This window comes from Psittacula echo (assembly GCF_963264785.1).
Source record: "Psittacula echo genome assembly, chromosome: 25".
Lineage (NCBI taxonomy): Eukaryota > Metazoa > Chordata > Aves > Psittaciformes > Psittacidae > Psittacula > Psittacula echo.
In genome coordinates, this window is record NC_137760.1 from 4,917,215 (window position 1) to 5,061,393 (window position 144,179).

At 43.6% G+C, this 144,179-nt stretch overlaps 1 protein-coding gene across 1 annotated transcript; it reads left to right on the plus strand.

The window, feature by feature from the left end:
* Positions 1 to 2,582: 2,582 nt before the first annotated feature.
* Positions 2,583 to 117,343, plus strand: EBF2 (EBF transcription factor 2; the record flags this gene model as incomplete). Its single annotated transcript, XM_080634618.1, has 16 exons — positions 2,583 to 2,713; positions 5,095 to 5,251; positions 6,223 to 6,286; positions 6,590 to 6,645; positions 7,009 to 7,082; positions 12,529 to 12,597; positions 85,344 to 85,425; positions 95,293 to 95,410; positions 97,019 to 97,149; positions 97,709 to 97,835; positions 105,104 to 105,192; positions 106,068 to 106,133; positions 106,240 to 106,417; positions 107,854 to 108,039; positions 108,803 to 108,970; positions 117,312 to 117,343. The coding sequence occupies 16 exons, from the start codon at positions 2,583 to 2,585 to the stop codon at positions 117,341 to 117,343; spliced, it is 1,728 nt and encodes a 575-aa protein (XP_080490744.1).
* Between the last annotated feature and the right edge of the window lie 26,836 nt (positions 117,344 to 144,179).

Here is a 144,179-nt window from a genome sequence, read left to right on the forward strand (position 1 = left end):
TCTGAAGTGCAAAGCCAAACTCGTCGGCCGTTGCGCTAGTATAACTGCTTCTTTTACTCGGTGATTTTACTTCAGAAGAGTCTCAGAAATGGGTTTTTCCCAAACTGCGTTTAAACCGAGTGCTTGAAATGAGCAATCTAGATCAGGAGGTTATAATTTCAGAGGCGCTAAGTCCTGTTCAAATAAGCTGCAAAGGAGAGAAACTTAGCTGGGGGGGGGAGCAGATTCTCCCCTGAAAGCGCATCCTCTGCCAGGGCCGATGAGGGACCCGGCGCGGGGCTGTGCCGCTTCCCCAGCGCCCGCCGAGCTCCCCCCGCGGAGGGGACGGTCCCTTCGCTTGTCCCTGAAGGGCAGAATTCTGGTGGCAGCTGTTTGGGGCGAGGAGAGGGCATCTCCGTGACCCGCGCCTCTGCCCCCTGACCCGCCCCGAGTCCCCCGAGCACGGCTCTAGGGCCGCGGAGCACGACCGCCCCCCCTTGTATCAAAAACGGGCCGGACCCGAGTGGACTGGTAGGGACAGAGCCGGCTTTATCACCCAGGAGCGAGGGACTCCGGGTATTAGGAAGCGTTTTCTCCTTCTGAATACATCGGCCAAGGTTAGATGCATTGGGAATTCCGCCCCTTCTCTTCCGTCTCTGCCTGGGTCTAAGACTAAATGCAGAAACGGTTGGAGTGGCATTGCCAAAAATGAGCTTAGTGCGGAGAGGGGGCTTTTATCCGAGGAAATGTACACACGCCTATTGCGAAATGGTCACAAGAAAAAACCCACCCTAATCTGCGTTACCACTGCCCGCATGTTTACCTCGTAGGTCCTCGTTCTCTCACTTCTCATTAATTTTTTAGATATGTTACCCTGTTTGGGTGGATTGTGGGTGTTTTTTATACTGAGAAACTGCATCTCAAAGATGCTAAGACCGTATCTTGAGGGGCTGGCCTCGGCTCCAGAACACTATCAAACTGCCGCTGCTTTTCTTTCCCGTTAATATAACGCCAGCCTCGCCTTTTGCTAACCTGGCAAAATCGCTTCCTGCATATTTATCAATTTTGGGAGGCGGGTAGCATGGTAAATGCCCTGGAACAAAGATCGTGCGCGGTGCATTAGTTCATTCAGTACCATGTGTGTCACTTGTGCGGACACAACTATGCGCAGCGCCGGCTTCGCCCTCAGCCCGGCCTGAATTAAGGATATGTTTTAATCAAAGTTTTATGGGAAGATTTTAATTTGCGATTATTTTGGCGAGAACTGGATGAAACTCCATGAAAATAGTTTCGCATTTAGTAGAAAAGTGGCTTTTTGGAATGCAGCTGAACGTGGATAGAAGGAGTTGGGATTTATTCTGAAATGGATATTATAGTCCTGTCTCGTTAAATGAATAATAAAGCAGGTTAAAGAGAGAAGCTGCACATAATGAGTGAGGAAATCCTTGCGCTGTCCCTTTAACTACCGAACATCTGATTCCCTCATCTGGCAGATGGTCTCTGAGCACAGATTTGCATTCATTGTCTTGAAATCTGTTTTCGCGTTGGTGCTATATAGATTTCAGAGGCAGATCTATACGCGGATCAGAATACAAAGGGGGCAGGAGGCAAATGATCACCGAGGCGGAGTGCGTTACAAAAACCAGAATCCATGCGGTCTCGGTGCGCAGCGGACCGGGCTGGGGGAGCTCCGCTCGCTTTGAACGCGGGATTTTGCCCATAATAACAAGTTTTAAGGCTGGACCCGGCAGCTCTCGCACGGTGGGAACGCAGATCCCGCGGGCAGCGCTGCCGCCCGGTTCGCTCCTCCGGGCGCTCGGTTTTTAAACCCCGCGCCCGAGAGCGAACCATCCAACTACCTGCGCGGCTGCCTTGTCACTGCAGCACGGTTGGATCGTTACGTGGCCGTTAGCGTGGGGCGGACGGGCCGTGCCATGAAGTTCGGAGCTCGCCCGCCCGCCCGCCGCGCTCCCGGTGCCGCGGCCCCGCTGCCCGCTCCCCGCCCGCGGGTCCGGCCCCGGGACCGCCCGCTTCCCACCAATCCGTGGTCGGTATGCTAATATCAGCCCATATTTGGGAGCAGGCTCCGCCCCCTTCCCGGTACGTCCGCGGTAACCCATTCATGGTGACCGGCTGCGGGAGGACCGGCTCTTCCCGGTGGAGCGGTACCAGACCCTCCTTAACTCCGCTTCTTCCTTTCTTGTACAGTTTATCCCGCTTTTTTTTCCCTGTTTCCCCCCCTGGATTAGGCAGCAATCATTCCTTCTCCCCGTGTCTGTGGAGAAACAGGTGATCCTGGTTAACAGCCATCGCTTTCTGGATGCAGTTCCCTCTCCTGCGTTTGAAGGATGATGATACCCGGCAAGACTGAATCAGCGTAACTTTTACTTTGCAAGAGGAAAAACTTTTCATTTTCTCTATTTGAAGGCATTAAAAACACGTAGCACTTAAAAAAGCAGAAGAAGTTGGTTTTAAAGCTGAACTTTTCCACTTTCCTGGGATTTGTGTGTGCCAGTTCCAAAGGCTGTGTCTTTTTATTTTCTTCTTTTCTCCTCTCTTATCTCCCAAAAGGAAACTGTTGCTAGTTGGAATAGACTTTTTAAATGTTTGGGATTCAAGATACTTTAGGAAGAGGACCAATTCTGAAAGATAAATCTCTAGGTTCTGAAATGGATTCCGTCAGGTCCTGGGTCAGAAACGTTGGGGTTGTGGATGCAAACGTAGCAGCACAAAGGTAACCGTCACTATTTCTCCCTGTTTCCCCCCTGCCTTTATTCTATTACCTTTTAAAGCAAGCCTTTACTCTCTCTTGTTGTTTGCATTTGATATTAAATTTATCCTCTCCCTTTCTGTCCCCTTCCCAGTCTCCTCTAGTCAGTGAAAATCTAAGTTAGTGCAGCTAGAGCTAGGGAGAAGCGCTCCAAACCCGGAGAGCATCAAGCGCCCTAAAATCCAGTGTGGGGATCGGATGATAGCGACATCGGCTCATTACTTCTTTTCCTGCACAAGGGAGGTGTGTGTGGGGTGGATTATAACACTAATACAGACTGCTCCTTCCCTCTTTGTGGGTTGGACAGCAGAATACAAGTGGATAAAGTTAGAATTAAGTTAAATTTAGGTCTTTCCCTCCGCCCTCCCCGGCCCATCTTTTTTCATTTAATTCAAGTGGCTCTGCAGCTACCGCAGGCACCGGCCAAACCTTCCCCTGCGGCTTCAAGGCTGCGAGCTGCCTAAAGCAGGCGAGCAGCGAGCGGAGCGCGGTTCTCGGGTCCAAGAGGAGTCTGCAGAACGGGAGGACGCGCGGCAGCGCGGAGCCCCGCGGGTGCTGCGCGGAGCCGGCAGGGAGCACCTGCCCGCGGGGCTCTGCGCCGAAGGGCTGCGGAGCACACCGCGCTGGGGCCGGGTGTTTCTACTTGTTTGGGTGGGTTACACCACCCCTCCCACCCCCTTTTATTCTCTGTTCCCAGCCGAGTCGGCTCAGGACCGTTATTCCAGTCTCTTCCCATTAGGGGTAAGACGATTAAACCCCCTTCTAGGTATTTTTTTTTTCTTCCTCGTTCTCTGGATACATTTTTTTTATTTTTTTTTTTTTAAAGTAGCAAAAGCTAAAGGAAAAATTAGTCCCAGGAATAAGTTGGGGTTTATTTAATATAGAGACAAAGTGAAGGGTATGTGACAGCAGATGGGACTTCAAATGAGCAATGGACGTTTTAAATAGTACTTCCATGCCTTCCCCCCCCCCCCCCCCCCCCGGCCTGATCTGTGAGCGAGGTTTTCTGAGGGCTATGGGAGGAGTTATCAGAGTTTTATGAATGTCGATAGATGGTTTAATAAATACAATGAGGGGAGGAAGAGGTTTATTCCCGGGGAAACCGAAAGCAAAAGGAAACGGCTCCTGAGAAGCCTGTAACTCCTGGAGCAGTGGGGCAGCAGTTGCGCTGTGCTCGTGGTGGCATCGCCAGGGCTCTTTGAGAGACCTGTAACCAAGAAATGCAGAAAACGTGAGGAAATCCGAACTAGGGGCAGTTGTGGCGGATGTGGTGAGTTCACACTGCACCTATTTGGCAAGGGAAAACACAGGGAAACATCTGTAGTTCTCCGAAAGAGTCAAGCGCTTTTGCCTGTGCGGTGGAGCTATTTTGGGGACTGGAAATGCGAAGCAGTTCTGACTCCTAACTTGTCTGGCAGGTAGACTTAATCTGTCTAGTAAGTAATCTGGAGGTGCTAATGTGCGCTGTTCTCTGCAGTGGGTAGAAATCGGCATTAGGGAGAAGGAGCTGTAACTAGTTTCACTAAGAAACGTACCTGCAGTTCGGGATATTGTAGATACACAAAAGCATTTGAGTCTTTCCAAAGGTATGTGAAACAACCCTGTGTTTTCTGAAGTCAGGGACAAGATTTGGGCAAGTGCGAATTAACTTGAATCTAAATTCTTTCAATTTAAATCCGAAATTGAAGACCCAGACATCGGTTCAAATAGGACTAAAGGCTACACTGGCAAACTTTGCTGCTGAGGGAAGTGGATGCTCTGCTTGGAACTAGTTGTCTTTCACCTAGAATGTAGGTGTCCTCAAGTTGACAGTCCGCTTGTAGGAAATGTTGTAAGGTCCTTGTCTCCTGCAGGAGAAGTGAACAATGTTGGGATGCATAGATAGCACTTCCAGACCCGCTAGTATGTTACACCATCTTCCCACCCTGCGTGTTGCATTCCAGAGATGAGTGTGACAGGAGAGAGGAAAATAGGTAGAGGAAGGAACAAAACACTTCCTGCGTTTAGCAGTGACCGACCTCTTATCTTTCGGCGCCTGTAAATTATTCTTGTCCTCGGAGCAAACTGCAGACACCAGCGTTACAATGACAACCCGGCCCGGTCGCAGCCCTCGGCCGCGCTTCTCCATAGCGGAGCCGCGGCGCCCGGGCGGGGAAGCGCCGGGCTCGGGGTTGATGTGACAAGCGACTGCTCCAGCGCCGTGTGCCGCTGACGCAGAGGGGTGATCCCCGGCTCTTATCGGAATGTGTGCTGCCTTTTGTGTTGTTGTTTTGCTGTGACTGCTGCACAACCTGGTAATGTCTTTGTCTCTCCCCCACACCCCATCCCGTATGTTTCCTTCACAGCGGAGTAGCTTTGTCCAGAGCTCACTTTGAAAAGCAGCCACCCTCCAACTTGAGGAAATCCAATTTCTTTCACTTTGTTCTGGCTCTCTACGACAGACAGGGGCAGCCCGTGGAAATAGAGAGGACAGCTTTTGTGGACTTTGTAGAAAATGATAAAGTAAGGCTTGTTACCTTTCTTCTTCCTCTTTCCCTCTCCATATCTGATCTTTTCTTCTCCCCGTTGAGCTGTTAACTTCTAGTACCTGTTGTCCCAACCAAAATACAACCAGCTCTCTGTTAAGGGTTCAGGTGCTTTGACAGAGCTGTTGCCCTCTGTGTGCTGCTGTAGTTAAAAAGGTTTGCAAGCTTCTGCTGTATCGGGAATACAATGGGAATTTCATAGACCCACTAAAAATAGAATAAAAAAAATCCATGCGGGTCAATTGTGCCTTTTTTTGGTACCTACCAGATCTGCCAAGTTTTATTAGCACCCTCACAGAAGTGGAATCTGACCTGTAATAGGGCATATTATTGTTGAGCTTGTTTATATGTATTTTTGAAGGCTCCAAAGTCAATGGCAGGATTTAAAAAGCATTTGCTTTTGGGTTTTAAAACCCACATGCTGACGACTTCACACTGGTTTTACAATTGTTTTGTTAGTCATGAACAAGATATTTTTTAGTTATGAAGGATGCTCATTAATTATCTTCTAGGAAATTACAGTAAAAAAACCCCATGCAAGAAACCTCCCTGTAACACAGGAAATAAATATCAGTAATGACTCAAAATAACAATACTGCAAAGGAATGAGCATGCTAAACCCCAAACCCACTGAGTTTTCCCACTGTCAATCTGCTTCATATTAACTGACTTGAAATGGACAAATTTATCTTGGTGTCTTGCCTTGAAAAAGTGGAGAGCGTAGTAGCAAATAGGAGGAAAAGAAGTTCTTGAACTCCTGTAGGAAAAGATGTCAGCAGTATTTTGTAGTTTGCCTTGGGTCATTCAGAAGGTTAATACATCCCAATCAGTGGATTCACCTCGCAGAATTTTAATGAACTTTGTTGTCACTTCCATCATGATTATCAGCTTCTGCATTTTAAATGTGCCAAGTGTAAGTTCTGGAAGATTTTTAATTCTCTCTTTCAGGAGCAAGGCAATGAAAAGACAAACAACGGCACACATTACAAACTCCAGCTCCTCTATAGCAATGGTGAGTCCCCCCTCCAGTCACCTTCCGTGCGCTATAAAGGGAAGGGAAGGTTTGTAGGTGCTGTCACTGTGATTTCTGAAACATACTGAAATGCCCTTGCCTGATGCCCCTTCAGTGTAGGGATGGGTTCTGAGGTTTCCCTGGTATGGATGGGCTTGGGAAACACACTAGAGGAAACAAAACTAAAGTGGTCTTTCTGAGGATGTTTACTAAGGCACTAGGTGAAACTAAACAGGTTTGTTCTGATGCTGAGGGAAGGATGTGTGTGGCAGAGTTGTTTATTGCTCTTCTGTCTCGCTGTAGGTGTCAGGACTGAACAGGATCTGTACGTTAGACTCATCGACTCAGTCACTAAGCAGGTGAGCATAGCTAATGTGTGCCGTGCTGTCCTGCCTGCTGCAGCCTGCCTTTTTCCCAAACACTGCCCTGCATGTTATTTTTCCTCTGGTTGATTTTTGTCTCTGGTTCATCTTAAAGACCTTATTTTTGAGGGCACTTGAAAAGTAATGCTCTAAAGTCTATTTTTTATTCTTTATGGTTTGTAGGTTTTTATCCACTTTAAAATCAGTATTTATGTGTAAGCTGCTTTCCCTGCTCATAAAGGCTTTGGGGAAAGGTATTTATTTGTGAGCAGTGGTAAGAAGCCTTCACCTTAGATCTGAATATTATGACATGAGTAACCCCGATGCTCCCGGCTTACCCCTGCCTTTTAATTCTTGTAGCCCATAACTTACGAAGGACAGAACAAGAACCCCGAAATGTGCAGAGTGTTGCTTACCCATGAAGTCATGTGCAGGTAAGATGATTTGATTAATGGCATGGCATCTGTCAAGTTTGTTTCCATAGATGCCAAAATGGCCTTTTTGATGAAGTTGCGGGTAGGAAGAGTTTGGTATTTTTGTTGTTGAGTTTCAGGGGTTATTTATGTAAGAAGATTTTCCTTTTACATGTGGATAATGCTTGATTTGAGTTCAATACATATATTTGAGGTCTTATTTTTTTTATCTTATTTTGCTTTGGCTTTTTATTTACTCCAAGAGATTGAGCAGCCCCATGTTTGCAGGCTGACCTGCGCTGGTTTGGTTTAAACTAGGCCTCTGTATGCGCTGTTTAAATCAAGACTTTTCATCTGCCTATTTCTTACCCAGTTCCTGCTCACCTCTTGAGAATGAGCAGTTGAATGGACAGATTTTTTGCTGGCAATTAGAAGGCATTCTTCATCTAATTTTATCTGGTGAAATAGTTTAATTTTTTTAATTATCATCATTCACGTTCCTTAATTTTGCTTAGTTTTACCCGAGCTCGAAAAGAAACTCCTCAACCCAAACCACAAATCCTTTTCTGTACCGTGTATGCAACATATAGGGGACTTCCACCTTTTAATTCAGAAAGAAACTATTTTTAACATGTAAAGTTATAAATTAGAGGGTAAAATGAGTTGAGGATGTTTTAATAACATTTATCTAAGTCTGAAGTTACATGTACGTTATGTATGTACATTGTGCTTCCATGGGAACTTACTACATGAGAATGGGAAAAGTCCTGATATTTTTTCCAGTACATAGAACAATGCAAACAGTCACTGTTCTCGTATTAAGATGGGTTAAATTATGCATAGAATGTAGTTTATAAAAGGAAAGAAAGGCAAGGCAAAACCAATCTTGGCCTTTATTAAACACAGTTTGTGATTTATTGTATCAGTGGGAGGGGGTTAAGCTGTTGGACTGATCGTTGCTTCTTTTAATGTTTGCAGTTTGCTGCTTGATTATTCTTTTTTTTTTGGTTTTGTTTTTAATGATTTTTTTAAAGTAGCCTTTCAGTGTAGTAGTAAGAGCAGCCTGTTTGCACAGACTTCTTGTCAAGGGAAGGTATCAGTTTTGGTGCTTAGATATTATATCAACTATTCCATTACTTTTTAAATGCAGTAGGAATCGGGTCAATGTGTAGTGTTTCTGTTGGGCTTTGCTCTTGTTAATTAAAAAATGAGCATTGTCACTTCTGTCCAACTTCACATCCGGATGCACAAACATGGAGCGTATCATGCGAGACACCGGTACGGTGCACAGTACGGGGACCGTAGATGTAGGAGCAAAGGGCAAAGGTACCTTTGTTACTTTCTGTCCCATCTGGAACTTGCATATGTATTTAAATACATAATTTAAATATATATGCTATCCATAGCGTGGAAAGTCTTTGCTGTAACTGGGTGAACGTCAGAGAAGGAAAATTCTTGCATTCTCCATGCAGTTGTGATAACAACGTAACAGCACACTTCATCTTTCTCCTCTCTTCCTGTATCTCTACATCTCCTGTGCGCTCCTGCAGTTCTGTTTTAGAAGTTGAAGTATTTCAGCAAACAGCAGCACCTTCCCATCCAAATATGCTTCAAAATAAAATTAATTTGGCTTTTTGCTCCGCTGCTTTTTCATGCCTCTGTAGTATCAAACACTCTTCAGCTTTTATATACCTGGCCTCCACTGATGCCTGCAACCATATTCCGTGCTTGATTTAAGGTAGTGTTCTACAAATGTAAGCCATTATTCTGATTACACTGAACTTCTTGATAGATTAGCCAAGAAGAATTACAACTCAGGGATGTCCTTTCTATGTAATACACAGATTAGTGAAGGAAATCAAAAGCACTCTGTAACCTAATCAAGACATTTGATTTTAAACGTCGTGTTTTCCTAAAGTAGCTCTGAACAGGATGCTGCATGTTCTGAAGAGGCATTACACATATCACTTTGAATAATGCCCAGGGAATGGATCCAGCTCTAGTTAAACTTGACATTTTATTTTATTTCTTTTAAGTACAATAATCAAATCTTCCTCATTGTGTGCTGCTTAAGTGGCAGCATCAATTTTTAAAGCTCCTAGTTTAGTTTGCATTAGTAACAGTATATAAAAATTTAATGCACTACCCACTCTGCTGTCCAAATTGATGCCTGGTGTTTTTAAAAGAGGGGTCTGCCAGTCTTTCTGCTCCTCTGCTTCCAGTCCTCACTAGTTGAAGGTAGGCTTTCTTTTTGTATGTAATCACACACACAGCTATTCCTGCTGCATGGAGACAAGTGCATGCGAAACCCCGTCGCTTTCCCTCAGATGGTGACAGATGCATGCTTAGCAGGAAAGTTGTCTAAATATTGATACGGCTACACCAATCTGTCATACCCATTGAAAGTTAAACTCTCAACTCTCAATAATTAGTGCTTTCACTGAGAGGCTCCTCTGTATTTATTTGCATATCTGAAATTCTTCATTTGGGTTATCCTGCCCTAATGGGAGCTGTTCCTGTTAGGTGGGTCTCTCTCAGACACACAGGCTTCCCCCCAATGGCTGGAAATCGAGGTAAACACTCTCCTCTCCTGGAATAACTTTTTTCTCCTCTTCCTTTTCTTCCAATTACAGACTAAGAGGAAACTAGTTGTTATGCTGCTGCCAGCAACCCCCTATGCCCTCAATGCTCAGAGGGTTAAAAGGTATTATAATGTGAACAGAAGTAGTCTCAGGGCCTACAGCTGGCTAATAACAGAGTTGTATTGAGCACAGGCGAGCCCCACAGCTGTGACTTTCGCCACAAGGCTCAGACTAGACGGGAGCTCTAATCAGCTGGGCCAGGCGGCCGCTGGGGCCCGTGTCTTTATCGGCCAGATGGTGTGAATTTAGACACTTTTGTTATGCAATTGCAGGGAGGAGTTGGGGAGAAGAAAACAAAACAAAGGCCACCATGCTGGGAGCTTATTTGAGTTTGAAATTAGAGACAGATTTTTTTTATTTTATGGGGAGGGGAGGCAAGTTGAGGGCTGAATTTTAAAACCATTTTAGCCAAGTGTGGGGAGGGAAAGGATGCAAGTTTGCCCCCGACATGGGCCTTCTGGGGTATTCAGTTTGGAGATCTGGTGTTGGCCATAGGAGCTTTTTAGTTCCTGTGTTTGATTTTGTTATTATTTTAATGTAAGCCATTATTTTTCCCCATTAGATTTATTTAGAGGGTAAAGAATAATAAGAAAAGGTGTAGAAACTGAAGGCCTTAATATTCTTGTTTTAAGCAAAGGTATGTTCCTGGCACAATGTTGTAACAGAAGTGTAGGTATTGATGAAGTCATGCCAATGGATTGCTTTAAAAGAATGTCGTAGGCTTGATCTCTGACCACCAGAGCCTAGGATTTTTGCCATTGACTTAAATTGGACCAAGTCAATTCTGTGTAATCAGGATACAGAGATCTCAAAAGCATTTTGAAGTATTTGGAGAAGTTTAGCTGTAAGCCATGGTTTTAGAAGGAAAGTTTCTAAGTATTCCAAATGTAAAGCTCTAAAATGCGACAGTTGTGCAAACTTCATCACCCAAAATGTGTTCATTTTAGACCGCAGCCACACTGAACTCCAGTCTTGCATAACTCATCCTAAGCCAATTCCTATGCCAAGGAATGGCAGCCCTGGGAAGGGTGTATGAGCTGATCAGATGTGATGGAGGAACTGCTGGTGTGTTCTGCTTGGATATTATCAGTGTGCAGTCAGATATATGCTTATGATCATCTGCATAAGTTACAACACTAAAGGGTATCTCATTTAGTGTTACTGCAGAGAGGAAACAAGTGCTGTTTCTGCTAGCTGTAAAAAACCCCGAACACTACAAAAGTATCTTGAAAATTGAGGGTTTTGTTGTTTTGTTAGAGCAGCACGTAAACCAGCACAAGCGTTTATTCCTAGTGTTACATTGGATATGTCGGAAGTAGACACCAAATCTATATTCTTCTATGTGAGGGGTTTCTGCTTTTGGGGGGTTTATTTTTTTTCTTTAGAAACTATCTCGTCTCAGCTTTTAGGACAGAAATATGCAATTCTCTTTAAACAATCATTAGGCAATGAAATGCATGAAAGATGCACTTAAAGTTGGGCGAAGGAGGGAATAGGATATTCTTAGCTAGTGTGAATTACCATAGCTTCACTGAAGTCGATGGAGCTATGACAATTTACAGCAGCTTGAGGCTCTGCCCCAGGGACTTTTAAATATTTAGTGTATCCTTTTATTTTAAAAGGACTAGCATCGATGAATAAGTGCAGGTTTGAGGCAAAGGGAATGTAGAAATGTTGGAACAGTTAGAGCTGCTATTCAAATAGATGTGCTGGTTGGAGCTCATCTCGCCGGGCAATTGCAACTCGCGAACGGGAAGTTCCTGGCACACGCTGTAACTTCAATTCCAAATTACCTGCATTTTCTCCTTTCCATATCTGAAAGAGGGTTTTTGTCCAAATGCTGTTAGGTATTTATAATTGAATATTAGGCATTTTTTGTTGGGAGAGGCCCCTCTTTGATGCTTTGTGTGCCTTCAGTGAATTCAAGCATTTTATTGAATTTGGATTTTTTAATTCCTCTGCCTGGAATTGCTCTCCAATTGCAAAACTGTGTAATTCAGAATTTTGCAAATGTACTCAGCACCAATTATAGCACTGTACAAACCCCTCAGCAGTTCTTCATCCCGTAGGTGTCAATTTGAAAAACCACAGCAGACTCTGGAAAGCAGAATTTGGGAAGGCATTTGTGTCAGAGCAGAATTTGATCTGGTGACTTTTGAGGCAAATGGGACTTGGGATGCAGACTCCTTAGTTTTGGATGTCTCCATCTTCCCCCTCCCATGTTAGCTTTGGTTGGAACAAACTATCTGAGAATCAGGGCAGCTGAAATCTGTTCTAATGGACTTCTATAGCAAAGGACTGTTTGTAAAGTCTATTGAACTTCTGGTACTTGGCTGGAGTATCTGCAAGGAGCATCACTCGTCTCCATGGGTCTATCAGTGGAAATCAATGACCCATCTCCTGAATTTTTTTTTCCCTTGGTTTTTATTATTCCTTTTAAAAATGGGAAAAGGAAATGCAGTGGTTTCTTCAGATGGACTTTTAACCATACATAACATGATACTCGTGCCTGTCATGTCATTATGACATCTGTTAATCATTTATTAAGCTTTATAAATAGCACCTTAGTCTAAAGCATGACCGTGTTGCTTTTCATTTTTGGCTGGGAATTGCAGAAAAGACTATGGGGAGCCAAGTACCAAAATCCAGCTGGAAACAACCAGGACTTGGGCACCCGATTCCGTCCTGGAAAGCCTAGCCAGAATTTTCTGTCACTCTTCTAGGTACATGCTGAGTTCTGAAGCTTTGCAGACAAGACTTTCAGCTGGTTGCTTTGCTGTCAATAGACCCAGTAATTCTTTAACTGTGGTTTTCTCTCTCTTTAGTCGGTGCTGTGAGAAGAAAAGTTGTGGCAACAGAAACGAGACTCCGTCTGATCCCGTGATCATCGACAGGTAGGAAACAAATCCTCATTTTCCTACAAAAGCAACCCCAAATAGTTGATTGTGCTTTGAGGTGGCTGAGGGTCTGTGATGATGGATATCTGTCAGCATCTGCCATTGGGGATGTCTGTGCTTCGTGATTCCTGACAGAGCTGCCAGCCTAAGAGCAGGTTGGCTTTGGTCCATCTAGGCTTACCTTGGCATAATGATTGATGTTCATCTTTTAAACTAAGTTCTCTGTGTATCACTTTCATTGTGAGCAAATATTCCATATATACATCTGGGATGTTTTCTGTTCACCAGGGATCTAATCCAGCTGGATTACTGAGACAGATAAAGCTTTGAGCAACCTGGCAGCTTCAGTAATATTCTTTAACAAAATACCATTTTTGTAGGAATGTGGGGAGGAAGGAAGGGGTAAAGGCAGAAGTGCAACATGTTAGGCAGGATTAAAACTGATGGTTTGGGTGTTGTGAGCAATTTTATATAGAACAGCACCTTCATATGTTACTCAGTTCCAGATCCAAGTCTAGATTCTGCTTGCCGATTTCTAGGTGAATAACATAAATAGGGGAGAGCAGGGGTTTGTTAAATCATGAGCTGGCACATTAAAAACTGTGAGTACTTGTGGAGGCTGAGAAGTTGCCTGTGAACTCACTGACTCAAAGTGTTGTTTGTTATCCGGAGATCAGCAAGATTCCAAAAGGAAAAATAAGAGTAGACAGAGCTTTCAAAAAGAAGTGCACAACCGAGATCTCCAGAAGGAGAACAGGAAACAAGGGAAAGTCAGGAAGAAACCTTCTCCCCCCAGTGTAATCTATAGTAACTGTTTAAAGAGCTGCTTTTTCCTGAAGCAGCTGGTACAAGGGGCCAGTGGAGAGCTGCTGCTGGAGTGGAATGATTGTGGATTCAGCTTTTATGTCTGTATGTGTCTGGCATGCTCTATCTACATTCTAATAAGCATTATTTGTCATAGTGTGTCTTGTGAATTTGTTTTGGCATTCAGAATGGTCAAGCTGGTTTGAATAAAGATTTGCAAATCTTCCTTTTTTTTCCATGACAGAGTTAACTTAAGTATTTTGGAGCTTTGGTGTGATGATTCTTCACTCCTTTTACCCCATGATTTTCCCTTTTAATGTTGTATTTACATGCTGTGGTTGGGGCCAGAGTTGGCAATGGCAGCAAACTGGGCTGTTTGTGTGGGGGCAGTTTCCTGACTGGAAGCAGAAGTCCCAGATATGCCATCTTGACCTTTTCTGTGAAATTTCAAGCTTATTTTTGGCTGTGTTGATGTTTGGTATGAATCTGCTTTTGGGAACTTTCCAATCTGAATGTTCTGAAATTGGTCTTGCTGCTGGAGAAGCAGCATGACGTGAGTGCTGTATTAGCCCAGGAATTAAGTCCATGAAGGGGGTAGTTCCTACCAGTAAATCAGATTTAGGCCGCAGAGGAAAGGCATGGTGGCAAATCCTGTCTGGTGGCATGGTTTAGTGAACAGCGTGGTGAATAGGAGCTAAACTCAAAGCTAAACCTTATTCTACCACTGATCACAGGGCAGCATCTAGCAAATCACGCCCTCTTCTGCACAGTTGCTCCTATTCCACCACTTTGCCCAGTTACACAAGGTTTGAGGAGTGAGGGATAATCCTGTGTACTGCGTCTTAACACATGTAATGCAAATATTATATCAAAGTTCATGCTTTGTGTCTGTGCACAGAGGAATTTGTTGTCTAGACTGTCACCCTCAGGCATATCCACAGCAGTAAGTACAACTGCCAATGAGTTTAGCTAGATGCTCCACTCTTCCAAACTACATTCAGTGGGGCTGATCTTCCTGTCTTGCAAACAATGAGAAAACTCCACTAGAGAACTGTATGTGTTTGGAACTACCTTGGGAATCTCGGCATCAGAGTTCCTATTTGTTCAGGTGGTCTTTATATGGCTTCTTTAGAAGAAGACATCTATGCTTAAGAGCTTAGTAACAGGTGGAATACAGTCTCTGAAATGCAGCCTGCCATCATGCAGGCCAGGAAAGGTAAGATTTTTCAGTTCAGTGTTGCCTTCATGGTGAGTTTCTTCTTAGTTTAAAAAGAACTACAGGTTCTTTTTAGCAATAAATAGTAAGTGGAGTGAGTGCAGAGAGGGGCTGCATGTGGGGTGTGTGTCTGTGCTCTGCTTTGGCCCATGCCATAGACACATCCTACAGACCTAAAGAGTACTGAAGCCTTCGAATTGGTTGAGGTTATAACCATCCGCTGTTGCACTGAGCTAAACCGTGCACCAAATTTAGCTGAGTTCAGGAACTATGTTACAAGCTGCTGCAAATGACCATAACTCCATGAGCAGTGCACAGCAGTGCAGTGTTTCCCCCTTTCTCTGTTTCTCTCTTTGCTTTTTATGGTCCCTGGGACTGATGCTTAGACTCTTGTGTTGGTTTACCTGTTTATTGCTATAGGGAGGCACAATTCATTGGCATTTGCCAGAGCATGGAAGCTTGTATCCCTCTTTTAAAAGGAAGAAATGGCTCAGTGGGAAAAAAATGTCAGTCGTGGTGTTGTTGTTGGGTTTTTTCTTCTCCTTGAATGAATTCCAAAAGTTCTTATGCTGAATAAAACATTTCTGCTGTGACCTTTGCTCTGGGCACTAGATTTAGATCCTAAGGACCTCGCAGTTATTTTTCCATTCACTCTTGAAAACTAGCACTTTTCTATATGAAAGGCAACTTCTTCACTGAAATTCACTGCGACCCTCTCCCACCGACAAAGGTCTGTAGGAAGTGTTGGAGTATTTAGGTTTCTTCAATGTTTTGCGTCAGAATTCCAGGGTAAGTCTGATCAGAATGTGATTTCAGAATGTTGCCTCTGTGTTAACAGCAATGATACAGCTCAAATCCTGCAACGCTGCTATTGCAGAGGTCAAAAAACAGGAAAGACAGAACCCCAGTGGAGCACAGCACTGAAAGGACTGTGTGAGCGTGGACGGGAGGTTTCTTGGTAGATGTTTAGTCCAGAAGCATTTCCAGAATAGACTCTCAAAGCTTTTTAGACAGCACAAATCCCAGTCAGCTCTCAGAATATTAGAGCAAGCTTTAATTTAGCATATGAGATCAAAATTCATCAGAGCTGAATTGTTCTAGTGTGCTTCCATGGTGGATCATAGCAGGGGCAGGTTTCCAGGGATCTTGGTGTCTATTCATCCTGTTTTACAGCTTAGTTTTTGGAGTTAGTACCTGTGGAAGTGGTGGGTTTATGAGACTTCAGCAGTGTAATGGTTTTTATTCTCCCCCTCCCTTCATGGCTGAAGTGGTGGTTCTCGATGTTCCTTGTAATTCCTGGAAATCTGTGAACTTTGAGTACTAACATTCCCTTCTTTGTTGAAATCATAGGCAGGGATGTGAGGTGGAGGGGTTGGGGTGGCTTCCAGACAGAAGGGTGGACGCTTGTTCTTTTAAAGATGATACTTCCCAAATGAAAACTGTATTTTGCTTATATTCCAATTAGTTTTCCTCCTTTCCCACTGCAGTGATGCACATGAAAAGAAACTTGGTCTTGGGATTAAAAGGTCAGAGATGCTGCAGATGAATTTAATTCCTCATTTTAGGGCAGTTGGGATATAAATTCCCCATTCATCAAGTGGGAATGTTGGGATGGTTTTAATTTATATTTTTCTTTGTTGTTTTTTTTTTTTTTTTTTAACTTTTTTATTTTTTCTTTTTCCCTTAATCTCAGCCCTCTAAAAAGGACTTTATCCTTTTATCCTTTCCATCACCCTTTCAGGCTGATCCCAAAAACCATGGGGTAACATAAAGATATTTCCTAATGCTTAGGGGCAGAACAGCATGAATGGAGAGGCCTGGATCAAATTCTCACTGATACAGGTTGCCCTGAGACTTCAAGCCGGTCACATAAGTCCTCAGTTTCCCCCTGTGGAAAGCGGTTTCAGATCCTTCAATAGGCATTTTGGGTTTATTTTTCGTATTTCTACTGTGAGGATTTCACCTCCGTGGCAGAGTTGGATTGTTCTTGTTCTGCTGTGCTCCACGCTCCTTGTATGCCTGCCAAGGTAGAATCAATGTCTCAAATCTGTTGCTGCTGTGGGGTGAACCGAGGAGCCCCAGAGAGACACAGTCCTCCTCAGCTCCCTGTGTGCTCCAATCCCCCCTTCCAAGCCTCCAAACCCCACAATGATCTCTTCTCTTGTCCTAGGGAGTCAAAGTCCTTTGTTCACTGCTAAACCCTGCTCTCCTGCAAAGAGCTGCTGTTGTGCCATCTGTCTCTTTATGAATTTTTTAGTAGACTGGATGTTTGTGGGGAGTCAGTAACTTACAGTGCACTATCGGAGCCGTTTGACAAGTGGTTCTCTTAGTGCCTGATGTGCATGTTTGGTTCTTCCCCCTTCTTCCCCTTTTAGGCACAAAGAACATTTCTTTACTGATTTGTTGTACAAAACATCTTGTAATCTTTGCTATGTGCAATCACTTAAAGCTTGTAAATGGAGTAAACTGGAGGATGGTGTCACTTAATCTTCCTTTTAATGTCGACAGACAACAGGTTTTCCAGCAAGTTGGTGAATCAGGAGGAGCTTAAAGATCTCTCTGAGTGTGCCTGAAAACTGAAGGATGGGCTTGTGGTTAAGGAACTAGTTTGAACTGTGGAAGTCCCAGGTTCTGCATTGCAGACTCCGTGTATTTTTCCAGCCATTCCCATAGGCATTTCTACCTTTCACTGGTAACACAGAGAGAGACACATGCTAAAAACTGATGTGTGCAAAAATACTATGGTGATGTGGAAAGCTGTTGCCATTAGGGGCAATTGTTCTGGAGTGAATTAAAAGTTACTCTCTCCCCAGGCTGTTGGTTGCTGTTGCCTGGGCTGAAGGTGTTACTGCTCCTGAAACTAAGCATAAAGAAATGAGTTTAAGTCGCTGCTGACTTCAAGCACGGATCTATTAGGAAGCAACAAAACTGGGACCTTGCTTCCACACAGGAGTGCCTCAAGCCTTGTGCTGTCACTGTGTGGCTGTGCAGCATTTTGTCCTGAGCCCTCTGAATGGAGCACTTGCCTTTTGGGATAAGTTTGAGGGAGAAACATAACAAGTTGGAGTGTTAACCAAAATTGATTGGTTTAATTCCACTAAGTGTGACTGAAATAGTCAGCTCATGTTCTGGTTTCAGGACTGCAAGTGGATCATGGTTAAGTCTCTGAGCAAGCTGAGAGAGCTGGGCTGGTTCAGCCTGGAGAAGAGAAGGCTCCTTAAGGGGAAACCTTAGAGCAGCTCCAGTGCCTAAAAGGGCCTACAGGGAACCTGGAGAGGGGCTTTGGACCAAGGGCCTGTAGGGACAGGACAATGGGAATGGCTTTAACCTGCCAGAGAGGTTCCCTGGTGCTTTAATGCAGTTTGGACAGCAAGCGTGGACAAAATCCAATCTTGTTAGATGAGTTGTGCTTTAGTGGAGACAAAAACCATTGCTGGTGCTGGCTGGGTGAATCCTGACTGGGCAAGGCAGAGTGTTGCGCAGAGTTCAAACAGAGTGGAAAAATCCTTGTCTCCTCTTAAATGGAGGCTTTGTCCTTGCAGTAAAGAGAATTTGATGCAGTTTGTGTCGTGTTCTTATGAACAGCCAGCTGATACTGAGGGCTCTCGGAAGGACAGATGTGATAGCACTGTGAGGAGCCAATGGAGTCAAGGAGTTTGGTAGCAGTAGAGTGGGGAATGGAATCAAAGTTTCCCATGAGCTAAAGCACCTCTGGGAACAGTAGCTGAGGGTGAATTCACTGTGCAAACAGGGCAGAAGAAATTCTGGGCATGTAGAGCATTGGTGTGTGACATGGGATCCCTAAAACTCAGCTGTTTGAAAATGGTCTGCATTTGTCTGGATCCATCTGAATGCATCTTTGCCAGTATTTCAGAATATTTGCATCTTAGTGAAAGCATCCTCTCTGTATTTATGACCTGAAATACTCTTCCTTAGCACTTTTGCCCTCCTCTAGGCCTCTGTCTAGACCTGGTTTTATGGACTTGTCACTTCATCTGGCCTAGCCTTTCTTGTTACTGCCTCTTGCTTTCCTTTTGAACCTTTTATTTCTGTCCGTCCCTTCCTTGTGTTTCTTTCACCATCTGTTTCTGGTAAGATCTCATGTATTTTCCATGCTGTTAACTTCAGCCGCTCTGAAGAGAGTGCTTCACATCTGAAGAAGGGCTGCCAGTTAATGTACAGTGTTTGCTCCTTTCAGATAGGGGATGGAAATAACTTGTCCTGCTTGGAACATCTCCCAGAGTCCTTGCAAAATGAAGACAGGGTTGAGACTGAAAGTATATAATGTATATCTGAAACTTGCTAAGTCAGATAGCAATGGGCTCACCATTTTAATGACAGTAAGAGCTGACATGGCTTGCCCAGGATCATGTAGGAGCCAGTGTGGAGTGGCATCCAAGTCTTGTGTGTTCCAGGCTGGATCACGTAAGCATGTCCTGGAACAGCATTTCCTTTCTGCAAGTGTAAGTCATGTTCCCATCGTTCTCTGACTGGGACCTCTAATGTGCTGCTCTCATTCAGCCCATCTCCGCTTTCTTCTTTTTTTTTGACTTTCCTCCCCATCTCTTCTCCTCTGCTCATTTCCTTCACAAACAATGCTTATTTCTCCATGGGCATTCCATTTATAACTCCACGTTTGGTGGCTTTTCCTTCAAGTGGAGTCCATTGAGCTTGTAAATCATATTGGATCAGCAAGCCTATAATGAGGCTTCTAAGTCCAAACAGTGCAAGTCTGCTGGGATTTTATTGTTCATAAAGCTTCTTCCCTGGGGAGTGATAGAGCCATTAGGTGTGTGCTGTGTTTAATATTTGGTCATGGCAGGAAGCAATAATTTTCTCTCTTTTACTGTGGCTCCTGAGTTGTTTTTAAGTACTCAGCTTATTTGAGTGCCTGTGAACCCATTAGGCAAAAGGAGCTGCTCTGCCCTACTTGGATTTGTATCTGTCCTACAAAGGCTATTTCAAGAAAGTAAAAAGAAGCAGCAACTGATTGCCCTGTGGTGGCTCTTAATCACTTGCCCCTCTCATGATCTCAAGTGCTGTCACACCTGACAGGAGATGGCATGAAGCTGATTTCACCGGATGATGGCATTTCTCATGCTGAAGGGATTGTTCTGTTTATTCCAGCAGAGAACAACCACCAGGGCTCCTGTTTGTATGGCATGTTATGGGGTTAAGGATTTCTCTTCTGCGAATCCACATCAAAACTTCCTTTCCTTTCAGTGGAAGCAGGAGCAAGGTTGTTATTCCAGTATTCTGGAAGTGGGTGTATATATTTTAACAATAAAAAACCCCAACAAAACCACCAAGCAAAAAACAAGGAGTGAAACCTAATCTGCTTTTCCAGGAAGGAATTGCAATTTGGGAAGGGAAACTGGCAGAGTCTGAGCTATAGGAGCTTTTCGGCTCCAAGGGTCACAACTTCATACCCATGTGGCCTGGGGCCATCAGTGAGCGGGGCAAGTCCGGCTCTGCAGCCCATTGAGCCCTTTTCCCTCTGCTCAGTTTTTGGCATGAAGGCAGAAAATTCTGCTCCATGGATTTTTTTTATCCCTTTAAAGAGAAAAGAGTGGAGTAACTATTCTCCTTGGAAATGTGAATCCCAAGCAAAGGAAAATGGTATTGTCAATTACCGTGAATCCTTTCAAGATTCAGGCTCTGTAGTGTGATAGGAGGTGGCTCCTCTGACAGCCTTTCCCTTGTATTCCCAGTGCTTCCCTCAAAGTACTAGTCAACTTTCTCCACAGGATGTGCCATCCGTTCTGTGTGCTCCTTATGCTTTCCATTGTTGCTGCTGACTGCACCACCAAGCAGGTTTGTTAGCCTGATTATTGTAGGTGTTCACTTGCTCTAGTTAGGTCTGTTCCTTTGCTTCAGGGGAAGAGTTTTCCACTACCACTTTTTCCCGCTGGGTCCTTGTCTTGATCTTTGCAGCTCTGTGCAAGAGGCTTGTATCAGAAAGGAAAGAAATAATTGCCTTGCTCTTAGGCTCTGTACCCAAGAGCTACGTTGCAAAAGCAGGACTGCATGAGGTACGTTTGCATTAGCCAGATACACACACATTGTGCTTTACCTTGGAGGAAGATGAGCGAGTGTTTGAAAAGAGATGGTATAGGGTGGGTAATTACACAGGTGTTTAAAGCACTTGAAAGCCAGAACACAGTGAACAGATGAAATTACCTGGTGGCATAAAGAAATGAGACTTAAAGCCAAGAGTGGGGATGTCAATACAAATATTGAATGGTTTTTGAAGGAATGTGGCTATATTTTCTTCTGCAACCTTGATAAAAAGCTATTTCAGCAAATGGATCCTGATTCAGCAAGGCGATTGGCACTTTTATTTAGCATCAACATCAAGAAGCATGCATGTAAATATTATTTTGAAACTAAGTCCTGAAAAGAAACATGAAACTGCTAAAATTCCCAGCTGGGCTTTGTTGTCTGTTGTCAACTTCCCATCAGGAACTACAGTTCCAGAAGTTTCCTTTTTTGAAAAGATAAAACTTCGGATTTTCACATGAATCTAAACTACAAAGTGCTGTTTGGGAGGGGAGGTAAAGCTAGGGAGGTTCTGCCTCCTTCAGACATGTTCTTCTTATGCATCTATCTGAGGGTTTTATTCTGGACAGCTTTAAATGCTCCTTGAATTAATGCTGCTGGCAGTGTCACTGGGTCTCCACGCTACATTGTGCTGGATACTAATTTGGAGCAGGAGCAAATACTTGAACAGTGATGTTTTTCCAGATCTCTCCTCTCATTAAGAACGTGGGTGCTCAGTACCTCGAAGAAAAATAACGAGGACTTTGAAGGTTGACTCCACGCCAGAATAAATCATTTTCCTTGATGTTGACAAAAGATTTGGTCAGTCAGAATTCCTCTGCTAAAGAAGGGGGAAAAGTATCCAGGGTTGTGTCAGTGTCACTTGTTGACATAGACCTCAAACAAAATATCCTCTGGGACGTTTTGGTTAAAGGTTTGGGTTTTTATTTTCCCCTTCCCCTTTATCTCAAGCATTTCCCAGCATTCCTGCGGGGACATCTGGTTCTCTCATTTTCCAGTTTGACTTCGGTGCCTTCAAAAAGTGTCACTGTCAGTTGCTTTCTATTTAGCCAAGCAACACAAGCAGGAGAGGAGCCCTGCCTGATAACTCGCCTAACATAGAGTTGCCCTTCAGAAGCAGTGACCTGAACCATTTCCGTGATGGGCAATGGGACTGTGTCCCCCTTCCCTTCATTTCCTTCTGTAGCTTCAGGTTTGTATTTTTTTATAGGCAAGATTTCTCTTTATGTTACCCATGAAGGCACGTGAAGTTCTATGTGCATTCATACATTGGATGGCTGTTTTCCTCTGCTTGAGAGCTCTGCTTTAGCAAGAGAACAGCAGCCAGCAGATAAATGCTCTGTATTTGCACAGATCAAAGGCGATTTTAGAGCAGTGGATTCTGATTGCTTGGCTCATGTGAATTGTCATACAGCTAGGAGAGTTTCTATCGGCTCAGGCTTGTCTGTAACCCTTGTGGATATATACTGCGCATAGTTTGGGAGCAGCCTCTTGATGGCCTGCTTGCAGTGTGGGGGAAATGGTGCTTCTGGGCAAGAGAATTAGGCTTTAAGGTTTGGTGAGGAATTTTGTATGGACTGGGAGTCTTGACTGGAGGATTAAGACATGATGATAGGTTGGGCCCAGCTAGGGGCTGAGGAAGAGGCAAGGAACAGCTAGAATGAGCAGGTAAAAATGGGGATCTGGCAAGGTACATGCTGTGATATATTGAGGAGGAAGAATTATATTGTAATAGGATCGTACCATATACATCAAAAAGGATTTCAGTTACTTCGTTAATTTCGATTGTAGCATTTTCTAGTTTCTGAATGAGTTTTTATGAGCTCCGTAATATTTCTGTATTTAAGATCGTTGGCATGTGAAAGACTTGCTATTAACATTGCTGTAAGCTGCAGGTGTGGGTGAAGTTTTATCTTCCTGCAAGCTTTAATATGAATGTTTAATATGAATGTTTCATGTGCGTTACTTTTCCCAATATAAGAAATCTAGAGCTGTTCCACAAGCTGTTTTGGGACAATCAGCCCTGGCAAAGTGCAGGGTGGTTGTTAGCATAATGGTTCTACAGAGCTGTGTGTAACAGCCTGCAGCACAGCTGTGATCATATGCAGGAACAGGATTTTAACAAACTACCAAGACTTTGCTCAGTCGAACCCTACACAAATTGAGTCTCTGTTGTCACCATCTTCCACCCCTACCCCATTATGCCATTTCAGGTACACCCTTGCATGTCTGTAGCGGCCCTGAACAGCAAAGTTAAAGCTGAAGTCTTTGGAGAGGCAACTTGATTGGAGTTGCAGCCCTTCCCCTCTAAGACATAGATCTGAACTTGAAAAATGAACTGAGTCTGTTTGTCCCTGCAGCTGCTTCCAGCCCACACTGCAAGCACTGAACACAAGTCTGCAGAATGGAACGTGATTGGCAGCTGCCTCCTCTAGCAGTGGAGGCCCCAAGAAGGATGCTGTGCAGATAATGAATTGGTGTCTTCATCCCAGGAGACTGAGCCTTGCAATGCAGTACCCACTCTATTCTCCTGTCACCCATGGTGTATCATATCCCCTAGACACAAAGGGAACTTCGGGTCTTACTGTCATAAATCTAAGCTTTAAGTCTTAAGCGTGCTTCTCCGCTTGTCCCCCAAGATCTGTGGGAGGTGTTTCATCATCCTCTGAAATGGTGCCTGCTCCTGTGTGCCTGCAGTGTGTTATCTGTGTGCAGACCCTGTAAGCACTGTCCCTCTCTTTCGCTTCTTGGGACAGAAACATGGCTTTCTTATGACTTGGCACTGTTGCAGATGTCCGTATGGAATCTTCCAGCATTTGGGTGGGGAAAAGGGCACTGGCACTCTTATGCTCAGTGTCTCTGTCACTGGCTTAGGCTGTTCTCTTATGCAAGTTGGTTTTCCTCTTGAGGAGCTGTCAATAGCACTGGTGGTTGTATTCTCACCACTGCCTTAACACAATCCATTCCTGGTAACTCTGTGGTTAGTTCTGTCTTCTGCAAAAAGGGATCTGGTATGTAGGAATGTATCTAATGGGGAATTAGTCTGGAGACAACTGCAGTGTGCTGTGTTGCATGAATGTTTGGGAATACAAGACTTAAAAGAAGAGAGGCTGTAGCCTGTTAGTATGCAGCAAAAAAGTAAGATCCAGCTCTTATCCTGCTCTTCATTGGCAATATTAAAAGCTTTAAGTTGAGCTCTTGCTTGTATTCATTTTAAGATATCTTTTAGGCCCCTGATGTTTTAAGCCTGTCCAGGACAACTGGCCTGTTTCATTGTGCTTCGGTTGTTCCTTCTCTATCCTTTCCATTTAGAGTGGAAGCTCTGCAATGCAGGTTTGTGCTGTGACTTTGGACAGTGCCTAATGGTCAGATCCTGCTCTAGATGGAGTCTCAGCTGCTCCTGGAAGTAATGCAGTCATTTCAGCTACCACCTCACATCAGCTGTTCCCATCACTGAGACCTGTTTGCTTATTAAGTGAAGTCAGTGGAAGAGGCCTCCTTTAGTCTCATGCCTCAGTTGTTTGAACCAGTGTGATAGGAAGTCACTAACAGAAGTGAACAACCATTTAAATCTTTCCAGTAATTTCTAAGGAATTGGTTTCCAGAATTCTCCATAATTAGCACAACATTTCAGTAGGTTCTGTCACTTGCTGATGTTACTTGATCTGATCTGTTTGCTGGTCATTCAATAGCAACTGGAACATGAGATGGTTTCTTGGGGGCCTATGAGGAGAAGATTTACTACCATAATAGTGTCACTGAAGAACTGCCCGTGACTGCAAATGCTGCTCTGAGTCCATTTTTGGACTAAAAACCTGGCTTTTAGTTCATTTTTGTTTGGACCAACATTCATATCCCCAAATAATTGCTGCAAATGGCAGTAACCTTGCTTCTGTGCTTGCAAGGGCAGCAGAGGACAAGGTGGTGTTGTACCTGCACGGGGACTCCCCTGGCTCCAGGACTAGTGTGTATCACCACAATGATCCCTATTGAAAACTTGATGTATGTTATCCACCCAGAAGTCCTGTAAGGAAAAAAAGCTCCTTCGTTATCCCATTGGAAGTTCCATGCGTTGGCTAGTCTCCTCTCCCTCCTAAGCCCTGTTTTCTCCTGGAGTTCACTATTGTTTTGGCAGCCCACCCATCACAAAGCAGAGGTCACATCAACATGACCTTTGGCTGGTACAAGGAGGCTGCTAAATAATTCACGTGGCCAACTTGATTTCGGGGTCCACATTTGTTTTTTCCACTCTCCTAATCAAGATGCTCATTTAATTCTATTCCAGCACCTGTTCAGCAATTAACACCCTACAATTTGCATCTTACCCTGACATTTGCTATCTCTCCAATTAGTTTTTATATCAGTATAATTAGGTAGGGTTATTACAGTGCATCAAGCAGGGTTGAGGATATTCCCAAGCCTTTAAGCTCTTTCCCAGATTTGTTTAGGGAAGCCACTAAGGGTAAATGGTTGATTAGGATCACTGTTTTTCTTCTGCATTCAGATCAGGCGAAAACTGTTTCCCCATGTGGCTCATGAAAGATCAGGGAAATATGTCAGTCTGTAAGAACTAATATTATGTAGTTCATGACTTTTTGGGTGAATTTACAGGGGATTATAAGTAAGGGTCAGGCTACGAAGCCACTTGCAGCAGCATTCACGAGGGGACATAATGCTCTTGCTTTAGATTAAGCTAAGCAAATTGCAACAATGAGTTTAATTTTTCCCATCAGTTTTTAGAGTTACCATGTGGGTGCGGGGATAAATCAGAACTGGAGGGGACCTGGCCATGTTGAATGCTGGGCTTAATTGGGAAAGACTATGGGAGTGAAATGACTATTCCTAACACCTTTTAATTCCAGGTTCATGGAAGGAAGGTCTTGCTGTTCGGCTGTGCCTGGTTTGGGTTGTAGGCTCTCTGAGTCAGACTGTTTTGCCAATGTATACAGAGCATCCAGCAGTGTGGATCTTCCTAATACTAAACTGTCAGTAGTAAAAGAGATGGCTCCTTGCTGCTCCTGTTGATCCCACCCCAATCAATATACAGTGCTGATATAAGGGAGACTTACGTGTATGTAGGGGAAATGGGACACTAGGAGGTGAGATCTATAGTGTGGGTCAGAGAGGAGGTGTTATTTTCTGATCTCGCATCACCTAGCTCTGTGTGGTGCTTCTTTCTTAAGTTTGGTTTGAAATTCTTTTCCTCTAACCCTCAAATTCCCCTAGATCTCTCTCAATTCTGAAGGTGCATACAAAGATCGTATTATCAAGAGGCAATATTGCCCTTGGCGAGGTTGCAGTGAGGAAAAAGATGATTGTAGGAAGAAGATCAGTGCTGGTGTGAAGAGGTGGGTAAAAAAATCCCCCAACCCACCTCGCTTCATGTCTGGTGTACTGCCCTGAATCTTGTTATTCTGAGTCTTTCTGCAATATATCCTAATGATGCTCTCTAGGCTTTGGTGGGGAGGGATTCTGGAAGCCCAAAGGAGGAATCAGCCCACTTGAATTCCCCAGCCTGGAAAGGCTGGAGAGAAGCATAGATCTCATGTGCTGCATCAGTACAGCCACAGCTACAAGCAGTTCTAATGCTTCCAAGTATACAATAGACTTCGCCTTGCTTAGTTTGAAATTCTGTATTGTAATGAGCTTCATCTCTCCCCATTGTGTTGTCTTCTTTTTTAATCTCCAGTTGCTTTATATGGGTAGATGAACAGGCTTAGAAAAATATAGGGTGGAAATGTCTTGGGAAATCGGGGCAACAAGGAAGAAGTGAAATGGGAGAGGAGGCTGGGGACGAAAGAAACCTGTGGAGATGAGCTTGATTAATGGGAATAAGAAATAAGAAAACAAGACCAGCCCTCAGACAAGCAGGAGTTTGAACATAAATCGCATTTGTGTGTGTCACCTCCAACTAGTTTTTAAAGTTCTACCCCTTGCTGCTTTCCATGAGATAAAATCCGTAGGAATGAGTTTCCATGATGTATTGGTAAGAAATTAAATTCCTAAGCCTCTAAGAGTTTCTGTAGGGCTGCAAAAGCCCCCAAAATTCTGTGGAAGTGCTTTTGAGAGAGAGATATATATTTATATTTATATATATACATATCTATATCTATCTATAGAGTCCATATTGAGGAGACTTCCTATCTGATTTTTCATCCTCATAGGCTTCAGCTGGATGCTTATCTAAGCTAAACCCTGAGCAATATGAAGCTTTACCCCTGATGTTCACCTCTGTATCTGATGTTAAAATCTGGAGTCTCATGTACTTGCTTAGTTGGGTGGAGGAGAGAGTAAACAACTAGCTCAGTTGAAAATGGTAACCATATCCTGTATTGTGTAGGATAATGTCATTATCTGATCACCTTGTCTGCTCTGAAATCTCACACTTTATCTTTTCCCCTTGATAGATTTCACCTTGGAATGCAAATACAGTCTGTCACTGTTGAGCAATCTGGTTAATACAGTGCCTGGCTACTCTGGGCCAGGATGAGCTTCTTGCTGTGCGTCAAAAAGCGCTGAAGGGTGCTATAGGGCTGATGGCTTCTTGCTGAATGTCAAGGAAATAATCTAAAAGTGATCATAGTGACATCAGGAAGGTACCTGTGTGAGAGCATTGTGAAGGGCTGGCTCTTCCTGTTGCTGGTTGCAGACTCTTAATCAGCAAATACAAACTTGCTCTGAAGCTGATGGAGCAATAGGCAGAAAAGGCCTCTCCCTTCTCCCCAAACAAGCAGATAACCAGCAAGAAGGGCTCTTTGTTTCCTAAAAGTCTAAAAATAGGAGCATGATGTGCGAGCAGGCGAGATTTGTATATCATCAGTACTGGCCACAGTGCCAATTGTATCAAATTCCCTCGTTTAAGGGATTTCTCAGAGCTTTTGCTGTTGTGTTAATGGAAATGAAGCTTGTCTGTCTGTCTAAATACTGGGGTGTGTGAGAACCTGCACTCATCATTTTGACCTGGGTTTTCAATCCCCAGCTTAAAAACCTGAAATGATGTGAAACTCTGCGAATCCTATTTTAATCTTGAAAAGCAATTTTTGGGGAAACCAACAATAATAATAAAGGCTTATATTTTAAAAGTTGCTGTATATTTGTTGGGGGTATGAGGGGAGACTGAGGTGGGAAAGGGGGAACTTGGTCAGTGTTTTGCTGCCTGATGCAGGTGACCAAATTGATGAGTTGCTACTGTGATTTGTTCAAGGGGAGGGGTCAGGGAAGAAAACGTGTGTGGAGAGGGGGAGCCAGGCTTTGCGTGGTTGCGTTTTAACACCTTCTCTGCTAAGCAGGAGGCCAGCTTGGGGTGCTAAATTCCTGTCTGTGGCTGTCTGTGAAATAAATCTGTGTGTTGTGTAGTCCCAAGCTGTCAGCACCGGTTTGCACTGATGGACTCTGAAGGAGGTTTCCTCTGGGCTCGGCAGCCACTAGGGAGCTGTCTTTAGCTCGGATTTCAGAGGCAGCTCATTAGACCCATAACAGCAGACACTCACTGCTGCTTTTCTCCAAGAATTTGTCAAGTCGGAATGTATTTATAGAGTTATGGCTAGACAATGATAATATTACATCTCCTGTACCTGTTGTAATGGCCTGGTGAGTTGGATGATATGTGCTTTGTCAGAGAGAGTAGCTATCCCGTTTGGTTACTAGTGCTGCGTGCTGTGCCCCCTTCTCCCCATGGCACACTCTGTCTTCTAAGGAGTGTGTGTACATTGCCAAAGCCTTTGTCTCTGCTCACAATCAGAGTCTTTCTGTTTTGAACACTCACAGGAAGTCCTGTCTGATGTTTGTCTTTCCTCCTTCCGCTTTGCACCAGTAGCTGGTTGTTGAATGGGTCGTCTCATGCACGTTCATCTTTCTGAACCTTTCTCTTTGCTTGCTCCCACCCAGCTGGTTCCCAGTTACTTTGTGAGCAGGTAGGAATGCTGTAGCCCATCTGTTGTGTGACAGAGAAGGCAGGATATGATCGTAGAAGGAAGGATGTGAATGCACTGTGACCTCCCACTTTAAAATGTCATCACCCAGTGCTGGCTGTGACTGGTAAGCAGGAGATGTTACTGGGATTGGTTCAGATCAGCACTTCAGCAGTGTCTGCTGTCAGACCTTGGTGCTCTAGTTCCATTCCAAGGGAGAAATGACTCAATCTACCCATTGTTCCCCAGCCAGTGACACCTGATGTGTTTAGGCCTGGAACAGAGAGAGGAAAGTCGGAAATAACAAGATCCCATATTGGAAAGAGTGTCCTGTGAGTGAGTCACAAGTCTGGAACTTGGGAGACATCATTCAGGTCCCTGTCATAAGATGGCATTGAAAAGGCTGACTCTAGAGATAAGAATCATACCATGCGTGAGTCAATTCATGCTGCTGCATCACTTCCCCCTGAAGCCTGTCTCCACTGGGACACTCTTCCAGAGAAAACTCCTGAGCTGAGCTAGTACAAGTCTTTAATTTTTCTTGATAAAAATACTCTCCCAGTTCTGGATCTCAGCCGAAGATTTGTCCAGCTCTTATGTCTGTGTATGGGAAATACTCCAAAGAGGACTCAGAGGCAACTGATGTCTAAATTTCTTTTACCCAAGTAATGTAACTGTAAATAAGGTTTAAAACCTCTTTAAAACCGGTGTCAGGTTGGCAGGGAAGTAATGTGGTGGTGGCTATTCCTTACCAAACAGAAAGTATAGTTCTCTTGCTGTCCCTCTGCAGAGGCCCTTCCTAAGACAAGGTGGGTTTGTATACGCTGTTGTAGTTGTGAGTCCTGGAATGCTGTGGAACTGATACTAGAAATCATTCACATCACAACAGCTCCTTGGTTGTGTGTCATGCTTTGCTCTTCCATGAGGGGCATCTTGGCTGACTGGCAGAGATGTGAGTCAATGTGTGCTTCACCGGAGGCACCAGCAGCATAACAGCAGCTGAAAGGACCATTGCAGCACAGTGCTAGCTGGCAAAAAGCACTGGCAAACTGAGTATTAATTAAACAGCTGATAAAGTTTCATTTGGTTAATTTTGCCTGCAATAAAGCACTAATTATATCAAAATGAGAACATTTCTGAGCGTTGCAGCAGAATGGGATTGAAATGACCGTGATTGCGCTGAGTGTAAAACCACCCTTTTCCCCTACCTCCTAGCACAGTGATTTCAGAACCAAGGTATGAGGTCAGACTCAACAGAAAGAGGACACGGTGAGTTTGATGGTTAAATCTGGCATTGAATCATTGAAATTAAACAATGTCTCTATACTTAGGCTGATACAAGGAAACTTCCAGTCAAATGTGCGATAATGGTGGGAATTAGAAATGGTTGGAAGTTGGTTGGTGCTTTGTGGTTGTAACTATTAATATTTAGACTTTTTATGCAAAATTTTTTTCTCTTAGCAAGAAGCTCTTGAAACTTGGAAATGTATTTTCAATTATTGGAAGGAAAGAAACCTGGTGTTTTTTCCTGCCAATAAATGCCTAGAAGATGAACAGTTGCACTTCAGAAGGTCAAAACATTTCCTGGAAGGAGCATAAAAGTAATGGAGATAACTGTTTCAGATGGTTTCTTGGTAGAGAATGTGAAAGGGTTTGGGGATCTGGAGACAAAACCAAAGATGAAATTGCAGGACATGGAGAAGTTGGATGGTTTAGCAGTATTACTCAGTGGATTTTATAGCTTTTGTAGTAGTAAAAATACTTTTCAGTTAATTATTTTATTACCAGCTTACCTTATCAGTCAACTGATGGGTGTCCTTTCAAGGTGTCCCTGTGTTATTGTAGTGACCAAGTACAGTATAGCCTGATTTCCTTCAACACAGTATTGTCATGATTGTTGAGTGTTCCTGCCCTGGTTAGGGCAATCCTGGGAATCACAGAATAGTTAGGGTTAGAAATGAAGCTTTCTGGGATCGGGCTGGCAGCCTGTGCTGCAGACAAGGTCTTCCCAGACATTACCAGGGTGCTAGTTTCACGCATGGCTGTCTGTGAAGGAAACCATGTTGTTTGGTTGTCTCTCGCCCATCCTCCTCCCCCATCTCCCAGCCTGTGTGGTGCTTGGCTCTCCTCTGAGGTTAAGCTCCAGTTAGAGAGAATAAAAATAATGAATGCAAGAAGGAAAGGAAACGGGAGTTTCTTTTTAGCATTTCAATTTTCTCTCTGTCAAATGACACTTGAGGAGCTGGAGCCTGTTAACACACTCTCCAAGGAGCAAGGCTTCTTTTGAGAGAAGAACTACAGGGAAATGCAGCAGCAACAACAAAAGTGCACCAGAATCCTTCAGACCTGGGCGTTCTCTAAAGAGCTCTGGCTGTCAGAATTTACACACCTTGCCTAATTCAGAGCACATGTCTCAGCTACAAGAGGCACTCGGTAGACACGCTGCTGTCTTCCTCTCAGTGGGCCTGCTGTGAGTTTGTCAGCAGTGCTGTTAACAATGACAAAGTAGTTCATCAATATTGTTTTTTAACACCAATATCCTGGAAGCAGCAGCAATGCTGTGTGCTGTTCCCATGTAGCCTGCTTGCCCCGAGCCTTAGGGAGAAATGCAGCAGGTAATAGAGCTGCTGCTGGATACTGAAACCCTCTTCTCCTTTAATCAAGGCATTGGCAGTTTGTATTTCAATACTTTGCTGTTTGTTGTTCTTCTTTTATCTAAGGGAGTTGGTCTGGGTTGTGGGTGTGCTGTTCCATTAGCATAGAGCTCAGAAATCCTGCTGGCCAAAGATGATGCTGATCTGGAAGCAGTATTAAATGCGTTACATGTATGTCTACACAGGTTCCAGGCACAGCCACTTGTACTGCTCCATCACATTTTCCAGCGCTTCTAGCTTTGGAAGGACATAGTGCCTTGGGTGCAGGGCTCTGAACACGACAGTCCAGCTTTCAGGCCTAAGCCTGCTCTGTGTCTCTGTGTAAGTCTTCCTGATCCAGAAGCACTTGCAAATATGATGCAGAAATATTTGAGCTGGCTCTGCAGGAAATCCATCTGGATGATTCTATTTCCTGGGGATTTTCCTATCTCTGCAATACCTAATGCCAACTGAATTGCACTTTATAATCCAAAACTCATCACTTGCACTTTTCCACAGACCTTTACGCTGCCCATTTGCCTCAGGGGCACTGATGGGAATGGAGTAGAAATTTGTTGAAGTTAACAACAACAGCACAAATCAAATGTAATTGAAAACATTTTTGGAAGCTGGAACAGTTTAACATAAGGAGAAATAAAAGTGTTGGATGCAAACTGTCTAGTCTGAAACTTCTGCTGAGACTCTTGGCACAGTGAGCTGCGTGTTTCGTCTTAGAGGAACACTGCAAAAGTGGAAATGCCTTGAACAGGGGCATAAGCGAAGAGAGTATTCAATAACATGAGAAGAATAAAAGCAAGAACTAGTATTACTTTGAGGTAGAGTTGGCCTCTGGCATTCATTTCCAGTCAGTATTAACGGACCTCACGATTATTAAAGTTTATAAACGTTCTGTATGGATGTGGTACTGAGAATAGAGAATTGTATTTTAGGAAGGGCATAGCTAACTGCTTGGTGCATTCTGACACTAACCGGTAACTGTACTCATGCATTGCTCATCATAGTATTTGAAAGGTCAAATGTTGGGTTTGGTGGCAACATCGATGATCAAACCCTGTGTGTTCAGCAGAGCTACTGAAAAAGTGCTCTTAGCAACAGATTGCAAAACCAAGTTGAGCAGATAAACCACAACTGCAATGGGAGAACCAACCCTTAGCTGTGAGCCTTAGATATCACCTTGTTTCAACATGAAAGTGACATAAATCACAAGGTTTACTTCATCCTCAGTGCCCGTTACTGATGAGAGAGCAGCAGGAGCTTGTGTACCCACAGCTGATGGCTTTCAGGGTGTATTCACCCACTAGAAATTTACTGCCCAAGAAAAGAATGAATTCCCCAATTTTCATCCCCCGTTCTTGAATTTCTTGTTGGATCTCTGTTCTTGGCTCCTTGGCAGGACTGGTTTTAATGGCCAGTCCCTGGTGCTGTGTGAGGTAGCACTGGAGTGTGGAATGGGCAGTCTGGGAAATAGCCCCTCTCTTAAAGGAACCCTCCACTCTGCCCACCTCCTCCTCCCTCCTGCTGAAGTAGCTTGGTCTGACTCATGTCTGGCTCTTGCAACATGTGGTAAGAGTTAAGAGGAGGGAAAAGGGGCAGAAAAGGGTGGGGGAAGGGTAGAATGGGAAGGTTCCACAGAATTTTATAAGACTGCTTAGAATTTATGCTAAAATCCTACAGGGAAGGTGCACTGGTGTCCACCCCTGCCCCCTTGATGCTTCTGCAAGTTTAGAGCCAAGATAATGTCAAATTGGGGTGGAGGTGTCAGGGAAGATGGAGGTAGAGCTTGCAGGTAGGAAAAAGGTCTAAAGAAAAGGATGTTTAAGAGACTACAAAGTCAGGTCTTGGGCTTGGTAGAAATAGTCTTAAAGCTGTTCAAGTCACATTCCATTTTTTATACCAGCTGGAGGCATGGTCCTCTCCCAAGCAGTGGTTGGGAATTGTGATTGAACTTGCACTTGGCTGCAGTGTTGGGTAAGAGTTTAAAGAAATAAACTGCATGCTGTTCACGCCAGAGTTGCAGAATCCATGTTTTTTCATTCCCATCCATATTTTTCAGCCCCATGGAAGATGGTTTGGAATTGTTCCCAAATGCAAGGATTTGTTCAAAAACAGAGCTCAGCTGCAGAAGTTTCAGGCCTGGGTTTACTTTGTACCCAGCCTTTCCTGTGCCTTGATCCAGAGTTTGTGGGAATTGGTCTCGAGTGCATTGCTGAGGAGGGTCCTAGCGGTTTGCTTGCTGGTGTAGATCCTACAGGGAGAGTTTGTGTTTTCCCTTGCATGTCTTAAGGACACATTTGCTTGTGCTACCTCTGTGTGGGCTTTTTGGCTGCCCACGTACTAATTTGTTGACACAAGAATATAACCATCTTGTCAAGCAGCATCTGCTTGTCTTTCTTCCATGAATTCTGCATAGTTTCTACTCTGTTTTTCCAAAAGCTGCTGGGCCTACATCCAATAACCTCTCCCCAACTCTTCCAAATAGTGTTTCCGGCAATTGCCCAACAGCCTCAATAAGGATGAGGGAAAAAGAAAAGGACTTATCTGCATGAGAACAACTGTAACAGTGCAGTGAATTTGACATAATAAACCCTCCTCCCCCTCAGCAAAATGTGTGATCAGTGGAAGCCACAGCACTGCAGTTCAGCAGCGAGGCCTTGGGGTGCAGTTGCAGCAGGACTATAAAATCAGTTTGAAATCTTCTCGTTTAGGACATTGATTTGTGTTTATTTCCAGTACATTAGTTTCAGATGGTGCTTCTCTTCCACTGCAGAGCTGGTGGAGGGAAGTGAGCCTGCGTCTCACTAAAGTCATGGACAAAGACATGGCTCAGTGTGCAGCTGGAGGTGTGCTTAAGCTAAGCTTAGCTGGCTTTTATGGGCAGGTAAATGCTGCTTACTGCATTCTGCCAGCTCTGCTCAGAGAGAGGTAAGCCCAGAAAGGAGCAGTGTGAGATACCAAGGGCACAAACGTCTTTCAAACCTCACGGATAGATTTGTGCTCCCCTGTCAGCATCTTACTTGTGCAAATTCCTTGATGAAAACCAACTGAATGATACATAAAGCATGGAAAGGATGAACTTGAGTGCTACCTTTGTGCTTCATGGGTTGTGAATGTGGATCATCGAGTTCCTTTTGAAATGAGATCAATCTTTTCATGCAGTGCCAGATATAGCTCTTAATTGCCCTGTTGTAATGCGTTATTCCTTTGCTAATAGTTTGAGTTATTTCTTTGTTAACCTTTACACAGCCAATAACAAATTAAACATCATTATCTGAGTTTAAAATAAGTTGTAAATCTTGAAGCTCTGGTTAATACTCAGGCACCTACAACGAGGGAGCCATAAAAGGGCATTTAATGACACCGAAACATAATGTGGGAAGTGTTATAAGCAAAAGAGAAGAAAACAGGGTGGTTATGAATTGTCCATGGAAAGATGAGTTTACATAAATGAGTGGTTTTAAAATGTGTCTCTGCTCAAAGTGGAGAGCTTTTGTTTTCAGACTGCAGGCAAATAACATGGTTCCAATGCTCTAAATTGCTTTGGCTCGGCAAAATTGAAGGCATGTAGTAGAAATTTCTGCAAGTAACATTGGCATGAGAGAAACAGCATTGACCTGAGAGATCTGAAATGTTGGTCTGTTCTCTAGTAAGAACGTTACTCCCCTCAGCTACTTGCACCCTTGGTTTGATGCAGCCAGCTTCTGTTTTCCAAGGGTGATGCTTTTATGTGGCTTCGTGTTGGAGTGCAGAGTGACTCAAGGGATCCTTACTCCCTGTGGGTGCAATGTGCAAGCTGATGCAGGTGGGACACATCTGATCTGCATCACGTTTGTGTGTGTAGTAGGAGCCACTCAGATGAATGCATGGGACCTGGGGATGTTGACAGATGTGATCAAGGCCTCTTCGCTGTTTGAGTGGAAGGTGGTGTGTAGAGGTGTAGTGTTACCCGGGACTCGGCTATAAATGCTGAGTGTGCACCAAAAATGTCAGTGCTCTCAGAATGGAAGGTGGCAGGAGCAGTGGTGGTGATGAGTTTGGAGGGCACTTCCCCTCTGGTGTTGAGAGAACAATTCCCTCTCAGCTGTGCTAGCAATTTGATGCTTGCAACCACACGCATTCCCCTTTTCATCTTCCCTGCAAAAAAATAGCTGTAGGAGACCACAGAAACTATGTAGGAAACATTAATTGGTATGCACAACAGTGGCATTAGAACTAAGGAACATATTGCTGGTAGTCTCAGAGTGACAAGAGGTCAACAGAAGTAGCCTTGATGTGAGACACTGTATTTGTCTGGCTGCGGCCTCTCTTGTACCTGGCTTGGGAATAAACAAAGAATGATGATCACTGATTTTCCTCAGCATTTCATTCACTTTGCCAATGTTTGGAAGCAAGAGGGTTAACCTAACTGGGTTTAAATGCATTCCCCTTGTATAGGAGGTAACTCCTGCTTGCACCACTTGAGGCTATTCCTTCATCCATGTTTTGTCAAAGATCTGTGAAGGTGAACCACGCTGTGGTGCTGCAAGTTATGCACTGAGGTTGGCTTGTGCAGAGGAGTGTGTGTTTTTCTTACTGTTCTCTGCTGTTGGGTGACTTTTGCTACCACCAGCCTAAGCCAAAGATGAGAAAAATGTGGGGAGAGGCCAGATCCTGGAGATGCTTACTGCTGAGCTGTAGGCAGCTCTTCTGACCTCCTGTGCCTCAGTAGTGAGCGTGTGCTGGGTTGTGCCTATGGACAGCAGTTCTACTGAATGCTTTTTGTTTGTTTGGCTTTTTAACTGTTTCACTTTTATTGCAACTTGAAAATATTGAGAGAAAGCAAAAAGGTCATGGGGCCTTGAACAGTCTCATAATGTGGAGTTTACACAGTGCCTAGAGTAAAACCTACGCAGAGGACTTGCTGGTTGAAGTGCCCTTGCCCTTTATTCTACTGTATTGCAGTGGTATAGAGATAATCTGAGAACTGCACTTGCCTTAATGGCTCAGAAATGCTTCTGAAGTAGCCTTTAGCACAACTTCTCACTGCTGCTTGACTTGGGTATTTATGTTTCCACTTGAAGGGACTTTGGCAAGTCTGTGGTGCGCGGGGGGCAGCGGACATCGAGGAGGGGACTCGGGCATCATTAGAGGTGTCGGAGGTTGCCAATCTCAGAATTGACACACTTGACCCATTTCCTTGCCACGCTGGACCTGGAGTCTGGAGTGAGTTCCCCTGGGGACAGCGCAGTGGGTTTGAAGCTGAATCTTCAGCCCTTTCTTCCCATGAGGTGTATAATTCGATATTTATAGCTTTTCTCTCCAACAAGGTCTATGGCACCTGAGGGACCCATTCGGTAAAGAATGCTGATTCCCTTTATGAATTTTTGATGGGGGAGGAGGAGCAAGGGAGGCCACAAGGGGAACTTGTGAAATGGTTTTTTCTCTTTAGCAGTGTTGTGAACAGCCCCTCTGATGGCATTTGCCAGCCGAAAGTTGCCTGGATTTTCCTTCTCTTTCCTTGCTCCGTTCTTGTCTGCAAAGCAAGAAAACAGAAACGAGCATCTCCCACTCCACAACTTGGTTTTTTCAGCTGCTGTCCTCCTCCAAAGATGAGGGTGATCAGTAAACAGGATATTTTCCTTGACTGTAATCTAATTGAGCCTTCTTTGTTCAGCTTCATTTTGGTGGTCCATGGGGGTGGCACTCCTGGGACTGGGAGTGTCTGACTGTGTTTCAGTGCAGAGGAGGAAATGAGGGGTTTGCTTTTACTTAGTGTGTATGAGTACACATAACTCAGTTGTAATTCTTCATCTTCCCATCATACACACAAACAGATGTACACCCCTGCCTTCTTTTTGCAGGTGAAATGTTCACCAATGTGGCTTTAGCCACAGTTTTAATCCCAGAGGGTGTCTTTTTGTGTGTGTGGTTTTTATAAGTAATTTAAACAAAGCTTTGCATAAGTAAATCTGATTTTGAGAGAATAAGACTTGATCTCAATGAGTTGTGAAGCCTCTAAGATGATGTAAAATGACGTGAAGCCCTCTCTCAAAAGCTTTGTATGGTACAATGAGTCTCCTTTTCAGTGCAAGGTGATGCAGGCATTGCAGATAACTCCAGATGCCAGTAGGGGATTGTGAGTTTGAGGCTATTAAGGGCTTTTTACTTTGGACGGGGGAGGTAATAAATCTCACATCTGTAATGTGTTGTGCTTTTCCTGTTGATTGACTCATAAAACAATATTTGTGAAAACAGATGCAATTACTGCCGTAGCCTTGATGCTGGAGATGCTTAAAACACACATGTAACTTTGCTCTCCTGAGTAGTCCTGGGACATAAGCCAGTGCCTGTAGTTTTGGGGTCCTGTTGCTGAACTGTTAGATCAGGGGAGACTGGAAATCAGAACTCTGGGTATTCTGCATTGCTCTGCAGGGTGTGTATTGTCTAGTAGGGAGATAAAGAAAAGGACATCAGGGAATAGATGAGGTCTGCTCTGTTTGTGGCTTGGGAGGGGGGGAAAAGAAAGAGGTCTGGATCTGTGCTTGAGATTTTCCCATCTGTTCAATAAGGATTAAGATACTTTCTCTGCCTCCCATCAGGGTGCAAAACTTAATGGATTAGATTGGCTGCTTTTTGATTCCACCTGTTAGGTGCTGTATTATCAAGTGTGTCTGATGCTGTGGGACCTTTATCCTCATTGCTTTTTGTCAGATCAGTCAAATAAGACTTTTATTCTGAGGCTGATGCCAGATTCACTTCCAAGAAGTTTTAGTGCTCCATTACCTTAAAGAATCATAGGTTCAAGGTCAGTGTTAATTTCTTGTTTCTTGATGTCTGTACGATGCTGCCCACAGGTAACTGGTGAGTTGTTCCCATGTCCTTGATACCAGCTTCAGCTTTTCTCCTTTTGTTTCTTTTCACTTTCGTTTTGCCTTTTCCTGCTACTGTCTTGCTGTCTTTGTAGATCCCCTTTTAAAGCAGATCTCTTTCTGCTCCACTTTGAGACTCGATCATTTCATACATGGGTGACTACAACTTCCTGTTTTTCCCAAGCAAGTAAAAACCATTCCCATTGTTAGAGCTTTACTTTGCATCCCTCTGGATTTGACAACTGTTCCTGGTTTCATATAACCCTCATGCAGTTCCTCTTCCATTCCATCACACCCTTTTGCTGCACCAAGGCCTTCATGAGGTTGTTTTTCTTGTTTTCTGTTTCCAGCACCTTTGGGAATTTAAGATCTCCCAGTGTTTTCTATCAAAATAACCTTTAACTTTAGTGATGAGCCACCTTGTCATCTTGATACAGTATTGGCTGACTTCATCCTTCTTCTTTAGTCCATTGGCTTATGAGTTTTCACAGTAAACCCTATGGACAACTGGTGCGTCCAGTATATTGCCAAGCATGCTGAAATTTCTGCCAGTGCTTTGTAAATATTTGCTGAGGGTTGCTTTGCATTGAGATCTTTTTGGGAACAGTCAATGGGTGTAGAAAGCTTTTAGGATGAGCAGAGATAGGGACAACAACTTTCCTACATAATAAAACCAGCTGAATATAAAAGTCTTCACACAAATGTGTTAAAAGGAGGCTGTTAGGATCTCTTAAATAAAGCATCCAATATAATTGAAGTAGGCTATTACAAGCATACATTCCCATGATGATGAAAGTAGGCTAATACAAACATTGATAAACCCACACTGTTACCAAAGCAGAGCCAGTTCTACAAACACCTATATAAACCTCCCCATCATCATAAACCTGAAGTAGAGAGCAAACATTTAACAGAAGCCTTGTTCACCGTAATAAAAGCAAATTAGCCAGGCAAATACCACAGGCATCTGTCAGTAGGATCCCTGATCTATTTTGGGTAACTTGGAGCATCTTGGTTCCCACCAGCCATCTTGACACGCGGCTGCACTGTAAATTGCTTAGCGAGAACGGCAGGCATTTAGTCGTCATAAAAGAGAGGCTGCCTGCCGCTGCCGCCAAGGATTCCTGCTCTCTGTGCTTTATTCCCTGCTCCTGCAGCAGGCCTGCGGACCTCACTGCTGCAGCTTCAGGCAAATGTGTCTCAGTTTGTGGCACGTCTGTCTCCCTGTCTCTCTATCAAATGCTCCCCTCACAGGGACAGGTAAGGTTCATGCATGCGGAACTACTCACTCTGGTTTCCACGGTGTGATGAGAGGTCAGTGACAGACCCTGCTGATGACGCCAGGGCTGAGGCTGACCTGCCCATTAGCCTGTGACGACCGACTTTGCTGCTGGATGGGGTTCTTGGTGCTTTACTGACTGCTTCAAAGTGACAGTGGGTCAGAGGCATTCTGAGGTGACTAGGAAAAGTACAAGTAAACGCAGACAAGAAGAGAGGGGCATATTAACTCATGGTTCTTCTGGTCATGGTGTCTTCATTGCTTTCTCCTTTAACCTACCATGGAGCTCATGGGGATGAAGTCCGTTACTTTCTCCAGCAGAGATGCTCACAGAGGTTAGGTGCTTGTCAGCTCCCAAATGGATCTGTTGTTCAGTTTCCAAAGCAAGATGTGAACTCAAATTTCCCATTCCTATCCTGGCCCTTGGGAAACCCTTCTTATTCTTAGCAAAGCTGATAGCAAAGTACTCATCAGATTCAGCAGCAAGACAGTTAAGCTGTACAGTTTTGAAGCCAGCTCTGATCCTTGCTGCCCAGCTATGGCTCCTGTTTGATTTAGTAGTGATGAGGCACGATGTGTGTTACTGCAGCAAAGCCAGACGCCTGCTCCCGATTCCCCTAGGCATTCCTCTAGGATTGTGTAGCATCTACAGCCTTCTGTTCTGCAGGAGTAATAACCTACTGTATCTGCTCAAGTTGATAAGCTCTTTGTTGTTAAAAAAGCTGGTGGGAAGAGAGGAAAATATCCCCACGTGTTGTCATACCAGTATCTGTGTGTTGTATTAACTCCTTGTGGAAAGGCATTGGGATCTAGTGTGTGTCAAAGGCCTGTAGTTGTTCTAATGGGACTGATAGTTTAATCTGGTGTGGAAGAGGAAAAGAAGAGTGATCATCTGAGATTGAAATGTAATGCTGAAGTGGCTTGCTTTCAATTCTGGACTTTGTTGTAAGCTTCCTCAGTGACTTGGGGTTACTCAGTTCACTTCCGTGAGCCCTGGTTTTTCTATCTATGAAATGGTTCTTACAGTACTTTTCTTACAACCAGTAAACGTCTGGGCTGTTGCTACTCAGTCCTCGTAGTGTATGGATTGGCAAGAAAGATCCTATATGGACTACAAGCTGGTTGTTCAGTATGCACACATATTTTCCATAGATGTTTTGAAGGTGGTTATATGGCTGAAATGCTGATGTGCTCTATGGGAAAGTTATTTCTGAGGAGCTAAGTCCGGTTTTGATCTAATCTCTTTCCAGTTTACCTTACTTGTTGTTAGTAAATAGAAAGCACCAACTGCTGCTGGTGGTTATCAGGGAGTTACTGCTCTGGGTTATTTTGTTCAACTCCAGCTTTGGAAATGCCTCTTTTCTCTATTCCCTAATTGGATATCAGTCAGAAAACAACCCAGTCTTGGGAACATGAGATTTTAATGTGCGATGAATAAGTACCTTGAGACTGAAGCCTGTCACTAGAACTCATCTGGAATTGCTTACCACAGGGTAAATTTACTGGAAGCTGTGGCTTAATACTGGAGTTTAAAAGGTGGCACCTAAAGAAATCCTCTTAATGTCTCAACAAGCTGATGTTGACAAGTTCTTTGCATTAAGGACTTACGGCAAAGTCCAAACCTTCACTCAGTATGTTAGACAAATAATTATAGAGAATTTTTATCTTGATGCTTTGCTCTGAGGTATCGAGTCATAAAATATTTACAGTCGCTGCAGAGAATGCAACAACCATGGTTTGTTTTTGCTTGGTTTTTTTTCCCCTCCTCTCTTTTTAGAGCCATGATTCCTACAGCCCAGAATTGGGAGAATAACAATCAGGCTTCACGTTTTGAGCAAAGACACTTCCAAAGTGATTTTTTTTCCCCTGTAAACTTCTGTGTCTCTTTTTCTTTTTTTAATAATATATAAAGCCTGGAAATTTCAAGCACTGGAAACTCTGTAAGAATAACTAATAAATGCAAGAATCGGGGGGGAATCGTACCCAAATCGCAGCCGTGTTCAGCTGAAGGAGACTGTATATTTGTGCAGCTAACTTCCACTTTGTGTCATTTTCCTAAGTCTCTTGCCCAGAATATTATGAGTGCTTCTAAAGATGTCAAATAGCCCCTCAGTATCTATCGGGGCCTACAAACCTTTATGGAAGTCAGAAAGCTTAGCACTTGCATAGTGTTTAATAGCAGCCTATGGTGGGAGACTGCCAAATTGGCCAACTTCTCCTGATTTTCATTCTGAAGTGGGGAAATAACATGGAAAAACTGCATGTGGTTTTTCAGAACTATATTCAATAATGATTTAACAATTTTAACCACATCCTAGTTAAAAATACGGATTTATTTTTATGAAATACATGATGCAATGTGATTTATCTGATGAGCAGCTTATTCACTAGAATCAGAAAGAACAAGTCAGAACTGACTCATAATTTATATTATTTATATATGTGTGCATGGCTATTTTTAATTGGCTGTTGGTTTAAATAATATGTAAGAATCTTATAAAGATTTAAGCCAGAAGCATCAATTCACTGTTTTTTTGGATTTAGGTTTTTCCTTCTCATTGGTGGCTCTGTAAACTCTGCAAAACATTAATGAGAAACCGTGATTGTTTAAATAGAAATGCATGTTAAAATAGACATTGTTTTTGTATGGGGCCTGATTATTCCATTGGAAAAGGAACATTGATGTAAGGTGGTTTAGCGCCTGCTTGGGGATCTTTTGAATTCTTTTGGAAGTTATTTTAGCATAGAATTAGCAACAGATTGTGAAAATGACTGTTCAGGTAAATAGAAAATCCTGTGTGTGCACTGGGTGCTTCCCACTTATTTTGCATGAGAAGTTTCAAGCTCTTTTCAGGCAGAGGAATGTTTCACATGAATGATGTAGTTAGTAATGAACACACAAACACATGTGTTAGTGAATGGAAACAGTGACTCTGTTATGGATTCCTAGTTACGGTATGCAAACAATTCCTTGTGCGAAAAGCAGGAAGATTGCTCTTCTGCCTATTTGCTGAAGTCATTATTTTTTTGGAGTAAACAATTTTCCTGCTTAATTTCTCAAGCAAATACTGTTATTTCTGTAGCTGGAAAGAAGAGTCTCAACAAGAATAGTAATTGGCTTTGGTGGTGGATCTTTTTCCTTGAATCGGACTCATTTACCTATTGCTGCATTTCCTTCGTCCTAGGTGATTCTGAATGGTCCCCAAAAAAAGCAGTTCTTGTCCAAGAGTTCTCCCAAGAGTTTCTGATGTTCCATGATATAAAGCTATGAGAAATGTAGAAATTCTTCCCATACTCAGCTCTTGTAAGTGCCAAGGAGCAGTTTGGGATGGAGTTATGCATGGCGGGAGATGGAGAGAAACTTTTCTTTGTGGTTTTGGGGTGTGTGGGGGGGTCAGGACTGCAAAGAAAGAAAAGAAAAGACCCAGCCTGTCTCAAATTAATCTTTTGCCTCTGGATTTCTCATTCCTCGTGGCGGTGGCGATTTCTCTACCCTGGTGTCAGGCTGGTAACGAGGGGGGAGGCACAGGCAGTAGCTTGATTGTTCTGGATGAACTATCAGCGATCCATTGGGAATACTGGTACCTTGACCTCTCTGACCCTCAAAGTGCTGAGTGTGGAAAATGGGAAGTCTCCATGGACCTCAGTATGCGCAAGATGTCAGAAAAATGCAGTTCTTGGAAAACTGTACCTTTTTTTAAGGTTGCATCGCTGTGCTAACGTTACCGGTTCCCTTCTTTTTGTTTGGTTTTGTCCCCAAATGAGTGTTTTCCTTTTCTTGCCTCCCTTCAGGAGCATTCACATTTTTATTGCGTTTGGGGTGTTTGCGATTGTCCCAAGAGAAGGAAAATGTAATAGAGGGTTTTAAACACAGTTACATTGCAAAATTGTATTGTTCCTCCTCCTGCCTCCACCACGGAGCTGGGAGCTCTTTTAATAATGTCTTCCCCACATTGAGCCAAAATCTCTGCTGAACTTGAGTAAACTTCCTACAGCTCCTTTTGGACTCATTAAGGGCTGAGCTATATTTCAATTTTGATATTTGGGTGTTTCCTTGGCAACACTTTTTCATTTGGACACATAGAAGGTTATGGATCATCCACTTGCTTCTCTGAATTCCCAAGTATTGTTCCGTGTAGTAGAGCACAGCCGAGCCTGTATAATAACAAACCTGATTGCAGCCTAGCTGTTGGTGACTGATGTTGCAATGTAGATTTATAAGCATTTCCAGATTTCTGGTGCCACTATCCAGCATGTGGATGGTGAGCACACAACTCGAGCAAGTTTAGTCAACAGTTTAACATTTCACTTGGTGAGCCAAGATTTTTTTCTTCCTTCCCCTCCTCGTTTGAGGACAGAAGGGTGTATTTGATTTAAAGTTTCTACCGGGCCCCTCTTTGGGTTTGGGGGTTTAATATGGGTTTTTCTAACAGGCATTCACACTCTCAACACCCCTTCCCTTTCTCTGTGTGCTGCAGGAGTGTTCTCTCCCCTTTCCAAACGGGATTTTAATGCTGTGTATGGATTTAGAAGTTGAGAGTAAAAGTTCATCTTAGACTGGCTTGCATACGTCATTTTTTCACTGCATGTGCTTTGGTTTCTGTATCTTGAAGGAAAATCCCCAGACTTTTAAGAGGAACTGAGACTGGATTTTGAAGGAGTCAGAATGATTTGCTGTGGCAAAGGAGAACGTGATCCCAGCATCGATGCTGAAACAGCAGCAGAGTCTGGTCATTGTATCGTATTTATTAACATTCCCAAGTTCTTGATGCGATTTCCTTAGTGGGTCTCAGAGCATCTCAGATAGAAGCTACGTTAGTTCTTTAATTTGGATGACCGTGGTCAGTTCACACTGTTCTGACAGTGTAAATCACAACTGCTTCTGGTTTTCAGCCCCGTCAGTATTGTCAAAGCAATGCAATGAGGCCCTAACATAAAGAAAAATTGGCCTTAACGTGCTCCATTATAAAAATATCCTCATATATATTCAGTATTTTATTAAAGGAGTCTTATAAAAGGGTTTTGAATTCTTCATTCCTGCAGACTAAACCCTTATTTACCTGAGAGACCAAACATCTCCACCGGTGGTTTCCTGGCCTTCTAGGTAAATAATGAGCCCTTTGCAGAGCTGCTTAGTTAACATGCTCACCCCAGCCACAGCGCTGGTCCCTGGCGGAAATGATGGGCTTTATGAAGCTGGGAAGAATTAAGTACACAACCCAACATTTAAATAATGTAAGTGGGGCTGTGTGTGTGTGCTTGTGCCTCCATCTGTGGGCTTGATCCTCAGGATGAAAAGTTGTGGCAGGCATTATTTATAGCTCAAACCATTTTGTCTTTGCCTTACAGTGTTCAGAAGAGCCAGGATTTGTTAGTATCAGCCTTAACTTTCAATTTCCTGGGCTTTGTCAGCTTAAGCCAGACACTTAACCTTAGTCAAAACCATTTCTGTTTGTTTAACTTGCCTCTTGGTTCTGTTGGGGCTGAAATGACATGAAAAATTGAGGAAAAGACGTGGCTCAAAGTGTATCGAAGCCCAAAGTTATTTTTCACTTTCTGGAAACAAAGAGAAGGTGAAAAATGCTGATTTATTTTGATTCTTTTTGTCTTTACCACTACTGCCCCAGAGGACAAGGGGGTTGGGGCAGGGAAATGGCTGCTCCGTGCTCATGGCTTTGCAAAGCTCATTTTCAAATCCAGATGTATAATTGAAGTCAGTGAGTCAGAAAAGTGTAAACATCGCAGGTGACTTCCCAGCATGAAGGGGGTCTGTCTGCTGGCTTGGAGGTGGTAAGCAATGGAAGATGAGAGTTTTTGGTTCAAGTGTGACGTACATGAACTTACCCATTTCAGGGAGTGATTTAAAAATACTAGCTGCCCTTTGCCTGCAATGATTTCTCTTATAAACTCCTCCTTCTGGATTTAGCTACAATAGCATTCAGAGTTCATAAATCGATAGCCAGAACTATCAATGTGTTGCATCCTGCTCCTGGATGTTCCTAGATCTTTTCTGTTGGGAATCCATTCGTTGTGTGTATGTGAGATCCCCGCTTCCTGCCTTACAATCACCCAAGTGGATGCAACTGGAAGTCATGGGTTCTAAACCTTTGTTAGATCATCAGACCTTTAGAGATCGCAATTCTGAGTCCAGTTTAGCTGCAGTATTTGAGAACTTCCTGTCAGCTTTTAACAAGCATCCATGAAGCTGTAGGAATGCTTGGAGATACTGTAAGTTTGACTGAGTTGTGGGCATGGTGTAACTTTAACACCAGTCGAGATTGCTCTTGCTGATGAGGGCTGGTACCTGTTGGTGGAACAGAACATCTGATTACACAGGCCAGCCATTAGAACAGTGTGAAATAAGGGAAAGGTTCTGGATTGACTCCTGTTTTGTCATAGGCTGTTTTTGTGACTGGAAACCTGTGATATCTAAGAACATGAGTGAAGTCTACAAAGGATTTTAGAAGCAAATAAGTTTGGTTAGAAAAGCTCAGCATTTGCCTTGCTGCACCTCAGTTTCCCACATATGGATAAGAGTAACAGCACTTCTCTTCTTACAGTGGAGAAATCCAAACATTGCTGCAGTTTAATACTGAAGAGAAATGGACAAATGATTGTCTTTTTGAAGCATTCATGGTATTCTTTCCACTGCAGCACCAGCAGTGCACAGCTCCGGTTGGCAGGGATGTGTCACAGAAGTGTTAGGGTAGGAAGGGGTCTCTGGAGATCATCTGGTCCAGCCCCCAGTGGGGATTGTGCTTCCTCCTGGGTTTGGCACATCGGGACCCTGGCTTGTGATGAGGGGTCTTGGGATTTTTCAAGCCACAAACTGAGATGGGCCCCAAAAATCCACCTCCCGGCCTTTACCAAGCATAGCAGTGCTCCTGCAGCGTGTAAGTGCTGCGTCCTTCCCACCATAGGTGTGAAGCTGTGCGAGAGCTGACCCACGAGCAGGTCTGTTTGTTGTGGGCTATTTTATTAGGGCAAGAAAAGCAACGCTCCCGGTTTGCGAGTCTGAGGAGAGCTTAATTAAACTGATTTTCTGTTGCTTAAAATATGCCTACACCTGCTTCTGTGGTGCTTTGAGAGGCTCCTGTTCCCAGAAGGCTGGGGCAGATGGGGGAGACGAGAGCAGAGTCAGATTGCAAGTTGTGTTTTTCATCCAGGCTTGTGTGTCTTGGGCTTGTATGTTTGGATTGAAATGGATGGGGAGAAAAAAAAGTGGAATTTAGGTGACTTTCATGGGGAAAGCTTACAAGTAGTGACAAATTCTGCATGTGTTTAAACCCCGTGTTTTTCAAATCAGAAACCCTTCGGATATTTTCAGATAATGGTGTTTATAATTTAGCTATTCCCAGCTTTTTAAAATAGTCCTTAGCCAGTTGTTTTTCCTTCCTCTTTTTCCTACTCTGGAATTTTTGTATAGGAAATTTACGTTAGGGAAGAAGATAGGAAAAGGAACAAACTACTAGCACCCTTAATGAAAAGCCTCTTTCAGGGCTATGCTTTATTTAAGCAAGTAGTTCAAAACCAAAACCATCTTCTTTCCCCAGCTCTGATTTTACAGGGAATTATTCCCCAATCAGCCCAATCTTCTGGCTGAATTTCAGCGTCACGTTGCAACATAATAAGCACAGAAGAAGAAGTAAACTGTATATGATACATGATGATATGTTTACATTCCACCTGTAATAAAATTAGTGTGATGACCCATTGGTCATGAAATGAAACAAGAATATTGGCATGTTGAAATATTGCCCTTAAAATGAATCGCTGTCCATGGAGCAGTTTTGATTAAACAGGGTTTTTGGAGGGTTCTTGTTTCTGTTTTACTTTACGTACACGGCAGCTGAGGAGCAGAGGGATTAACGCTCCGCTTCCCTTCGCTGTGCGCGTCTCAGCAGGCAGGCGGAGCACGGCTCCTCCGGGTTATGGGCCTTTGCACACTCTTCAGACAAGCTAACGCTGAGAGAAGGCACAAACCAGGGTTTGATCGGGGCTAGGGAGTATTTGGAACGGATTGTTGAAGCCACCTGGTGCGGTGCTGAGGTATTGCACCGATGTGATCCCAAGCGATAGCATCCAGCGACCAGCCTGATTTTTAACTGAAGCACTAGTTGAGGGCGCAAGGAAAGGCTGATGTTGATTTGCTCTTCCCATTCTCTTTACCATTTTGTGGCTGCCCCATCCGTGGCAGTGTTCAGGGCCAGGTTGGACGGGGCTTGGAGCACCCTGCTCTAGTGGAAGGTGTCCCTGCATGTGGCAGGGGTTGGAACTAGATGAGCTTTAAGGTCCCTTCCAACACAAACCATTCTGTGATTCACACCAGCATAGCCCTTTGGTCATCTGCTATACCCAGGGAGCAGCTGCGTGGACTTTAAAGTCCCCTCGTCTGCAGGCAGAGGTTTCATTAACCTGCCCCACAATCAACAGTTAATCACTGTAAAGCTTATCAACGTGAGTAGTTCCATTTAAAACTGGTGGGGATATCCCAGTTGCTGGCTTTGTGCAAAGTATTTGCAAGACAGGATCCTAACATTAAATTGTGCACTGCACTGATTCCTGCAGCACTTCTTTAAGGCAAATGTTGTTTCTTGGGGGGTGTGAAAATCTGGGGAGGGATTTCTTTCTTTTCCTTTCACAAAATGAGTTTCCTGCATTGCAGACACTGTTCCTCTTTGTCTCCTCACCAGCTGAGCCTCAGCTGCAGATTCCCAGGCTCTTCTTTCCCCCTCTGTTCTCAGCAGTGATTTAATAAATATATCTAAAAATCACTTTTTCCTTTCTCCCCCACCCAGCTGCCAGCTCCCACCCCCAGAATGCGCGCACGCGGATGCATGTGAACTGGATTCAGATCCGCAGGCAGCGATAGGTCTGATTTCACCACAGCTTCACACACCCAGGACTTTCTTTTTACTAATTTCCCACTTTTTCCCCTTTTCCCACTGCTTTTTGGGCCCTGGGCTGAAAGTCCATCCTACAGTGAGAATATGAACTAAGTATATGCTGTAGAGACGGTGCAGCAGCTGAGAAAGGCAAGAGCAGAATGACCAGGTCCCAGTCACCACCCGACACAATGCTGAAGCTTCCGATGCAGGATTCCCTACTCAAATGTGCTCAGTGCTACAATAAATGCTTCAGTTCTTATTGCTTAACATTCAGAAGTGTGATGTCTGAATGTGGTCTGTGCAGAGGGACTGCCTGATGTGGATGTGTCGCTCTGCTTTCCAGTGCTTGGATATTATGGGAATTTTCTGCTTCCAAGACCTCAAATTCAGTTTTCATTGGTGCTGGTCTATCATGGTTCCCATGGACTTCGGCATCTCTGAATACTGAAGATACAGAGATTGACGCTCAGTGCTGAGCCATGCTGGTGGGAGCCACAACACTGCCCTTCCACCTTGCAGTGCCCGTATGTCCTGGTGCTGGTGCCAGTGTTGTCACTCACATTACAACCCCTGCTCACACCGTCCACGCATGCTAAGTGCAAGAGCTGCACATTGGGATGCTTTAGTATAAATGGGCCAGATTGATAAAAGGAGGAGTAGGGAAAGAGACGCCTGAGGAATGAACTGACCTCACTGCACCGTTAGGCTACAGTCCTCAGATCTTTAAAGTCCTGTTCTTGGGCTGTTTTGTCTGGTGTTATCTTCGGCTTAAACTTCCTTTAGCTCCTCGGATGCAATCAGTTCAGATCAAATTAACTCATAATGAGGAATTAAATAGCAAAGTTGTTCTGTTCATTCATCCTGGTGGCTCTAATGGGATAATAAAAACTCACGCAAAGTAAGGAGCAGTTGGCCCTGAATAAACTCGAGGCAGACTATGACCATGAGATTCATGCATTTCATGTAGTTCTGAAACATGCATACCTGGGCTAGTCCGGATGCCTCCTCAGTGCAATGGTGAATAGCAAAAGCATTAAGGACCTGAATATAAGTGAAGTAATGCAAGACAAGATCTGTCAGCACAGGCTTTAATGTTGCTTAACAAAATATGTTACAGTAAATCTTTATAGACTGTATAAGTACGCTGAGTTCCAACAAAGTAAACCAAAGTAAACATTTCTCTTATGGGAAATTAAATTCCATGTGGTTAGGGTAGAGCAATGATTAATTCAACGGCAATGAGAATATAGTGAAGTTATTGACTGTGTCTGAGAAACAATTCAATGTCAGGAAAAAAGTGGGACCACCAGATAGTAGGAGTGGAGGAACAGAACTGGAGTTGCTAATCTTTAATTATAAATTAAAGCACTGATGCTGTATTAAAGTCAGTATTAAAGTCACATCCATTATTGATAATGAGCTCACTGCAGGGTTGGTGAGGGACCATCGTTTGCACTGAGACATTGCAGTGTAAAGGGGAGTGTGTGTGCGTGTGTGTGTGTGCACACGCGTGTCCGTGCGTGCGATGGCCTTCGCTCGCTGAGCCGCTACCAGCAGGAGCAGCGAGCGCTCGGCGGGCTCTTGGCTGCAGTGTTCCCTTTCATAATGCTTGTTTTAACTTTAACTGGTTTTTAATATTCTACATATGGTTTCATGGTTTTAAGCCTCCTCACTGGGAATGAACAAGGCTGTGGTATTATGATGAATAGTGGATCAAGTCCAGGAACACCCACTTGCTTCCCTACATATCAAACATGTGGCGCTCCCATTAAATATGGGAGTCTCTCTGGGGATTAGAGTTGTCCTATCTAATCCAGTCCTATTTTGTTCCCCCGACCCGGATTGAGTAGGATGCATTGTTCCCATACATTCTTCTTTTAATTAAATGCAGTAGATATGTCATGTCAATGAAATATTCCAGGTCTGTTTTTACATCTGTAGCCATTTTCTCCTCCCATCCTTCCATTTGCCTTCTTGGAAAGAAATTGTACATTAAATACAGCCTTGGATTAGCTGATTGGCTGGGTGGCTGCTGCCAGAACTGTTCAAATAAAAAGCTTAATGTTGTTTTTTATTTTTCTGCCTATGTAAAACTACCCTATAATGTCAGACCCACCAGCAAACTCCAAACTCCTGCCTTGGGTAGTTTGCTTTGTGGATGGCTCTTGCAGCGCTCACCCCTAACGTTTCATTCCTTGTTACCTTTGTAACAGGTACCAGCATGACAGACACTGGGCTGAGTTTGGATTTGCTGCGATCATGTGGGAGCTGATCCAATTGATATAAAGCTTTATCATGATTCCCACTAAAAGCTCTCTCTGACCGGGTGCCAGGCAGATTAGCCAGGGTTGAAAACTGATCTGCTTTTAAAAGCGCCGTGTTCAATTATTATATTTAAAACGCTGGATTACAGCTCTCAATTCTCTGGAGGTTAAACTGGAGCCTTATTATGAGGGGAACTACAAGTAAACATTATTAATTATATAAAAAAAAGATTGCTTAAATTAGGTTTTTTTCACACCTGCTTCTTTCTTAATTAGCTGCTAGGCCCCAGATTTCAGTCAGTTGAACTCTTTAGTATTTATTCAAGCATACTTGACATTAACATACTGTTTGATGTTTGATATCCCGAGTTTTTAATTTAACCACATGACAACAAATGGTATTTATGAAATATCAGTGAGCTGGAAAAATATCCTGTGTTGCAGTCGTGCGCTGTAGTGAGCTGAAAGCTGTTTCCTTTCGGAGCTCTAAGGAGGGCTTAAATGCACAGGGGGGAATATGTGCCTTGTGCTGATACCCCTATTTTTTATCCTGAGCAAGATTTACAGGCCGCTGGAGGTGCAGAGCTACCAGGAGAGCAGTAGCAGGCCTGCCACAGGGTTTGGGAGGGGGAAGAGACACACAAATACCTTTGGAATGATGTCATAAGTTAGAGGGTTCTTACAAAATGGGATTTGTACCGACACACAAGTCAGCAGCAAAATATGTGACATGGAGTTGTCCGGGTTTATTCGTGTTGTTACACTTGGTATTTGGATTGTTGACCTCCCCCCTTGTGATCCGTACTGATGCCGACATTTTCCATCCCAGTTTACAGAACTTGTTTGTGTTGCAGTAGTGCTCAGAGGGGAAGCGAGGCTCAGGCCTGCCTGGGTTAGGTGCTGTTCACCATCACCAGAAGACAGCTCCTGCCAAGGAGAACTTGCCTTCAAAACAGATTGTATAAACACAGGGTGCTGAGCACAGAAACCACATAGGCATGTGAAACAACTTCCTTAGGATTTCACAGCGGGGTAGTGGCAGCGCTAGGATTAGAGCAGAGTCCCTAAATCCCAGCCTCAGTTAGGATAGCATGGAGAGTTTTTATCCTATTTTCTTTAATTTGTTAGTGGGGAAACTGAGGTATGAAGTAATCAGCTGGCTTTCCCAAAGCTGCTCTGTGTGCAGGACAAAAACCAGTCCCTCAGCTTGTACTTGGGTTCAGCGTTCACTTCAGGATGTATCAGCTATCTGTCTCCAAGCAAGTAATCTTACGTTTGTAATTACAGAGCTCCATAGCCAACAGTGACTGTTCCTAGCACTGGCTAGCATTAAACTTGCACAGCCTTTGCCAGAATCTTGATACCTGCTGGTTTGGTCTTCATATGTCATCCTGCCGGGGGTGTACAGGGAATGGCTGCGTTTGGGGAGCGGATCTCAGTGAAAGGGTGGGGAAGATCTGAGTCACTTCTGAAATGTGCTGCAGATTCTCTGTGCGAGTCTCATCCCCTTCAGCCTGTTCTGTGTCTGACAGCAGTTTGCTGATGTTGGTGACTGGGTCTTGCATTAAGCAGAGCTCACAAAGTGTTTGGAACAGAGCTGTGTTGTTAAGTGACTTTTCACTTTATCAGTTAAGGAGTTGAGAGGTCCCAAATGAAAAAATCCTCAACAAAATAGGATACTAAAAATAAGAAATTTCAATTCTTAAACTGGAATTTTGGTGTGATTTTGAGTTTAAAACCAGAATTTTGGTTGAAAATCAAAGCCCTTATTTAAAATGTTTCTTTCTGCTTTTGATACCTCCGCTCACTGTGAAAAATGCAACAAGATCTTTTTCCTTTTTCTTATGTTGCGCACGTTAAAGCTTCACTTTTGTTTCTGTATTTGATGAAATGCTATTAATCATTCTGATGACTGTTAGGTTTTTTCCTGAGCCATTTGGACCATAACAAAGGTTAGAAGTACAAAGTACTTGCGAATGAATAGGGATCACCTTTGTGATCCCTGCTTCTGGCTCAGGTGGAATTCTCTGGTGAGGAAAAACTGGTGTAATGCCCTGGTTCAGACTCAGAGGGGTTATTTTTAAGGTTGCTGGTTGTTGTAGTAGAGTTTACAGATGGTCTCCATCACTTTTAGCTTCACTCACATGGATGTGTATACACTTTGCTATTGCTGTCCTCCTGCTGTGACATTTCGATGGCAGTCATGAGCTCTGCCTGCTTTCTGTGCCATTGAAACATTGGTAGCCAGTGGTAGAAGGAAATAAGGGAATATTTGCACCCCAGATTTCAACAGTGATTGTGTGCTCCACACCAGGATGCTGAGCATTGGTTCACTGGGACCATGTAGAATCAGATTCCCAAGTATGGCACATAACATCTGTTTGGGAAGATGCAGTCCAAGGGCCTGTGATTTCAGGGGAAGCCTTGCGCTCATCTTGGCTGAGTTTGTCTGGAACGTAGAGTTTGAAGCACTCGTTGTAGTGTCTTTGACACAGCAGTAAGGATGAAGAAGCCTGGTTTTAGGAATTTAGGAAAAATTGTGGGCTTCCAGTCTGTATAGAGACAGAGCCACCTGCAGACCTGGAAGAGAAAGTGGGGAGATTACGGGATAGTGAGGGTGATAAGGCCATGGCACAGGGTGTCCAGAGAAGCTGTGGCCGCCCCATCCATGGCAGTGTCCAAGGCCAGGTTGGATGGGGCTTGGAGCAGCCTGCTCTAGTGGAATGGCAGGGGTTGGAACTGGATGAGCTTTAAGGTGTCTGTTTAGAACTGTATTTGCCTTGTGCTTTAGTCCTTTACTGATTCTGTCTACTGGTAGGTAGCATCTGCTTGGGGTGACTGAGAGCACCAAGACACTGGTTCCTATTTATTACAGGTATTGCCTTTCTGTGTGAGAAGGGGAGAGATGTTTTGTTCTGTGTAATTGAGAACTTGGAAGGTTCTTGCACTTTTGATGTTCAGAGTGAGAGCTTCACTTCTGCTGCAGCTTTTGGGCTTCATCTGCATGAAACATCTTTATTGAACCACTAAGAGGATGATTTTCCTTTAAAGACCACAAGCCCAATCCCAGTTTATTCCACAGGTAGGAGCAGGGCCAGAACAATAGACTTACGTAAACAAGACACCAAGACAAGACTTTCTTGGTATTTTTGTTTTAAAACTTTTTTTTTTAATATATATATATAAAAAAATATATATATATAAAAGAGGCTACTTCAGATTCTGCAGAAGTAATAATAAAACCAGACCTAATGGGTCACCATATGTGGAGAGGAGTTCTCTTGGGTCTTAGGATATACACTTAAAGAGTGAAATAAAGAAAGGGAAAAAAGCAGTAATATTGGCAACTGTTGTTAGGTAGTATAAACAATAGCCAGCCATTGGCTTGGAGCAGAGGATCAAGTTCCAATAGCACTCAATAGGGAGCCTTCCTTAAAAAATTAGAAGAAGCTGGGTTGGAGCTGGTCCATGCTGGGAATGGCAGAAGAAGCAAAAACAAGAGTAAATGAATGGAAATTAAGCAGCAGGAAATGGGGATTTGGCACAAGGCTGGAATTTGAAACTGCAGAGAGGTGTCAGTGATAAAGGTTGGATAGAGTTTCTGGCCAAAAACAGAAAGAAAGAATGCAGATGTGTTCATTGAATAAAGTACAGATGTAGAAAGTGGAAGAGGGGGGGCTGACAGGGGGAGAGAGGAAAAAAGAAAGGGGGAAAAAGGGAAAAAAAAGAGGGGAAATAATGCAGAAAGTAGATGCGTTCCTGTTGAATGGCTTCTTGAAACAGTTTGAGCCTTACCGACAGGTCAGGCAGGGTTTGTGCTTCTGGACTCCTCATAAAGAGACTTGGATGCTAAAGTCTTGTTTACAGGTTTTCCTTATCATTTTCCCAGTTGGTTTTGTTCCTTTCTCTGCAGCAGAGTATTTGTGCCTAACCCAAGGCATATGGTTGCACAATCAGAATTTATCATGTATTATTTAAATAGGCCCACATTGTGGCAACTGACAGTGGGTATGTTCTTCCTAATTACAAAGTAGGCTTATTTGCTTCAACTGTTGTGACTATGAACCCATTTTCCCCTGCAGTTGGGCAGGCTAATTACAGTTTTGTTTCCATTTCTGCGGTTCATCTGATGAGTAATGCTGGTGTATTCTTTCCCTAAAGTCCTTTTATAGCCCATGATACAGTTGCTGCTGAGTACTTGTCTATGTATCTGCTTCAGTGACAGAGGGAAGTCCTATCACTCCTGTTGTACACTCGGTAAACCCGCGTGCTGTGAGCTTTGAAGGCACTTAGCCACTTGTCTCCTATTGACTTGAGCACATAAAGTAAGAGATAGGGTCTCAGGGACTTGCCAGGTAATCACGTAGCCTGTAGCAGAGCTCAGGGTAGTATCTGGGGCTTCGGCTGTAGAACCACATTGTGTGCAGAGCTGTAGCTTAGGGAATAAATAGGCCAGGGATGAAGCAGGTCTCCGGGTAACTGCCTTCACCCAAGAGATCCTACAACATAATTACTTTTAATTGGCATCTTGTGTCTTTAATGTGGGTATTTAAACATCTATGTCATAAATGTCATGGTAGGTTTCTGAAGGGTCTGATTCTCTATTGATCCCTGTTTTGTGTGTCATTTACTGAATAGGAAAGTGAGCATTTTGTGTCTACTTTGCAGTGGATATTAGGAAATGAAGTGCGGTGCTGCTGCAGAAGACCACAGCTTTCTGAAAGCAGCAAAAATGAATGGCAGTCTTTGAGTTATGTTTGACCAAATTATACTGTGGTTCATGGATTCGTGGGGTTAGATCCTCATCTTGTAACTTAATCTGTGCTGTGCCCTGTTGACTTTTTTAAGAGTCTGTCCAGAAAATGGTTTCACTGCACTGGGACCTAACCCAAGGCTCTTGCAAGGCTGCTCACTGATGTGTTGGGTGTTCACACACGGGAAGGTGTGCAGGTAGAGTTAACCCTTTTCACTTACAAAGGACTTACTTGACCTTTCAGTTTAATACAGAACTTCATGTATTACTGTGACCCTTGCAACACAGATGAGGAAAACAAGACAGGGAGAGGCTGAACAACTCTTTCTATTTGGTTGGTATTCAGTGAAATCAGTCCAGCATTCCTAGAGTTTTCCAGTGGAATTTCTACATAGTACAACCTGTGCCTAGGTTGTACTAATGACACTAATGTTAGCCTCAAAAGCTTGGATGAGGTGAAGTGAAGCCAAAGGGTGGACAATTTGATTGTCTCTGAGCTCTTTACTAGACCTTTATGCTTTGTGGTATCAGTTTGTGCAAGCTGTTCTAATAGATCTTTTTAGCTGAGGCTTGAGGAGGGGTTAGATCTCATGGAATCATGGCAATGAAGGAGGCTGTTTTTAGAGGAAGTAAGACCTTAATCAATCTAAAGCAATAATAATAAACCTTCATATTATAAGAAGTGAATTATAAGCTATTAACTAAATCATTGTAGGTCGGTTTGCTATTTTATTTCTAATTGCGGTAGTTTAGGACTTGGCCATCTGACTGTGGATTTTTTTTCTTTCCATTAAGATATAAAATAAGGGATATTTTGGTGTCTCAGCATCACTTAATATTTTCCTGAAGTATAAAATGTCTTGACTCCAGAAAGTCTTTATTGTCCTTTGAGCTCTAGAAGGAATTTGTAGTGCCTTTTCACAGCTGTTGTTTTGCTTTTAACTTAGTGGCTGTTGCACAACATTTCCTTTATATTTCAGGGTATTGTTAAAAAATTAATCCAACTCTTATATTGTTATCTGTTATGAATTTTGCCTCTCAGCTCTGCCAGAACCATGATTCTCCAACCCTTGAGAACTCAAAGAACTGGCAGGTGGGGAGGACTTCTTCATCCGGCAATAACAACTCCTCAAGCCTTACCATTTAGATAGTTTGATACTCAATTAATGGATGGTATGGGATTTAACATGGGGGTAAATCAATGACTTTTGTATGCCTAATTCTCGTGCAAATTCCAAGGCCCTTGGCATATCTCCAGGAGCTAGATGCACAGGTCTAACGGTTTCTGCTGTTACTCTGACTGCCCTCCTTGGAAGCACTGCCTGGCTTCAGCTTGCAGGATTAGTCTCTGATCATCTAGAATGAACTGCTTAGCGTTAGGACATCCAAAACCCTCTTCTACAGGTTCTTGTATGCAGCAATTTTAACTAAAGGCTGTATCCTGAGAAATATTACACTGTAAATTCCCCAAATTCAGAATGAGAAGTTATGTGAAGTAGATTCCTTCACATATGCTGTGAAATTCTGTGTATTCTCTGCCCATACTCCCAGATTTTAAAGGGTTTCCTAAGAGAATGAGGCACACAGGTCATGCCTGGTTCTTGTGGGAGCTGAATACCCATCACTGGTACTTGAGCAGCTCTGAAGAGCAGGAGCCATCAAACCTGCCAGCTGAGACAAGCAAATACAAGCAAAAGTGGATGTCAGTGCTAAGGATTTCACAGCTGAGCTGTTAAACTCCTTTGTGAAATCATTGAGAAGTGGCCTAAATATTAGCTGAGAACATTTGCCTTTTCCTGTGTCAGTTCTTGGATGATGCTAATAAATAAGGAAATAAACCTGCGAAATGAAATGCATTTTTAAGGGACCCAAATCCTGGCCTTTAAAGGGGTGGTTATCCCTACTCTTAAAGCAGCATCTGGCCACCTTACTTCTCCTATTTCTCCATTTCTGTTTCCTATCTCTTCCCCTTTCCCCCCACCCTTCCCTTCATTGAGTCTTTTAAGTGTAGATGCTACTTACATGCCTAAACAGCTGTACAACTACCAGTGCAAACCCCCTGTAAATGCCGACCAGATGCACGGTGGTGCGATACGCGCATGGACAGCACCAGCCCCATGCTGGTGGCTGCACTCATCTTCCTCCCTCCCTGAGAGGGCAGTAAAGGGAGAACTCTGCACCCATGCTCAGCTCCTTTTGCTAGATAGGAAAGGTAATGCTGAAGCTTTTGATTAGGTACCTTGGGAAGGGAGTAGTGGTCTTTATTCTGAGTTTGGGTTCTCTAAAAGAGGATCATAGACTTATGTGCAAGATGACAACATCATATTCTGATGCTCCTTCCAACTCTATCTGTCACCCTGCACTGGGGATGCAGACTTGGTTTCACAAACCCAAGGCTTTCACAGTCCTTTCACCAGCTCCTTTAACTCGCCTTTCTCCATCATTACTTGCCTTACATAGATGATCACTGAGGGAAGTGGCAGCAGTGTAAATCTGCCTCCCCTCTTTGAAAAGGTGCTTCTCAGAGCCCAGGGTCCTCAGTGAGCAGCCTGTTACCTTGGGACTTCTGCTGGCGTGGCATATCTTGGAGGTTGTCAGCCTGATGGCAGGACTGGGAATGCCTCATTGCAGCACAGCCATTCTGTGAAACCTGCAGGATGGGCAGCAACAGATACTGCAGAAAGCAGGCATCGTGCTGGGTGGTTTTGGAGATCCTCCTGTTGTGTCTTATCCATGAACTGTTTGCATGCAGACAAATCAGATGTGCTTCTCTAGCACCTTTTGTTGCCCTGTCCTCACTGGAAGCAGAGAGAACTACAACAGGAGGTAGGAATGGGGAGTTTCTGACGGAGCAGAGGTTTGCATGAGGAATCTTCTGTCACGGGCTGGGAAGTGTAACCTGTTGATACTTAACAGTAAGCATCATTATGTACCCAGGAACTACAGATGGTTGGCCATAACTGTGGGTAATGTTAGTTCCTTACCACTTACTGCATGCCCAGCCATCTGGCTTATTGTACTCTGGATTTCTGCTTTCTGTAGTGATTTTTCTTTCTCTTCCCTGCAAATAAATTATTTTGGTACCTTTTTATGAGGAGGGTTGATTTAAACATGAAATCGTTGATGTTTAAAAACAAATTGAGATGCTTCAAGGGAAGAGGTGCACATTAATGATGTTTGTTGCTGATACAACACCTGATTGAAAGTCATCTTTCAGTTCCTGGTCAGTTCCTGCATGTATAGCAGTACTGAAGTGCAGCCATTTCTGGGCTGAAGCACAGCAGTTTGATGCACTTTGCTCTGCACCCATGGAAATGGCAGCACAACAGGACTGAGTCCCTTCCCCTAAAATAAACCTGGTTTGTGCATAGTGTCCATGAAAACCGGTGTAGCTGTGAGGGTTTTACCTCGCAGCCCTGTGTACACCGAATGTCCTCGGCTTAATTTGCCTTTGCTATGCAAAGAGTTCCTGCTGTGATTCACGAGAGGTTTCCCTATGTGCTGCTCCCTGAAGCTGTCTGGGTCTGTGGCTTACCCCGCGGCTTAAGCTGAAACCCGAACAAAGTGCTGACTTGGTTGCTGATCCTTCTGTGATCAGATGGCCTATTTAGGGGAAGATTCTTTGCTGCACCTCTTCTGGGAATCCCCCCTCAGTCACCCCCCTGTGCTTGACGATGCTGTTCTGCCTCATTATACCCACTGCACCAAGGGTGGTGAAGGTTTGGTGATGTTACCTGTCTAATAGCCGTGCTCTAGGGGAATCATTCCTGATTCGTTCCCTTTTCCACAGACTGTATCCCTTGCTGAAGCTGGGTCAGACACCTTTTCTTAATCACCCATTTTATGATTAAAAACTCCTTTGCTGACAAAGCAGGAATAGTTTGTCACGAAGCAGTCTGTTCATTTAGGATCATCTGTTCATGCCGAATGGGATCTAGATCAGCGACTGAAAGGTTATGTCATTGACTGGAATCAGAAATGTTTCCACAGCTGAGATCCTTGCTCTGTTATCCAAGACATGTGCAATTGTGACTGTGATAAAATTGGTCTCAGGTTTAAAACTGCAGATCTTTGCATGCAGGCTTAACGTGAACTGATGCAGTCTGGACAGTTGTCAGTCTGAGAGGTCTCTTGTTGAAGGACAGTATGTGATGTGATTCTCATTTAACTGTGGATCATTCCATGGTTTGAGAGGTACCCGAGAGCCTTGTTTCAGGGGATATCCCAGTTTGCTTATTTAAATATATCTGGGAGATTGTTGCTCACAGGATAAGTGTTGTAACACAGTGGGGCTCATCTCTGATTAAGGTTCTTGGTAATTGTGCTCTATTAATGATGGAGGAAGGTCAAAATTCACACCCTTCATGTTAAGGTGCATGCAAAAACTCTTTACATCTGAAAGTTAGTGTAAGTTGGGATATTGATGGGATGCTGGCTGCAGAAGGAAGATGGTACATTTCCAGACTCAAAACTAGGACCAGATTTGCTAATAAGGTTGAGAGGACTTCCTGACCTGTGTGGGTGGCTAATGGTGCTGTTTTTGTGGCGAAACTATGTGAAAACTGCAGCTGTGAATAAGGATGTGTCTGAGCCACAAGGTTTGGATTCATTTCCAGATTCGCAGTCATGGGCGTTGGGATGCGATATTACAGTCTGAGCTACTCCTTGGTGCAGATCCAGTGGAGATTGTTGTGTTTGCTTTCCTAGCTTGTTTTGTTCCCTTAAACCCAAATCCACAGTTCCTGAAGGTTTGCAACTCTTGGATTCCAAGTCTGTTGTCAGGGAGGGCAGGATCACACTGGAGTGAAGCAGTGAGTAAATGTGACTGCTCTTGTGAGGAGGGGTCACAACAAGACACTGCGTGCATGATGAAACAATCATAGGTCATATGTGCAAAAATGCTTTAACTAGGCATGGTGCTTACATTAAGTGTGACTCATAGAATCGGTTGTTTCTTGCATCATCTATGCATGATCCTTGCACATTTCCCACATTTTGGATTATGATGGGCAAATTGCAATTCCGGTTACAGGGAATCTCTGCTGAAGTTGGAGTTCTGTGCAAACAATTACTTCTGTATGAGTAGTGCTTCAAACAGCTCTGGGGACAGGAGTGTGCCTGCCCCAGTAAAGCAGTGTTTCGTTCTTCCCCCAAACTCCAGTTCCATCCCATACCCTGATTTTAGCAGTTTGGCCAAATGGTTAGTTCCTGCAGTTACAAAAGGGCATCAATACTGCACATCAGTCATCTTACACTGCAAATGTTTGCACATAACCAAGACTGAGAAGAAAACAAATACACAAGATGTGCATATGTTCTGCTTTCAATGTGAAATAATCATCTTGAAGCCTGTTAATATGCAGCTAGATTGGAGCAACACTGTCACCAGAGAGTATCTCTGAACTCGCTCACTGAGATCATGGAATCCTTTAGGTAGGAAAAGACCTTTAAGATTGAGTCCATCGTTAACCCAGCCGTGTCAAGTCCACCACTAAACCATATCCCCAAGCACCACGTCTACAAATCCTTTAAACACCTCCAGTGTTGGTGACTCCACCACTGCCCTGGGCAGCCTGTTCCAATGCTTGACAACCCTTGTGGTGAAGAAGTTTTCCCTAATACCCAGCCTAAACCTCCCCTGGCACAGCTTGAGCCTGTTTCCTCTCGTTCTAATGCTTGTTACTTGGGAGACTGACCCCCACCTCACTACAGCCTCCTTTTGGGTAGTTGTGGAGAGCAATAACGTCCCCCCTGAGCCTTCTCTTCTCCAGACTGAACCCCCCAGGTCCCTCAGCCCTTCCCCATCACACTGTGCTCCAGGCCCTGCACCAGCTCCAGTGCCCTTCTTTGGCCCCGCTCCAGCCCCTCAATGTCTCTCTTGTAGTGAGGGGCCCAGAGCTGAGCACAGGATTTGAGGTGCAGCCTCACCACTGCCCAGTTGCAGAGGGGTGATCCCTTCCCTCTGTAGAGCCTCCTACCCTCCAGCACATCAGTGCTCCCACTCAGCTTGGTGTTGCCTACAAGCTTAGTGAGGGTGTTCTCAAATCCCTCATCCACATTATTAAGATCGCACAAGTAAACTGAGCACCCTTTTGCTAGGAACATTTAAGCTTGGTCTAGTGAGTTGTCTGGGGGAGGAGATCCTTTCTACAAGTCTTTGACACTTCTGTGCCCATGTCTTTTACATTTCCATCCATGGGATTTAATTCGCTGTAGTAGCTGCAAAAACTATTTATTGCTTCTCTCTTGGAATTCTACAGAGTAAATATACATAGGATCCTACATACTAAATTATGATGGAACCTTATGGTTTATTCCCAACTGAATATAGGACTTTCAAAAAGGGGGATGGTCTCATGAATTTGTTCAGTATAAGCATCATTGTCTATTTACATCAGTTTCACAAGTATATATTAGGGAAATGAAGCTGTTCAGGATTCCTTTTTCTTTCGAAGGGCCACTGTGGGATGTTGGGAGTCGATTTTGATTGTGGGAGATGCTCTTGACACTTAAGCTGCTGAACAAATATGGGAGAAAAATCCAGAACAGGGTGAGTTTTGCTGGCTGATCCTTGATTCTCTGCCATAGCAAATCTTTTTAATCAGAAGAGACTTCTTTCTGCACAACTGCTGCAAAACCTTCTTTGGAGGACAACATGGAGCTGCTCTTCCATCTTTGTAGCTGATCTCCTTAGAGCTTCCTTCCTCATTGTCCATTTTTCAGGTGTTTATTTGGGTCTCTTCATCTAAACCTTGTGAAATAAAGACCAGATTCCTCTGTGTCTTTAAACCACTGTGCACTTGAAGGTGTTTCTCTCTGTGTGTTGTAACCCAGGCAGACTCTAACAGCTGTGTAGCTACACTGATTTATTTTTTTCCTTTCTCCTTGATTTCTTTTGACTCCTGGGGGGGCAGGGGAATAAGCAGAGAGGGAAGAGAAAAAAATCACATTAACACAAAGGAGCACTTCTTATTAAGAGTAGGTGGGTAAAGGCATTGGAAAAATAATACCTTGAGATGCATTGAAACATTTTAGGGAATTAGGGAATTCTGATCTCCTGCAAAAGAAAAAAAGGAGAAGGGGGGGTGGGGGGAGGAGAAAATTAATATTAAAGACAAGCTGTGAGTTTCCATCTGGCCTTGCCGCTTTCGACTAACGCTTCCATGACGGAATTCATCTGTCCATCAACTGTCAAAAATTCTCCTGTCAGTAAATCCCTGGGTGCTTTTGCTAGCCCACCCCACTCAGACATATTCCAAGCTAGAGAGTCGTCCGAATCACAAATGGCCCCTGTCCCCCCCCCCGCTCCCTCGAACCAAAGTTGTAGGTCCCAGGTATTTATTTATTTACATCCTCCTCCCCCAAAAGTGAGGTCCAGGCGGGGGGAGCTCTGGTGGGAAGAGGCTGGGGAGCATTCAATCATCTGGAGGTTAAATTCCCACCAAGATCCTCCAAAGTCTTACTGTTCCAGCCTGACAGCAGACAGCCCACATCTGTTTTAAACCACTGAGTGGTTGTGAAGTGTGAACTCCCCACTGTTTAATGTAACTACATGACTATTTAATGTACACAGTGGTAGAGCAACTCAGAATGCCAAACTGTTGTGACATGCCTGAAGGACATATATAAACATAATATATGGTGGTTTATTGTGACAAAGTGCATCTACACCGCAAATAGAGAAAGATCAGTTTGCTCCTGAGTGGAGTCAAATGGGAGCATAATACTCTTTACCACCTTTTATTTTTCACTGCAGACACAAGACAAATATACATGGAACTTATGTTGCTTTAAATTGCATGGATGTATTTAAATCCCCCAATGAAAGATTTATTTTAGCTGAGGATTCATCCAAATCTACGTATTCTGTGCTGTTATTGATAATAGGAAGAGAAATGAAAGCAGCAGGTAGGGAATCCAGGAAGTGGGCACTTCAGGCTTGGCTGGGCTGACTCCTAGCCCATGCGACTGTGCTGCTTTGCTCCCTTGTGCCAGGCGGGGATCTGGCCCTGAGGATTTCCCATTTCATGTTCTCTAGAGACTAAAGCAACAACAAAATGCTGTGTGTTCTCTCTCTCTCAGCTTGATTTGGGGCAGTGATTTCTTTATTATTTTCTGACCATGCTGAAAACAGAACTCGCCGCTGAAGCAGCTCGATGGGAAGAGAAGGTGGAGAAACATGAAATCTTTAAAAGTACATTTGATTTCAGTGTTTTTCCTTCAAAAAAAAGTGGTGGTTACTTGTGGCTTCTGACACCTCATTAATCAAGTGATCAGAATTCAGGATTTTACTGCAGCAAGAGCAATTAACCTTTGCTGGCCACAGAGCAGCCAAAAAGAATGTCTGATTGTCAAATGGGGAAAGAAACCCCCCACCCCAAACACAGACCCTCTGCCACAGATAGAGATAAAAGATCAGAGGGAGATTCTCCGCTCTGTGTGTGTGGTTTGAACTTGTGAAAATAAGGGAGAAACATGGAGAGAAGCAAGTTCAGAGGCTGGACTGTGCAGAGTGCCAGCCTGGAACGTGGCACTAAATCCCATAGGATGAAAGGCTGGACTCTCCTTCCCTGCAACTCGGGAGTGTGTTTTCTAAGAGGATCTCCCTTCCACAGCTAGGATATGAGTGGGAGACAAAAGATGATGTGAAAATCTCAGCTCCAACCATTTCATTTTAGCAATCCCCCCCGACCATCTGACATCCACTGCTGCAACTGGGATTACGGCCCATGGTGTTCCTGGTTGGATCATAAGTGGCAGATCTTCAGCAGTGGGGTGAATTGTGCTAGCTGCGAAGCTGTGGCCCTGGGGCTTTGTTTGCAGCTCCTAACCTGATGATCAGAATTAAACCCAAGTATTACTTGGTTGGAGGTTACTTTTCGGTGTGCACTTACTGCAGGTTTTCAAACTGATGATTTTTACTTGAATTGTATTTTACCGAGGAAAATTGCAGTTTTCAAAGGACGGTTTTGGGCAGGTTTTGATACTAGTAAAGAATACTGAAAAGAATTTAAAAGCATTAATTGAAGGGAAGGATAATACAGTAATGAGAAGCTCCTTGTAACGGGGAAAGTTAAACAAATTGTCTTGATTTTCTTGGTGTCATTTCTGAAGAGTAAGCAATAGTCTCTGTCAGAATTCCATTATGGCTCTTCAAATGTACTCAGTTAACCAGTTTTGAGGGAAGAGACCCCAGTATCCAAACTGCTTATCTGCCATAGAACAATCTCCTAGTTCCTTATTTAACGCTAGTAAGAGCTCTCTCTATTTACATCATATTTTTTGCTATTACACTATGGTTTAGTTCTCTTTATTACAGCAGCCATCAGAAGATCAGGATACAAAGTCATGCTGAGGTTCAAATCCCATATAAGCTTTGGCATGCAGTATTATTGCAAGCCTTTGGTTGAGGTTGGGATGAGATTTGCAGTCAAGCTGGAGCTCAGCTGAATGTTGTCATTTACTCCTGAAGTTTAGCTTGATTTTTGTTTTCTTTATAGGCTGATAACTTCCCTTTTTGATACATTCCACATCACACAAAATCTGATTCCAGTATTTGTGTGGACTTTGTCTTCCAGGAGTATTTCAAATCCTGTGTTCTCCTGTTAGCTGCATTTCATCCATCAGGCTTTTAATGAAATAGGGCATCTCCATCCTCACTTTGGACACAGGGTGCGTGATAAAATGGAGAGTCAGGGAGGACTGAGGAGGTCGGGGGTTTTGTGGCGGGTTTTATTCCCCCCCTCCAGGTTCCCTCACCTCCCCCTTCCAGGGTTGTTCAATGTATTCCAAGCAGAGGAGGTCAAAAACACTGGTGCATATGCAAGAGCCAAACAAATAGCCTTTCTGATAGGGTTGGGTGACATGTGTCAACCCCTGTCATCCAGGAACAAGAGAGGCAATGTGCCCAGACAAAGGAGAGGGTGGAATCTCAACACACTGGCAAACCCTGACCCACACGCAAGGGCTTTTTGCAGCAGATGCCGCCTCTTATTGTTTCCTGACTCGCTCCCCACCACCCCTGACAACAGCCACTGCCGCTGGCATTCCACCCTGACATCTGTTCAGCTTTATTGATGCTCTCCTGGAGGAATTCCCAGTGTAAACAGGGAATTCTCTACGGGAACCCCATGTTGTAAAAGGGATGAGCTGCATAATGCAAAGATTTAACCACTATTTAAAGGTGTGACACTTGATTGAAAGTGACTTGATTTTTTTTCCCTTCCCTTCTCCCCAACCACCCTTAACTGTATTTGGCACAAACTGGCTGGGATGGACTTTTATTTTAGTAGTAGTATTTTTCATTTTGGGTAGGATTTCTCCTCCTCCTCTTCCTTTCTCCCCCTCCTCCCTTTTGTTTTCATGAAATGGAATTGTCAGGATGAAGGAAAACTAGGAAATGGAGCACACCAAAAATGGAAAATGAAGCAAAAACTTGAGGAAGGAAAGGTGGAAAAGAAGCCCCTGCTTTGTGTGGAGTGGAGTCCAGTTACTCCTGTTCTCAAAGCCCAGCTACTCTTAGGACTGACAGCAGATGTCCTGAAGATCTTTGTATCTTTTGAACCTAGGGAGAATTCCTTCTGAGGATATGAAAACTGGGACAGTACATTCAGCATCTTACAGCCATAGGAAGAAAAGCAACATACTGAACCATAAGATCCTTTTATCCATGCCTTTCCTCTCTTAGTATTCTTTAAAAAGGAATCCTATCTGCTTCCATTTTACATGCTGCTGTTTGTGGGTTTTCAAGCTCCCTCTGTGAGCGCACGGATCTGCTCTTGTAGAAAATCTTTAGCTGAATTTTTGGCACCAAAAGGCCTGATCCAAAATCCATAGCAGCTGATGAGAATCAGTCTATTGATTTGAATTGGCCTTGGGGTGGGATATCACATGCTGAAGAGGCCAAAATAGCAGGAGGACTGGGAATTGCTGTGTATTTTTGTCATCTGGGGACCACTATGAAGAGACTGGAGCTGGCATTATTTTGACTCCCTGATTTGTTTAAATAAGTATGTGACAATAAACGTGGATGCTGAAATGCAAACAGTAGGTTGTCTGCTCATCAGATCAACCAGAAATACACTGAGAAAATCATGTACAGGAGGCCTGTAGAATCTGATTAGGATATAAGCTAATATTATGTTGTTGGAATTGCTCTATAAAGCCATCGTGTCTGATGCTGGAGGTATAGCTGAGGTTCTCCTCACAAACGCATATTTATTTAGATGAACTAGGAATCCAGTTTAGAAACTCTCATTCTTTGTTAAAGTTCTGTCTGTGTTCTTTATTCTTGTCAGTAAAATGATATGTTAGGTATGATTATTTCTGTTACTGGATAAAACGTAGGTATAAGAACATCCCCCCGATGTAAAGTTTGATAAAAGATTCACCAAACCTACAATAAAAATTACAGAGAAGGAAATAAAATGCTATAAATATACAAATAAGAGGAACAAGTGCTGCATTACAGAGAAATCTCTTAAGTCTGAAAATGTTATACTTAAAATCAATTCAAGCTTAGCCTGTGCTGGGCATGGAGAGCGCCATATAGTTATTTTAGTTCTTAATGTGATAGGTAAACATCCTAGGGTCTTTATTAGGTTTATGGTATCACTGGGATGAATGATTTCAGATTCATAGTGAACAGGCGGAGTCTGCATTGGGTTAGATGTAATACAAATATCATTGGTATGAGGAAGGTTCTTATTGAAATGATTACTTGAAGTTTTATTGGGCTGTCTCTAGGATTTCACACTCAGTTGTATATTTATTCTGTAATTCCATTGGGTTGTGTAAGAAATATCACTCATCTACTGATAGCATCTCTTTTTTAAGGATTTTGGAGGAATGTCTTGTAGGAATCTCTGGCTAAATTATATTAGCACCTTTAGGACTGCTTTCTGAGAAGGAGAGTTAATATCTAAGCTTTTTTAGAAGCAAAGATAAAATCAAGCAACATCCTCCCCCCCTCAAAGCCAGTGGCTAGCTGGGAGCATCTTTTTGTACTAGTGAAGCTGATGGGAAACAAGAGGCCTCAGTGACCATAGAGATCACTGTGTCAAAGGAAGTTGTTAGTACTGTAAGTGTAAGAGCTCCTGATGCAGTCTATGCGGTAGGATCAGGCCCTTGGAGATTATTTTGAGACTAAACAGAAGATTGTAGAAAAAGCAATGACTTGCAATGAAGTTAAGGAGAGGTGGATTTCATGGTGCTTGTAGGAGTGTCTCTAATTAGAATGTCTTATTTTTCCCCTCACGTCTGCTTTTCCCTTGCTCCTAGTAGCTGAAAACTAACGAACACAAACACCAAGCGTTGATGGATGGCCAAAGTCGTGGCCAAATCCCACTTTGTGCTTCCTGTGCAGTTTAAACTAAACCACCAAGAGAAGTTGCTACTAGAATTCTCAACAGCAGTCAATCAAGAAGCAAATTTCAATAGAAATCCAGCTTCCCTTAGGAACAAACCACTTGGAGATCTCGGGATGTAAATAAATATCTTCCAAGCTGCGTTTGAAGCACAGCGCGAGTACAGTTTCATTAGAACCTGCCTCTTGATGCTGTTCTCAAAGGCAGCTTTGCTCCACTGCTGTGTGTAAATATTTTGGGGAAAATACATATTTTCTAAAAAGTTAAGCCAACATTCTGTGTGTTTGTCTTAATGTGAGAAGAGTGACAGGAATAATATGGGCATGGATGTGTTTATGCACTCAGTACGTTCAGATGCACGTGTGGGTATATGTCTGTAGTATCCGTGCGTGCATATGTGCACAGATATATTTGCTTCCAGGTCAAATAACAGCTGTTATTATGAAGTTCAGCTTTTATTACCAATTTGTTGGTAGATTCGGGCACTATTTCATATAAAAAAAGAGAAGTCCACATCTGAGCTTTTTCCTAATCAGTTCCCTCATTTTGCTAATATTCCAACGACTGTCAATTCACTTCAGCGGTGCCATTTGCAGAATTTTCCAATTAGCAGGAAACCTGTTCCACCTTCTCCCATAGTTACAGGGGACTCGCTTCAGATCAGCTGTGGCCAGACAGCATGTGATGTACTTGCCAAAATCTGTGCACTGTGTGTGTGTGTGTGTGTGTGTGGAATCTTTGTTAACCTTTGCATGAGCTGGCACAGGCTCCCCATCGCTGCTGGAGGCAGGGAGCTCCCTCAGTAGTGGCATGTGTCAAAATATCCAAGTAATTTCTAATAAACACACCACAGTGCAAACACAAATAGGAGCCTGGTTTGATGCGCTGGTGTGCGGTGGATGTTCAGCGCCTGGTACTTCCATTGCATCTCTGTGTCTGGCTGTGAAAAGCAGGTAAAGATTCAGGAACTGCTGCGTTCCACTCACATTAGATGATTTTATTCAAGAAGCATCCGTTTGGTCACTTTTCCTTTATCCTTCAGCATCTGTGTCAAGCAGTACAGCAAGGACAAGGTGGTTCTGATACTCTGCTGTTAGACTGGCTGATCAAAAAGCAATCAGCCCCTTTTCTAAGGGCTGCTTATCCAGCTGATACTGCAGCTATAACAATGGAGCAGCAATAACTATTATTGTTACATGAAAAGAAAATATATTTAATAATAAGCTCATTGATTTTTAACAGCATCTCTGTGTTGCCTAATTGATGGGAAGTTGTATGTTTGTGTAGCCAACGGGGGTTATGAATTAAATATGGTCGTCGTTCCTTGAGGGATGCATGTCAATGCAAGAAGGATGGAGGATCTACATTTCCCCCAAGCTAAACAATCCCCTTGTAAAAGACCTAGGAAAGCCTGGAACAGGAGGAAGGGGGGAAAGGGAATAAAAAGCATCCATCACTGTTTATTAAGTGCTGCTACTTGAAGGTAAGAGGGGTATTGAACCGTTTTCAAATTGGAAGGAATGTAGCTAGACAAAACATTGATGGTAATATTAGGTTGGTGACAAATTTTATTCTTTTGTCCACATTTATTACAGTAGCAATTTGAAGTGATTTATGTCTCTTACCCCTCTAAGCCTTTCTCTTTGCATACACACACTCACAGGGGTGCACACACATGAATTCAGTGTCTTTGAGTAATAAAATGAACCTTTCTGGTGACAGCCACAAAACATACGGAGTAAAAGTGGCTGGAAGTGTTACATCTGAAATCTTAAGAGCACGTGGAAAAAATGAGGCTCATGTGAAGATGCTTCAAACTGGGCACTTCCACAAACCTTGGCTACCCTGTGCAGTGCATGGGGAATAGTGGTGGAGGCTGAGAACAGCAGCAGCTTCTTTCATTTCTTTATGTGTGTGTGTGTTAATGGCAGTGGAAGTACTTGTTGGAAGCAGGCCTTATGTTGCTTAGTTTTGTGATTTCAGGTATGCCGGGCTCCTCTGGAAGCTCAGCTTTCAGGTCTTGAGCTTGAACTGTAAATGCAAGGGAAGTTCTGAGTTCATTGCACTCACGATAAACAGTTACAAGTGGAGCGTGGCTCAGTGCTTGTGTGAGCAATCACTGATTTGTCATGCACATACGTATACAGACTTCTGTCATATGACCTGGAAAAATATGCTCTCACATGAATATACTGGTACTATATAGAATGATGGAATTCTTAACATACAATCTAGAGTATTCTGCAGACTGGAGCATTTCACCCTTCAGGTAACTGTTCTCAGTCTCTAGGGAATGCAGCTGTTGTTACCTGTCTCTTTTCAAGTACCTGTACCCTGAGTCTTCTCAGACTTCACCCATTGTATGATCACTGTTTGTCTGTTGAGAAGTTCAATGAGGCCTGGGAGGGCGAAGCTTGGTGCACATTTAGTGGGAAGTGTCTATTTACCATGAGAATGCATATGGAACGGTAGTAACAGGATGTACTGAGGAAATGCTGAGGGTTGCTGGACCACATAAGTCTGGGGTGTGTGCAGCGTTGAACTGTGCTGTAACCATTTTTAAGATGTAACAAATCCTTCATCTCCAGCATTATCAATCAGATTCCTATTCCAAAATCTCTGAATCGTAAATGCCATTCTGTTTTCTGCTGTACTACTGGTTGATGCTCAGCTTTATTAATTTCTTGTCATTAATAGCATAATGCAGAGAAAAATTTGGGGTGGTCGTTGCATTTGCAGGGCAGACACCAGAACTCACTGAACCCTGGCTATAGTGGAACATGAATTCTTAAAATAGGACTTAAGTCTTAAAGTAAGGCTTTCATCAAAGAATTCCTGCTAACTTTAAGCAAGTGTGCTTGAGATGAAGGTGGAGCGGTGGTGTTTGTCTTGTAAACAGCTATTACCGAAACAGTGTTCACCCCTGGGGATGCTGTGTAATGGGTAGAGTCACATTAAAGCTGCAACAGGCAGTTTGCAACATTTTAACCCAAATTTTAGAGCATAGAGACAGTTCCCTACAAGATGCTGTAGGAAAATGAAACCCACCCAAAACAGGAACAAGCTGCTGGTGGTGAGAGGGCTGGTTCTGAGAAACCAGTAGAGTTTATTCAGCAGTTCTGATTTTAAATAACAACTTAGAGCCAGTCTGGGTCTGGTTTCAGCTCTAACGACTGAGCTGCAGATGCTTGGAGATGGGAACATTTCATGATAAGACAAAACCTTTTGCTGGATCTAAGCAACAGATGGGAACCGATTTCCTCCTGTTGTTAGATCCTCAGAGACTCAGGAAAGGGACTGTTGTGTCTCCTGCTCTTTTATAACTGCTGGGACAGTGAGGCCTTGATCCCTCTTTAAAAGCTTTCCATAGTCTCTTAGTAAGAATAATTTGTCAGTAAGAGGGAAAGATGTTCACAAGTCCCCAGGTGCCAGCCTGCTCAGCTTGCCAGCCCTTGCCTCTCACACTCATGGTCAGCCAAAGCCAACCGGGGCAGTGAAGAGTGGGGAAAAGCCCTTTAGAAAAACAATTCTTCTTTTCTCCAAGTTTTCTCATTTTCTAAGCTCAAGTAAAGCCATTGCCAAACCTAATAACGGCACTATTAGTCCTGCTCAGGTGCTCAGGAATATGAGCTTACTCAACAAGGAGAAAAATGAGCAGGCTTTCCATTTTATTAGAAAGAAAACCTCTGTTTCGTGTAAAAGACACTTTCCCCCTAATATTTGACTTGTCAATAGATAAGTACAAAGTAATTATGTAGAACACCTTAAATGGTTTCTAATGCCTCACTTCAAGCGTTAGAGTGAATGTTTTCGTAAGCTGGCCTCCACATTGGTAGTTTAATTCAGCAACAAACAATGATGTTGGAATCTACTGAATTTAAACTGAAGCTGTTGACTGTTTCTTTTTGGAGGATGGAGAGGGAAAGGGGGAATAGAGATGGGAGGGATCTGTTATTAGAACAAATGGTTCATCTTCTAAAAAGCTAAAGTGTCCTGGCAGAGATCAAAGTTTCTGCCTTGACATTCATTGGTTTGATGATTCCGTATGAGTGTGATTAGTAGATTTAAACCCCAAGAGCTTCAAAGCTATGGCACATCTTTTTAGCATGTATATTAAGATGTGCAAGTCAGCTGGCTGGTCTCCATAGTAAATGCTGATCTTCTAGAAAGAAATGCAGCGTTTTCCTGCTGGTTCCCAGGAAAACACATTTTGCTGGAATGAGTGAAGCCTCTTAACCTTACGTTTCTGCCTTAAACTTAGTTTTTGTCTGTAAATTCCCAGAGCAAATGTTTCTGTAATTGTTTTGTTGAAACAGTGATGCACAGTTTCGTATACAGGCCCTTTAAGAAGTGTATGCTGACAAGTCACAGTGGAACCACAGAATCCCAGACTGGTTTGTGTTGGAAGGGACCTTAAAGCTCATCCAGTTCCAACCCCTGCCACGGGCAGGGACCCCTTCCACTGGAGCAGCTTGCTCCAAGCCCCTGTGTCCAACCTGGCCTTGAACTCTGCCAGGGATGGGGCAGCCACAGCTTCTCTGGGCACCCTGGGCCAGCGCCTCAGCACCCTCACAGGGAAGAGCTTCTTCCCAATGTCTAATCTCATTCTCACCTCTTTCAGTTTAAAACCATTCCCCCAAGTCAGAACTGTTTATCGGATGCCATTCAACTCCACAGCATTCATCAGAGATGTAATTATACATTTATGCATGAAGAAACTTTGCAAAGTTAATTTTCTTGGTAGGGAAAAATATCTGTGGAAATCTGGTCTTTTCTTCTCTCCTACTGGCTTCTTGTAAAAGATGGATTTAGGGCCCAATGGACTGTAACTCCTGTAAAATCTCTGTTCTGTAGGTATTTTAGTAGACACTTCTTAACAGCTCCAAGGGAGCCTTTAAAAGGGATTATGTCATGATGTGGAGCCTTTAAGATCTTTTTGCATATTGGGGGAAAATGCAGTTGTGCCATGGAGCAAGGAGGGAATATACAGTAGCTGACTTCCAGGGAGCAAGTGTTTAGCTGGTTCAAATCATTGTAGCAACCTAAGAAGTGATTTTGAAAACTGAATTGAACAAAGCTACTGCAAACCTGCATTAGAATCTAACTTCCATTTCAGCTGACTCGATTTGCTTGTGCAACTGAATCAAACTGATGAAGAAATATATTAGCTTTTATAATGGAAAAGTTCCCAATATACTTTTCACTACAAATTCTGTGCAGTTTGGGCCCAGCCTTGCTCAGCAGTCTCTTTGAGTGGCTTGTGTTGATGTGTGATGTTTTCCAACAAGCTCCATGCCTTCACTCCTGCAACCTGTCCTGACACTGTAGGCACTGACTCCGTAGTCTGATGCCTCATCACACGACGTGTTTGGAATGACAGTGCTACTCCCATTAGCCTCCCTTGATGTCTGTTTGCCATAGCAGCTTTTCAATTATTTAACGTGTAAACAGCTGGATTAAAGGAATGCAGAAATGTTACAGGCACTCACAAACTTTGGTCCAGAAATTAGGACTGCAGCAGAACTTGAGAAGGGAAAAGAATCAGCATTAACCACATGCACCAACCACACATTGCACCAGCGACAGGGAAGTCCTGAAGCTGGGAACTGCCAAAAGACCTTTTTCAGTAGAGAGCACATTATGATGCTGCATCTGGAAGGATACCCTGTTATTTACACCATCAAAACGTGACTATTTTCCAGTCAATAAGCCAACTGTTATCTTAAAATCTGTGCTCTGCATGGATGTGTGTGTGCCTGCAGTTGGAGTGTATAACCCATGGAATATGTATGCATAAAAATATGTTGTACATCTCCAAGAGATAAAGGGGATTGGATTTTCTCCCTGAGAAGTCTTTTAAAGTCAGTTCAGTGTGGGGTTTGTGTCCAGCTTTAACACTGCTAAACTCTTGAAATAGCCTCATCTCTGGCTTTTGTAATACCTCCTTAAGCATCGAGTTTAATCTGTCCCTGTGATCTCTCCAAATGAGGGAAGAGTGTTAGAATTTGAAGGGGATGAAGAATACAGATCATAGTTGCTGTGTTTGGAAACAGCTGGAGCCCTCACACAAGCTCATTAGTCTCGTTACAAAGCAGAGCAGTGCAGAAGTCTTACCTTAATGAGATTAAACATAAGCACAAACAACCCGGTGAGTGAATGACCACTCTGCTCAGGCAGAGGAAGCTGCTGGTTGCACGGGGGCTTTATTAATCATGGGCTTGAGTGAGGTGATCAGCAGCTGGGGGGGGGATAGAAAGTTTGGTCCATTGAGATTTGGTCTCACTGTTGTGCAGCCTCCTGCAATTCCCCTCAAGGTCCAAAGCCATGTCGGTGTCTGCTGTGTAAAGAGGCCCAGGAATCAGGTACTTACTTTTTGGGTTTGGTACGTGTCACAGGCCTTGCTTGTTTTCAATAGGTGGTAGATCAGGAGCTGGAATTACAAAGTGTTAACTTAGGATCTCTCCTCGATGCCCTGGGAACGTGTTTTGCTCTAGCGAGAGGGTAAGGCTCCATAGCTGAACACAAAGCTCTATGACAACATTGTGAATATGCACATAGATATGCTGTAGTGATGAAGGGGGAAATCCAAACTGTGACCTTCACCACAAGAATGGGTCCCCATTGCTGTGCAAAAGGAGCAGCTCACTCACCAGGTGGGGATCTTGAAGGAGCCATCACTAAAACCAGATCTGAACATGTGCACTTGAATAGGCGAACAGCAGATTTTGCATTGTCTGAAGTGATGTGGGAATAGGTATTACATATACACAGTAAAATGAAACCAGTCTCATGCTTCAGGGTGTAAGTTGATCACTGGAAAGGTCAGGAAGCAATTTTCCTCTTCTGTTAACATCAGTGCACAGTCAACTTGGGGTGCGTGCATGTGTGTGAACGTGAGCGAGGGAGGGCTGGAATGAAGGGAGGCAATTTCTCCTGTAGTATTTGCCAGAAGCAAAATAACTTCTGCAGCCAGGAGTTCATAGGAAACTGAGTGCTCAAGTGTTTGAGTTTTACCTCATCTTGATTTCTGGGTGTCCATTCTAAGGTGCTTTAAAGGAGCATGGCTTTCACAGTGTGTTTCATGAGAATCCAGGCTGCTTTTCAGTGTTGTGTGCAGTTGCCCCAAGTGGTGCTTCTTGCATGAAACCTGGGCTTTGCGCTTGATGTCTAGTCATGGTTTTGAATCAGGAGCTCAGGGAAGTTCTGTGCTGGTGTTTGGACCCACTGGATTCTGGAGATGTGCATCTTAGTCTAGCGGTTGTAGTACAGCGTGACTTAGCAGTGTTTTTCGTGAAGAGCCTCATGCTAAGCCCACTGAAAACATATCTTACCTTGCTGTGTATCTTCATAATCATCATAACTTCTTAGGACAGTTGCCCTGAAATAGCAGAAGAGTCAAACCACACAAAGTCCCTTTGGGTGTCAGCCCCAGCAGGGATACTGAAGTGAAGTCCATGTGCCTGTCTTCTGCCCACCACCACCCCAACCCTTCTACTCCAATCCCATATTAATGTTCTGGAAAGGCAAAATCAGCTGTGGGGTCTCATTTGAGGCTCACCAATTGCCAGTTAACAGAGTTCGTACCCCAGAATGAAGCTTCTTTTTGGCCTCTGGCACGTATGTGCTACATCCAAAGGTAATGAAAAGGTTAATGAAATTTGGAGACTAGTAAGCAGAGATGAACGTTTGCAGGGAAAGGTGGAATCATTTTAAATGTATTAGTTTATTTAATGCACACTAGAAATGTTCATGTTCCTCAGAAATACAAGATGGTACTTGTATGTATTCTTGTTTGCAAAATAGCCAATGACATTTTGGGTGCTCTTTCCCTCTTTCTCTGCACCCAGTTGCTGGGTGAAATCTGGGGCTGTGGCTGTTTGATGCACAAGGGTTGCTTTGTGCACCAGAAGCAGAGTCCCTGATCTGCAGTCTGTAGCACTGCACGTTTTACAGGACACATTGGCATGCACGTTTCTGTGAGTCCAGGCTCTTCAACATTAAAGCAAGACCCTTCATTTTAATCATTAGAGAATGAATCCAGTGCTAATAGCACTTAATTGTTTCACTAGAATGATCTCCATTGGTTTTGGCAGCCAAAATGAAAACAATTCCAAATACCATCAAAGGAGCTTATCCACACACAGCATGTACAGGGAAAGGGGTTTGATACACAACGGTGGGTGAATATCCCAACATCTCCTAATTCTACAGACGGCTCTGTAATCCTTTTCTGTCTCAGTCTATGATCTTGAAAGGTCCGATGGGTAAAAGCAAAAGGAATAAAATAGACACAGCAAATCTTGCTCCGTGCCCCTGGAAATCACACGGCTGTGCCTCAGCCATACACCTATATTAATCTTGACTTTCTTGAAGCTTGCCCGCTAGTTTAAATTTGTATGCGACATCAAACATACCTTTTCACATATGTTCTTTCCAGATTTTTTTTAACAGTTACTTAGCAGTTTATAGAAGGAAGTGAATGATCTCATCAAGCTGCTTAGAAATTAAAAAAAAATCTGTGCTTATTAATTATGCAGGATTAGTCTAATTATAATTCAGCAAATTAATTAGCGACAGAAGGTGTTCTGAAACATTGGAGTACATTTGCATGTTAAATGGAGAGGCTAGTCTGTAATATATGTAAATTTATGCATGGCTTCATAGTTTAATTTAAAAATTTGCAGCTGCATATGGTATGGGAGCAGGTGAAAAGTCAGTTTTAGTTTAATGATGCTAACAAACATTGGATGCTGTCCTGTCTTAGGGAAGGAATGCGCTGAATGCACCCCGATCTGCCAATCTATAAATCTGTCATAGGAATATAATGTTACACCTATGCTCAGATTCAAGGTCATCTGTGACTAGACCCAGAAGTACAATAGGTGCAGATCTACCCACTGAATAGACCTCAGGAAAGGGAGGAGGCGAAATGCGCATGGACCTGAGGTGCTGGGCTGTAAATTTGCCTCTTTAGCAGATGAATGCATGTTTAGATGAATACAGTTTAGGGCCAGGCAATATTCTTGTCTTCATAAATGAGTGAGAGCCTACAGCTGAGTGATATCCACTCTGGCAGGTCTAAAACAGGTGCCTAACCTTGGTTCCATCTCTACCGTTCACATCAGTGCAACTTCCTGATCTCTTGGAGTCGCCGGGAAGTTATTCCCAAGTTGGGCATTAACTGCAGGGTGAAGAGTTTTTATGTTCTGGCTGCTGCCATCTGGCAGAAGGAGTAAAAACCAGCAGCAGCAAAAAGGCTGTTGGTGTAATTGGTGCTCACTGTTCAGTCTAGCATGGCTCGGTAGGCAGATCGTTCTTGAGAGGGGTGGCGAAGAGCATGGAGGAGTCAGAAGATAGAGGAATCATAAGGGCCTGTTTTGCCGTTAAAAAATGAGCCTTTCTGAGATCCATAGGGTTTTGAAAGTAGAACTTGAGTTAAATTTGCACCTATGTAGAGCTATAAGGACAAAGGGATACCAAAGAATAAATAGATGTAACCAGAACTGCAGAGCTATGTTTCCGTGATACAGCCCAGCACCAAACCGTTGGGTTCTGCTGAGGCTGACCAAAGTGGAGTGAAGAGGAATTTGGGTGTGTTACACTGGATGTTGTGTTCTGGGGCAGTGTGCTCCAGTTTTTGTCACTGTTAGAAAGAACCAGTAAAATCACAGACAGGGGCTTGCAGGAATGGTAGGTGGTTCTTGGCTTCATCTGTGCTGTGGAGCAAGTCCCTTTATTTCTAGGTGCCTTGACTTCACCATCAGTGAAGTGATTATAAAAGCCTTTCTTTCCTCCTGTCCTTTGTGTATCTTTTCTCCAATACCAATTTCACAATGTGACTGTGTGATGCTTAGCACAGTAGGAGCCCATAGATACTGTAATAAACCAGGGAATATTATCTGAACATCCCTTTCAACAGCCCGTCAGCCCAATCCTCTCCTCTATTACCTCCCTGCCTATTGACTTTTGATTATGCTATGGCATTTGGTCCGGTGCCAAATGGCATGAATAATATGGATCTTACAGTATAAATAAGCTTTTAGCCATTGTCTTGTAAGTTACTGGAAAGTTTTGGGGTGGGAGGAAGGAGGAAAACCCAAAGGGAAAGGGAAACCGCTCAGGTTGCAGGGAGCCCTCCAAAGACTTTTTGGAGACCAGTTGCAATTACAAACACGCTGTTAGTGTTGTGTTTCATTTTCAATTCGAACCCATAGAGTTCAATTATTATTTTCATTAATGGTGTCAGGTTTTCATCAGAGTGCACAAACAAGGAGGTTTTCCTTGGAGATCTTTATTTCTCCTAGCAAATGTGGCCATGCCAAATAACTACATTGAGCACCGAGAAATGACTGTGTGTAACCGGCAGCGCGCTCCCCCCAGCCCTTGTTTCTTGAAAATGGAATCGCTTTGCAAGACAGAATAAGCATTTACCAAATGAGTGTGAATTGCAGTTGCTCAGAAGGAGTTGAACAGAAGCTGCTTTAGAGATGGGAATTGTGCAGGAGGTGGAAAATGTACAGAACATAAACATCAAGTTTACTGACGTGTTTTGGGGTTGGATGACGTTGCAGGTTTACATTCAGTTCCTATTAATTTGGAAACTAAGCTTTAAAAAAAAGCCACTAGATATAGGGCAGAGAGAAATATGATGTTCTAGGCTGCAGAGAGATGGGAGATTTGAGGAGGAATTGTTCTGTGGTGAAGACATGAGGCTGGGAGATGGACATGAATTCAAGCCCAACCATTGCTGTGGACTCAAGGTGCAGTGTTCTTTCTTGACCTATCTAAAATACAGGATGTCAGTACTTTCGCCCTGGTTCCACATCAAAACTTAAAACCTAAATTGGAGTGTTTGCCTCAGTGTAGGAGAAGGAAAGCAGGATGTTAAACAGTGGATGTTGGTAAATGACACTGGGCTGTTAGCCTTGGAAAACAGAAGTGTTTCAACAGTTAAGATTATGTGATGCTTCCAATTAATTTGAGGGACACAATGTCTTGTGGAATTTTAAAGGCCTTTTCGAGTTTTTCTGCTTTATTAAAGCTAAAAGTGCTAATTCCACCTGTTTCCTATTACACTTATCTGATCTGCATCTCTTCGTGTGCTTTGCATTTCATCTTGGAATGAGCATGCTGTTCGTCATGGAATGGTTTGGGTTGGAAGGGACCTTAAAGATCATCTTCTTATTGATTGATTAAGTATTAATTTAATAATAAAGATGGGCCTAAACAGGAAACCTCTGACCTAGGCTTTCCTCAGCACAAAGGATCTTTGTGTCCTATAGACTTTAGTTCAAACCACCTTAATAATACAAGTTACTCCTGCACTGTACTCTTTACACTCTGCAGAAGCAAACTGCACCTTGGCAAGCATCTGTTTTGAAACTGGGAAAGAAATGTGGAGCACAGGAAAAAGATCCTGTGGAAAGGGGTCAGGATCAGTGCCTAGAAGCTGAGACATCATCAGAGAGGTCAGATGAGAATGCAGTGGCAGTGGAAGGGTTTTATGTGGCAGGAAGGATAGGTGAAGCGTGAAAACAGAAATCATAGGAATTTGTGAGGAAGGGACCACTTGCTCTATCTCCCTTAGGTTTGCAAACACCTTAACTCATCTCCACACAAGGCTGAGGAGTTAACTTGCGTAGTCTGGTTGTCCTCTGCATGCAGCAGCTGGAGAAAGCTCTTACCAGACTGGTGGTCCCATCACTGAAGAAAGTCTTTTGAATTAAGGCAAGAGGATAGAGAAGTGTTCCTTGGTTTTCCCATCAGGAGATGAGGATATTGTTGGGGACCGGCTTCATGTTCATGTGCAGTTTTGGCGCAACTGGAGTCTATCTATCAAAACCCAAGTGACAAATGAACAGCCACCTCCTCCTGGCCTAGGCTTGGGACCTCACATCATCTGACTCCTGCCCCCTTCCCTCATAGTAAATCTCTGACAAACTCCAAAAAGTCTTTTGACCTACAAATGTTGGGTTTCACATTTGTTGTGCACAGGAGTTTTATGAAGATGAATTTGCTGCTGTTTGTGGAGTATCAGATAAATACTCTGGATTCTTGTAATAACCTCCCTCATTCCTCACACACTATAAGGTGTATGTTCATTAGAATGCCTTTGTGCAAAGCCTGATCCCACATTGACTGTAACTGCTGGAAAAGAGCAGGAAATTTTCTCGTCAGCTCCCTAATAATGCACACCGACATAATAGAATGAAATTACTCCAGAGATAAATATTCAGATTATGAAGAAGTCTTCTACTGTGATATTCATTAAAATCAAGGTGATGATATCAAATAAATGCGATTGATTTTAAGCACTGACCTTCAAATGGATGTGCAGAATCTGACCTAGGCCCTTTCAAAGGAAGACATTTGAGTCCAGCCGCCTACTTTGCTGTGTTGTGCCATGGGGTAGGGTTACTGATCACACTTATCTCAGAGTCTGCAATGCCAAGACACACACGGCTGAGTCAAGGGGAGGACGGGAGCTTTGATGGGGTTGGAGCCAGGCCCTCACTGTAATGATTATTTTGCAGTTCATAGTAGATTTAATCTTTGTATTGTTTAACTGGAGCAAAGCTATCCACAGTAACAGCTTCTAGTTTTCTCTTGGTTCACTTTGTGACTTTTTGGAAGCACTTGAATTGTTTAAGCAGAATGCCACCAGATCTTTATGTTTTCATTAGATTGAAGCATTCTAGAGTTTGCTGATAAACATGATCAGACAATGTAGGATTGTGCCAGAAAAAACCTGAGGCCACGAATCCAAATTCTACAGTAACCCAAACAAGACAGGATTAGCTCAGTATTTGCTTTACAAGGGATATTTTGGAAGCGTATCCAGAGGCTGCCCATAAGATAAAACCAGCGTTATGAGCCTTGATTCTGTACCTGTATTTTCAGGAAGCACAAAAGGTGGATAGAGAAGGTTAGTTAAGATGTAGAACCAGGAGTCAGGAGAGCTGAGTCCTAGTCCCAGCCCTGCGACAGACCTGCAATGTGAGCAGTTCACTCCCAGTTCCCAGGCCCTGGCATCTTTGCCTGTGGAATGGTGAGTTCCACCACCTGCTGCAGAGGGGTTTTGTGAGCCAGAATTAATTGAAGTCCCACTGAATGGCGCTATAAAAGCACAAAGCATATTACCTATTTCTTTGGTTCCGTGTGGTGAGGCTAATCAGTCCCAGGTCTTGTGGCAGGGTTTTAAAAAGACATTAATGCATTTTTGTTTTAAACCTCCACCTTCTGATGCATCTGAGACTGCTCTATGGGGCTTCTGTCTTGTCCTGTTGAAGTCCAAAGCAGGTTTTTTTCCTGACTCCAGTAGGATTTGATTAAGGTTCTTCTCAATCATCTGAGATGAAGGAGAAACATTCTCAGAGGTGTGGAACTTGCTTTCTAGTTCTAGCCGCATTTTAAAGTTGCTTCAGGTGGGTACAGAACCTGATTATCTATCTATCTATCTATCTACCTACCTACCTACCTACCTAAAATATATAGAACATAATAATACATATATCTGTGTATAATATATAGGTATACGTTGATGAGGTGGGAGTGTGGGTCTGCAGTTTCTTTGGAAAGACCTTGAGAGATACAAGAACTTTGCCCTTCCTCTTTCTCTGTGCCCATTGAGAGCCCATTGACAGGAGAATCTGTTCTACCTCTCTCAGCTGTATTATGGGCTGTATGAGCACTCCCTGTCTGCTTTCCCACCAAGTCAGATCCCATTGCTCATAGTATTGCTGCAAAACAGTTGAGATAACACAGCTGTCTTTGTACTGAAGTGAAAAAAGGGCACTTAAATGATTCATCAACCTCGCTCCTCAGTGACTCCCAGTAGGAGGTGCAGCAACTTTTACCATAGCTCCTTCTAAATCCTAAAAGAAGGAGTAATATATAAGATGGCTTTTAGGAGACCTCTGCAAGTGTATCAGGCTGTAGGTAGAAAGCTTGACTGTAAGAGAGACATATTTAATATATATATAAATATCCATGTAAAATAGGAAAAAAGGATAAGTCTGTAGTTATATCATCATTAATTTTATGTCTATGCAGTAAGTTAATCAGGTTTTCTACAGTAATGCCAGGATTTTTAGTGGTAGTGGTTTAAAAGTGTTCAGTTTTTCCCCCAGTGCCCTTAGATGGTGAGCTCTGAGGTGAGTGGGCCACACTTGCTCTGCTTGGCTGGACTTAGAGTTTATCTGCTAAACTCGTAGCTGATGTTCCTTAGCGAGAAACAAAGGCCAGCTAAAGAAACAGGAAAAGGAGCTAATCCTTTAGATTGCTTTTTATTTTTTGATGCATGTGGAGGTTAAAGCCAAAACTGAAAGGTTCTCATTTAAAAAAATTAATAAAGCTTTTCTGCAATTCTCCTGTTACCCCTAAACCAGCTTCATTTAGCGCTAAACCTTCCCTACTCTTTGCTCCCCCCAAGTCATTTTTATTCTAATGCTGCAATAAATATTAATGCCTTTCCCAGATGCAGCCGCTTAAAATATATATGTATATATATCGACCTACCAAAGACTTCATACAGATGCCCAGTTGTGGATAAAATTTGACTGGAGAAACTTGGAAAGAGGAGAAAAAGAGAGATGTGGTTTCTTGTGTATGCATCTAAATAGAACTGAAGCTAAATCTCAGCTGACGGGAGGGAAAACTGTCTTAGTGCAGTATATCCAGTGAGCTTCAAAGAAACTGCAGATCTCTTGGCACTGGCAGTATATGGGAATACTGCGCAAGCACTAAAACCAAAGCCAGCACTTCCTAAAGTGAGGTGAGGAATTACTGATGCCCCTTTTGTGCTGTCTTAAAGGTGCACCATTTTCAGCAGCTGAGGTGCTCAGCAGTTCCAAAAGGTCAGGCTCTTCGAGCTGTCTCCAGTGGGTCATTTGGAATTTTTACCTCTCTGTATCTGCATTTTAGGGGTTGGTGTGACCCGGGTGCTGCAGTATCCTATAGCTCTTCCCAAAGCCAGCCCAGCTGACACAGCGAGTTCTCTCACAGACACTATTCGTTGCTCTGATTTTCTTTGTCCTTTAGTTCATGTTGATCGGTTTTCTCCTCTAGATGAATAGGGATGCGAGCATTTAAAAAGGAAACTGCACGTTTCCCTGATTAATTTGATTATGTTCGATTTATTTTGCCTTGAAAGTAACAACTTCTTGTGGATTTTGGCTTGCAGTTACCCTCCACTATTATCAGTTACCCAGCAGCGCCTTGATTTTCATGTAGAAGTTACTTGCCTTGGTTTCATTATCTAGTTTGGTTCCATTCTGCAGTTTTTCCTTCCATAGGTAGCTCTCAGTAACAGCAGCTCTTTGTATACCTGCAAATAATGATTTTATATCTGTAAGAAGAGGGCAGGATAAAAAGGAGTGTTTGTGAGAAATGGTTCTGACTCCAATTCTCCTGTGAACCTTCGCACCAGCACGCTGTGTTTTTCCTTCTGCAAACATTCTTGCAGTTAAAATCTTGCTTCCAAATCACCCAAATAAAGGAGGTCACAGATTTTAGCACGAGGAATCAGTAAGTTGTATTTGACACAATATATTCACTTAGTGCTGCTCCTCGGGCGTGAAGTTCTGTAGGGTTTTTAGTTGAGAAGACACGGCAGTGACCAGGGCTCTGCTGGGAGAAGTTACCCCCTGACAGTTGAGCATGAACAGGTCTCTGCTGATGAACCTCAGCGTGGTGAGGGGCCATGGCAGGATGTCATCTGTGCGAAAGGAAGGACCAGGAGCTCTCTAAGTCATAAATGAGAAGGAATGATGGAAATAAAATCCAGTCTCCTAAATGCACAGAGAAAAAGAAATATTTTAGCTATTCAAAAAATATTTGTGAGAGATTTCAGGCCAAAAGGAACATTTGAGCAACCTGCTCTAGTGGAAGGTGTCCCTGCCCTTGGGAAGGGGTTGGAACTGGATGAGCTTTAAGGTCCTTTCCAACCCAACCAGTGTGGGATTCTGTGCTTTTAATTTACAAAACTCACTGGAAAGCTGCATTTTGTGACAGTCATTTTATGTGACGTTATCTGGCTCCTTTTTGAGGGTTCAATTGTCATGAGGTTTCTGAAGGGTTTTGTTTGTTCAAGCGCCATATAAACGGATCAGATCCTTCGATATTTCTTTGTATGTTTGGGGCAGATGGAAGAGAAATGCCGCGATGGAAGTGGTGCAGAGCAAGCAGCAGTAACAAGGGCGAGCGGATTCCTGCTTTATTGTCTTGTGCGAGGACTGTTTGGGTGGGTGGTGGTGGTAAAGCCAGGAAATATACATCTTTCTCCTTTAAAGTTCTAATTCAAGGCATGAATGTGTGAGTTCTGAAGGGACTTAGGGACTGCGGTAAAAAATCGTTGTCATAGTAACAGAAAGGGAAATAGGCCTGGCTCACCTGGGACTTTAACTTACTGCAAAAGCGGCTTTTTTTTTGTAAGGAAAGCACTCAGCAAAGCGAAATAAATAAATAAATGGCTCTTTGTATTCCAAATCAAGCCTTCAACTCTTTATTTTTATTTCCAGCCAAGTCTTTTTTCCTTCGAAATCTATCTCAAAGTCTTTGATTTTTTGATTTCTTTAATTATTGCGGTTAAATCTGGTTTTGTCCAAGAAATGGAACTGAAAGGAATCACAGCGAAATCTCTCCACTTGTGATAGAGGATGCCAAAAAAATCCTTGCCTGCTAGGTCTGAATTTTCAAGACGTGCTTGTTCCGTTTTTAAGACAACAACTCTGATTTTACATGTAATTTCTTTACGTCTGAATTTCCTAAATGTAATGGGATGAATCAGATAACAAAGGGGTGACTCCTCTCCTCCCTGGATCTGACACACGATTTCATGGAAAAGCATAGAAAAATGCCTGCCTAATATTTCTAAGCTTTAAGATGTAGTGCGAGGTGTTGGGGAAACCAACCCAGCAGTCTGAAGATTCAACCTGTGTACATGACAAGCTAAACTTGACTGGTAATAACACATAAAGATAGGCATATGTGACAGGGCAAAAATAATTGGCATGAGAACTTTGTACGATGTTAATGGGTTTATCTGCTTGGACAGCACGAGCTCTCACGTAGTCCTTCAGGTTGTGCTTGCGTTATCCTCTCTCCAAATCTATGTAAGATTATAATCTGGACTCTTGGCAGTGCTGCTTTCTCTGCTTTAGTTTGTGAAATCTTAATAACTAAAACCCATCGTCGTGATGAAATCTCATCGGCTGCTTCTGGGAGCTGTGTTTGTCTCTGGTTTTGAACACAGTCTCAGTAGTTTCAAGGCTTATCTGCTTCAGAGTTGCCCTGTTGCTTTTTGTAATTTCTACAATGACATTATCCTTCTGTATTGTTTCATGGAAAATCCCTTCAGACAGCAAAAGAAAGAGCTTATATGCAAGGGAGAGATAAAGAAAGAGACTGAAACTGTGTGGTCAAACATGCAGTGAGGCAACGGGCAGAAATCGGAGTGGATCTGTTGAATTGCACGGGCTAGCAGCCCAGCTCAGAGTGGATTACACTCACATTGGTTGTATTTCACCTGCTTTATTTTAACTTCTCTTTGTCAGGATTTGCTTGTGTTTGGCTTAATTCTGTTTTGCTAAGTCCCTGGTCTACAGATACCCCACCCTGTAAATCACTAGCATGTATATTTTAAGACAAGCTCCCACAGAGGTGGTTGTGAGGGTTAACAGCAGTGACGTGGTTCTTTATCTTTCCAGGTTCTTCCTAAAATTTTTTCTCAAGTGCAATCAGAATTGCTTGAAAACAGCAGGAAACCCAAGAGACATGAGACGGTTCCAGGTAAGTCTTACGAGGCTCAGCATTAACCTGTCTGCTTTATTTCTCTTCCCTCTCCTCTCCCCTCCCTACATAAATATGATGACAGTATAGGATAAGCCATATCAGATATTGTTGAAGTTTTTCTCCATTTGTTGTGTTTAAACCTTTTTTTTCCTTTTTTTCCTCTTTTTCCACTCTGAATCCCCAAGGGGAAGTGATGTACTGCACCAACCAGCAGTGGATATTTGATTTGACACCCTCAGGCAAAGCACTCGCACATACAGCTGCCCACAGCAGGGATCATGTTTGTGATACTTAGATGCCTCAGAATTTTCCAAGTAGCTCTGTACGTGGTACACAAGCAGGCTCCTTATTTCCCTTCACTCCCTCTCTCGTTCCATCTTTTTTGCCTTTTAACACTCTCATGCCCTCCGTTTTAGCTTCTTTTTTAAAACAAGGAGCCAAAATAGCAATGGTCACTTTAAGATCTCACGCAGCAAAGCAACAAGACCCATGGGAGGATGACCCAGCTGCTTTGCAGCAAAATCTGCCACTGGTTTCATCATAGCTGTCGCTGATGTATTGTGAACACCAGCTAATAAAACCACAGAAGGAGGTGAAGTGTGTCAGTGGTGAGGAGAAAGGCAGGCGCAGTCTCCCATCTTTCATGCCCAACCTTTTAAGCAACTACTTACAATTAATGTTTTAACTGTGACTGAACGGAGTGCTCAGGGTTTTACATCAGGGATGCACTGTTGTGTCTCCATGCAGTGGGAAAGGTGCCACGGCAGAGAACGTGGTAGGAAAGTGGTGCTGGAAGTGGCTCTCCTGCAGTTGAGTGTGAAGCAGCTTGGTCTGGTGAAGGGACGTGGGGTTGCAAGTCAGGTTTGGGCTGCACCACTGATCCAGTGTTTATTTCCACCTCTCCATATGGAGATGCTCACCTTGGTAAAGCATCGTGGTCTTGATTCAGGAGAATGTTTGAGGGAGTGCAGGGATGCTTGGCCAGCCAGACCCTCTGTAACCTACTGGTGATATCAGGACTATCCTTGTAAATGCTCTTACTGCTTCTCCTCATTATTGTACCTTCTTTGTGCCGCATCCTGGTACAAAGAGGATTTTAGCTTCTTGAGGGATATGTGGTTTCCCTGGTGACCCACAAGACTTGCAGTGGGAAGGTGCCATCCTTAGGTGTGGCGGTTCGTGTTTCATTGTGTGGGCACTTGCATCAGTTTCCTCATTTATAAATGAAGTTAAAACTCCACAGGAGTTGTTTAAAACTTTCCACCAAAACATGTTTTCATAGACAAGTAGTTGCAGTTGGTTTTACTTTTACTAGCAATGAAAATTCACAGGAGGTATTAATAAAAAACCCAAATAAAGAGTTCAAGTTTTAGGAGCAGCTGCAAATGGAAGCTTCTGAAAGCTCCAAAAATGGTGAAGAAATATAGGCAAAGAATAGAAAAGTTATTGATTGTTTTGTTTGAGCAGAAATAAATAGGAAGAAAAATACCTGAAACCACAGTGACTTCTTCATTCTGTGTTTTTAGAGGTAAGACGTGAGAAAAAAGAAGTGCTCGTTGTTAGGGAATTTATACTGATTTTATTGTTTTTTCAAGTGGCCATTTCCATAAAGAAAACCCCAGCAATTAGTTATCATCTGCCAAGAATGCCCAAAAACCTGAGAGGAAAGGAAAACTGGATTTATAGCATGTAAACAGATCTTGTTAGCTCAGAGAGCAGCTCAGAGAGCTGATTGTGGAATGCCATGAAACATAAAGACAGAGCCTCCTGCTTTGTTTTGTTAGGAGATGGTAAAGAATCTGGCACAGGGGTATCCTGATTAGCACCTGGGGATTCCAGGCACTGCCCTATTGCAAAGAATACTCCTTGTAAGAGCCAAAATAGAACTTCTGGATGCAAACACACGTGAACACTGCAGCAGTCCAGATCTGCTTTCAGTCTCGAGCTAGCTGCGGTGAGTGAACTAAACCCTGAGATTTCAATCAGGTGCTGAACTGCAGGAGGATTTTGGAACTAAGGTTTTTGGCTGAAATCTATCTCTACTATCAGCCTTATTCGTTGTTTCACCTCTTCCTCTCCCCACCCTGAATGATGATGTTGCAGAGCCTAAATACCTTCACATTGCCAGTGAAACACTGAACAGGGAAACTAAAGTGGGTCCTGCAGCACCCCCATGGCCTCTTGCAGGATGCCTGCAGCCAGCCCACCTGGCTATATGTGAGACAGTAAGGCTTTGCTTGTGATCTGTGTACCAAAAGCAGCAGTGTGTTGGAGTAGAACAAGAGCTGGGATAGACTCTTCATCTGGGTTTTCTGCCTTGCAACTTGCCAAGCCAGAAAAACAGAGCCAAGTGAAACTCTGGTTGTGTTTTGCAGGGCTTGCTTAAATCCTGCGTTTTCATTCCATGCAAGTTCATCCCCTTTGAGCTTCATTGTGAGCTGTAAGTTCAAACCTCCAAATTAATCAGGATCAGGCAAACCCACTAGGTTCAGCTTACTTTGTCTCAAACCCAGAAATGTCGACACAACTTTTCTCAGCATTACAAAAATGAAATGAACCCTTTGAAACAAATTGCAAAACACTCGAGGTTGTGAGTGCAGGGATCTTCCTTCGGGCTTGTTCCAAACGGGACACGTCGGTTGATGAGCTTTGTTCTGGGCTACAAAGGTCAGGATGGATAAAAAAGGATACAAAATGTACTTCAGCTGCTAAAATTCTGCACATTGGGAGTAAAAAAGCTCAGTGTTCCAAGGGAAATAAGCCCTGATGAGCTGGGAAGACAATCAGCAAAGAGCTTGTTTTCTGCCTGCCTCCTTGTTTAGAAGGATAGAAGCAGGACTTCCCGGGATGTAACGAAAGTTAAGAGTGTTCTTGACTGCTCCGCTCTCTCTGTCCTCTGGATCTTCTTTTTCTGGTGGATTTTTTAGGGTAGTTTATGGGTTTGTTTCTTTGGGGTCAAAGCTTTTCTGCCTGCTGCTCGCTGAGTATGGTCCCCCTAAAGTCAGAAGTGGGGAGAAAAACCTGGATTACTTCGAGCATTAGTGATGTGCTTGCGCACTCTGAACATGTTCATTTTCATTTTAGCTGTTAAGATTTACACCAGGCAAAGTCATTAATGTGCAGAATTGTTTATTGGGATTGAAAGGACAGTCAGTTGTTCGTCCTCCCAGCACAAGAACATGTGTGAGCACAGTAAAAGCAGGGTCAAAAGGCTTAGTGCTGTAGGGTACTTTATTCATTTTATGATTTAATTCAGTATGTTTTATTCTTGAACTACATCTAAAACCTTTATTGTTTTTTTCCCCATAAATTATTTGTACAGCTGTTGTTATTAGGGCCCTCCTTTTGAAACATTTGCACACATTTAATGTTCCTTATGCAAACAGACTTGTGCAGCAATGCTGTTGAGAAGCTTTTCACTTGTACCTATGTTTTTCTGCAGAAATATGTTCATTTTCAACTTGTCAGATCTCCATGAGACATTAAGATACCAAAACAGAAGAGAGCATCCTTATCTCAGAGTCTCATTTAAATTGCTACTGAAATCTGGAATTAAAAGGGTCCCATCAAAAACCACTTTTGCTCTTTAATGGAGATTGAATGAAAGCCCAAAACTCAAGCTTTGTTGTTGAGACACGAGTATAAATAAGAGACATGGAATTAGTGCTGTACAGTGCATCTTACTGAGCTCTTCCAGCACGGAAGAATGGTTAGTCATGTCTGGAGAAGTGTCAAGTTAGTGCTTCTGATTAGAGATGGGTGTGAAGTGACACAGTTTGGGCTTGCCTTGGCTGACCACCAGCGTTCCAGGGCACTGGGCTCCAGCCTCTGACCCTGGCCTCAGCCTTGCTTCTAAATAGTTGAATACAGCATAGCTCTGCTATAAAATATCTAAATCTTATAACCTAAATTAAATGTTAAATTTCACTTATATCACATTCATTTGAAACAAGGAGGGTGAGGAGAAGAAGGGATGGAAAGGTTACATTAACACCGCATTGTAAAATTAATACAGCTCCAGATGCCTAAAGAGGTGTTGTTTTAGTATAATTCTTCAGTTTGGAGAGCAACACCAGCTGCTTTGTGCTCGCATTCACCAGTTGAAATTTGCTTTGATATTGAGTAGAGCTTCAAAGATGCAATGAAAATCTCTTTAAGTTTCATTTTTTCAAATGAAATACAGAAGTTTTGTACTGTTGAAAAAATGCGAAACCTCAGAAGTTAGAGGATGAGTGATCATTATTTTAGTGGCATTTTTTCCCACAAGTAACATAATTTTACTGTGAATCGCTCACTACTACAGTGGCTAAAGCAGGGAGAGGGAATCTTTCTAGAACTAACGGGTGTTTTCACGGTTACTTGCTGGCTGCCCAGATAACATATGCAGATGGAGTAACAAATCCTTGTGAATGTAACTGAAGCAAATACTGATTATTTATCGATTAAAATACTTCAGACCAAAGATTATCAGTAGGAAACTGAAACGAAAAGCAGGTTAAAATCACTTACTCAAGCTATGGTGCTGACTGTTTGAGCTCAGCTGAGCTGCAGAGCTGAGTTTACACAGGTACTGTCATTGCTGTCACTGCTGTAGTCTCAGGGAGTGATTCTCTCAGGAACAGAATAAAACAAATATGATGCCCTCCGTTTAATGAGGACTTCTCCTGGAGAACTTGATTGAAGCCCAATGGTGCTTAATGGTAACGACCGGCGTGTAATGGGGGACAATAATTCTGTGGAATTAAGATGAGGCACTTCAGCTAAAATGCTTCAGCTGAGACCTAGCGCTAACGCATTAGACTCCTGTTGATTGGGAATTCTGCTTCATCCAGTAACGCACTGATTAAACAGATCCTACAGAGAGAATGGTACAAGGCAACGGAGCATCAATACTAACAATGGTCAGCTTTGAACCAACATGCTTTTTAGAAACACAAAGAGAAAGGTCAGCAATTGCCCTCTGTTTTCAGCAGAAATCATGACATGGAATGTTTCCTGGCAGGTATCCCCCTCTAGATGCTCTAGGGGAGAAAGAGAAAGGAAAAATAACAAGGTGTGTCCCTGGGGAGATTCCCTGCCTGACCTCAGAGTGGTTGGATCAGTTCATCATCAGGCACGTGAGCAAAGCTGGCTGTGTTTGAGAATTCACCCAGCTGGCTTCTGATGTGAAGCACTGACGGATCTGTGTCATTCAGGAAAAAGAAAACTGGGTAAGAGTGGTGGGGTGATACTGTGAGTTAGCAATGCAGGCTGGGAAAACAAAAAGGGAGAGCAAGAATGAAGCACAACGGGTCTAGATCAAAATCCTTTTCATGTCGATGGTGAAAGAATGTACCAGAGACCCCCACGGTCTCTTGGATATGGGTAGAAATCGCTGAACTGTTGTTAGAGAGGTGAATGCTGCACGGACTGGTGTTCTGGGAGACTAATTTCCCAGGTATAGACTGCAAAACAAGTGCAACGAGTATCAGCAGAGTCTAAAGCTATTAATGGGTGGCACATTTCTTCATCAGATAGTGACTGACACAAAAGAGGGTGACGTTATTTTAGATTCTATATGAGTAGGGGAAGGACTGACTGCAAGTGCAGGAGCTTAATGTGCTTAGATCTGGAGACCAAATAGCCATCGTGACAGGGAGTTGCCAGAGTTACATATTGTCTATTAAAAACAAACCACAGATGAGGTTGCTCTCATGTCCCTGTGCCCTAAAATCTTTGGAGCCTCTGTTCTTGAGATGAATCATAGACTCATAGAATAGTTTGGGTTGGAAGGGACCTTCAAAGGTCATCTAGCCCTGCAATGAGCAGGGACATCTTCAGCAAGATCAGGTTGCCCAGAACCATGTCCAGTCTGCATGAAGGCTATGCACATAGGTTTTTCTCTTAGCCTAGAGTCTGCAGCAGGCTCAGGGTCTCAGGATATCCCAAAGAATTCAATGGAAGTTTTGAGCAGAGAGAGGCTGTTGGCATTTTTCACATTGTTTATCTTATTCCTAATCCGGCTATGAAGCAAACACGTAATATTCCAGCCTCTACTCCTGTATTACTCCCTCAACCAAAACGCCTATTGACATCAATGGGAGCCCTGTCCAAGTGAAGACAGCAGGATGAGGCCTGACATCTTTCCTTCCACCCAGCTGGAAAATACTAATAATGCTGGTAATTTTTTAGATCCTCATAGTAGTTCTTCTTTTGAAAAGTTAAAAGAACAGGGTGCTGTGACTAGAGAGTTACAAGGGAAAGTGCATCAGGAATGCAATATTGTTTCCAGATGTACAATGTCATAAAGAATTTTTTCCACACTTGGAATGGTAACAGGAATTTTTTGAGAGAGATCATTTACACAGTGATGAGATACGTTACATGTAAGTAAATGCCTGTATGCCTGGAATGCTTGTACCATATGTCTAAAAAGGTGTCTATGAGTGATACAGCTTTTATGTACATGTGGTGATGTGTATTTACTTGCATATACGTGATTTGAAGAGGAACATACTTCAGAATATAGAAATAGTGGGACGATGGATTGATGGGGAAGGAAAAATTGCAGTACTCAGGTAAAGGTCTGTAAAGAAATACAACCCTGTGCAGGGAAGTGGGAGAGGGACAGTGCAGCCCAGAGAACCTGAGTTGAATGTGCTAAAGACAGTTTGAATGTCACTGTAGGTGAACCCTCATTGTGGTTTTTGAGCAGGTATTTCAGTGTAGAAATCCACCTGGGATAATGTAGGGATAGAGCACACGCATTCCTCCAGTTCTGCTAGGGTATCATTTTGTGTCTGTTGTGTCCCAGCTAACAAGAAGATTCCTGCAGATTTGCAGAGAGAATCTTAACAACTGCTGAAAGCACTGCTTTGAAGCATGGAACCCCCTCACTCTTCCTAGAGATGGACCCTCCGTTGGATGGATGGAGGAATAACACATTGCCCTGTTGATTCGTCGCTTGACTCCTCTGAGACTCCAGTGGAGGTGATGGGTTGATCCAGCTGCTGGGCGGCACAAAATCTTTAGTCCTTATGCTGCCTGTGTCACATTTGGCCTTCACCAACAATTACTGGAATCCACGGCCTCTCTGTCAGATTTTGATGTTCTCAGGCCATTCCCTGAGGATTCCAGTTTGCAGTAACTATTGATTTTAGGTAAAAGACCATCAAGTAAACAGGCATAGAAGCCAAATGATCATAGCCAAGAAGTAGTGCCATCAGATCAGGGTAAGAGAAAGCACCAAAAAGATTTGCCAGTAATTTGTCAGTGCTGTGGACAAATCTGAGACTTTCAGTCTCCGTGGAAGTTTGCGCATCACCTTTCATCAGCACTAAATACAGGTTCTTTTAAACAAAAGGCCTGGAATGTTTTATGATGTTAGGAGAACAAGTGTTACTGGTAAATACATGTTCAGAAGGTATTGGCAAAAATGCCTAGAAATGGTTAACAAGGTAATGGTAAGAAATGTTGACCTTGATTTGTTTAGCTAAGATGTAAAGATTTTTGAAGGTCAAAGGTGTTCTTGTGTAGTGTTTTGGAGTCTAACTGTGTCTGACCCTCTAACATTAAGCTGCTGTGGCCTGCAGTTTTGAAGAGTGAAGCAAACCAGGGGGAAAGAGAGAAGGGGGAGAGAACAGGAAATGGAGTGAGGTGTTTCAGGAAGTTGTCAGGAGTTGACTGATTGATTCCAGATGGAAAGGGTCACCCTTCATGACCCAGGAAATACTCACTGGGGGAAAGCAGTTGGCTTGTGAAAGGGAAGGGCCTGGGAGTTAGAGACCATAGTGGAATGCACATTCCTCTTCCTTTTATCCATAAAACATTGGTTTTTAATCTTCAAGTATAAAACAATTGGATTGTCCTGTTCATCGGGCAGGAGGGAATGACTGGAGCAAAGTGAAGAAGTTCAGTTATTTTTATGTCCATAATCTCATGATGTCCTTACTCCACATCATTGATAATGATGGCTAGGAGTGTTGTAGCAAAGACACAAAGGTCCCTGTTGAATTTCAGCAGTGCCTTAGAGATTACTGCACACAAGGTCCAAAACTGTGAACGTTCAGGTCCAGATCAGGTCCATGAGAACGCTGTAGTTATTTACCCCAGGTCCCAGCCTGTGCATTGCCAAGTGGCTTTGAGCCTCCTGTGATGGAGAGGTGAATAAAAATGGAACCGCTCATGCAGAGAGGTCTAAAAGTGCTTCTTCCATCCCTGTTGGCTCGGGATGGAGGACGCTCAGGACTTACCTTCAAAGCGGAGCTGTTGCTCATGCTGCAGGGATCTCTGTAACTCGTACTGGAATGTGGCTCGTGTATTGTGCGCAACTTCTACACCCAAATGGGTACTCGGACAGGGAATGTGTACACTTGAAGTCTGCATCTCTTGCAAAGATCTCATACCGAGAGCATGTGGGTGTGTGTTCGCTGGGCTTGTGTATGTGAGCTGAGATATGTATATATGATACAGTGTAACTGTATATGCATGATATACTTTTTATTTACATTTGGTTACAATTTAAACACTTGTCGTAAATATTTCAGACACTGGAATAATTCAGGTCTATTCCCCTGTTGCCACAGTGTGCTCTGGGCTGGCCAGGGAGAGATTCAAATTTATTTCCATTGTTTAAGGGAAAATAATGAAGTGCATCTGAGTGGGTTCAGCTATGTCATGCGGGAAATGTTCCCTTTGGATGCGAGTCTCACTCCACCCAAATGTGCAATGATGAAATCAGTTGGCACACAAAAGCAACACATTTTGTGACAAGAATGCTTGAGAAGTGTAAGAGTACAGTATGACAAGAGCCTTTTGGAATGAATTAAATCTGTCTCGAGAAAGTAAGTATTCGTTAAGCTAGCAGAACCCCGTAGAGGGCAAGGCTTCTCCTGCTACATTCTGAATGTAGTTTGATCAACAATTAGAGCTTGACATTCTCTTACCTAGGCTATGACAGCTACATCTGTGAAAGCTGATGAACACACCCAGGGTTGGATTCTCAATAGCTGTGAATTACTGTGGCTGGGTGGCAGCTGAATGGGGTTCAGCAGTTTTGCACTAATGGTTGAAACCTGAAAGTTTCCCCTAGATGCTGCTGCTTTCAGTAGTTACAACGCAGTTTGTTTGGGTTTTCCTAAAAGTTCATGGTTTAAAGGCACATATATTTCTGGATTTGTAAGACTTGCACCTTTGGATGTTCTATTGTAAAGGGAAAACTAAGTGGGATTAATTAACATACACTTCCTCTAAGAACTGATACACTACTGGAACCCAGCAACGTGGACGTTAAGGTTTAGAAACTGCATCTTGATGTGAAGTCCTTGGGCTCAGATGACTTTCAGGAGGCTCTAAGCACACGAATGTCAAACCCCAGACGTGATCCGAGGTGCTGTTTTCACAGAGTAGGAGTTTCCATTTTGTTCAGTCAATGGAGACCTGTATGTTTAAAGCAGATGCAGATCCATTTGCATCTGAGCGTAGTACAGCAGATGGCTCAGAGTCTGCCTGTGTGTATCAGAGGGCAAATTGCTGTGGCGCTCTGCAGCCTGCCCCCCTGGTTGGGATATTCAGCCCTCTTTGCCATCAGCTATGCTATAGTGCATCATAGGGAACTAAATTTAAGGCCATCTGCAGTAGATGGTTCATTATACAGTTAGGACTTTATATGGCCCTTAGGATGCTGTATTAAATGGAATTAATGCCTAGAATGAAGACTGGAAATATTTTCTCCCCTTCTTGTTGGGCAATAAACCCTGCAGGACATGGTGCCATTTTACAGACTGAATAGGGTTTTAGCTCAGCTGAATAATACATATTTTACAAGTGGAATTTCGAAGCATGTAGTTTACCTGCCTCCTTTCTCTTCCCTTTCTAAACGTGTAGGTTGTGCTATCAACAACAGTGAATGTCGATGGGCACGTGCTGGCAGTGTCTGACAACATGTTTGTTCACAACAACTCCAAGCATGGCCGGAGAGCAAGGAGACTTGACCCTTCAGAAGGTAGGACGTTTGCATGAAGAACAGGTCACAGATGTGAAAGCATGTTGCCCATTCTTCCATTCCTGTTTGTTTCTGGGGGGCTAAGGGGGAACTACAGAACCTCAGGAGGGTTAGAGAAGGAAGAGGCAGGAAAACAGTGTCTACTGCATGCAAAATCTGATCCTCTTTACATCTCAGAGATTCCCCCTCCCCCCAGTTTATTAATTAGTGTGTACTGCAGAGCTGAAAAACCCAGAAACATGAAGTATTATCTGAATTTCAGGCTTCTCGTTCAGCTGGGATAGATTTGATTTCAGGCAAATTAGGCAACATGACATCTTAGTTAAACAGAACTGTTACAGCACAAGATGTGTATGAAAAAGTGTCACCAGTTCCCTTAAACAAACTATGTGCAAAGCATAACAATGCACAGAAGGAGACTGACACTAATTGATTTTAGTTTGTTTGGCCAAGCAAGGCTCATGGCCGGCTGCAGGATGGGTTTTGGACTATATTAAAGCAATTACAAATACTTGTATCTGTTAAGCTTCAAACCGGTTGGCCCCTCCTTTCCCCCTCCCCATACATTCATTCCCAATGCATTCCACCTCTCTCACGCAGACACTAGCTAGAAACTGCTATCTGTGTCTCCTTTTCCCTCCCCTGCAGCTAGTGAAAGTGAGAAGAGCAAGTGATGTTAGTAGAAAAGACAAGAAAGGATATTATTTCATTATAATGTTTTGCTGCCCCACTTCTTAACTGTGCCCTGTATCAACCTAAAAGAAGAATTAATGAACTGGAAGAAAATGATTGAATCAGTAAAGAATTCAGAGTGGTGTTAATTCTCCCCCAGCGGGCAGTGAAATGGTAGAAGGAAAATCCCAGGATTCCTAGCCTAGGAAGCCATCCAGTTTTTCCTTGACTGATTGGATGTGATTGACTGGCTGTTCAAAGGAGTCTCATGTTTTTGGAGCACTGCCAAAGTTCCCCTCCACCTCTGACCCTGTCAACATTGGGAATGGAGTGATGGATTGACTTTGGTTATGGCCTGGAAACCATATTGGGTTCCTGATGGGATGCATAGTCCAGAGGCCTTGAACATATGGAAGAGAGAGGGGGGAGAAAAATCTACTCTATAAAATCAAAAAATTGTCTCCTGAATTGGAGGAATTGGAGGAAACATTTGATATTCCTGTATCTTTTTTTACCCATTGATAAACTTAATAAATCTGATCTCTCTCTCTTTCCACTGGGTTTTTGTGTGATCATATGCTAATGAATGGGGTGGTTTTTAAACAGCCTCTGCACAATCATTTAAGTGTTCCACTTTTCCACCTACTACAGTTGGCCTATTAGGCTTTAATGACACAAAGTTAAGTGCCAGTAATGAATAGGAGAGTCATTAACACCACCAAGGCAGAAAACATGGTTTCATTTATTTATGTATTTGTGTATTGATTTGTTGGGCTTCATGGAATGATAAAGCAGCCTTTATGGGTGAATGGCCAGAGGGGACTTGTCCTAGGCCTTCCTGCAAGGGTTTACACCCACTGTTGCAAACAGTCTCAAATCTGAGTGGGAAAACAACCCTATAACCTGGTGCTCTGATGTCCTTTTGGTTCTGCTCAGCCACACCGTGCATCAAAGCCATCAGCCCCAGTGAAGGTTGGACTACCGGTGGAGCAATGGTCATCATCATCGGAGACAACTTCTTTGACGGGCTGCAAGTTGTGTTTGGAACCATGCTTGTATGGAGTGAGGTAGGTAGAGGTGGTAGAGGTGCCTCCCTATTGCTAAACAGTGTTAATAGGAATTAGTTAATTCCTGTTTTAATAATGGTATAAAAACTGTGGTGTGTAAGGTAGGATGTAAGCCTGTGTGAATGAAATTTATGGGACGTATTTCCTCTGTGGAGCTCCTTGCTGTGTGATGCTATTGAGGCCAGCTGTTCAGTAATATCGAGAATGGAACTGAACAGTTCTAGGTGTCTGGAGACAGTAAAGGTAATGAAAGTAAAAAAGAAAGGGTTAGAGTTTGAGAAGGAGGAAGAATTCCCCCTGGGTCCAGAAATAAGCCAGCAGTTAACCAGTCAGCATAAGCAGTGCAGTTTTCCTGGTGGCAGTTTATCCTAAACGGAGTCTTCCTCTATTGAAGGTGAGAAACTAGACCAGATGTAACACTTTTGCCTGATCTGTGGTGTCTCCATTACAGCAATAAGCAGTGCATTTACTTGTAAAGCATGGTTGGAGGGTGAAAAGTGAAAGCAAGGGATTAACACCGACGTGTTGTAATCGTGCCTCTCGTTTTGTTACTTCCCAGCTGATCACGCCTCATGCCATCCGAGTTCAGACACCTCCCCGTCACATCCCTGGAGTGGTTGAAGTGACATTATCATACAAATCCAAACAGTTTTGCAAGGGTGCACCAGGCAGGTTTATTTACACAGGTAGGTGGCTGTGATTTACGCTGGAGGAGCTCGGGGCTCTTTCCTTTGGTAATCGGTATTGACAACTCTCTGCTTGCTTGCTTTATTTGCTTAGCCTCTTGCTGGTTGAAGGCCACTCTGCTGATTGTGACATTTGGAGATGTAAGGAGATAGCTTCGTTGTTGTGCAGAGCTGCTGAAAACATGTTCATGTTTTTTCCAGATTAGAGCCATGCTGTTACGATATGGGTCTGCCTATAGGTATATTGAGTGTACAGGAACACGGGAGCATAGCTCTACATACTGGATGATGTTTTATTTATAACAGGATTTATTTTACATCGCCCTCTTGCTGGGGGTAACCTTTAATTTTCAAGATGATCCCAAAGGACAAGGAAAGCCTCTTGTATCGAGTGAAGCCAATGAGCTGAGCGGAAAGTAAATCTGTTGGGGGTGTTTTTAGTCTTAAATGGATGATCAGCATCTTTAGTGCCCTGTATTCACCTCTTCTGGCGGAGGAACTTTACCTATAGATCTGAAAAGAAGAGATCAAATGCGCCCAGATGACCATCTCATTGAACTGTCAATACCAGTAGTACCAGTCATGGCATACAATGCATACAGTGTGGTTTCTGGAGCCTGTTAAGCGTGGCTGGAGAGTAACGGTGTGCTGAGCTCTAAAGGATACATTTATATTTAAGTTGAATGACTTGCTCCCACCAAATCATGGTCAGATTTCTCAAAATGGAAGGATTGGGTTTGGGTTTTTTTGAAGCCAAACAATCCTTTTTCTATACTCTTTGTGTATTAGAATTGTCAAAATTGAAATAATAATTGAACTCAATAATGAAGATCCAAGATTTTTGTTATTAAAAACGTGAAGTTAAAAACTTCACCACCTGTTGGGTGAATTGGATTTTTTCCAGAAGTGGGAAAATGTGAATGCAAATCTGACACTTCAGGACTTGAGAAAGAACCAATGATTTGTGAGGATCCTGTTACAGCCTTATGCTGCTTTCTAACCCCTTTATTAGTAGACATTCTGTAGTCATTATTACAGATGGAAATGTAAAATTCTTCTGTGCCATTTTCTGCTTCTGGAGGCCTTGCTCTCACAGTGTCCTGCACAAACATTACTTTGTGCTCTTGGTACCTGTGCTGAAAGGGGTTAGGACTGGAGTGATAGATGTGAAATAGGAATGTGCATTTCTCTGTGAAGAAAAGTCACCTTATTAATGTAAAGCTGTTGTAAGTGCAAGACTTACTTGTACCATGTAGGGGGGACTGAAGTCAGACTGCAGTGCAGCGCTTTAACGCTGAGTTAATTAGAGTGCTTCCTCCAGAAAGGACATAAAGATGCACGTAGGTGCCGTCAGAAGGGAATAGAGTTAAATATACTACCCCTGCTTTACTGCATGGGGATACAGATCTGTTGGCATCCTCTGAGGAGTGAGTGGGTGCTTCCTGCCACATGTTCCAAAACAGCATTCACGGAAGATGCCGAGTGCGAGGGTGGAACAGGCACCTTCTCAATCTGTCTGCTGAGGAGCCTGCAGTTCTCCTGCCATGGCAGGCAAAATGATAAACACAGCTATTGGGTACAGCCTCACCTGTCACCAGTTCCCCCAGGCTGTTGGCTGCTGATAGCAGTAAAACCAGCTCCTGAGCTGTGAAAAGAACATGGTGACTTTTATTTTCTTTGCTGTGGCTGTGCGATCTGAAACCTGCTGGGAGTAAATGCATTGGTTTTAACCCAGGTGAGCTGTGCTCAGACAGTCAGGGCCCTTCTGCCTGGGTGTCCTCCTCAGAGCTTCCACAACAGCTTTTGAACCTCTTAACTGATTTTTGTCAGGTTTTATCAGACAGGAGCATCAAAGGTGCTCTTTTGTGCAAGTGGAAAATGGTGAGAGAGAGATGAATTAATCCTCCACTGAAGAGCTCAACCACGTTATTAGACAGCAGAGAACCTACTGGAAGACAGCATCAAGAAACAAGGTTGTTCAAATGCTGCTGCCCTCAGAATGCATGTGTGTATGCACAGCACTCTGTAGAATGTGCTCAGTAGCAGCAGAGTGGTGCAGCTTTTTGTTGGGTGGAGCATAGCAGACAAATAGCACATAAATACCAAAAAGGAAGATCTAATAGATTTCTAACGATTGGTGATACCGGTTACCTGACTGGTAATAAGGGAAACTTAATAGTTTAATAACGAAAAAGTGTGGAATCCTGCAAAGTAAGAGCATGGGAAGATGTAGTAGTTCTTTCACACAGCAGCAACAACCGGAGCCCTGGTGCTATCGGGATCATGTTATATGAAGTCCTTCATAATTGTTAATGGCCAAGATACAACTTCAGATGAAAAGCACAAAGGATCAAGTCAGGAGTAGCTTCTGAGTAGCTGCCTATGGATACTTCCCAGGTATAACAGGAATAATTATTCATAGAAAGCCATTTGGCTTTCAGAGGGTCCCATTGCATCAGACATGGGCAACCAGTTACAGATACATGCTTCCATTGCCACAGGGCAGTGAGGCCTGTGGTCATACAGGAAAGCTGAAAGTTAGACAGGGAAATAGATCTCTTGGGTTCTGGTCATATCCTTTAATCAGCAGAACTACAATACTGCTCTAAAATACGGAAACAGAAAACCAATGATCTTTGTGCATGTGCCTACACCCTTCATGTTTAATATACAGTCAGCTGTTAATGTTTCTGATTCTGCCTTTGTTAAAGAGTCACATTAGCACAGGTTGTTGGAAGAAGAAAATGCTAAACTGCTGAAAAGATGACTATAAAAATGAAGTAGAAATTCAAGGTATGTCACAGCGGAGCTGTTCCGGGAGCTCATGTGTGTCCTGTGATGTGTACTTCTGATCAGCTCCTTGCATGGTGTGCTCTGCTAGCATGGAGCTGTCAGCGTTCCCACTCCTAAGTACTATCATTCAGCCATCAGATTCCTCTCATCACCCAAATGTGATGTGTGGGCTTTTCTGTAAGGTTCCCAGATGGAAAACTTGTACAAGAGTGAAGCCAACGGGATTCTGTGGACATCTGAGGGTGTGCTAGGGAGCACAGCAGAAAGCTAGAGAGGTGCCTTGTTAGATGTTAATGGCAGTTGCTGAACCAACTTACATGCTTTAGTAGTTCAGTCTATACTTAAAGTGAGCGATTAAAGGTCTATTTTTAAATCACCCCAACTAAACATGTAGTCCCTGTGTGCACCTTAATCAGGTGAACACAGAGGTTACACAAACACCCCCATGTTCTCAGTTGCTTTGCTTTCATCAGCTGTTCCTAAAATAAGAAGGCATTTTCTCTCTGCTGCTAATCCAGCACTAGCCTCATATTCTGCGTTTAATACTGCACAAACTCAGTGCTCTGCTGCTGTAAGTAGCTCCATTATAGTTCCCCTGACTTAATAACGCTTACATCAGCTTACGCCAGCTGAGGATATGTCTCGTAGGCTTTCATATCTTAAGTCTGATGGCAGCTCGGCATTTACTCTGTCACAGAGATGCTAACCTGGAAACGTGTATATCAGGGAGATTTTGAACATAATTTTCCTTGCTGAGCAGAAATCCTCCAGGGGTTACCTTGTCAGAGCAGTGCAATATAAAATAATCTGTAGGATATGTCGGACTCCCCGTTGTACTCTATCAGTCTCTGTGCCATGCACCACGGGTAGGAGGGTACCGGCTTGCTAAAGCTTGTAAGTAGATCTGAGAAGGTCTTGCTACCTGCTTGTGGGGAACAACACTTACAAGGGTGCAGGGAGCTCTACAAATTGGAAGAGCGAGTTCGTGTGGGCAGAACACAACTGATGTGACAGAAAGCATTTGCTCTGCCACTGCTTTAGCCTAGGAAAGGCACACACACAATAGGAGGCAATGCCGTGCTGGGAGGGAGTGGGGTGTTTGGAAAGCTGTTACCAGCGCAGCAAACAGAACACAGGATAGGACAGGATGCTTCTAGCAGCGTCCTTCCCACCCTAGACCACAGCGTACCCCTCGGAGTAGACTGACCTGTGTGTTGGTACCTCCTAAGCCCAAGATTAGTCCAATTGGAGCTGGCAGCATGGGAAGGTTTTATCCTGTGAGGTGGATACCAAGCATCTCCTTACTGTTGGCCTTGGTGAAGGTGTTCACCAGGGAAAGGTGGAATTCAGGATTTAAGGCCACTGATGCCTTTCCCTCACATCTTTTAAGGTTGTCAGACATCACACTGCATAAACTGCTCCCCCTGGCTCAGGGTTCAGGATGCTTCTAGAGCTCTGCCTGCTTTGTTTCTTCTCATTCAGACTTTGCAAACAGAGGATGTGCTGCTCCTGGTCTGCTCCATGGAGTAAAGCAAAGGGGAGCTGCAGAACTTTGCTAGGGTCCCTTTTTGCCTGGCAAAGAGGGAGAGCGCTCCTCTCCCAGGGCGCACGCTGGCAATATGAGGATGAGCTGTCAGTCATGATGAATTGTGCAGATCTTCATAACATCATCTTCCTTCCACAGTCTGATGTGCTTTGATGTGTGGTGAAATAATTAATACTTTAAATGTCAGCACTGTTATCATTGGGTGTCTGAGTTAGTCCCCATTGAGATGAATGGGGCTGAGCTGCTATTTCAGGTTTTGCAAGTGCAGACATCGTGGCATCAATTGCTCAAGTGTGAGAAATTGTTTCTTCTCCTATTCCAGTGAGTCAGAATAGCTGGAGACTTGTATTTAGACTGAAAGCGCGGGGTCTGAAGGGTAAGGAGCAATAGCAGAGAGGAAGCACTGTGCCATAGCGTGAGCCAGATCAAACCTGGCAGACTGGGGGGCATTTAAAGCTCTCCCTTCTGCTGATTGCAGCAGTTCTGTTGGTAAAGCAGTTATGCTAGAGCGGGGTTTAGATTCTAACAATTGAGTTTATTCACCAGGTGGTTGCTCTTCTTTTGCATACCTGATTTCATGCACAGCGTTTTAAACTGTGCTCTGGGACGTTCAGGAGACCCCAGAACACCAGGTCTGAGGCTGCTGAAGGGATTTTCCTGTACCTGAATCCACTTTCTGATCTGTAGCCAGTAATGAGCAGCCTGCTGCTGTGTCAGACCCTTTTATGGTCCCTGAATCCATGAAGCCAAAAGCATTTGGATATAATTTTGGCCTATTTCTATGTAACAGATAAATCACGACTGGTCCAGCAGTTCTTTTCTCAGTGGAAGTGGTGTTGGGGGGGAAGCTGCTTGAACTTGCTGGTGGATTCTCTGTCTTGCCCTTCAGTTGAAAAGGTGCCATTTGCTTCCACAAATGTTGGATGCTGTTTTTTAAGAGGATTCAATGATTGAGATATTTTTGTTTTAATAATGAATAAAATTAGGAGTGGGCAATTTTGTTGCAAGCTGTGTAGACATTGGTTCAAAATGGTCGAGTCCTTCTTAGGACAGTTTATCATTGTTGAGAAATGATTTGCTGCTGTTTATCAGAATGAAAATATCCACGTCAATCCATTGGAAAAATGTTTGTTGAATAATAGCCAATTTCTTCTTCCTGAATTAGCATTCTGTATATTCCCATTAGCTATTTTTAGCAAACTATGTGTATCTATGTTTGAATTCCTATAGATTTTACGTTGCTTTTGCTTAGCTTAAGATCTGTAACTTCACTGGTTAGACTTGTAATCAAGACGAGAGATGGCACAAGATGATATATAGGCTCTTGAGAGAATTGGCCTGTAATGTTCAGGATTATTGGCAAAAAACCCCAACCCCCCAAAAAAGCCCCTTCTGTAGATTCTGTGGCAGTTGAAATGTGTATTATTAAACTCCTTAAGCAAACCAGAATGGCTCCCAGTGGAGAGCAAAGACATTCTAAGTATAGCCAAGACTAAATTCTCAGGTCTGGATTTTCTCTGCTCAATTCCCACTTGATTATCTCCTGTAATATTTAAACTTCATGCGATGCCATAATTATTTAATAGAAGGTAAATAGAAGATGTCTCTCAGTGGGGAATGTGACCTTTTACCTTTGTGGTGTTCTACCAGAGACAGGCATAGATAAACAGAGAATCTGGACCCGTGTCATTGGCTGTCTCACTGGGTAGCTCCAGCCTCCTGGTGTCCGAGGTGGTTTCCCTGCGAGGTGCTGGAGGTGTTTCGGGAGATGCCATCGGCATCCCCTGCAGTCGGGGTTTCCTGTGCTGATGTCACTGCTCATGTAAAAAATCAGTCTCATTTTCCCAAAGGAGGGCAAATGATGCAGGAGGGTGGAATCCGCTGAGCGAGAATGGTGCCGATGGACTTACAAATGCTACTCAGTGAGTGTGCCATGGTATTAGGGGCTCAGCAGCAATTGTGTCGTTTGAATTCTCATGCATTCGGAAGTGTAAGGAAATCCTAAAATCCATACCTGTAACTGTGTTAGTAAACACTTGTAATCCTAATGGATTAGAGGCAGTCGAAGCTTTTGAGCATGCAGAACATTTGGCTTTTGGTTTCTGTATTAATGTGGAGTTTAATTTGGACTAGTCAGAAATGAGATTCTTATTGCCATGATTTCATAGTAGAGTAATTAAAGTGTCTGAAGTGTTATGAAATCATCAGCGATGGCAGCAGGGCTCTACCAGCTATTACTGATCTGGGTCAAAATACCTCAGTTTATCCACTGGAGATTAACATCACCACAGTGACGTGGCTCTGTGTGCATCATAGCCACACAGCACTGACGATGTTAATGTGTCTAATGAATAGCTGTGCCCTAGTTTGTGATGGCAAAATGTTGGGGGCGTGTTTATTAGATGAGCAAATGTGGTACTTTTCATTTCTGACCTGTTGTAATTTGTATTTGTACCATAACTTGCTTGACACAGTAAGTTTTGCCCAAAGCAAATACATTCATCCTTAGAGGGGTATTTTTGTGGCAGTGCCTCCCTGCTGTACCTTTTGGATTATTCACTCAGGCTTTGATAGACGAGAAATTAGCATCAGAAACTGATGTTTTAAGTGCAGAAGTGGTGATTTCTGTGTTCTCTTACCAGGTAAGCCAACATCATGAGTGTAGGGATTCTCTTTGAAAAGGGATTAGTGAGTGAGTAGCTTATTATTCAGCCTATCTTACACACTGCTCAGGGCTCACCTGGGCAGGAGGCAATGACACCTCTCGGGACCCAGGCAAGGAGAGGTTTTCCTGAGAGACGCTGTGAAACTTGTCTGTTTTAGGTAATGAAACTTAGACAAAGGCACAGATACAGATAGATACAGATACAGATGATAAGATATACGCACACTCATATAATGTGGTGTTTTTTTCCTGTTTTCTTTTCAGCTTTAAATGAACCTACCATTGATTATGGTTTCCAAAGACTGCAGAAGGTCATCCCGAGACATCCTGGGGACCCTGAAAGACTAGCTAAGGTAGAAGAGTTTGAAGTTTTTCAATGAGCCCACTAAATATGTTCTGTAACTCTTATAAAAGAGACAAAATTGTGTCTTAAATGACTGTTACATCTGAACATAAGTTACATTCACCAAGTCCAAACAAGAATGCGATTGTGTGGAACCCACAGCTGCCAGTAAGTTTTATCTGTTAGAGCTCAAGCACTGTGCAGATAAAATGAGCATCCAATGCAGGTGTCTTCTCAGGTCATGTCCATTGTCCTTTGCAGTTATCCATATCACTGTGTTGATGCAGCACCCGGCACAGTGTATGGCATTAATGGCTGTATTCCTTGATTTTAGTGCAATACCAAAAGTACCAATGTGTGATGCAACTGCATGATGAAAGACTGTTGTATTCAGATATTATACTGTGTCATGTTTTCCCTGTAACCAGAGGTAACCTAAGCTACCTTCTAGCTAAAGTGCTTTGTTTGGTTATTGTTACTTAGCAAACAGAAATGGACGTGGGGATGAATCAGTTTTTATGTGTCTGTGCCAAAGGATATCCACTGAAATTGAGAAGGGAACAGTTCCTATTTCACTTGGGTAGGTCAGGGAGTTCTTTCACTTTCTGGAGCCGAGGGCGGGTTCAGGACTACGGAGAGCTCCTGATGAGCTGGAGCACGGGGCTGACACATCTCATGCATGGTGATGTTGGTATCAGGTTTGAGATACTGCAAAGGGTTCAGTTTGTCAGATAGGTGGCAAATAATGGCTCTTGAAGGGACCCAGTTTTCAGGATGAGCACACACAAACAGCAGTCACGTCAGAAAATACAATCCCAAGGGTTTATTTGCACTGAAATAGTTTTCTGTTCTAATATCAATGTTCTGCATCTTCTCATCCTCCAGGAAATGCTGTTGAAACGAGCTGCTGACCTAGTTGAAGCACTGTATGGAACGCCACACAACAACCAGGTCAGAATGAGTCCTCGGCAGGGGAGTGATCCATGGTCAGGTTTGGTCATCAACCCTAGAGCTCTTCTCCATGCATGTTTCTGAACTCGTCCCCCTCGTCCTGCAGGACATCATCCTGAAACGAGCTGCAGACATTGCAGAGGCTCTCTACAGCGTGCCGCGGAATCCTGCCCAGATCCCTGCGCTGTCCAGCTCTCCCGCTCACAGCAGTATGATGGGAATTAACTCCTACGGCAGCCAGTTAGGAGTCAGCATTTCAGAGTCAACACAAGGGAACAACCAAGGTAAGCGCTGCAAGTGGTGCAGTGTTCATTTAAACAGTACAAACTGAACCACAGCTGCCACCACAGGAGCTCCTCAGTTTCTGGACCTGCTCAGCTTACAGACACAAAGGTGGCTTTGAACTGTTTGCATTAGAAATGGAGGTGTGCTCCCATTCTGGATGGTGCTTTGTCTGCCGCAGCTCCATCAGCTACGTGTGAAATAAGTTTTGAGTAGGTTTTGATACCAGCTTCACTCCAATCCTCCCTCCCTGCTCCCCACAACAGCTTTCTTGTTGGTGTACCACTGTTTCCATAGAAGACAAGGACAGCAAAACTGTTAAATAGGTGGGAAATTCCTTTTTTTTCTTTTTAAGGCTGCTGTTTGGTGGTGTTACCTTAATGATAACTTGTAGATGTTGTGTGATAAGTATCATTGATAGTTAGGAAAACATGCCCTAAAGTAATGAAATTAAATTAGCAGGAACACATCATAGGAGCAACACAAACTTGGGTGTTTTCTGACTCCTGAATATTTGGACTTTTAGCACTTGATTCCAGTTACACCCAGTCTGTGGCTGACTGCAGGAGCAGGGCAGTGTTTAACCCTCCACAGCAGTCAAACCATGACAGAGGAAGTTAATATTACATATGTTGTGTTAAAAGTCATCACGTAGGTAATTCTGCTGCTTCTTTTAATAAGGTCTTACCAGCCCTGAATTAGAACTTCATAATATAAATGGCCAGAAAGCACCTGGCTTGATATCTAAATGGTAACCACATTTAAAGTAGGTGTTGGGTTCTATCTTTCTAATGAAAGCTTTTCCATCAAAAAGGCCATTTGCAGCTGTAATAATAGCCTTGTACTTTAATGCTGATGGCTGTAGTGGTGGTCAGGGCTCCGTCTGGAGAAAAAAGAGGCTAAATTTTAATCCTCAAATATCTGTGATTTTTTTTACAGACAAGAAATGGTTTTATTTATCCAGTTTATTCTTTCCCCCGAATATTTATAGATGCTGTATATTATATATATAAAATATAGAGTCAAGCTGCAAACTAGATCTGGGTTGTAATTTCCCCTTACTAATGTACTTGCTTTATTTATGATTCATTAATAATTTGAGAAGTATAATCTCCCTCCTAAAACAATAGAAAATCCCCATCCCTGATGGATTCTACCTCAGAAAGAGAAGCACACACGCTGTGTTCCAGGGCTTAGAACAGATCTCAGATTTTATTCAGATCAGCTGTGATTAGAAAAATACGCATCTGTTCACTGCGGAAAGTTAGTTTCCCACCTTGTTTTAACACTTCATATTGCTTAACTTGAAAGCACGTGCAGAAACGCCCCTGAATTTAATGGTATTTCCTTAAATGTTTTAATGACTCTGGATTGAAATAAGTCATTTACTTAAGCAGGGAATATACAGGAGAAAGTTCTGCAATGTGTTCTCTTCCAGGTTACATTCGCAACACGAGCAGCATCTCACCCCGAGGTTACTCCTCCAGTTCCACACCTCAACAGTCCAATTACAGCACTTCCAGCAACAGCATGAACGGCTACAGCAACGTCCCCATGTCCAACCTGGGCGTCCCCGGCTCACCCGGCTTCATCAATGGCTCTCCCACAGGATCCCCCTATGGCTGTACGTGCTTTGCTCCTCTTGCATTTGATTCTTGCTCCTGCTTAACTTCATTTACCACGTCAGGAAATGCAGGTCTTTCAAGAGAAGTACTCAAGATTTAGTGAAACCTTTGTGAAAGGTTCTGATCTGGGTTCTGGTGGTTTTTGGTATGAACTAGAAGGTGTTCCCATTTTTCAAGAATAGAGGAATACTGAATCAGTCCTGCTTGTGTTTCCTTCATTTTTTATCCTTATACAGATTCCAAAGTGGCAAAGGCCACAGTGAGAAAAAAGGTACAGTTCGCAGCCATCACTTTTAGCACAGGCTACTCTGAGTGCTATGTAAAAGCCACTCTAAAATAATTTGTATGTGTAGGAACTGCATTATCAGAGAGCTGAATTGTGGATTAAATTTCCTGTGAACCTGTGTTACCATCATAACCAGAAATATAACAACGATGGGATTCAGTTCTGGAATTTAGTATTGTTCACTTGTAGTTACTGGTTTTACCATTAGCAAGTCACTGTTCCTTTCATGCTTTGGTTTTTCTCTGACAATATGTGTAATATATATATATATACACACACATACACACGTATAAAATAATGACCAGTTAACCAGCTATTTACTGAGCTATTATGTATTTACCTACACTGTAGCTCAGAGTGAGACTGAGATCTTCTTGTAGAATTAGAATGGATAAAAAGAAGGGAGGCATCTTAAGCAGTTTTACTAAACTTCTATGCCTGTGTTTCTAATAAGGATTCACCTTTCCCTGTTGCAGTAATGTCTTCAAGTCCGACAGTTGGCTCCTCCAGCACTTCTTCCATCCTTCCATTCTCCTCTTCCGTCTTCCCTGCTGTCAAACAGAAGAGTGCCTTTGCTCCTGTCATCAGACCCCAAGGGTCTCCTTCTCCTGCCTGCTCTAGTGGCAATGGAAATGGGTTTAGAGGTAAGAAATGTACAATTAATATTCAGCCTGCACATGTAAAGCACAGTGTTAGTCTGGGTAAACACAGGAATCATCTGAATACCATTACACAGCTATTACAGGACTGAGTAGTGGAAATCTGACCCAATCCAACTGGATTAAAGCAATGCTCTGAGCTTTGTCTATTTGGTTTTAAAACAACAGGGGACAGACACTCATTTAGACCAAGAAGGATTTGCCCCACTCTGCTTTTCAGTACCAGGTCTTTGGTGAGGAACAACATCTCCTCCTTAGGCTTCAGGGACTTGTAAACTGAGTGTCTGCCCTGCAGAGTTACCACACAGCCCTGTATGTAACAGCCCATGGCTCGAAACCTGCTGCAAGGTTTAGGCACATACCGGGAATTGAGCCCTATAGTACAGTTACAGCCTTTTTAAAGGTGATCTGCAAAACAAATGTGAGTATTAAGATAAGAATGGAAACCTGTACTAAATTATTTCTTTTAACAGGCTGTGGAGGGGAGTGCGATGCTTAAATACGCTCCAAGTCTCCATAAAAACAGCCTTTATAGGGCCTGGGAAGTCATCTGGCTCCTTCAGACTTCACTAGAGATAGCCCAGAAAACACAACTCTGGGAATTCAGCCATGCCAAGAGCCAGTGATAATTCCAAAATGAGCCCCACAAACTGCACCTGTTGATTTGGGTGCATTATAAATCCTTAGCTGGGCCCCAGGGATGCACAGAGTGTGATTATTTGATACAGTAAGGAAATTCTAAGTGTGGTGAACAAAAACAATTACACTTTTAAAAGCAAACTGACAGAATTGTGAAGCCCTGTCTTCCCCTGCCCCAGTGGCAGGAAGCTGCTCCTCTGAGATCGTCTTCTTCCTCCTCATGAAAGATGGTGATGGGAAATAGGATTTCTTTTCCACTGTTTAAAGAAGATGAGAAGGATTTGAAGTAACTTTGTAAACTCTACATATAGGGAGTTGTGTTGACCCAGCAGTTGTAGCTGTTCATCTAAACTGTTTAGGTACACGTTTATGCTTGGTAAATTATTTCTTGGTGCCTAAAGGAGTCATCAGTGCCTGGTCTGATTTAGTGAAACATTTACCTAGGAAGGGGATCAGCTTAGCAATAGTTTGCTTGTTTAGCTTAAGCCAGTTGGACTCTAAACTAAAGCCAAATCAGTCTGTCTGCTTTAATGTTAGGCTTGCCTAACTGCTATGCTGGGAAGGCCTGATTGTTATGAAGTTACCTAAGGCAGTGCCAACCCCAAATCAGTTCAGTGAGAAAATCACTGTCAGGGAGACAAATAAACACAGATTAAAAACCCCACTGACTTTTAAGTTAATGCTTTTCCCTAACGTACCACATCTGTCCTGGCTGCTCAAGATTCCACCTAGCAAGAGTTTGTCTCCTTTTTAATCCTTTTGTGAACAGGTAAAGTATTAGAGTGCTTAGTGTTTATATCATATTTTCTCCAATCTACACATTAGAAATCAAAATAGAACTTTGAACATAAAAGCTCAAACCTCAAAATCCTGTCCTCACATCCATGCATTTCTGCTGACAAAAAGTCCACTCCTGAGGGGTTCAGGACTAATGGATCAGTTAAGGTTACGATCATTCACTGAAATAGCTTAGGCATATACAGATGCAGAGACTTGGACATGGATAAACCCATACAAAGTTATTGACCGTATCCCTTTCTTTGTGGGATACTTCCTTGTACATCAGCAGCCTGATACATAAATACAATAATATGCTGTTATTTAAATAAGCTTTCAGCACACACAGCACACCAGGACCTGTCAGACTGCAACAACGAGCAACAACAGATGACTCCTAGCAAAGGTAGCAGTTGCTTTGCAGAATAGATCCCGTCTGCCCCCGTTTGCTGTGCCAGCTCTTTGTAACTATTGAACGGTTTCAGCCATAGATGCAAATTCTCCTTTCCAACTGAAATATTTAAATTGATGCAAGCTGGGGAGCACATGCTTTGGAAAGGATCCAGATACACACAGCCTGATATCCAAATTAACGTTCCCACAGTGCTGACAGACACACGGCCAGAAAGTCAACAGGAGGGTCCCAAAGAGGCTGCTTGAGTGGACTTACTGGGCTGCAGCAATGGGAGGTTGTTAATCCCCTTGGCTATGGCTTTGCCCGGTACTGTAAGCTAAGAATAGATGAGCTGGTAATGTAATTTATTTACTAACATCTCAGATTTCAGCATCAGTAAATACTGATGAAGATGGAATAGCAAAAGTGCAGAGCAAGCAGTAAGTAGATGCAGGCTTCTTCCCAAAGCATTCCAGGCACAAGTGGTTTGACATTACCTCCATTTCCCCACCCTCCATAATGTAGGGCAAAATCTCTGCAGTGGGGATTTCTTTACCTCAATGTAATGTTTGCGATGTAATTTAGCTACGTCTTTTCTTCAAAGGCAAAAGTTTCCTGGTGATAGAGTCTCCATCCTACTTACAACATCCTGTTGCAATGAAAACATTACAACTATTACCCACACCTTGGGATGTGCCACTCACAAGCAGCAATGAAACCTAGAGTATAACTTCCACATACATTAACCAAGAAGCGTTTAAGCCTGAGTTAAAACTGATCTAACCAGAAGTAGCTGTACACGTACAAGCTTCATCCTCAGACAGGCATTCCCATTATTCCAGGCAGTTTACTGCTGGAAATTTTTTTTCCAAAAACATATTTTGGAGGAAGGTCTTGGTGATGCTTCAGAGCTGCTGGAGACAGTAGGACAGCTGCTAGGGAATATCCTGTAACTCAGAAGTATTGGCTGAGCATGAAACCTGCCTATCTGCTTGGCTTTGGGCTGCACAACACAGCTGAGACATGTGGGATACCCTCAGATAACCCCCTGTGCCATGTGTTCCTGCTTACTTCTCTCACCTGCCATCTGCTATCCATTCCTACAGTGTAACAGGACATTATAGGTAGAGAATAAGCAGCAATCCATACTGGACACCACTCACTTCTATATGCTCTCCAAATTGAGCGCAGGTGATCCTGATCACAACACTTGTGTGCTCTGTTCATGTCATATGTCAAGGCAGTTTATAAAAGGCACTGGATAGGATGTGACATGATGCAACGCGGCATGCTAAGTACACAAATGCCCAATCAACTCATCTCAGATGGAAGGCAGCTGATGGGAAAAGCAAGCAAATTGGAAACTGCTGGAACAGCATGGACTGCTGCGTGCCCAGATTCCCTTTGGCCAGCTCAGCACATCTCAACATAAAAATGCAAGCTCAGTTACAAGGAATAGCAGGCAAGCCCCAGAAGGTCAGATGTTCCATTAACTGTCAGGATCCTGGCCAATCCAAAGGTATTGAAGCCTGATACCCTCAGAAACAGTTTAGCAAACGGGACACCTGGGCTGTTTCCTAAAGAGATACAGGTATTTATATTAAAGACCCTAATTAATTACCAGTACCTTGCCCTGGCCCCATTAGGGGTGTCAACAGCACAGGGGGTTCCACTCTCCTTGCATTAAAAGGCTGTGCAAACAGGTAAAGAGAGAAACTGTTGCTCTGAAAAGTTTGGAAGGGGTGGGATTCCCGTGACCTGGCTTGCTCACACAGCACAATGGTTCCAGTGCAGAGTCTGCTGCTGCTGCTCTGTGTTGAAGCCCAGCTCAACAAATAAACACACTCTTAACTCTCAAAATAACTCTTACCAGAGATTCTAACCAGGTAAAAATAACAGGGCCACTTCCACACTAGGAATGTTCAAGCAATATGCTTGTGCCTGAATCAGAATGATTCCAGAGCCAAGGCAGTGATTTAATTATGCCAAAGGCAGCGAATGCTGCGTACATGATGTCAATAGATACGAGAAATATGTATCTGCCATCTCATTAAATCCGATACAGTGGAAGATCAAGTACAGTTTTCTCCCCAGTTTATTGGCAGAGATGTAAGCAGCACAGCCTGCTCCAAAATAAAAACCTTAAGAGCTATTTAAATCTTCTTGCTAACACTTAACTGAACAAAAATATCTCCTGTTACTGTTAATTACTTATCTTTCATTTGATGGGATGTTAATTTTAGTAGCTCTTCATATATCACAGAGCTATTTGAGCCAGACAAGAGCTCCATTTTTAATGGGAAAAAACAAAAATCTGCTTTTTTTTAATGGAAGAAAATATTCAGGACTGTTGGGTGTACCCCCCAGAAAAGGAGGATATTGCGCAAGATTCACTGTTGACATCTTGGAGGTGAAAACTTAGCTGCTTTCTAGTCTAATTGGAAGAACAGCTAATTGCAGAGTGGCTTTACATTCCTGCGTGCTTTGGTAATTAAACTAATGCATGTGTGACACTGCAAACACATATTTTGATTTTAAGAGTGTTCCTAATTACCTTGAACTAAATCACAGTGGTTGTTGAGGCAGCCTTAATGCCTACACAGCTTAGCACCATGGTGAGGCAGTAACTACATCAGCACAACTCCACAGGTGAGACCAGGTTGACTTCTCCATCTCTGAGCTATCAATGATTTTCTCTAGATTGGTTAAAAACATCTTGCATAAAATATAGCTTAACCTGCTTGTTATCTAAGAGAGACAAACCCAGTGTTCATAAATATCGTACCTGCTTGTGGTTAGACGCGGTGAGTGGGTGAATGCCAATCTTCAATCTTCCATCCAGGTACAGAAGCATTGCTGCAAAAGAAAGTGTTAATTTCCTGGAGGAAAAAAAGAAATTCTTCAGGAAAAACTCAAAGCTTTTGGCTACTTTTTAGTGTCTCAGTTGGAACCATCCTGCACCGGAGCTGGAATTTAGTTCACTTTCATTCCAGTATAAAGGATGATGGTGCCCTTCAGCAGAGCTACTGCTGGTTGCCTGCTCCATGGAGGCCAGCTGGGTTTTCCTCTGGAAATCCTTTCTTTATCACTTTCAGTTCCTTAGTTACTTAAGAATAAATGATGATAATAAATGGGCGCATGGTCTTAATATTGACAGTAAGTCTGCACATTTTCTAGTGGTCATGGTGCTGGGGTTCAGCAGGATGGTGAAGTCTGTGCTTTAGGGGCTGCAGCTTTTATTAGACCAACAGCTTGGTGGCTTGCAAAGTGCAGCCTTCCCCTTACCTACAGCCAGCTCGCACATGGAGATGTTTCTGGTGTTGCAGGGTAGGAACATTCAGTTAGGATGCTCTGAGTAGCACCACTGGAACACTTTGTTCACCTCTTCAGAGAGCTGTAGAACTGTAAGACTGGAGTTTGCTGGAAACCTAGTGCCAAAAGAGGAAAAACAAATGAGAAGGCAGTGCTTTTGATGGGACAGTGTAAATGCTCAGCACCCATCTTTCCCAGAAAGCATAGTTTTAAACCAGGTCAGTATTTAGGCCCCAACAAAGCACTGAAAAACTACATCAGCATGTGCATGCACGTGTATGTATGTACATGTGTCCAGTCCTCACCAAGCAGCTCTTTGAATTGCAGAGTTCTTTTCCACTACAGAGCAAGGCAGCAGTTTTAGGGGCTACTTGTAAACACCAGGCCTGTGATGGTTATTAATTACAGCCATTAAAGGTGCCCATCACCAGAGCATCTGGGTGCTCTCCACGTTGGATTATTTATTTATAAAAAACTTCTCCAACCCTGTGACAATTTTAATGAAGTGTTTCAGTTGATAATTGCAAGCTGTCAAGGTTAATACAATAAGGCTCATCTCCAATTCCTTTTCCATTTCTCTCCAAGAGGAAAAAAAAGACCCTCTGGGATAATGACTGTGGTTTCTATATTCCCAACTCATCAGGGAGTGTCCTGCATTGAACCACCTTTATTGAAAAGTTACATCGATTCAATATATAGTAATACAGGCAAAAATAATTACAGCTTTGCTAGCAGTGTAAGACCTTAATCCAGACCTCACAAACATTCAATAAAAAGCGATACAGGCTGGGAATAGGCTTTTGACAGTGCAGCCCCAAAGGGGAGTGGAGGTGGGGTGGAAATGGGCAGATGAGGGTATGTAAAAAGAGAGAGAACCACGGAGCAAAGCCGCTCAGATGAGCTGGGGAAAACCAGGTGAGAATTCCAGCCAATATTCCTCACCTTCCTGGTTCTTTGTTGCAGGAGGAGGTGAAGTTGCAACCTTAGGATGAAATGGCAGTGAAACAATTACCCTTTGCTTGTCCTTTCTGTGTCAGGGTAGAGTTCTACCTGAATTTGCCCAGCGGCAGGTTCCATCCCTGCAACTTCTGAGCAGTGTCTCTGCTCCAGAGCACTTACAGCCTGCAGGAAGAAAACCGACTTGGGCTGGGAGAGCTAAAATGAGGAGAGGAAAGCAAGGAGGGGAAAGTAGGGACCCTGCTGTTTGCTCAGGAGGAGGAAGGGAGGCAAAAGAGGGGTCACCAGGACCCCCTATAGGAGTAGTAACACACTCTCCTGCTTGCAGAGGCAGTGCTGCTGTTGCTATCACTAGCTTGAGTCCAGGACTGCTGCAGAACAGAATATTCCAGTTATACAGTAAAAATGGACTTCCACTTACCTGTAAGGAGCTTCCTAAAATGATGCCTCTGTGAGTGGTCTTCAGATACTTTTGAAGAGACACAGCACAAACTCAGACTTGATCTCTGCTTTGATCTGCTGGAAGAGGTTTTCCTTGCTTAAAAGAAATGAAAATCATGCTGTTAACAAGAGTATCCGATAAAGCATTTGTGCCAATGTGGGCTATTCCCCTCAGGAACAGCCGCTGCCTGGCTGGAATGAATCCATGTTCCCCGTACCAGGGTCTACTGCCTCTGCACAGACAGTCTGACTCTGCCTGTTCCAGAAGGGAAGGTGGCCACAGGCACCACCTCTGGAGCTGCTCCTGTGTTTGCTGTAGGCAAAGGACCAGCCAGGTTACCCCAGAGACACAGTTTCAATCCTTTGAGCTCACCTGGAGGATTTTGCCCAATGCAGATGAGGCAAAGCTCACACAGATACACATTGGATACCTGGGGGGGGGACGGGACACCTCTGCTTCCAGCCGTGTGGAAACCAGATGAGGGCATCAATCCAGACTTAAGCTGAGTTTTCTTTCCTAGAGGACAGAAAGAGGAAGGCTTGTGGTTAATAGACAGGGAGAAGGCTCCAGTGCCAGGCTGACCCTTAGGGTCATGGTTTAGTTTGAGGAGGAGGAGGAGCTTGCTCCTTGGTGGGAGCAGAAAATCTCTGTCTTCTAATGCACCCCCTAAAGCAGGCATTCAGATCTTTACCTGCTGTAGTTAGGGTTAGGTAAATGATCTGCTTGGAAATATGTTTGACAATCAATAGGAGATTCCTCAGCAGGCAGAAGTCGGTGTTTGACTGAAGGTGCTTTGGTTTCACTTTCTCTTTCAGGGTTGTGCCAGAACTGGCCGGGACTGCAGCCCTCCTCACTTACAAACCATGAAAACATTTCTTTTCCCGTTGTATTAAACCCCAGCCCATGGCCCTGGTTGTTTAAAAACACAGCTCCAATAAAAGAGTCAGGGTAGTGGAGGAGCTTGCCCCAAGCGCTTTTTTAACCACCACAAACACAAGGGTGAAATCAGTTCCCATGGGACAGGGCTTTAAACACATGAATAATCCCACAAATTTCAGTGACCATAAATCTGTACAGGATTAGGCCTTTGCACTGCGTCAAGGCCCCTTTGAAAATATGACTCACTCATTTGTTATATAAATACATATAAACTTCACTTACCCTCAGAACCTCTGGGAACAGCACCAGTTCCAGGCAGATTCCAGTGATGCTGGTGTCAGTTATGAAGGATCCAGCTGCAATTAGAGGCAGGGAGAGTGACTAATAAATAATTTCCATAAGCCCAGTGTTCTGGGAATGTGCCAGGGAAGAACTGCAGGGGGTCAGGCATGGGGTGAACAGAGCGAGGAACAGGCTGCTCCGCTAGCTCCACTGCAAGGGGATTAACAAACCGAGCTCCAGTCACTGTCCCAGGAATGGGGACCTGCAGGTCCCTGGTGAGGCCCCATAAGCAGCATGTGGGCCAATTCCCACTTGCTTCCCCATCTTCCCTCCCTCCCAACATAACCCTTCTGCACACAGGCCTTGTGGGAAGTGAAACCCAGAACTGAGCAGGGTCCTGAGGAAGGGTCTGCAGTGTGCACCCTGAGATAGCGTGGGAAGTCTGAAGTTCTGAGGGTGGTTCTAAGCAACGTCCATCTCCAAGGATCCCTCAGGAGATGAGCACCCAAAAATGGGCTTGCATTTCCAGAACCTCACCTGCTGAGGGCTGAACTGATTTATCCATTCATCAACTGAAGGGCTCAAATGTATTTTGTTCCTTACAGATTTGCCAGATTTTCATCGTTGTCACTTTTCTCTTTCAGCCATGACTGGCCTTGTCGTTCCCCCGATGTAAGGAAGAGGCAGTTCTGCTCCTCTCCCTCTTCCCTTTTTTCCTCTTTTTTGTTTTCGTGTTTCTTTTACAGCACAAAACTACTTATTGTGATGGACCACTAAAAAGAAAATAATAGCACTACAAGCTCTTTTTGGGGGGAAAGCCAGGCCCAGGAGAGAAAAAAAAGGAACATTTTTTATGGACTGGACAAGACAGAAGTTGCATCTTTTACCTGTTTCGTATTTGTGACACAACCACATCAACTCCTAAAACACTGCGAAGGAAGCATCAGCCGCCAGCCGGGATGAACAACAGTTGCCCAAATGGAACCCGAAATGCAAAGTCCTTCCTGACAGCCGTGAAACCTTCCTGAGATTTGTAAACTATGAAAAGGAGAAAGAAATTGGCAAAAATGATTCAAGCTTGATATTTTGGATACAATTTGTTTTACTTTGTAGGGGAAAAAAGCTGAAGTTTCTATTTTCTACGGAGCCTTTCAGATATCGATTTAGTTTATGCAGAAAAAAAACAATTCAACAAAACAGGGTACCAGCATGAAAGGATTTCTAGGACAAACAAACTGCCGTGAATGATGGAACTTTGGTGTATGTGTGTATTTGCTCATAGTTTAACCTCTTTAAAAAATGTAAGATGTTTTACAATTATTTAAATAAATAAACTTGTAACTTATTGTATGTAGAGGTAGACATTAAACCCTTTTTTGGATTTCTTTTTTCCTCCAGTTGTACAATGAAGAAAAATGATGCAAAAATGTAGTGATAAGTTTGAGATATATTATTACCGCTGCGATTGCTCCTCCCTGGTCCCTCCGACTGACTCCATGTGCAAGGATGTACAGAATTCCTTCTGATTAACAAAACCGTCAGGAACTTTTACATCCCTTGTGGTCTCCAGGTTGCTGGTTCATGTATGAATTTGCATCCTTCTCGTTTTTCCCCCTTCCAGTTTTGGTTTCAATTCAGATATTCAGGTACTAAGATTAACTGCTAAGTCTCAAAGACCCTCCTGGCAAAGGAATGGCCCAGAGGGATCTGAATGGATCAGATTTGTCATGAGGTACTGAGTGTGTTTTATAGATTCAATGTATGAAGGAGCGGGTTCTGCAACATCCTGTTCTTCCATGTAGTTAGAACACCTTAAGTTCAGTTATACTCCATATTAAGGGTGCATTTATAAGGGTAAATATGTATTGGAATAATTTATGCACTTTTATCCTGAGTCGCTACAAATGGTAAGTATTTTTCATTTATATATTTGAAGTTCATAGAAGTAATCGATTGCTTTGAATTTTTATGCATTTTAGAGTAAAAAGAAACAGTTTTGTTCTCTTTCTCTCCTGAAATTGGAAGGTGAGAACAAGGCTGTTGAAAACCCATCACTTGTTACCTGACCAAACCAGAGACCATTGAGAGAATCTGATTGTTGGAAAGATGTTTTTAGAGGAAAACAAATCAGGCACACAACTTACACCCCACTAAAAGACACACAGTTCCTACCTGCATGAATAGTTGTTCCTATGGTAACACCTTTATGTTAATAAATAAACCCTTCATATATGGCCCCTGAAACTGTCCTTGTCCATGTGCCCAGTAGTTTTATCAATGGGTAAGTAAAAAGTATTCCTGGTGATCCTGATGTGTGGGAAATAATGTTCAGTGCTGGACCTGGGATGGCGAAGAGCGGGGACAAGGCTGAGGTGATGTGGAGCCTGCTTGGAGTAGCAGCAGAGTAGGAAGCTCCTCTCTAGACCTGTGGTTCACATCTGGCCACAGAGATAAGTTACAAGATGCTGGGGGGTGGGATGGGACCCACACACCCACATGGCGTGGACAGGACTTTGGGTGCAGGGATGTGTTGTGCCAATGTGTAACATCAGCCCCTTGGGTAGAGCATCTCCATTTTCACCATGGAGGCATGGTTCAGCTCATGAGAGAAATGTATTTAACATATGTGAAGATGTACAGGGTGCTTCTTAAGCAGAACTTGGCACTGCCTGGGGAAACAGTGGAACTGGGTCCCTCCTGTCACCCTGACCCACCGTGAGGTCCTGGCCAGGGCTTCATTAGGTGCCTCTTCAGTGCTACTGAATTTAGTTTCTAAAAGGTGGAGGGGGTTTCTGCCTTCTAAAACTCAAGGCCCAATTTGTCCTATCAGCAAAAACCCAATTAGAAGCAACTTCAAATAGAGATGTGGTGGGAATGATGTGTTTTTAAGAAGCATGAATATAGTCAGGGCCTTACAGTCACTGAAAGCATCTGCATGCCTGAGAAGGTGAAATAAAGTAACTCACCGTTAACTGTGGCTGCAAGGTCCCATCATGCTAACCTGGGCATTGCCATTCAGAGCAAGACATAAAAGAACACCAAGAAAAGTTTTCCGTGCATTCCTAGGTGCTGATGTCCCCGCCAGGCCGAGTGGGATGTCCAGAGGCACGTTTGGAGTTCTGCACGCCCACAGGTGGAAAACCAGGTTGAGGATTATTGGAGTTGGGAGTGAAGCTTCCAGGAATGTCAGTCAATACCACTCTGAGTCCCAGATTTCCAAACAACCTCTGCATGGACCAGGCTCATTTCTGATGTCTCAGCTCCCTCCCTCCCATTCTGACCTACCAGAAACCCCCAGACAGCTCCAAAGCATCAGGAGGGTGGGGATCTCCCCCCCTGCTCTGTACAGGCCACTTCTGAAATGTTTCTCTTCTTGTACTCAAAATTCTATGCCCAGCAAATATTCCAGGTAGGGGTTTCTGGATCTCGTGCTGGAGAGCAGCAGGAGCTCCCTTAAACCCTGCCACAGCTTTTAGCAAGATTTGCATTTCAGAATCTCAGTCAGGAAGGTTTTAAATGTAAAAAATGGAACATTTCCTGGAAAAAGCCATTCTGATGATTTCCACCTTCTTTTTTACCTTTGCTTAGTGAGCACAGGCCCTTAGCAGAGCTCACTGCTGTCTTGGGGAGAACCAGGGTAAACCCAACAGGAAAGGGACAGTTCTGAACAGCTCAACGTCCCCTTCACACTGGAGTTGCTTCTTTCGGCTCCATCCAGTTGCTCAGGTGAGGGAATCATGCACCCAAACACAAAAGGAAACCTCCCCAGAAAGCTACGTCGAGAAAAACCACTGTGTCTGCCTGTGTAAGTGTGGGAAAGAGCTTTGGTTTGACCCAAGCCAAATGAAAACCATTCAACACAGCAGTGATTTAGAACATGGATTTGGCTCATGCATGGAAATCACCGTACCTGAGCTGAGTGTAGAACTTCCTGGTAGCTTTACAAAGAAAACTCTGTAAATAACTCCAATCGGAAATCCCTGGCCATGAAAGAAGGACTTTAGCAATGGCAAAGCACCCAACAAAAAGGAAAAGCAATGTAAAAATTGATGTTTAAGGGGTTTCTTCAAGTGTAATAAGCAAATCTGTCCTCTTTTAGTTATTGCTGTTCACTATTTCCTAACAGCTTTCCTTTGTGCCACTAGAGAAATGAAAGTGTTGCGATAGGTAACTTCAAATGACATCCTGCCTTTGGAAGAGTATGTTTTGTTTCATTATTTATCTTGGTATGGCATCTTACTCTCCCTCTTCCTTTGCACACCTCCAATATGCATGGTTTTGAAAGACCACTTTTGCCCTTCTGTAAATTAAGGCCTCATTTTTCCCCTCCTGTATAGTTTTGGGGTTGGTTTGGGGTTGGCTGGGCATTCTCTTGGGGTTTTGCTTTGTCAGTTATCCATGGTCTGAAGTTGCTATGCACAGAGCTTTTGTAAAGATAGCTTTTTTGGTTTACTGTTTCTAATGGTCCTACTTAGGAAGCCTCTCGTTTGTAAAATGAAAATGTTCTAATTCTGCTGGAAACTTGAAATTATCCCAACAAGAAATAAAATTTTTGTACTGTAAACAAGGGGGGAATTCTCCTCATTTCAGAGCATTCCAGGGGCTTTATCCCTGATCATCTTTGTGCCTTGGTACAGCAATAACACTTCACAAAAGGCTTGCTTTAGTGACATGGTTTAGTGGTGGACTTGGCAGGGTTGCACTTAACTTGACCTTAAAGGTCTTTTCCAGCCCCGTTGTTTCTGTGCACTACATGACTGCTTTTCAAACCAAACCTCCATGTGGAAGTGTTCCCCCCAGTTTGGTAGAGCCAGAACAAGGACAGGTCAGTAACAGTCTCTGCTGACCCGGCCTTTCCTACACCTGATTAGTGAAGTGGCCAACACCTCTATGAGAGTTTAGGTGAGGGAAGGAGTCAGTAGTGGGATAACTGCGGGGTCCTGTTGGGAAGCCTCCCTTTTTTGTTCATGTTCTAGAGCTGGTGCCCTCCCACCCTGCTTGCTGCCTTTGCAGGTCTCCCCTAGAAGGTTGTTTTGTAAGTACTTGCATTTCACTCCAGTAACTGGTGAAACAACAGCCACTTACCCAGGCAGCGAGGCACTTGCCAGACCAGTGGAAGTATTTCTCTGGGTGACGACACACAGCTGCTGAGGTGCGAAGATCTGAAGCTTTAATTGCGCCGGGGTGTTCCAGTAGGAATGTCTCATTAACGCCACTTGCAGGACTGGATCAGCTGCTGGTGGCTGCAGACCCTGCTGAGCAAACAGAGCGTAGGTAAGGGGAATGGGGAACACACCACTTCCCTCTCGCTGCGGAAGGTGCCACAACCCTGTCCCATGAGGCACTGTGGGGAACAGGGGGAAAGGAGAGGAGCTCTGAGGCAGAAGCTCTTCCCTGTGAGGGTGCTGAGGTGCTGGCACAGGGTGCCCAGAGAAGCTGTGGCTGCCCCATCCCTGGCAGTGTTCAAGGCCAGGTTGGACACAGGGGCTTGGAGCACCCTGCTCCAGTGGAAGGTGTCCCTGCCCCTGGCAGGGGTTGGAGCTGGATGAGCTTTAAGATCCCTTCCAACCCAAACCAGGCTGGGATTCTATGCTCTGCTGTTCTGCTTCCCTGACATTAGGGCAAATTTATGGCAATAACAGGAAAAGAGACGGGAGTGACAGAACACAAACCTGGCCACTGCCAGCTCCTTTTCCAGGGAACAGGGGTGAGCCATGCACTTTTCTTACTGGTCTTCTGTGAGGTCTATAGCATAAAGACCTATAGTGTACTTGAGGAAACTCATCCCCATTAATTCCTGTCTGTATTCTCAAACTCAGTCCAGCACGGGCACAGGCTGTGGCCATGTAGTTCTGAATATAAGTCAGTAACCAGGCCTGTGATGAGGAGGTGAAAGCTCTGATCTTACCACCATTAAAATCAGCAACAGCTTCAAACCCACCTCACACAACACAAGGTTTTAGTGAGTGTGAATGGGTAGAATTGGTCAGAAATGCTGATAGCAGTGAAAAGGGAGGGGAGAGAAGAATGGGGGAATAAACAGCTCACGCAAGCAGAGATTGTCTGTTGGTAATAATACCATCTCACCCTGTTTACAAGCTCAGAACCTGACAAGACACGGGCCGGATCCTCAGCTGCTGTCAGCCCCACTCAGTGGAGGTGCACCAATTTATGCCAGCTATAGACCTGGCCATATAATTACTTTCCCCTCCGGCCTGAAAACCAGAAGCACAGCTACAAATAAGTGGTAAAGAAAATAATACAAGCACTGGATGTCTTTTATGTTCGCGTTCTTCCTAGCACAGCACCCAAGCGTGCAGATCACTCTACTTACACTGTGAAGGCTTCACAGTCTGCACCCAGCATGGAGGGCAACACCTAAACAAGTGATGGGAATGCTTCCTGACCCAAAGACCTTACAGCCATGTTTCAGGTTAACACGCTCCAGTTGTACCAGGAGGCAGAAAGCACGGGGAGGGGGAATGGGACACGGACATGGCAGCAGTAACCAAAGTGTGTCCTGTACATCCTGCTGTGAGGGTGCTGCTTGTTTCAGTTAAGGGGCTTACAGCTCTTTGTGAGAATCAAGGAGCCTCGCAAATGGGCTTTTAGGAACACTTCAGATCAGTTTGGAGAACGGAGCTAACCTTGGTGAGAAATTCGGGCTGCCCTGCTCTTCTCAAGCCTGGTGCCACTGTTTGGGGTGGATCAGGACTTCCCTCAGCACTTCCCTGAGACTGCAGGAACCGGTTTGAAGTTTCCCAGCAGGGTCCCTATGACACTGCAATTGCTGTAGTCGTTTCTTTGTCTTTAAAATGCCATATAATTGCTAATGTAATTAGTGCTGTATACAGAGGGGGCCTGTGCAATTACAAAGTCCTAAGATCAAGTAATTAATGTTCTGTCAACAAAACAGCAACTGTTTCATTAACAACTGTCTGGGTTTGAAAACAGATCAACTCACAACGTTACCCACTTGGCTGAGCTTCACAATGGCCACGAATTCAATCCCAAAGCATTCCAGTCCGGAGCAGTGGCGTGCAGGGGATGGACTGTGGCATCCCCACCTGCAGCTCCAGACATTCCTGTCCTGCAGGAGGAGGAGTCATTCACAGTGCTCAAAGGGACAGGGCTGGCAGCTGCGGAGTCCCCTTCTGCACAGGCAGTCGGTGTTCCCAGCTTTATGGATAACCTCTTGCATTAAACACTTGCAGAGGGTTTGAAGGACATGGAAAGGTTTATGAAACACTATGGGAAGGGCCAGGATTTTGTTGTCCTTTGGGTTTGCTTTGTATTTCCAGGCGTTCCTGAGCCATCAGGACCCTGAACTCCCATCTCGTGGTGTCAGAGGAGGAGGGGGTTGTCTCCTTCCTCGTAGGTGTCTTGTTTTGACAGCTCCCATCCCTTAAAGTGTCAACCAAAACCACTTTGGGGCCTCTTGTTTCTCTTTCATATCAAGAGGCCATTTTCCAGCGTGGAAGGGAGACACAAGGAGATGGGAAGGAGCTGCACTGGTCATACCAGTAACCTTGAGCCCCATCTACTGGCTCTTCATCTCCCACTTTGATAGTTAGAGGGATTCAAGGTTCTCCACTCCCAGGACACAACACTGACCCACGTCCTGAAGCACCATGGTGCCCATCAAAGTTGCAGCATGGAATGGCCCCTGTAGCCTAAACATGACACTAACCAAAGGGCTTCAGCACCAGCGTTGCCTTGGACCCCAGATGAGTTGTGCGTCCCGCAGCCACCTCATCCTCACGCAAGATGAGGTTTCCATTGCCATGATACCCTCCAGAAACCAGCTCAGGAACCAGGCCTGTTCTCCCTGCCTCAGTGCACTCTCAGCACAGCTAAGGGCACACCATAGCTGGGGTAGAATGAATGAGGCAGAAGAAGCAAGAGGGATCAACAAGGGTTTCTGGTGAGCGCAGAAGCACAAACAAGCACGAGCAACTCACAGTTTTTCCTCCTGCTCTGTGCGTGTCATTTTGTTACAGGGTAATTAAAGAACACTTTAAAATCGTGATTAATGGGCTTTTTAGCTTCAGAGAACTCTAATCTTTGATGTCAGTTGCTTAAACATTCCATTTACTTTGCCACTGAGGAATGGAAATAAAGCAAGCACGGCAAGAACGGGTTTATTCCGCCTTTCATTTTACTTACTGCAGGGAAGCTCTGTAACAGTGGCATGGATAGAAATGAGCTTCTGATAATACCAATCCTAAACCAACACCATTCACAGTCCATTCCCTGGGCCATGGACTGAGGGAATGAGCTGCTTCCTTTCTCTTCAGCCATACCAGCAAACCTCAGACACACAAAGCCTGGTTTTCTGCTTAGTTTGGGCCGCTGATTGAAGTAATGCCTCTCGAGGGTGCTTGGGTTTATTTCATAGGGCTATTTTTAACCATGGGTGAATTTATACATGACGGAGAGTTAAGAATTAAATCAGTTCTAATTGCCCTTATTTTCCCTTTTGGTTAAGATCCGGACTCCATACCCTGCATTCCATGCCTTGCTGTAAAGATTATGGAGGTGCCTGTTCCCAGAACAGTATTCCCAGCCCACCAGCAGCCTATATGGCCAAGTTTTTCTTCAAGAACAGCTGTTGTCTTGCCTTTTCTCCATTTCCCCTTTCTCTGCTCAGCCTTTCCCTGTACATCCATAATTACGGAGCTGACTGAAGAACTTCCCTGCCCAGAGCCACTGAGCATCCCGGTTGGATCAGTTGGATCCCCAGGGCAGGCAGTGCTGTGCTGTTTCTTGCTGTGGTTTTACAGAAACTGCTCTGATGCACTAAAATACCCCTGAAAACCGATGACACCTGAATACCCTGAGGTGTCAACCTCATGGGATTTGCCCGAAGCCCAGTGGAACCCATGGGGTCAGCAGAGACTTGAACCTGCCCCCTAGAAGTGACAAAGGTACTGCAGGGAAGAGGGAAGAAGGCAGGTTGGAGTTTGGGTAAACATATTCATCCATCAGCCTATATATGAGCATCAGTTTCTTGAAGCCTTATTGACAGTGGTTCTATTCCACCCTTTGAACAAACCCTGCCTGACACACGCTCTTCCTTCCAGCTATTGGTAACGTGTCACACCTACATGCAGATTACGGATGCTTTTCATTCAATTGCTCTTGGAAGAAGAAAGGAGGGGAGGAAAAGGGGGGGAAGAGGCAACTTTAATACTCTACAGTAGCACAAACCTCTTGGGCTTAAAGCATCGTTCAGGTAGACACATCTGGTGAAATGCATCACCTCAAATTAGTACCAAGGGTATTGAGATTCTAAGACGACTGGCAGACAATTCCCCTTCTAATGTACTGCTTTTGAGATTGTTGAAGAAACTTGAATCCCAAATCTCCTGTGAAATGAGTGATACTAAACATGCCTGCTCAAATACTGAAAGTGAAGATCAAAGACGCAGTGTCCAAATTGGCTTTGCAAACAAAGCAAGCCCAGGGATCCCCAAGAGAATGTGGTGCTAATTTTATCAGATCTCCTTGACTTCTTCCTCCCAACACTTTGTCATTTAAGGAAAATCATAATAATGAGCATGCATTTCTGGAACTGGCTGAACGCTGCTGTAACACAGACTCATTCCCTTTAAAGTGTATGTTTTGCAAGTCACCTAATAGCCTTCATCTAGTTTAAATGAAAGATGAGGATGTTTCACTGCCTGAAAGCTGCCTACATCTTAGTCCCTGAACCCCACATCCACAGACACACACACATTCTGCCATGAATATTTCAATACAACTCAGCCTTTCAGATCAATACAGGCAACTCTCAAGTTCCATTGATTTTTCAGAGGTTTGGCTCACAAGGGTGATAAAATATTTCTCAAGTTATGAAACCCGAGTTCAGGAGCTCTTGCTGACACTTCAGCATTTACTAGACCCATCTCCCTCTGTCTCGATTTATGACTAAGCAATAAGTCTTGGTCAGGTGGGCAATGTCATCCCATAGGGCCCACTTAGGGTCAAAAAGAGAAGTCAGGATAATAGGACAGCCCTTAAGGTCCCTAAACTTCTGTTTTCTGAGGTAATCACTTATTCTTTCCCACATGCCCTTACTCCAGCATTCATTAGCCAGTGAGTGAAATTCCCTTTCAGTACCTCTGTAAGCTGTCAGAAAGAAAGGGACACCAAAGCAGACACCAAATAAAGCAACTCCCTGCTGAGGCAAGGAAGCTAATCCCCTCCATATGGAAAGGAAATATACTTAATTATGTATTTATGCATGTCATTGCAGGCTTGTATCTTGTTTCACTTTCATCCACAATGATCCAAACCTATTGAAATATAACGAGTAAACATTTCTGGGTTTACAATAACATAAGCACACGGGTGCTCAGTGTTTCCCAGCCATTGCCTTGCAGGACATGGCAATTGAGCGCGGTTGTTACTGGTACTGAAGCAGCACCCAGGGAAGCCGGTCATGGACCATGACTCCATTGTGTTAAGGTGTTTATAATCACAAAAACCAGAAGGCAATCACTGGCCCCAAAGAGCTTCCAACTGAGCTGAAGACACGTTTTGAGTTAGGAGGTGGAATCTGCGGATTCTGGTTGCGATATTCCAATTATTCCCTCCAAAATGGGGATCTCCGCATAACAAAGAATGACATTTTTGATCCAGCGGATAGCTCACAGTCTAAAACACTGTCAGGGTAGGATCCAGGCTGTTTGCTGACCCCTGCCAAGAGACCTGTTGCACATGACAGGCTAATAATGTTCCCTGTCCCATGTACCTCAGTTTCCCTTTGTCCCCTTCTAACTGTCCCATTTGTTTGTATTAAATTCCTTGGTGTAGGGATTGACTACATCATGTCCAGGCAAAGACCTCACCTTTAGGTGAGTAGAATAAACACAAGCAACTCTTACATTAGAATCTACCCAGGCAACATTAACGTGTTTTAAAAGTCATAAACGCATTTCAAACATTAGAATTAGATCTTTGAAATCACAAGGAACATCTCTCACTGGAGGTACCTGAGGGCAGGCTGATGAGTGCGGATCAGCAAACAGCAGTTTGCATGCACAGACACAGAGCCAAGGCTTAATTCAGTTTTCCTATTTGTTCTTTAATAGTTCTACACCCAACGTGGCACCTAGCACTGAAGCACCACAAGGCATTCTGGTGGGAAGATGACTGCTTGTTATTCCTTGTGAACAGATCACAGTATAAAACCGAGGTTAACTGACTTGACCCACCGGAGCGATCGGTCCATGGCAGTTGTATTGATTCCCCACTGCCTCCTCCAGCTTTCCCTCCATTTTGCCAGCTCTTTTGTTTCCAGGAATTAGGATTCATCTTTCATCACTTGAAATTTCAAGACCTTGATCTTGGAACAAGCTCGTTCAGTGGGACAAGTCCAATAGGCTCTCATTCCCCACCCTTCCCCAGGACATGTAGCTGCTGTTTACCACACACAATAGGCAGGATGCTCCCTGGCATTGCAGGAAACACGTTCATTACACTGCAATGGGAAATCTGGAATTGCAGAGGTGCATGTTAGAGGTATTAACGGGATGTTAATTACTGGCTAGTAGACACAGGGGCTGTATTACTGTGTCCATAACCCATTTAACAGCAGAGGAAAGCTATTCTTGCACTGAGGTGTTAGTGTGGTACGAGGGATGCAAGCAAAAGACCAGAGGCCATTTCTGATGGTGGGGTTCAGGCCCTGGCCCTTGGGGGCACCACGTGGCTGTCTCCAGCTGAGACCAGACCCTCAAGCGTTCAGTTCCACTTTTCTTATTACCTCTACCATTTCAGGCCCTTTAGTAATTCTGAATTCTTCTATTTGACTACAGCAGGCCTCTGGCCTCTGTTTCCTGAGGGGAAATAATTTTGCCTGCACCAGACTGTCCTTGGTTACAAACACCAGGAAAAGCCAAGGAATCAGCACTCTGTTGTGTGCTGAGTTGCCCAAACAGCAAATGCTTTCCTCCCTAGGAAAGTGTACTCACACTTGTGTCCATTGCCCCCAGTATTTAGCATTTTATATTTGACTGCATTAACTGTATATGCTCCATTTACTGGCCTCAGACAAACCCAAGCCCTTCTGAAGGGGCTAGCACTTCTACCTCTTTGCTCAGTACATCCTCTGCTTTCAGATAAAATAAGCTAAAATATATACAGTTCCCATACATACACAAGACAATACTGGAATGAGAAGTTCTCAAGAACACCTCCATAACTTAAAATCCTAAAGCATGCAAGTACATTTGAAGCATCATGCCCAAAAAGCCTGGATATAGAAGCACTAAATCAATAGTAGTGATGATGTTGGATACTTTGGGAAAAGAAACAAAATTCCAGTTAATCATTTAGCCTAAGACACAGTTTGGTACCCTAACTCCTGGCCTTACCCTGGAAATCAGCAGCAAATCTCTTCTGAAATATATTCTTTTAAAGGACAAATCTTGTACCAGATCCTAAGCTGCTTTTTGGTAGTTCAGGGGTATAATCCTATCTCTGTTTCTTTGTTTGAAGCTACATTTAGTATTAATATTGCTCTTTTTTATCCAGTAACATTCAAGGGGCACTTTGAGACCAGGGATCCCTGTGCTGTCTGCTGGATGTGATGTGGCAGGAGGCTGGCCCAGCCCTGTGTGGATTACAGAGAAGATCTGAGAAGCAAGAGGAGTGCAGAAGAAAGAGGTGGCCAGATTCACAGGCTCAGTGGCCAAGGCAAGGGGGAAACCCAAGAGAGCCATTCCCTGAGCTGCAGCCTGCAATTTTAAAAGGCAACACAAAGAACATCAGAGTTTTATTTTCAGACTTATTCAAGCAAACAGGATTCATGTGCCCAGGCAAAGACCCGCTGCTACAGCTATACTGCTCTGGTCTATGTCTGACCTCAAGAAAGCAGCTGAATTGCAGTTAGACACCTAGAAAAGCTCATTTAAGAGAACCTCCCCTGAAGTAGCTTTCCCGAGCTGACAGAGCTTGGCATGGGAGTCCAGCTTGCTCAGTTTCCATTCTTTCCCCACCAATGTCTTTAAGGTTTTTAGGAAGAAAAAATACACTTCATTTCACTCCTTCACATAAAATCTGGCTTTCAACCCCTGCCTAAGAGAGTTCATCATTCCCCTCATTTAAACACATTTCAAATAGGTTCAGCAGCACAGTTCAATGAAACGAAGAGGAGCTCTGTACTTGCATCCCAGTTTGCCACTTCAAAACCAGAGCGCAAGTGCACGCCATCCAGTCAAGATCCATACCTCCCATGGCAGCAATACCTTCCAAGAATCCTAAGTTAGTTAAAACCCACATCAAAAACCCATGTTGGCCATCTCTAACCAAATTACACTTTTCAAGCTGTTCACTCCCCAAACCCCATAAAATGCTTTCTGATATTTTCCCCACACCCAATGTTAAACTGTAATTGCCGCTGGATCTTTTTGCCCCGCTTGAATAATCGCTGTTGGATTTGCCACTTTATAGTCCTTGGGAATGTGACCTGTCATTATAAAGCTTCTAAAAATATCAGTTAACACTTTACAATATTCTCTCCCTTATTTCCTTCTGCAGCAATGGATGTGTCCTCCCTGGACCAGATACCTGATCTGCCTTGGAGCCTGAAACTGTCAGCAAGAGTTTTTGCAGTCATTTGCGCTGTAACACCTTTAACATGCCTGGGAATAGAAAGGTAGATCTTTAACTGATGGAGACTGGCATAGCTCCACTGATTGTAAGAGTTCCCCCTGTTTACACCAGTTGGAGAGTTCACTAAGAATTTCTCTGCATTTAACTTCACTTAAAAGCTCAAATTCACACATTTCTCGCTCTTTACAAGGCTGAACTTGAATGCTACATAGAAAATCAAATTCACGCAGTAAGAACAGCTGTTTTTAAACAACAGATTGTCAGTTTAACTTGAGAATGTATTTCAGGACATCTCTGATGTGAGGTCTAGTTGAAGCTATCAATATGCTTCATTATCTCCCTGAACTGGACCCTCAGTTTATAAGCTCCGTGTCTCATCTTCCAAGATGCCAAGAAACCACATTTCCAATGGCAGCTGTGTGGAGCAGGGTGGGCAGAAGGCAGGGGTTTGCAGCAATAGCCATGAGGAGTCTCATATGGGATATGTTACACACAGGGACCCTTGGGGAGAGAAGGGAGTTGAATACAGAAGATTTGCTGAAAGCCCAGTCATTTCTAGCACAATCACAACCTTTTTTAGCCTTTTCCCTCTCCCTCTTCTCAGCAGGTTTGTACAGGTTTTCAGCAGCACTGCCACTCAGATTCCCATCTCCTAAACCCCTCAATCACAGCCACTGTTGTTATTTATAGTGCTACAATACGTACAACCCTGTTGCTCCAGCTTGCAGTCTCTTTGCAGACTTGTTCTCTGACATCTCAAATCACAGTGTCCAACTAGAATATTCAGAAGCCCATTTCTTGGCCAAGGAAGAAAGCTCTTTATAAAGAGAAGGATAAGTACGCATCAGCAATCTCAGATTTTATACATTCTTCCTTCCCAGCACAGCCCCAAGTGGTTCTAGCACAGCCTCATCTTTTAGTTTAAGCACAGGAATCATACTAACACTCTCCTGCAATAAGCCCAGGTCTCCAGAGGAAGGGAGGAAGGATTGAGAGTCAGCTATATTCAGCATTGTTGCTAAAACTCCACAGTAGGCTGACCCCATGGCCTTTTCCAACAATCTTTAATACCCAGTGTTACATGATTCCTAATGGCACTTCTTTGGCGCTGGACAGGGCAGAGGTCAAGGTCTGGAATGTCACCAGGGCTGCTACTTACTGAGGAAAGACAATTAGACGATTGTCTAGACAAGTGAGCTCTGTGCTGTGTGTGATACGCATGCAATCAGCTCTCGGAGGTGATAGAAACAAGCTGCCGAGGCACCACGGTTTCCTTTGCAGCCTCCTCCTTCCTTTTCTGGGGATCTCTTGTGTTTGTCCTGTGTGTGTGTCCTTCCCTACAACTCTCCTCCTCTGCATCTGACAGCTCTGCTGTTAGAAACAAGGCAGCTGTGGACATCACAGTTGCAGAACAGAGTACTTTAGCCACTGAGACAAAGAGCTTGACCAGTGTAATTCTCCAAGCTCAGTGTTTGGCCATTTACAGCTATTATTTATATCATAGCATTAAGTATGCAAAATACAGAATCTGTAACAGGATAGCTTAAGAACTCCTAATCCTAAACTAATATCCATGCTCTGGCAGACACAAAGATCTAAGAAAAGAACTGAAATTGCATTTCCAAAGTCCAGGAAAGTGCATTAGGCCACCAAGTTACTGCTTTAAAAACAACCAAACCAACCAAAATCAGTCAGCCAGACCATTATTGCCCAGCATCTCAGGCTATATATGCTTAAGATAACCCAAGCCCCATCTATTACTCATTGGAAGTAGAGGGAAACTATCACCACAGTTTATTTACTGCACAATACTGATAATGACATCTTGGAGTTCTTGAACACCTCTAATTCCAATGATCTCCAAGTATTTTCTTGTGGCTGTAGCTCACCAAACAATGTAACCACAGAATTAAAATCCCATTTACTCCAACAGAATGTGCTCAAGTGCTTTGCTGAACTGGGGACTAAACTATTACCATTTACATGCCCGTAAGGCAGAAATTATCTCTCCGGTTTTACAGATGAGAAGACAATGAGGCTTGCGGAGAAACTCACTGAGACTTGCACTCCGTTATTGCAGGTATGTCCAAATCAAACAGAGGGATGCATAAGAATCCAAAATCAACAGACCAGAGGCAGACCCTTAGCTTTCTATGTTCATCCCTGTGCCACAGAGACCAGACTTGCATGCATGAGAAGAAACAGGACCATATGGGAAAGATGAGCGCACTGAATAGATATAGTCTAGAAACTGAATTTAGTCTAGAAAAATTATCTGCATTGTTCTTTTCCCTCAGAAGGGGCACCCGGTTCTAGATTTAGACCTGGCAAACCGACACAAACTCAGCCTATTAAATCCAGATCTTGCCTCTGGGTTCACAAAAGGCTTTATGGAAATACGAGCGTTTTCAAGCTCTAGGGCCTGCAGGAAATCCCTTGTGGATGGCTCTTACCCAGAGCTGTTTTACAGGACCTTCTCAAGCAGAACCTGCAGCACACAATGTCCTGGGAATCCTTCTCCCAGCTTTCTAAGTGGGACCTTGGAAGAAACGTGTCTCAGCAGAATCCTCCTTGTGTTTTACACAGAACCCACCCACATGTAAAGGGAGGTATTTTTCAGCCCCCTGCTGTGTAGATACAATCAGTAAAGCTCACAGTTCCCCCCTCACTGCCTTGATTTAAAGAGCTCCCAATAACCTGGGACATAACAGCAAACTTTACACAGAGTGAACATTAACTGAGGGCAAATTCCCTCTTACATCACCCAAAGGCTGCCTATATCCCAGTTAAGAGAATCTCCGGGATGTGTTTTTTCACAGTCCTCAAATGAGGCACTTGGGCTTTGGGGCTTTTGTGGGTTGGTTTTCTTTAAACCAACTTTTGTCAGATGGGTTTGTCTGAAACTTTCTTGTAAAGCCCTGAACAAGTTCTGCTGAGCAAAGCCAGGTCTGCATTTACTATTCTCCAAGCTTCCAAGGCACCTTCTTGCACTATAACCGCACCGTGATAGAGCAGTGATATAAACCTGAGGGAAATGAATCAAGGCTGTTAGTATCCAAACTACTGAATGTAAAACTTGTGTTTGTGAGCCTCGGAGGCTCCTTAAAGGGCAAGGAACGTCATCAGCCTAAGCATGGCAGGAGCTCTGAGTTGTTTAAAGCTTGGTTTAGCAGTTTCTTTTAGGTTCAGAGCCACTTCAGATGAATCCTGCCTTGCACAGAGTTGGACATTCTGTTAATATTAAGAATAGCTCACTTGAAAAACATTTGTTCAAATACTCCTTGCTGTATAGACCACTGATAGACTCAGAGAAGTCCAACAAATATTAACAAAGGCCTCGCTAAAGCCACAGAGGAATGGAGATGCAGGAGAAGGCAATTTATCCACCTTGCTGAAAACAAGATTAATAAGTGCATTCCAAGCTCTGGATTGCCAGTGGTATCAGTGGAACAGCGATTCCTGGGCCACACTGCCCACTAATTGCTTCCAAGGTTACAGTGAAGGAGTATCCTAAGAGAGATACATGAACTCCATTGTCTCCAGTAGTGTCAAGATGTGGTGCACAGCATGACTAACACTTCTTCTAGGTACCTGCCCACATAGTTCTGTGCCCAACTAAGCTTTGTTCTTCTGGCTCTGGTTACTAAGAACCATACATAAAGTTATTGCTACTGTGGGGATTGTGACATTTTCTTTCTTAAAAATTAAGAGGAATGGAAAATTTACACATGCTTCAGTTGATTTGGTTTAGTTCACATGAAGTGTTTTATCTACAGAAATCACTGTCAGAAGATAAAAGGGGGGAACACTTAAATAGTGTTAATATTTAATATTATAATATTTATATATGTAATATATATAAAATAAATAGAAGACAATAAATATCTGCACTTAAGTAAAGTATTGGTAAGCTCTGAAAGTGCAGTACCCTGGGCTCTTCCACACATGGACAGAACACAAACATCAGTTACCATTTGCTTTAGCTTTGCTACAAAACCTCTCTTACAAGTGTAGTCCCAAGCTGTACATTTGCTACTGATAAAGGGAAGCATCTTCGAGCACGCTGGTCCTCATCCCCATCTGCAGATGCAGCTGAAGAGGAAGGAATACTTGGAGGTCATACCTGGAGAGAGCCTTCAACCCTGAGGGTGGTAGGTAAGTAATCCAGGGGTTCAGGAAAGAGCTCCCCTTTGCTGTTTGCAATAGTGTGCCAGAGGCAGATTATCCACAGAGCCCTACAACAGCTCCTGCTTTGATGAGATCAGGGGAGAATTTAATGATAGGCTGCTCTCTGTACGGGGGCTGGAACAGCTCCAGTCCTGTCTGGCCCAAACGATCCTGGGAATCAAAAGTCAGCCTTTTCTTTCCTAGAATGCCTGATGCCATAGGAATCCACTCCAGGAGTCATTTCTGTTGCATTATAAACAAACAATAAAAGATGAGTGTTTGTGCAGCCTGTGCAGACTTTATAGCAACAGTACAGTAAATGGGAACCTTTAGTTTATATTGCTACTTCTGTGATATGTTAAATCACTTTAAATCTAACTGCCATTGGAGCAATTCTCCTGTAGAAAAAAGGGCGCTTCCTCCTTCCTTCATATAATTTGACCCCCAGGGCATAAGAGCTTTCTCCTCTGCAGCTCCTGCCCATCAGTGCATCTTCTTAGCATCTCTTTTCCCCTTCACCTCATTCACACTCTCTTCTAAACCCAGCTGGAAGCATCTCTTTTCCCCCTTGCCCATGACTCTTAATTTCTCTCTCCCTTGGCAGTTATTTAACTCATTAACTGAATTAATTTTAACCCTAAAGCACTTTGGGTGAATAGATTTTATGAAAGATCTGATACGAAATAAAGTCTTGGGGGCCTTATGTCACTGTAGGTGCACAAAGGAGCCTTGGTGTAACTGAGAATCAGAGCCTTATTTCCCAGATTCTACATGGAGTTTAATCTCAGTGCGACTCACAGATTCCATTTAATGACAAAGTGGCTCTTTGATTGATAAAGGTCCCAGGCCTCTGATGCAGACTAAATAGCCAAGCATCCTGAACAGTGGAAAAATTATTCTTGGACGTGTATGAAAGAAGACTCTCCATCACTTTCGCACATATGCTTCTTAGAAAAATTCCTTTTCATTTCTGAATGCTGTTTTATAAGGAAATATTAAGAGGAGAGTGGGCTTTGCATTTGCTCCAAGAGGTGGCTGTTTGGCAAGGGAAAAAACCAAAGCCAACATAGAAATAGCATGGAAGTGCCCTACAGAAGGTTTATTTTGCTCGGTGCACCCATGGCTTTGAAACTCAGTGAAGTTTCTCTTTCAGGTCAATTAAACTTTTGTGCAGCAAAATTGCACTGGAGACAAGAGGCTACGGACATGAGGTATTGATTGTAACCTGCTAGCACCCAGAAAGGGGCATTTTCAGCTGCCTGTGCCTGGGAGGTTTCTGAGCCTCCAATTTTCCACATAAATGCTCAGGAAAGGAGGAGGGGAGCCCACAGAGGCTCAAGGTATGCTCAGAACAACCAAAGGGAATTACGGCCCTTCAGCACAGTTACATTCCATAGACTATCACACAGCTTCCCACTCACATCTTCCTGGGATTCATATTATCTACATTCAGATATATATACATATATGTAAGTGTCTAATTCTAAAAGGATGATTACTGGCCACCACTACCTACTCTTTAGCACTGTGAAACTCACTGCAGTGAGATGATCCTTTATAGAAGAAGGCAATGCTCAATGAACTCTGCTTCCAGTCTGGGTCTACCACAAACCTCAAATTCAAAGATCATTTCTTCACCAATACAACTCCTTCAAAGAGCATGTGTTAGAGAACAAGAGAACTAGAAGTGTTAGAGAACAAGAGAGCAAGAAGTGAGCCATGGAATCATGTTCTGCTTCCCATTGCTGCCATCTACTTGCTAAATAACCTTGAGCAAGTCACTTCCCAAATCCACTTTTCTTCCCAACACTTCCTTGTTCAGACCTTCGGCCCCTTGGGACAGGGCCACTGTGTGTGAGAGGTACACAGGTTTAACGCTTGAAGCTATATATTGTTACCATAAACATGCATACAAGCACATATTGGAATAAGCTTTCAGATAAGAGGGAAAACATCCCGTTCACTGAAAGGGAAGTCAGCATCTGTTTGAAAAGCCGCTGTGACACACGAACGCCTCAGCCCATTTTTATTCCAATCGACTTATTTCACTATATCTGAAAGTTTCATCAACTTCTGTAGAAGGAAAAGAGGAAAAAAAGAGGAGGAGGTAGAGGGGCGGAAGGGAACCTGCCTGTGAGTGCTGCCAGTTTCTCCATTACAGATACTCACACACTGTAATCACAGGCGCTAAAGAACTTGCTCTGATCTGCTCAGGACAGATGACCTCGCAGCTCTTTCCTCACCTGCAATTTCTAGATTTCAGCTGATTTAAAAGACCGCGAGGAAACCAAACACTGTTCATAGATCAGTGCCAAAGAGAAGCCCTTGTATCAGGAACACGTCTGTCTGTTTCTGATACAGGGAGTAAATTGACTCCAAATACAGCCCTGGACTTGTCGGTCGTTTTCCCTCGAAGCAGTAAATAAGGAGCAGGGCTGGGAAGCTAAGCCAAGCTAATTTGGCAAGTTATTTTTCGACTGAAAGGTGATAGGGAACGTTTAAATGGTTTATCCCCTTCTTGTTAGTGGCATCATTCAATCAGGACTACTAAGCCTCCAAGTGAAGGGATTGCAACTACCGAGGGAATTACTCACTCCAACCAGGAAATGTGGGGTTTGTTAGTTCAAACAGCATCTGTAGGGAGCTGGTAAACAACAGCTGAGATGATGAAAGATCACATCAACTCCTTGCTTTGAAGTAAAAGATATTAAAACCACGAGTGTACAAGTTCCTATTATAGCTCAGCCCCCTCTGCATGCTGATCCCCAAGAACCTGGCATGGTTATAGTTGCTGCATAACAAGCTGTATAATAAAAATCCATAAAAATACCAACGAGGCACTTGAAAGTGACATGGAAAAGCAAGGGAATTTGTGGTGATGCTGCCATTACAGGCAATTTGTTCCTTTATGCCTGGAATGAAATCAAACATTCTTCCAGGCCCAGAGTGACACTTTTAGTCTCAGAAACTTCAGATCTGTTGTCACCTGGATGGGCAGATTGCGGATACTGAAAAGCAGAACCATTACAATCTTTTGTGCACAGGGTGTGTGTCAGATCTGCACATGAGCACAAGGACAAGGGGTCAGATTTTAACAGCAGACTCATTGAAGCGTGAGTTCTCCCTGCATTAGGTGATTGTTGGCAATTACAAAAGTACAAAACCGAGTCGGGGGCTGCTGCCTCTTGGCATGTTAAAGGGCTGCAGGTTAAATGCCTACAGTGCTTTGGAGTTGCTCCTCGAAGTTGCTTACAGTTGCTCCAGGAAGTTCTGCTACCTGACGGTACTGAGAATCAAGCACACACATCTTAGATTCCCACTGCTGTCAGCTTCTATCATTTTAGTCCACTCCACCCATAGTGAAAAATCTCCTCACTTGCTCCTTACCCAACCTCTGCTTTCTCCATCTCTTCTAAATCCCCTCAACGTTTGGTATTGTGTTTCCCTCTGCTTTCCCTTCCAGGAACCGCTCCACCTTGCTTTTTCCTCTGAGCTAACAAATCCCATCATGCATTCCACTCTCCCCAAAACTGGCACCTACAGAATCCAGCTGATAGACAGCAGAGACCCAGGCTTTAGTTCAGGTCTCTGGTGCTCCTACATTGCAGTCATTTCTCTAAGCCATTCTTATATAAAATAAGGATAAAAATTTACATCTTTATTTGCAACATGCTTTGAGATTTTGACATGAAAAGAGCCAAACAGCAAGCATGAATAATACACGAGAGCTACAGGACAAGAGACGGGGTTTATTCCTGCTCCTAACATGCCAATTGAAATGTTTTTGCCTATGTAAATATTTTTCCGCAATAAACCTTTTCAGTAACAGCCTTTTCCCTTACTTGTTTTAAAAGCCTTTAAGCTTTAAGAATTGCCTGTTCAGGAAGATCTCTAAACCCAATCACCCTCACAATGTGGACTCTCTTTTGAGAGCCTCATACTTCCCTGCTGTTTCCTCTCCTTGCATTCTCCTCCCCCAGCAAGGCACCCCAGATTCCATACTTTTGTAACCAGGCCTTTATATGTATTAGAGCAATAGAAGCATATACAGTCAAACTTGAACTAGTCGTGTCCATATGTCAGAAGGTGCCTGGAAGCTGAAATACTCAGAGGTATTTTGCCATCTCATTTGTTTGATTAGTTGCCTTTCAGCACATGTAAATCTATTTATTTAGGATGCCACACAACAGACAGAGTGCTTCAGGGTACAGCACATCCAGCTTTCGCAGAAAACAAACATCCTAGGCCTTGACCCTACAATAAACCCCACACCAGCGGCTTTATGTCTTCAGTATAGCAATGGTTATGACTTGAAAATCTTCAAAATAACTGCTGCTCCCAAATTAAGGAATGCTAAAGGATATGGATCCGAGGGTGACACTACATCTCAGGGATACCATGTTAAACCAGTATCTTTCAGAAGATGAAATCTCCATAAGTCTTCCTGGCCCTTAAAAATGATGGTCAAACAACAGGAATCCCTCCTCAGTGCAAGTCCCATCCCTTCCTGAAGTCTTTGGCAGCCACCCTTAGTTCAGATGCAATAAAAGCAGATACTCCAGAGACTGCATAGAGCCATCTAGGATCCCCATTCCCCCTTTTTGGTTTTGTTTGTTTGGGATTTTTTTTAGGCAAAAATCACAATAACAGGCTGTAGAACCTCAGGTGTAAAGCCCCAAGATAGATGGGAGATGCAGCCAGACATCCCTGCTGATGTTGATGATCATTTCTTCTTTCCCTTTATGGAGGCTATAAACGACCACATTCCTGTGTCAAACGCCTGTGCATGAGTATGAGCCACAGACTGATATGAGGCAATGGCTTACGAACTACTGGTGATAGATGTACTCCATGGCTCTCCCATGGTTTCCAGCTCTGGGTGGAAAACTAGACACTTTCCTTGAGCAAACCAAGTGGCTTTTGCTGTAGCATTTTGCTAAAGCCAAAGCTGAGCACAAATGGGTCCAGATTTTGCTTGTCAGTATAGAGTACGTGCTCCAAGGGCTGGGAGGAAAAGCAGGGTATGAGGAGGACTTGACTCTTGATACTCCTGACCTAAGCTCAGCTGTTAGACTACAACATCACCTCTCTTTTTCCAGCAAAGAGCTGCTGGGTCTGATTCAATCAATTCCTTGAAATGCAGAATGTGAAAACAAATCTGTTGAGGTTTTCTCCCTAATCACAAGACTTTGCACCTTTGTGGATGAGCACGGTGAGGAACACACACTCTGCAAAGGAATTCATTAGATTTCAGGAAAGAACACGCAGGCTTGGAGGAGCATCCTTCCCAGCAGCTTCCAAAGTAACAACTGGTGACAAAAATTAAACTGCATTCCCAAGTGCCTTAAATGTGACAGATTAGAACCACCAAGGTAGAGGGAAACATCCGTGTGTTAGGAGAGACACACTGATCATCACGAATGCACCTCTATGAAATGACTGCAGTCAGCTGTCAGCACATGCTGTTCTTTCACTCCCCCCTTCCCTCATCTAAAGGTATCTGCTGCATTATGGGGCTACAAGTAATGCAATAAAAAAAGCATTTCAAGTTTCATTTGACTCTTGTTGCACTGTACACCAGAGCTGCATGCTTTACAAGTCTACCAGAGTGAAATAAAAAGTAAGACTTCCTGTATGTCTGCTCCGCTGCTCAGGTTATGAGGCAGGGAAAAAGAAAAATCTATATATCAGTAATTGCTTTACATATAAATGTGAAAACAATTTTAGAACTCCCTGGTCCTGCATCAACATGCATATGTCTTTTACCAGCTCTGAACTGCCTAATATCATCACACATAAGAGCAGTGATAAAGGAGAAGGTTATACTCCACAGTTCTATGTTAACCTGTTTATACCCAAGCATTTGCAAGATTACCTTGAGGTGTACCCGGGGATGCTGAGGGCTCTACAGCTTCTTTCATTGTGCAAGGAGTAGCAATGTAAAAATCTAGGAACATCACCCCTGGCCCTGCTGCCTTCCAAAGCCACAGAGCACAGCAGAGGCATCTTCAGTAGCCTCCAACACAGTCACTGTATCAGCTTGCAGATGCTGACGGCTGTGTTACATTGCTACGGTGTTACATCAATGCTGAAAGTACAACAGAAATACTGAGTTCTATGGATTTCACTGCATCAAAAGAAAAGCCAAATTCAGGGTAGCTGACATACAGCCTAGCACCAAACTAACTGCATGGGTTTAAACCCCATTCACTGTACTGTTATTTCAGTGCTGATCTATCCATGTAAACCAGCCCCATATTCCACTACATCCATCGACAACAGCCCATACACTCCACCAAGAAAAACAGAAAATCAATACTATGCAATTAAAAATATTTCTTTTAAGTAGCAGTAACCTGTCTTTTCCATTGGCAAAGACAGCCAAAAGCTTGTATTGCACATACCTAACAGAAACAAACCCGAGTGGACGTGCTCCTCAAGGAAACCCTGGGGAGCTGAGTGCCACTTGAGGGAGAAACAAAGCACTTACCTCAGTGTAATGCACTGCCAGAAACCATTTAAAAAGCAAAAACCAACAACCAGCAACCCAGAGCACTCCAGCTATTCACCCTGCCTGCTGCGTATGGCCCTGCACTCCAGTGTATCTATGGAGTAGTAGTTAAAGCTCTTTGAAAGAGGATTGAAATTTAGCAGCTGTATTAATGAATGCACTGAATAGTGAGTATGTGCACTGCAAACAAACTGAGTTTGAGTCTTATTATGTGAGGAAACCCTTGGAGCCAGCCTTTCTGCAAGCCACTGTCATTAGTGGGGACCTGCAGAAGTCCTTGCATGGCCCCAGGAGCCTGTAGAATGATTTCTTGGATTTTAAGGTCAGCAAGTACCATCGGGTCATTCAGCCCAATGTCCTGAATAGCACAGGCCAGAGAATTTCACCAAAAGAGACACTCAGTGACAAATGCAAGTATGTGATCCAAAGACAAAGAAAGGCTTCCCTGGTGCAGCCGTATCTTTAGTTCTGTCAGGTTGCTAGTACTGGATTTAACAAACATTGCTTTGTATAAAGATCTGAACAGATGTCTATTAAAAGCCCTGGTCTTGAGGAGCTCAGAAACCCTATAAAATGAGGAGAGCATTTGATTCCTAAGGAGAAAGTAAAAGATCAACAGGCAAACTAAGCTGGACTTGAACTTGAAACATCACAGACTGCTCGGGTGCCAACAGAGGCAGTCTGAACACCGGCCAGAATGCTTCAGGTTCTGATTTAGTGCCCAATGAAATCAATTATTGATTTCAGCAGGAGTTGGAAGATGTCTTATGGGAGCTGCCCAAAGGGACACAGGAAGTTTGTGGCAGAGCTGAGAACCAACCCAGATCTTCAGACTTTCCATTTAACCATATGTCCTGCTGTCCTTTTACATTTCTCTGTATTCTCTGTAGAAGCGATTCCCCCCACCTCTGCCCCCCTGCTCTGCTAGGAAGAAGTGGATGGCACTTTAACTCTCCTAGCTGCGCTCTGTCAGCTCTCACTGCCACTTGGGATGTGCTGTCGCTTCCATGGAAACAGATTCATGAATCCTTTTCCCAGGAAATGCCTCCAAACTGCCTTCATTTTGTTTTGTTGTTGTTTCTAGGCAAGGCTGCGTGCACATGTGCATGCTGAGGCTGGAGGACTTTTGCTGCTATTTAATGTAGAAACAACCTTCTGGAAACCAAATTTGGTGCAACATTAATGGAAGTGTAAAATATTCTCTCTTTTTCTCCAATGGATTTCCCCTCTTCTGCCTGGGGTTTCTTTGCCAACATTGGTCTTGCCATTTAGATGGCATGTGGCTATTAAAATATTCACCCGTTTATTTGCATCTGTCATGGTCAAGGAAAGACAGCTGTGCTGCAATGAAAGAGAAGGGGAATCTCTACCACAGCATGTCTGGTTACAAGGATGCAGCTCACTCTAAATGCTTGCACTAACATGGCTCGTGCTTTCCACCACCTTGGGCAATACTGGGGAGTGGACTGGAACAGAACACTTGACACTCTGCAGCCTGGGCTGCCAAGCCAGGAGTTGGGCAAGATCAGTATCACATACTGAATCAAGGCCCGACAAGGAAATGTAATTCATGTTGACAGTGATTTACAGCCAAGCAGGTCCCCTTATACCTGAGGAGAAATTAAAGAGGAAAGCAGTCCGTAGAAAACAGTGCAGAGCACATCAAGTCACAGAGACAACGATCAGCTTCACCCACCCAACACAGGTTTCTCTCCATCAATACCACCATGCAAAGCTGCCAGATGTCAGCCCTGCTTTACCTCCCATGCTTACAGGACAGCAACCTCAAATAGAGTACAGGACTATGGAAGTCCTGAGCTCCACTCCTCGGGAGTTCATTGTCAGATAAACAGAACACCCCTTGTCAGCTTAAATGGCTTTAACCTGCCAGAGGGGAGACTGAGATGAGCTCTTAGGCAGAAGCTCTTCCCTGTGAGGGTGCTGAGGCGCTGGCACAGGGTGCCCAGAGAAGCTGTGGCTGCCCCATCCCTGGCAGTGTTCAAGGCCAGGTTGGACACAGGGGCTTGGAGCACCCTGCTCCGGTGGAAGGGGTCCCTGCCCGTGGCAGGGGTTGGAGCTGGATGAGCTTTAAGGTGTCTGTCTTTGCCTTGTGCTTTAGTCCTTTACTGATTCTCTATCTGCTGGTAGATAACATCTGCTTGGGGTGACTGAGAGCACCAAAACACTGGTTCCTGTTTATTACAAGTATTGCCTTTCTGTGTGAGAAGGGGAGAGATGTTTTGTTCTGTGTAATTGAGAACTTGGAAGGTTCTTGCACTTTTGATGTTCAGAGTGAGAGCTTCACTTCTGCTGCAGCTTTTGGGCTTCATCTGCATGAAACATCTTTATTGAACCACTAAGAGGATGATTTTCCTTTAAAGACCACAAGCCCAAGTCTCTAGTAAATGGGAACCATAAGAAGCCTTTAAAAAGGGGTCACTGTAGAGCAAGGCAGTATCCTGGTGGCAATTACACAACTAACTCAAGACATTGGGATAACTTCAAGAGACTCTTAGTGGGGGCTGGGACACTCACCCTCCATAAATCTCATGATGATATGAGTGATAACCCTCTCCTGTCTTCTATTGTTCACCTTTCCATCTATGTAAAGGTAACTCTGTGGAGCACACACTGAATGTAATTCTCCAAGAACATGGGGCACCTGAACATAGAGAAGTGCTTCAGTCATGGACATCACCCAGGAATTCCAAGTTAATCTTAACAACAGGCCTTAGCACATGGATTCAGCAGAACTGCAAAAATCAGTGTGACACAAGTGATCATGACAGCAGAATCCTGATCTGAAACAATTACACAGCTTTTTCATCCAGTCCTCAGAGAAAATAGAAACGAGTGTATGAACAGTGGTGACCCAAGTAACAGACATCCCTGGTAAGAGCAGTGTCTGAAGCCAGCTCAAATATGACAAGGGTTAAGCTACTCAACATAGTGAAGCTGTCTGTAAGAGGGGCAGAGACACTTTGCTCTGTCATGTCCTTGTACCAACTTACAAACGATTTTGGCTGCAAAGGAGAATTCTCCCACTGTTACATCTGCAATGCTAGTGCAATCCACAGACACCGTGTTGGTTTCATGGAGCATAACAGCCTGAGGGAAACTCTTTTCTTATTTCATCCCTCTCTTGCCCTCTTTTTCCTCCATCCTGCAAACAATTCATTAGAAAGCTCCACCTAAATTATAAACCACCAACTTT